Source organism: Diceros bicornis, chromosome 14 (genome assembly GCF_020826845.1).
Source record: "Diceros bicornis minor isolate mBicDic1 chromosome 14, mDicBic1.mat.cur, whole genome shotgun sequence".
Classification (NCBI taxonomy): Eukaryota; Metazoa; Chordata; class Mammalia; order Perissodactyla; family Rhinocerotidae; genus Diceros; species Diceros bicornis.
The window spans coordinates 38,654,238-38,766,726 of NC_080753.1; the positions used below are offsets into that span (position 1 = coordinate 38,654,238).

Sequence of the window (112,489 nt, forward strand, 5' to 3'; positions counted from 1 at the left end):
TAGGAATTGGGTGTCAAGAGACATGGAGTTAGACTCCTAGCAATGCCACTTACCTGTCTTGTAAAGATCAAAGGAGATAAATATAAAAGTGCTTAATGAACTCAATGCTGTATCAACACAGAGCCAGGACTAGCGTTGAGGCAAGAGAGGCACTGAAGGTACAAAATTTAAGGACACATCCACTCACTTAAATTTTGTGACCTAAGTGCCTGTTTTGCCTCATCCTACTCCCAGCGCTATAAATATTAAGTACAGACAAAGATCATGCTATGTTTTTTCACGCAACGTATAACGAAAATTCTATGAATCTATTGTCCATACAGAATATACATAATTAGAGAAAAAATGCTGTGTAATTTTGGAACAATATACAGCTCATGTTATAACAGTTTGGTGAGAATCTATATGGCTGATTCCCTTGATACAAACGAGGCCAAAAATGCCTGAAGAAATAGGCATTTTTAAGGTTTCTGTGGAGACTGGAGAATTGTTTCCTTACTGTTGTTCTGAATATCGTTATATACTAATGCCCAGAAGGGTCAGACTCCCTCTAATATTTGTAGCAACATCTCAACTGCTACTTGGACAATTAGTTTGATCTTACTATTACCATTATGGTGTGTCAGGATTAACCTCTATGCGTTTAAGCAGTAAACAAGAAGAAATGTACCACTTGAGGGACTTTTAGAGACCTCAAAGTATAATCAAAGATCCCCATTTATAGTTTTCAATGAAGAATTTCATGAATTATAAATAGGAGAAAATATGGATGGAAAAAAAAGATGAGAAGCTTTGGGAAAAAGCAGAAGATTTTACATCTGTAATCAATTATTTGGGAGTTAAGCACCAACAGTGAACAGTTTGCTCACTAGCAGGTTTAAGTATGGGATAAAATAGGTTTTCTAGAAACTTTGATTCCCAGAAAACTGCCTCAGTGGTATGGAATTTAACTCTCCTCTTAAGGAGTAGGTTATACTGGGCATATTTGGGAGCCTCTGATATTTGCTCATCTGCTGTTTATTTTTAGCATTTTGACACCTAAGTTTTGACAGAAGACATCCAAAACAGAGTGTCCTCCATCAATTCTTTTCTAGTGAGCCAGGCTTGACCCCCTAATGAAGGCCTTTCTCTAGTCTTTTGCACTGATAAGTTTTCTCTCCACTGTGGTGTCCCTGATGTTGAGCAAAGCTGGCAATCCCACTGAAAGTATGCCCACTCTGATCACATTGACAAAGCCTAACTCCAGCGTGGATTTTCTGATGATGACAGAGGCCCAATCACGGAGGGAAAGCTTTTCTATAGACTCCATTTTTAAGAAGCTTCTCTCTCATGTGGACTCTCAGGTGCTGAATGAGGTTTGCATCCTGAGTGAAGCTTTTCCCACATTCATCACATTTATGTCATTTTTCTCCTGTAGGAGTTATCTGATATTCTAATGTGATCTCAAGTGCACTGCTTTTTCACACTCAGGATCCTGGTGAATGCTCCCACTTAGTGTACCACATCCCTCCCCATATAACTCTATTTTTTCTAATGTCCTTCTTTGGAGCTGTTGTCCTTTTATCAGCCCTGACCTTTCCATCTGAAACAATAATGCAGCGAAAAGAACGGGCCTTTTATAAGGGAAAAAAATCTTCCAAATGAAATGCAAGAGTATGAAGTTTGTGTATATCTGAAAAGTATATGAGGGAGGCATAATAAGAGGAGGGCATTAGAAAGGTGAAATCTATGTTGCCAGGGGCCAAAAGAGGAAACAATAGCCAGAAAGTCAGAGAACATGTATGCAGGATGAGGAAGAAAAAGTTCAGAGAGTGGGCATCAGTCAGTAAAAAGAATGAAGATGGGCTAGGGACATATCCAGAACGGTACAGTATGGTTATGGATGTGTCCAGACTTAACTGTGCAGGGGAATTAGGCAACAGTCAGCATGGTATCTAAGGTGGATGTGGGATTATATGGCCTTTTCACTTTCTGTGTTATGTACCTTTGAACTGTGAATGTTTTTATCCTGCAGAGGTGATACAGAGCACCACCTCCCAATTACTAGGAATAATGTCATGCCCACATACAAGTGTGTATGAAAAATTTGTTACTCACATCATGAAATTTTGTGGGGATAGCAGGGCAGCACCCAAGCTGGTCCAGAATAGCTTGAGTAGCTTAAGAGGGAGTGAGAGCTAGTGGTCCTGGTTTTCACTGTGGTTAGGTGATGGGTCCAGGGAATAGTTCTAATGTGCAGCTAGACCAGGGCTTGCATGGCTTAAACTTCCTTCAGGTGCCAAGTGAGGAAGCACAGGGCTTTCTCATGAGCTTGCCCAGATGTGCGGCAGAAGGGAAGGAGAAGATGGAGGTTGAGAGTTGTCAAGGATGGAGCATCAAAAATGGAGTCAAGATTTTTTGAAATTACAGCTGTTTAAAGAGGATCCATTCAGGAGATGTTTTTACCATGTGATTCTATTCTGTATGTCCTTATAAAATAAAGAGTAATTACAAATTTAAGCAGTCTACCAATTTTTTTTAAACAAATATGTGTAACCAGAAAAAAAAGTGTTAAAAGAATAAAAACTCATACCTGTCTATTTGCCTACCTGAAGCTGTCTCACATCTGCAGAGTGGCTCAACTCCAAATGAGATCAGCTGAGTCTTTCTAGAAGACGTGAGCTCCCAGAGGCAGCCTGTCCCCTCACTAGTCTCTGAAAGGCTTATGGACCTAGAGGTGAAATTTCAGGGATTTCTGAACTGTTTGGAGACAACAGTTCAAAACTGTTTCTTGTCCTTCCTGCCCAAGAGGATCAGCTGTGACCTAAGAGTTACTAAGAACATTTAGACTCAAAAGGCCATCACTATGGTAATGGTAAATTTTAATACACTGAGAACCCATAGTGTCCATCATATTTAAAAAGGATCTGAGAACTAAACAAGTTTAAGAATCACTGCTCTAGGAGTGGTGGAATGACAAGATGGAAAGAAAGAATCAGGTCTGGTGGAGCCTATTAAAAAAAAACTCTGACCCACTCACTTTCATTTTGTGTGACACACACACACACACACACACACACACACACACAGAGTCCTACATCAGTCTTCTAATTTGCTATCCTGGCTCATCGAGTTCTCTCTCCAGATCGCCCAGCACAGTCACTACCTCCTCTCCACGTTCTGGATGATGTTCTCACACTCAGACCAGTTGCTGGTTATCCTGCCCTTGAATGGTTGACAAGGTGATACCCAATGTAGCAGAGGACAGTGCTTCAGGGGTACTTTTAAGGTGTAGAAATAATTGTTTAACACAAAGGAATTAATATCAGACGAGCTAGATGAAGGCTGTAACCAGGAGATTCTCTGAAGCTCATATATCAAGAAGTTAACTCAGAACTCACCCCACAATTCTGGAAGTTCTAGATATCTTCTACATGCTATTCACCCTTAGAAACCTTTCTTTAACTCAGTCATAGATAAAATGCAGGTATCTAGGGCAATGTTTCCAGGCTTGCCCCTACTCCCTTGGGGCAAGGTGGGGAAATGCAGACAGAAGGAATATACTAGGTTTCTCTTGGAGGTCACATTAAAGGCTGGTTTTTATCACAGGTCATGATGTAGCTCTTCACAGTGGTAATACTTATCTAACTGCTTGGTGTCATTTACCTCTTTCCAACTTCCTCAAATTCCATTATTTACTTTCCTGAATCTGTTTCCTTGGGTATGACTGAAATTCCAGTCTTATTCATGGGACTATAAACTCCCCAAGCCAGGAAAGTCACCCTTGTTACCTATACAATGGCTGATGAATAGTGTAGGTGAGGGGCACTGTTCATGAGAAACAATATGAGTGGGTAAAAATGTAACTGGATAATTGAAGCTGTGGATAACAAAGCTTCTAGTGCTAACCTTGCTACTAATTAGATGGGGAACTTGAGCAGTCCCTATATTTCTCTGTGCTTCAGCAGAGAAGTGAGTCTTTCAGTTTTTAGGGGTATTTAAAAGTGATCATGAGGGGGCTGGCGTGGTGGCATAGCAGTTAAGTGTTTGCACTCTGCTTCGGGGGCCCGGGGTTCACAGGTTCGGATCCCAGGAGCACACCGACGAGGTACCGCTTGTCAAGCCATGCTGTGGCAGCGTCCCATATAAAGCAGAGGAAGATGGGCACAGATGTTAGCCCAGGGCCAATCTTCCTCCAGCAAAAAGAGGAGAATTGGCATCGGATGTTAGCTCAGAGCTAATCTTCCTCACAAAAAAAGAAAAAAAAGTGATCGGGGGAGGAGTTTACAACTAAAATATTTTTAAAGAGTCTACAAATTAGCCATAATATCATGTCTTTAATTTTGGCTGGCAGCTAGGTGATTGCTCCTTAACAGGTAAAAGCAGTGCAGGAGTTTAAATATGTCTTTAGTGAGTACTGGCCTACTATACCAATATATGTATATATCTTGACGGAATTGGAATTATTAAAAAATAGTTATGCGTGTAAAGCTTTATCACCATAATACTGAAAGGGAATATATGAGTCTAAGGAAAATTCATAAGTAATGCTCCAAATCATGAGATATATGAATATGCATAATCAGAGTCATGGACCCAAGAACAAACAAGACCAAAAGGGGCATTGACAAGGGTTTTGGGGTATATTTTCTCAGATTTTTTGGGTCTAGGATTTGATTTTACTCTATTAACAAGGTAATTAACTTAACCTGTTACTGTTTCATGGAATCTGGCATAAAATATGAGTTTCCTGGGTCAGAAACAAAGGACTTTATCTGATTCCAAGGAGGCCCTATGCCTTCACACTGCCTTCAGATTTTCATTGCCTTTCTCCAATGCATCAATGTTCCCCCTAAATAGCCATACTATTTCAAAGTCATTGTTATTCTTTCCCAATTCTCAAAAACCTTATTAGGAGAGACAGTTCTCCTTGGGCCTTTTATGCTCTGACATATCTTGTTGCATGTGTCAAGGATACAAGGCCCTGATCACTTTTTTTTGCCAGCCCATTTCTCATAGATAGCAAGCCTCATGTTTATGAGTCATAGATAGCAAGCAGAATGAGCATCACCATATTTGCACCCATTGCCCTTGCCCCCAAGTCCCAAGGAGGTGACATGATGGGCCCAGATGGATGCTATACACAGAGTGTGTCTGCATTGCATCCAGGGAAGCCTGAATTTAACAAATCTGCAGCTTTCATAACAAGCAGTTAAGTAAGCCTGCTCACTGTTCATGGGATATGTTATCTCATCTTTCAAGATTACCAGCTGCATAAACAATCCTGAGGAATGGGCTGGTAAAAAAATGATCAGGGTCTTGTATCCTGATTTTATTTTATTCTTTTATTTTAATCATTGTGCTCATAACTGTCTATTGAAATTTGTCTATTTATTCTGCTCATAGTTTATTTTTTTGTCAATCCCCATTGGAATATAAACTACATGAGTGTAGAGATCTTTGTCTGTTTTTGTCACTGTTGTATCCTGGACACCTAAAACAGTGTGTGGCTCAGAACAGTGATTCAATTAACATTCTTGTTCATGTACAAGAGCTCCTATAAGTTAAATAATTTAAAGCTGTTGAGTGCATATGTATATTATTTTCAACTTTAGTATATATTTTGAAATTGCTTTTTAAGATGAGTGTACCTGTTTACACATTCATCAGCTGTGCCTGAAAGTGCACAATTTTTCACATTCTTACCAGCAAATGCTATTGAAACACTGTAACATTTTGCTGGGTATGGGTATGAAATGACTTAAAATTTGCCTTTTCCTAATTATTAATGAGGTTAAGGATATTTGCTTATATTTATTGGCCATTCCAGATTCCTCATCTATGGATTCCCTGTGCATATTCCTTGTCAATTTTTCTGTTTGATTATTGGCTTTTTCTTGTTTATTTGTAGAAGTTCATTGTATATTCTGGGTATTGATCCTTGTTGATTATATGAGTTGTAAACGTCTTCTGTCAGTCTTTTGTTTGTAATTTCAACATGTTTCTAGTATCTTTTGATGTAGTTTTAAACTTTAATGATGTCAAATTTACTAATTTTTTCCTACACATTTTGTGCAGGTTGTGTATTTTAAAAGAAATCTGCTTTACTCAAGAGTATAAAGAAATGCTCTTGATTTTCTGCTAAAAATGTGAAAGTTTTGCTTTTGACTTTTAAGTCTTTAAACTACTGGAATTAATTTTGTTCATGTATAAACCAAATTTTATTTTTTTTCCATTTGGGTATCAAAATATTACAGCACCATTTATCAAGTGTATACCTACCTACCTACATACACCTTTACATGTACATACCTACATTTATATTTATTTTTATCAGTAACTGTAGATACGGGGACATCAAGTTCACACTGACACCTTCAATTCCAATCCAACACTACAGGATTCATTTTGGCCTTTCTCTTTTCCATGTTTGTAACTCCTTTTCTGATATGAAAAACCTGGCTCGCAATATCTTAAGTATATTTACTTATTTTATTAATCTTTCCTGACTGTAATCAATCTCCCCACATCTTCTTGCTCTTCTCAGTTGGGCTCAGACCTCAAATATTATGGTGGGTGAAACTTGAATGGGGTCTGTGGAATAGATGGTAGTAATGTTTCAGTGTCAATTTTCCTGCCACAGCTCTCTCCCCTCACTGGTGTGACCACTCTTTTCACTCCACTTGGGCTCCAAACTCACTCTGGGCTGGGCTGCCGCCTCCTTCCACTTCCTTTGGCCCCACATAAAGGCTTTTGGACTAAATTACTCAAGAAGGAAGGTATGATTTTGTTTAATTTAAAAGAAAATTACTATGGAAAATTTTAAACATATATAAGTGTAAAGAGACTATTACAGCGAACCCCCATATGCTTTTCACCCAGCTTCAACAAGTATCATCTTTGTGCCATTTTCTTTGTCTCTTTCTCTTTTTCTTTCTGAGTATTTTAAAGCAAATCCAGACATTACATTAGTTCACCTACAAGTACAAGTACTTCAGGACGAATTTCTAACAAATTAGGACTTTTTTCTTAACATAACCATAATATCATTATGGCAATTAAATTGATAGTAATTCCTTAATGTTATTGTGTTCTCCTTTTCCCAGTCATCTCAAATATGTCTTTTTACAGTTGTTTTGTTCTGATCAGAGTCCTAATAAAGTTTACCATTGCATTTGGTTAATATATCCATTCAGTCTCTTTTAATCTGTGACAGTTCCCCTTTCTCCTCTGCCTTTTCAAAAAATGCCATTTATTTGTTGAAGAACCTGGATCTTCTGTCCTATAGAAGGAATGTCCCACATTCAGGATTTGGTTGATTGCATCTTTTAAGTATCATTTAACTCATTAATTCTCAAACTCACCTGCAGGTTGGAATCATCCAGGAAATTTTTAAAGTTATTCATGCCTGAGTCCCACCCTCTGACATTCTGATTTAACTGATCTTGGTTGCAGCCAATGTATCGGGATGTTTTACAAGCTCCACAATGATTCTAATGTGCTGTGAAGTTTGAAAACTCCTACCTTAACTTGCTTCTGTATCTCATCCGTACCCAGGTATTAGAATCGAGAAACTTAACTGGATTCAGATTCATTTATTTTGCCAACAACACTTCCTGGCAGTGCCTGGTACTTCTTGTGGCACCTCATCAAGAGAAAAAAAAATATTTTCTAGTAGTTTTAATTTGTAGCAGCCTTTGGGACCTCTCCTTTCTTAAGTTCTACCCCTTCCTTGTTATCCTTTGAACTGCAGAGGGATAGATGGAGGACTAAAAACTCGGGAAGGTACCAGCATGGTATTTTTCCACTTAATAAACTTCTACCAAACTTGCATTTTCTAGCCCCTCTATTCCACAGGGTAAAAATGGGACTTACTGACATCTCAGTTCAGCAAAATAACTTTGCAGTCACTTTTGGCTTAAAACCTAGTCCTGTCTCTGGTTCAAAGGAATCTCAGGGCTTCTTTCCATTGGGGGTAGCCCTAGCTTATTACAGGCCAGGCATTGTTCTAAGCACAAAAAAACTCATCTAATGCTCACAACATCCCTATCTACTATTACTATCCCTATTTATAGATTGGGAAAGTCAGGCATAGAGAGGTTAAGTAACTTACCAAGGTCACCCTGCTAGTAAGTGGTAAAGCCAAGATTATGAACCCAGGTAACCTGGCTTGAGAGTCTGTGGATCTAACCATTATGCTAGACTGTGAATGAGGGCTGGGGAGAAACAAGAAGAAAGCAAGCAGGTGAGACTAGTCCCTGAAGCCAGGGACTGGAGAGTTTCTGGAAGTAGGGAACGGCATAAGCCTGGTTGCCTGAGAGGCCATGAAAAATGGAAATTGATAGCTGTTTCGGCACGGGGGGGCGGGAGCGTAGGGGGTGAGGGTGGGGGTGTGGTGGGGGTGTGGGGTGATCTCTAGCTACTTTTGCAAGAGCAATCTCAGTGGCTTTGTTGGCGGTTTCCTGCCTACAATGTGTTAAGCATGAGCGGGAGGTGAGGACCAGAGTCAGAGATAGGAGGGTTTTCTTTCAAATAGTTTGGCCTTTGAAGGGGAGGAAAGAGAATGCAGGCAGCTCCAGCGGGGCAAGGACCAGGGGCAGCCGCTACTCTCTTCAACCAAGTGCTCTGGATATGTTCTGCTTTTTCGATGTTTCTGAGAGAAACTGAAGGACCTCCTGCCCAGACCTCTAAAGGCTCTGAGGAAGCCCTGCTTTCTTCTGAATTTTAGTGTCGATTTTATGCCAGCTGTTTAGTCAAGCTTACATCAGAGCATTGGTGCAGTACCAGCATCCTACAGGATTTAAAGATTTAGTCTTATTTCTTAGTGTCGTCTTCTTTCTTAAGATGCAGAGCCTGTCGTCCTTTCTCCTTCCCCTAACCGCCTCCCGAGAGCGGAGGGAAGGACACGGTTGCTAATGGGTTAACTCGGGGACAACCACCGAGAGGCGCTTCCTAGAGAGAGCAGGAAGTGGCATTGATTCCCACCGAGGCTTCCTGTGCCCCAGCCTCAATTTTTCTCCTGCATTTGGTGGGTGTTCACTCTCACTAGGACATCTTTCGAGGATACTTATGGTGGGATTCGGGGTGGGGTGCAGAGAAGGACGTTGCAAAGGCACGGACTGCAGGGAGAAATCTGTGCAGCTGCGCCCCAGGGGTGTCCTGGGCCCCTGGGCACGGGGAAGGGGACCACTTGCAGTTTGACTGGCCAATACTGATTTCCCACCATTCAAGAATTTTCTCAAGAAATACGGCTCCCAGCTAGAGTGAGGCCTGCGTACTGCCTTGGCCCAGGATGGCCAGAGAATCGAAGGAAAGCGCAGCCCTGGACCCCCAATCTGCAGAGGACTTAACGGAGATCTTGACTGTGAAGGTGGAGACGGAGGAAGCCTCCGCCTTGGCTGAAGAGGTGGGCGCACCCGGCAGCCCCGCTCCGGGCCCTGAGCGCTTGCGCCAGCGCTTCCGGGGCTTCCGCTACCCCGAGGCCGAGGGGCCCCGCGAGGCGCTGAGCCGGCTCCGGGAGCTCTGCCGACTGTGGCTGCGGCCTGAGATGCACAGCAAGGAGCAGATCCTGGAGCTGCTGGTGCTGGAACAGTTCCTGACCATCCTGCCGGGGGACCTGCAGAGCTGGGTGCGGGAGCAGCATCCGGAGAGCGGGGAGGAGGTGGTGGTGCTGCTGGAGTATTTGGAGAGGCAGCTGGGAGAGCCGATGCCGCAGGTAGAGAGCACAGGTTTAGTATCTGAGAGCTGGGGTCTGTCTCTTCCTGAAATCTCAAGATCGGAGTGAGGGGCATTCCTTTAAGATCAGAAGTTCTCATCTGTTTTTGTACCGTGAACCTCTTTGGTAGTAAGGTGAAGTCCCTGGACCCCCTTGTCATAATAGTATTTTTAAATATATAAAGGATTATAAAAGAACTCAATTATATTGAAATATAGTTAGCTAAGCAGTAAACAAATTTATGATAACATTATATATGTGTTTTTTAAAATTAATGCACTAAATAGTAAGATCTAGGGACAGGCCTAATAACTCTGTACAATTTTAAAGTGGTGATGAATGACTTTGATAGGCATGAATGACTTTAACAATATTTACCTGGCTGTAATGTGATGTGAAAACATCTGCAGTTTCTATTGGTGACAGATTCTTGTGGACTGCTTGTAACACCTTGGTTTGTTGCTTCAGTTCATAATTGAAGGAAAGGAAATTGAAGGAAATTCATAAAGGAAGCTAAAATTTGTTTAAGGGTTCTACAAATAAAAATATTTTTCCTATTCACATTCATGGAACTCATGAGAGGGAGTCCATGGACCACAGGTTAGGAACTCCTCAGTTCATTTTTATCTGCATCTTCCTGCTTGTTGTATGAGACTGTTTTCCCTTTGCATTATCCTGTGTCCTTGTGTGTTCTTTTCAGGGGATACATGATCAGAGTAAAGGCTTCTAATTCCATGACCAGGAGACCAAGATTCTTGAGTTGGCACTAGTGCCCCCTAGCCCTGTGAGAGTGAAAAATCATTTCAAGTCTCTTAGCTTCAGGCTCTGCATTCCTTATAGAGGATGTGGGAAATTCTGAGCTGCAGGTGAGCTAATGATCATGAAAGTGACTTGAAAACTAATTAATTACAAATATCCAGAAGGAAACCTGCATTTAATGAGAACGTACCATGTGCCAAGCCCTGTGTTAGGTGATTTCACATACTGTGATCTTATTTACTGGTCCCCAAAACCCTGTAAGCTAGAAATTATTATCCTGATTTTTCAGTAAGAAAAGATATTAGTATTCTCTGAAAACTTAGCACCAATTCCCAGAGTTTTCATAAAAGCACAAATATATTTAATGAGGGAGCACAGAGTAAAGCTTAAGAGAAGGGGCTCTGGAGTCATTCTGCCTGAGCTCCCATACTAGCATTGCCACTTATTAGCTGGGGGACCTTGGGCAAGTTGCTTAAACTCTGTGCCTCAGTTTCACCGTTACAAAAATTCAGATAATAATAGTACCTAGCTCATAGAGTTGTTATCTGCATTAAGTGAGTTAATATTCATAAAGCTGTTAGAAATAGTGCCTGGAAGATAGAAAGTACTAGCACATCAACAGCATGATAGAAGTATTTGCTGAATAAATAAATGAATGACTTCTAGGTCCCAGGTGGTGACCAGGGGCAAGAACTGCTCCGTTGCAAGATGGCACTGTTGGCACCAACTCAGAGGTCACGAAGTACCCAGTTCCAGCCGATGAAGGCTCTGCTCAAGCACGAATCTCTGGGATCCCTGTCCTTACCAGGCAGGGGTGAGTATTATCTTCTGGGCAGTATGAATTCTGCAGCCTTCATCCAGTTTCATTTAAGGATCACCTGAAAGACAGATCTGTTGACAGGTGCTTTGTATGCCCATCACTTTACTTTGAGACTGAGACTAAAAGGGAAATTTCAAACAATGGTGGAAAGCTTTCCCAGCCAAACCTGGACATAGTAATTAAGACTTTATTAAAATTGATGTCTTGAAATACTTGATTTTTTAACAACACTGTGATCTCCATTCATTTAACATATATTTATGGAGGCCCCTATGTGATAGCCAGTGTTGTAGGCACCGGGGGTTGAGTTGTCGGTAAGATGGATTTCTTGCTCCACTGGAGCTTACATTCTAGTAGGGAAGATAACAAATAAATTAATAATATAATTTTAGGTATTGGTAAATGCTATGAAGAATATAAGGCAGAATATGTAAAGCCAGCCAGAATATTCTGGAGATAGTAGCACTGCTGCAAATCACAGAGTATAAATCTAAACTCTCGGTATGTGACTAGAACAGGGTGAAAATCGCTTGGTAGAAATATGTTCCTGGTTGTTCCCCACGTGCCGTGAACATTTGGGCAGATCCCCAAGACACACACCACTGGGACACGCCAGCCAACATGCAATCATTATTTCTCAACAGAGGTTCCAGCCTAGACTAACCTGTTTTCTGCCCCTTGCACAGTTCACCTCTTATAGGAAACCTGAAGTTCCCCTTTACTTTTCTCCAATCTGAGCAAGTTCTGTATAAGCAGACTCCCATTTCCTCCTTTCTGGGCCCAGCCTTATCTGACTCCTCTTAGCACATCAGTTTTTTAAAACTAAAGCAGAAAGCACCCTAAGAGCTACTAAAGAGATTTTAACAGTAACAACAAAAATCCCCTCTCAGCAAAATTTCAGACTGAAGGATCTTCAAATGGAAAGCTTTGTTTTGTTTTTATGTTGCTTTCATGTCCCCATTCATACCAAGGATCCTGCCCATCGATTTTGTGTATCTGCAAGAGCACACCACATCTCTTTAGGCCCTAGGATTTGAACTGGTAGAGGCCAGGAAGTTTGGAAAGGAGTATACTCTATAAACTTCTTGGCAGGAATTTATTAATACGGGTTTTGAACTTGGATTCTAGAGGGCAGGGAGGCTGAATGCCAGGGCAGATCTCACCCAGAGCTTCTTTCCTTCTTAGCTCTCCAGGTTCCTGGGCTTGCCCGGGGAGGGCGCTGCAGAGAAGATGCAGTGGTAGCTGCCAGGCTCTCCCCAGAGTCCCAGGTGAGCTGGAGCCCCTCTCCCTTGCCCAGCACCCAGCCATCTTCACTACTGTTGGGCTTCCCATTAGATCCCTTTCTCCCCACTCCTCCCCCTTCATCCTAGATTCCTGTGGAGTTTGAGTTTTCTCATTGATCCAAAGGCTTAGCATTGTTGGCCTTTATTTGGTGCCCACTTAAGAAGATTTTCCTGTTTTACTTGGAGCTTGGGGGGCTGTCTGTGCTTCCCTGATCTTCCTTATCCCATCTGTTTGGTTAGCTCCTTCGTCAATTGGGTTTTCTTCTCCAACAAGGGCAATTTAGCAAATACAAACTGAAGATTTTGTTGTGATGGTGACTTAGTTTTGTTTTTTAAAGTGTCATAAACTGTGCTGTAGTGAGGGATATAAAGACTTGGCCTCTGCCATCTAGGAACTTAAACTTGAAGGAACAGATCAGGCATGTCCTTTGAGTCTTAAGGTTTAATATTACAATCTGAACAATCTTTACTTAATCTGGATTTTAATTTCTTATCCAGTCTTTCACGTCTTGCTTAAAGATCTCAGTGTTTGAGGCTCTGTAGTATCTATGTTTTCCCTGGTTTTTCTCATCTCGGACCTAGATTTCGTTGTATTTTAAAAATCATTAATATAAATGAACCCATACCGCCACTTTGCCAAAGCACACCACAAATAATTTGAAAAGTTTGGCTATGGTTCCACTCTTTTCACTGCATTGGCCCTTGTTTTCCAATGCTTTTCACTTTCTGGACTGTTTAGATATTTATGTGAAAGTACTTCTTCTAATATGTGTAATATTTCTTTCCTTTGATGGTTATTTTTGGACAAAGATATTATTAGAGATAGGCTAAGTAGGAATAAGGGTGCCATGCTTGTTCTTTTTTAAAGAGCCCCTTTAAAGGGGATGTTCCTTCATTGCATGTACCCAGCTTTGGGAAGGATTTTGGGCAAGAGGAACTAGGTGGGGTTACTTATTGTTTCAGGGGCTGCTGAAAATGGAAGATGTGGCTCTGACTCTCTCCCCTGGATGGACCCAGCTGGGTTCACCTCAGGTGAACTTCTACAGAGGTGAAAGGCAGAACTGCGGCAGCCTCATCTCCCTGGGTAAGGCTGATGGGCACTGATTTCTCATAAGTTTTCCTGGCCTTCTTTGTGTATCAGAACCTCCTGGGCTGTTAGAAGCGGTTTGAATTATGTTTGGATTCAGAACCACCATTTCTGAACCCCAGCTACTAACCAGCGGTGTGACTAGTTCATTAACCTTTCTGACCTTGCTTTTTTATCTGTCCTGCCAATGTTCCAGTCAGTTTAAGTGGGATCCAGTAGGTACGGCCCCTAGTACAGGTCTGGCTCATGGTAGATGCTCAGTACATGTTGATTTCTTCCCCTTCCCTTCCTGTCGCTAGCCTTGACAGAGGAGGAGACCTATTGGGTCTCTTCAGGAAATGGGCCATGGGACCATAGATGTGAGAGCTAGCAGTGACCTGGAGATTGACTGCGGAGCCTGACCTTAGAGACGAGGGTGCAGAGGCACACAGGGTGCCTGACTTGTCTGAGTTCACATAGCTCATTGGTGGCACAGTGAGGGCTCCAACTCAGATCTCCCAACACTGAAGCCAGTTTGATTTGAGGGACCCTGCCTCTGCCTGGTGCACAGTTAGAGAGGACTGTGCTTTTCATTGGTCAGTGACTAATTTCTGAGTCCCCACTGTCCCTGTTTCTTACAGAATGCTTCAGAAGTCCTTTCACTTGCCTTTGTTTACTGTCACCTACTGCTCACTCCTTTTAGCATCTAATCCTAGGTGTATGGCCCTGCCTTACTATCCTGAGAACTCAGAGCCTCTGCGTGTATCCCCAGCACAGTCCTCACCATGTTCCTTCCATTCCCAATTTGTACCCTTCTTCCAATGGCCCCATTCTCATCCTCAGGTCTCCCTCCTCCCCAGCACCCCTGTTCTCCCTCTTTATTTCCATCCTTATTCTTGCACCTAAATCCGCATCCATAGCATATACAGACCTCTAGTTTTTGCCTCCCTGGGACTCGTCACAGAGCTTTCCCCTGTGGCAGGACATAATTGACAGTTGCTGCCATTTGTTATTTCAGGTGGTAAAATACAGACTAAGATCAGAGACTTGCCTCCAGATGAGGAACATCCACAACAGAAGCCTGGGGAAATACCGTGCCACCCGGGTGAAGCCACTGCCCAGACTCCTACATGTGCAGAAGCTGGTGAACAGGAGGGCAGGGTACAAGGAAAGCAGAAAAATGCCACAGGGAGGAGGCGGCACTATTGTCATGAATGTGGAAAGAGTTTTGCTCAGAGCTCAGGCCTGACTAAACACAGGAGAATCCACACTGGGGAGAAACCCTATGAATGTGAAGACTGTGGCAAGACCTTCATCGGGAGCTCTGCCCTCGTCATTCACCAGCGAGTCCACACTGGTGAGAAACCATATGAGTGTGAAGAATGTGGCAAGGTCTTTAGTCACAGTTCCAACCTTATCAAACACCAGAGAACTCACACTGGGGAGAAGCCCTATGAGTGTGATGAGTGTGGGAAGACCTTCAGCCAGAGCTGCAGCCTCCTCGAACATCACAAAATCCACACCGGGGAGAAGCCATACCAGTGCAGCAGGTGCGGCAAAGCCTTTAGGCGGAATTCACATCTCCTGAGACACCAGAGGATCCATGGGGATAAAAATGTTCAGGATCCCAACCGTGGAGAGACCTGGGAGAGTCAGAGTAGGATGGAAAGCCAGTGGGAAAATGTTGAGACTCCTGTGTCTTATAAATGTAACGAGTGTGAGAGAAGTTTCACTAGGAGTAGAAGCCTTATTGAACATCAAAAAATCCACACTGGTGAGAAACCCTTTCAGTGTGATGCATGTGGAAAAGGTTTCACCCGAACTTCATACCTTGTTCAACATCAGAGAAGCCACGTTGGGAAAAAAATTATGTCACAGTAACCCATGTCTTATCTGCCAAAGTTGGTGCTCATTCCTGTTGAATTGAAGCCACCCTGGAGCCCTTCCTGACTACAGAAATGGTGGGCTGGGCTTAATTTACCACTACACATCATCAGGTGTTTGTTACAAAAGATAGAGTCTGGCTGAGATGAATTATCTTCTGCATGCTAGAAGGTAATTAAAACAACCTTGTTTGATAGGAGGCTATGGGAGAGTTGTCTGGAAGACGTAGGACCTGAAATGGTTTGTTCTCCCCTATTGGACTTAAAAGGGCTTCCAGACTGGCTCCTCACCCTCAGCCAGCACTTTATGACGTCTCTTGGGTGGATGGCTCTGATTTGGGGACTGCTGCTCTGACTATTCATTTTGCCTATAATGAGTCCTTCACTAGTTAGTTGGATCAATGACGTCTTGTACCCCGCATTGTGCCTTGCATATAGGTGCTATAAACATTTATTAAATATACCAGTGAAATGACCTTCATAGCTCTGAACATCTAATGTTGTCTAGATTTCTGAGGACTTTCTAACTAAGGCCATTTGCATTTATGTCTAATTCTCTGAGGTTCTAGATTCTGGGTCAATCTAATGTATTTATTGCCAAGTACATAAGACAGTCAGAGTTGGGGTGGAGGAATCCATATTTCTTCACCAGCATAGTACTTATGGTAAGAATGCCTTAAACAGCTCCTTCATCATTAAGACATCGTGCGACTGTTCCATCCAGACAACTCCATCCTTTAGTCAACGTTAATCACGTTAGTTCACATTAATTTTGCTATACTTTAGGGGGAAATCTTTCACATTCAGGTAAATAAAAATCAACTTATGATGTCAGATCAAAATGCTTATGAATTTTGATGTAAAGTCTGTGATGCTCAACAGCTTGTTTCTCACCTTTTAGTTATCTTGGGCCTAACCAAATGCCAAGATACCACCTGTATCCCTCTCTCCCAACTTAGAGCCAACTGTGCATCGAGGCTTATGTCAACTAAGCTTAAACTTCCTCCAGATCAGAGGATTAACAGCAAATATTCATAACAAGTATCATTCATGTTTTCAAAACTGCCCTGTGGATTGGGGATAGGAAGATGGGGTCAGGGGCAACCAATAAGGATAGGAACCCGAGTGTGGGCAGTAGGAGAAAATGTATCTTTTCAGAAGCACATTGGGACTACTGAGTATCTGACCAAAAGGATTCCACAATATCCAAAGAATCAACATGTGGAGTCAAGACGCTATGTTGTGAGTGGGGCCAGCCCGGTGGTGTAGTGGTTAAGTTTTTGCGCTCTGCTTTGGCAGCCCAGGGTTCGCAGGCTCGGATCCCAAGTGTGTACCTACACACCGCTCATCAAGCCGTGCTGTGGTGGCGTCCGATATACAAAATAGAGGAAGATTGGCACAGATGTTAGCTCGCCAAAAAAAAAAAAAAAAACTATATTGTGAGTTAATCACAATAAGAATTTTGTGATATCTCCTGTTTTCACCCAAATCACCTTCTACTGAGTTCTTCAAAGGCTGATATATTCTTCCTAGATGCCTGAGTGTATCTTACCAGCTTCCAGCTTTACCAGGCTGTGCTGAGAATGGATTCTGCTTGGGATGAAATCCCTGACTATTATTTTGTTCAGTCACCAGCGTAGCGTTCTCTTCTGTTCTCACATACCTTTCTGCATTCCTGCTTGAAGTACTGCAGCTGGCTAGGGACTTTGCAAACCATAGGGCTCTCCTTTTATCACACCCCTACAGTCTTCCGTTGCCTTCATTGTCCCCTCATTGCAGTCTAATTTAAAACTTCTTCAGCTTTCCAAAATCCTGTAGACTTTCTCCACTTAATCTTTTCTAGCCTTTTAAAATTTCCTTTTAAGTTAACCTTATTTTTGTTACCTCCACAATGCTAGTGATTTCCTTTCCTCTCCTTATCTTCATTTGTCCTAAATATTTTCTAATAGCCTTGATCTTAAACACAGTTCATTTTTTTTTTTGGCATTTAACTGTTTCTTATGTCATGTGAAGAGATATATGTGAAAACCTTTCACGAACCAGAGAGCATTATACACGTATAACTTACCAAGATTGACAAAGGACCACTGTGCCTCCTTTTACTCTTTCCGCTCCTTCTGAGCCTGAAAGACTTCTCTGTAGAGGAGGGAAATAGTGTAGAAAAATACTTTTGAGTGCCTGATAACAAAAGGGATAAAGCATACGCACACACACACATACATACATACTTGGGCTTAGGTTTTCAGTGTAATCAAGTTGGTAAGACTTGCCCATAAATGGGGCAGTGCCATGGTAAATGCCTCGTGAGTGGTGAACTGAAGGCTGTGGAAGTTCTGAGGAGGGAAAAGTTACTTCCGGCTGTGTGCTGCTGTTATTACACGGGCAAGGTGACACGTTAGAGAGCTGAAAAGACAGAGTTTGTCAAGTTTAGTGAATAAGGCAAGTTTGAAGAGGTGAGTACATTGTAGGGGCCTTCAGTGCCAGTGCAAGGAGTTTAAATTTGATTCACTAAGTACCAGCGAGCCACTGACATTTTATGATCAAAATATTATCTGGGAAACTATCTGGCAGTATGGTGTAATTTCAAATTAAAACATTACTTTGCTTATAGTCTTTTAGACACCCCACTTTTGTATAAAACAAAGATATGTTTACAAATAAGTGAATTATAAAATGGATTTAACTCTAGCCTATTTAAAAGGATGGTCAAAAAATTATTTTCAGATGAACTTTGATCAAGCAAAATGAGCTGCTTAGTTAAGATATAATCAGTGTATAAAGTGGAAGAAAATGCTGCTTTTCATGTTTTTTGAAATTGTTTTTAGGAATTTTAGTATTGATTAGTCAGCCATTCTACTTCATTTCTCCAACTGAAGCAATGCAGAAATTCTCCATTTTCTTTTTTCTCCCTTTGTGTAAATAAGTAACTGGTTATAGCATATTTTTTCTACTTGGGTAGAATGAATGAATAGTTAAAATGAAAAAAGCTTTTGGTGAATAGCCCTCCTAGATATGTTCTTAATTTTGGTAAAAAAGTGTATAATGCTGCAGAAGATTCTGTTTCTCTGCTTTTTCCTTTAGTGGAAAAAAAAAAAGAAGTAGGCTTGACAACTTACCTCACAGGGTTGTGAGGATCTGCTGATACTAATAAGAAGTGCTGTGTAAATAGTCTGAAGATGTTGACATTGGTAGAGAAATGGAGATTAAACTTTTTGTTAGCCGAAACCTCTATATATTGGAATGACAATTGTTTAATAATAAAGACTATCTAAAAAAGTGTCCTGTAACTATATGACAGTGTTGATCTTCTTATCTCGTAACAATGTCCCAAATCATCTGTGCAGTTCCATCTCAATTATTCATAATGAGAACTTTAACTGCTAAGTAAACTCAATTTATCTACTTTTCTCTAAACACCCTTTTTAGCCTGTCTTTTGTTTTTCCTCATGATAGCCGAAATTGGGTCTGATGGCTTTAAATGAGGAAACTTTTCTCAGCCAACTTTGTATAGGTAGTATCTATTTTGTACATTTCAAATGGAGTTGCTGCTAAGAAACTGTTTTGGAATGACTACTTTCCTGTGAACTTTTTTGTTAACATATCACTTTTGTTGTGGAAACATCCTTTCATTTCTGCAACTACTCACATTTCTCATTTCGTTTCTAGCATTAGTAATCTCCCCTTATTTGTAACATCGGTAAGACCTTGAAATTTGAACAGAGCAGCATGGGTCTCTTCTCCCAATTAATGGCTGAATACTATGATATAGTCCTGCCTGTTCTATGTATTTTGTTTATCAGGAATTGGGTCATCATCTAAAAATCCTCTGCACACCTTTCCATATCCCTGTTTTTATTCCAATTTCTAAGTACTTCAAGATTTTCAAGAGTCTAGGGAAAAAAAATCCTAATGTAACTTATTTGTATAAAAGTAATAAAATGTGGTCATTCTTTCTGTCTGAGTGAATTCTTAAACAGATAACACATGGCATGATTTCTAAGCTGTCAGAAAATAACTATAGTTTCAGGTAGCAACTAAAGCATTAAAACTTTTAACCATTTTCTCCCCTCTGCTCTCCTACCAGTTCTGCCCATCAGCATTGGGAGCCTGGGAAGTGGAATTTGTAGCCTTCCAGACCCGCTTACAGCACAGGGTATAGAAGGGCTGGTGAGGGGCTGAGACATGAGATAAATGACCAGCTCACCAGTGGATTCTCAGCACCTAGCAGAGTTCCTATTAAATGAATGAATCTGAAAATTGACTGATTCAACTTGGTTTTTTGATTATTAAAATAAATCAAGATTCTTTGACACCTGCTGCTAGAACTCAAAGCATGTACATTCCCACTTCCAGAAATCCTAGTCTTCTTTCCCTATTTCTAAACAAGTTTTGTGTTCACAACCATTCCTTCAGCAAACCTGACTGTTTATGTCATGTCTGTGCTCAGACACCAAGGAATTAAAGATGAATACGACATTGTCTCTGCACTTGAGCCTGAGAGCTACTCTCGGTTCTTACATGCTAAGTTTTCATGTGTGGTTCTCCTTTCAAAGTAGATTTAGAAGCTGATCATTTCTCACTACCTCCAGTGCTGCCATCCTGGCTGAGCCACTGTGTCTCTCCCAAGGTTACTATAATAGCCTGCAAATGAGTCTGTGCTTCTGTTCTTTCTCCCTTTAGTCTCTTCTCAACATATCAGTCAGAGCAATTCTTTAAAAATCTAAGTCAGACCATACACATCATTCTTTCACTCAAAGCCCTTACAGAGGCCAGCAAGGCCCTTGACAATCTGATTCCCATTACCTCTCTGACCTCTCTCCCACCCTCTCCCTCTCGCTCACTCAGCTCCAACCACACTGGCCTCCTTGTTGTTTCTTGAACACACAAGCAAACACCCACTTAAGGCCTCTGCTCTAGCTATTCCTCTTCCTAGAATAGTCCACTTGGCTAACTTCCTCACCCACCTCTTTTAATCCCATTCAAATGCCATCCTTTCAATAAGGCCTACTTCAACCACCTTATTTAATACTAAACCTGTCCTCCACACGCTAACACCCCTCATCCTCCCCTTAGCCCACTGTTTTTTTAAATTATCATTTCATCACCTTCTAACATACTTTATCATTTACTTATTTATTAGGTTCATTGTCTGACTCCCTCAACTATAAAGAAAAGCTCCAGAAAGGCAGGGGTATTTGTGTGTCTTGTTCATTGATGTATCCCAAGCGCTTAAATAATTCCTGCCACATGGTAGGTGCTTAATAAATATTTGTTGAATAAACCAATGAATGCAGCAGTGTTTTTTTTTTTTTCACAGACTGTGACCAGGCTCAGCAGTAAATAACTGGAGAATGCATCACTAGCAGCCCTTTTAATATATCAAGCCTCACTTTCCTCTAACCTCTGGTTTTCCAGTGTAGTTGTGGTCGATTGTATTACTGTCACAACCACTCCTTCCCTCCACAATAAGAGGATTATGTTTCCAGGTCTTTGCCATGCGTCCTGCCTGCTTCCTGTAGGAATAGGTATATCCATGCCCCTTTAAGCTTGGTCTTGTGACCTACTTTGGTCAATGGAATGTGAGCAGAAGTGACAGTGTGCTAGTTCTGAGCAAACTTCACAAGACATTATGTTTCCACCTGCCTCCTTGAGCATCTGCCTCGTACCTAGGGAACGAACTGCCCCAGATCATGCTGATCCTCTATAGTGCATCCCTGAACAGATCTGAACCTAAGCGACAGGTTGGGAACAAGCCCAGTTGAGCCCAGGAAAGCTTAGTGGAGGCAAAGCAACCTGCAGACCCATGAATGAGAAATAAATGTTTATTGTTGTAAGCCTTTGAGATTTAGAGCTTGTTTGTCACTACATGGATTTGATTTTTTTTTCTTTGCCCATACAACAGCTATGTGAACTTGGGACAGGTGCCTTCTGTGGTGCTTTATAAATGTACCTGCAAAATATTTCACATTCCTCTTTCAGAAGTTGGAATCTAACACCTCTCCTCTTAATGTAGGCAGACTTTGTGATGGTTTCTGACAAAGAAAACATGGCAAAAGTGATGCTAGGGGATTTACAAGACCGAGTCATGAGAAGGATCACTTCTTCCTGGCTCTCTCCCACTCTTGAATTGCTCACTCTTAAGGAAGACAGCCACCATGTCTGAGGAGACTCAAGCAACCTGTTGAGAGGCCAGCGTGGGGAGGAACGCAGGCTTCCTGCCAACAGCCATGTGAGTGAACCGCCTTGAAAGCAGATCCTCCAGTTCCAGTCAAGCCGTTAAAGGACTGCTGCCTCCATCAACATCTTGGCTGCAACCTCATAAGAGATCTCGTGCCAGAATCACTCAGCTAAGACCCACAGAATATGTACTGGATAATAAATTACCTACTAAATTTTGTACACATCGATAGATAACTAATACATATTCTCTGAGTCTCAGTTTATCCGTTAAATGCCAATAAATATTCACCTTGCCAAGTTGTTGTAAGGATTAAGTGAGATAATAGATGTTTTACTGATTTATTGACTGATCTGAACTAAGTGGAGTACAAATGTGAAACAGTTTTATTTTCCAATCGAAGCCTTCAACGATGCTCTGTTCTTTTCCTTTTCTCTGCATGATATCTACACATGTAATGGCTGGATCAAAGGAAATATGCACTTAAAATTATTGACAGCTGTTGCCAAAATACCTTTCATATTGACTATAACACAAATAGTGAATATTTCTTGAGCGCTAAGCCTGTCAGGCACTGTCTAAGCTTTATCTGGATTACACTTTTTTTTGTTTATTGCGGTGACATTGGTTTATAATATTGTATAAATTTCGAGTGTACATCATTATACTTCTATTTCTGCATGGATTACATCATGTTCACCACCCAAATACTAATTACAACCCATCACCACACACATGTGCCTAACTATCCCTTTCACCCTCTTCCCTCCCCTCGTCGCCTCTGGTAACCACCAGTCCAATCTCTGTCTCTATGTGTTTGTTGTTCTTATTATCTACTACTTAATGAGTGAGATCATACGGTATTTGACCTTCCCCCTCCGACTTATTTCACTTTGCATAATATCCTCAATGTCCATCCATATTGTCACAAATGGCTGGACTTCATCGTTTCTTATGGCTGAGTAGTATTCCATTGTGTGTATATACCACAGCTTCTTCATCCATTATCCCTTGATGGGCACTCAGGCTGCTTCCAAGTCTTGGCTGTTGTGAATAATGCTGCAATGAACACAGGGGTGCATGTATCTTTAAGCATTAGTGTTTTCACGTTCTTTGGATAAATACCCAGTAGTGGAATAGCTGGATCGTATGGTAGTTCTATCCTTAATTTTTTGAGGAATCTCCATACTGTTTTCCATAGTGGCTGCACCAGTTTGCACTCCCACCAGCAGTGTATCAGAGTTCCCTTCTCTCCACATCCTCTCCAACACTTATTGTTTCCTGTTTTGTTAATTATAGCCATTCTGACAGGTGTGAGGTGATATCTCATTGTAGTTTTGATTTGCATTTCCCTGATAGTTAATAATGTTGAACATCTTTTCATGTGCCTGTTGGCCATCTGTATATCTTCTTTGGAGAAATATCTGTTAGGTCTTTTGCCCATTTTTTAATTGAGTTCTTAGTTTGTTTGTTGTTGAGATGCATGTATTCTTCATATATTTTGAAGATTAACCCCTTATCAGATGTGTGGTTTGCAAATATCTTCTCCCAATTGTTAGGTCGTCTTTTCATTTTGTTGATGGTTTCCTTTGCTGTGCAGAAGCTTTTTAGTTTGATGTAGTCTCATTTGTTTATTTTTTATTTTATTTTATTTTTTACCCCTCCACTTCCCTTCTTTTTTTTTTTTAATTTTTTGTTTATTGCAATAACATTGCTTTATAACATTGTATAAATTTCAGGTGTACATCATTATACTTCTATTTCTGCACAGATGACATCATGTTCACCACCCAAATACCAATTACAACCCATCACCACACACATGTGCCGAACCATCCCCCTCACCCTCCTCCCTCCTCCATCCCCCCCAACAACCACCAATCCGATCTCCATCTCTATGTGTTTGCTTATTGTTGTTACTATCTACTACTTAATGAAGGAAATCATACGGTATTTGACCTTCTCCCTCTGACTTATTTCACTTTGCATAATACCCTCAATGTCCATTCACGTTGTTACAAATGGCTGGATTTCATCGTTTCTTACGGCTGAGTAGTATTCCATTGTGTATATATACCACATCTTCTTTATCCATTCGTCCCTTGATGGGCACTTAGGTTGCTTCCAAGTCTTGGCTATTGGGAATAACGCTGCAATGAACACAGGGGTGCATGTATCTTTACGCACTGGTGTTTTCAAGTTCTTTGGATAAATACCCAGCAGTGGACTAACTGGATCATATGGTAGTTCTATCCTTGATGTTTTGAGGAATCTCCATACTGTTTTCCATAGTGGCTGCACCAGTTTGCACTCCCACCAGCAGTGTATGAGAGTTCCCTTCTCTCCACATCCTCTCCAACATATGTTGTTTCCTGTCTTGTTAATTATAGCGATTCTGACAGGTGTGAGGTGATATCTCATTGTAGTTTTGATTTGCATTTCCCTGATAGTTAATGATTTTGAACATCTTTTCATGTGTCTGTTGGCCATCTGTATATCTTCTTTGGAGAAATGTCTGTTCAGATCTTTTGCCCATTTATTAATTGGGTTGTTAGTTTTTTTGTTGTTGAGATGCGTGAGTTCTTTACATATTTTGGAGATTAACCCCTTATCAGATGTATGGTTTGCAAATATCTTTTCCCAATTGTTAGGTCGTCTTTTCGTTTTGTTGATGATTTCCTTTGCTGTGCAGAAGATTTTTAGCTTGATGTAATCCCATTTGTTTATTTTTTCTATTGTTTCTCTTGCCTGGTCAGACATGGTGCTTGAAAATATGTTGCTAAGACTGATGTTGAAGAGCGTTCTGCCTATGTTTTCTTCTAGATGTTTCATGGTTTCAGTTCTTACATTCAAGTCTTTAATCCATTTTGAGTTAATTTTTGTGTATGGTGTAAAGTAACGGTCTACTTTCATTTTGTTGCATGTGGCTGTCCAGTTTTCCCAACACGATTTGTTGAAGAGACTTTCCTTTTTCCATTATATGTTCTTGGCTCCTTTGTTGAAGATTAGCTGTCCATAGATGTGTAGCTGGATTACATTTTTAAATCCTCTCAACAACCTTATGAGGTACCTATACCATAATTTTTCTTTTACAAATGATAAAACTGGTATGGTATTTTGATTTTTACTTTTTTGAGAAATCTCCATACTGTTTTCCATAGTGGCTGCACCAGTTTGCATTCTCACCGGCAGTATTTGAGGGGTCCCTTTTCTCCACATCCCCTCCAACATTTGTTGTTTTTTGTCTTAGTAGTTATAGCCATTCTAGCAGGTGTAAGGTGGTATCTAATTGTAGTTTTGATTTGCATTTCCCTGATGATTAGTGATGTTGAACATCTTTTCAGATGCCTGTTGTCCATTCATATATCTTCTTTGGAAAAATATCAATGTAATATTTACTTTATAAAAAGAACTTGGAATCATTCCCTTTTTTCCTCTATGCTCTAGAAAAGTTTAAATGAAACAAGTTTATATTCCTTAGAGTTTTTACAGATTTTACCTGTGAAATTCTCTGGACCTGGTGCTGTTTAGGGGGTAAATCTTTGAGAATTTTTCTGTTTTGTGTCAGGTTATTAGTCTGTGGCAGACATTGCTCATTGTCCACCCAACATCCATTTTTCCTTTCTTCCTCAGAGCAGTAACTCTGATCTTAGCTGGATACATTGCCACTGAAATAAAGGACAACATTTTACAGTCTCCCTTGCAGCTAGTTGTGGTCTTGAGACTACGTTCAAGTCAATAGGACATTTGTGGAAGTATTCTGTGGGACTTTAAGAGAAGTGCCTAAAAGAGAGTTGACTCAGCTAGGGCTGGACTTTTATTTTTCATTTTGCTTTTCTTATTCCTTTACTCTACACTGCAGATGTGATGTCTGGAGCTCTAGCTGCCTCGTTGGGTCCTAAGTCAATCTTGAGGAATGTCACCAGACACCAAGGTGGTTTAACAGAAAGGTATGAGCCTATACATCTCCTATATATCCTCTATTTCTATATGACATTGTGGAGCTGCCATACTAGCCCTAAATTATCTGTCTCCACACTTTTTTGTGTGTGTGTGAGGAAGATCAGCCCTGAGCTAACATCCATGCCAATCCTCCTCTTTTTGCTGAGGAAGACCGGCCCTGAGCTAACATCTATTGCCAGTCTTCCTCCTTTATTCCCCCAAAGCCCCAGTAGATAGTTGTATATCGTAACTGCACATCCTGCTAGTTGCTGTACGCATCACGCTGCCTCATCATGGCCAGACAAGTGGTGCGTTGGTGCGCAGCTGGCATCCAAACCCGGGCCGCCAGTAGCGGAGCATGCGCACTTGACTGCTAAGCCATGGGGCCGGCCTCCTCCACACTTCTTTTATAAAAGAGATAAATGAAGTTTTCCTTTATTTAAGCCACTATTACTTGGAATGTTTCACCATATTCAGTTAAACTTGATTCTAAGAAATACGTAGTTTGTTTAAATTTTCTACCTTTTCTGAAGTTAATTTTAATAATTTATAATTTTATAGAAAATCATCATATGTTAACATGGCCAACTGACACAGGTAAATAATAAAGTACAATAAAAGGAAATTTAAATATGTAGCTGAGCTCAAAAGAATGAAAGGGAAACTTCCCAGGTACCAGAAATGAAGAGGGAATCTGAAGGTACATATTGTGACAAGCTTGTGCTAAAGAAACTCTCAGAGATATTGTACCTGGATACTGGCCATCAGTAAGGCAGTGTATTAACTAGCTATTTCTGCATATCACATTACCTCAAAACTCATTGGCCTGAAACAACAATATTTGTTATATTTCACAATTTCTATAGTTCAGCAATAGATTAGGTGGGCAATTCTAGCTCAGGGTCTTCCATGAGGTTGCAGTCAAGACAACAGCCAAAGCTGCTGTCATCCTTGACTGGGACTGGAGGATATCCTTCCAAGACGCCTTACTCACATGGCTAGTAAATCAGTGCTGGCTGTCAGGAGGAGGCCTCAGTTCTCTCTGCATGGGCTCTCCACAGGGCTACTGAGTGTAATGACATGATGGTTCACTTCCCCCAGAGTGAACAATCTGAGAGAAAGAGACTGGTGGAAGCTGTATTCTTGTATGATGTAGCCTCAGATGTCACACAGCTCCCACCACATTCTTTTTGTTAGAATTGAGTCACTAAATTCAGCTCACACATTGGTTCCGCATGTAAGGAGCTTGGAAGTTACCACTCCATCCTAACAAGTAAAGAGCTGAACAGATTGAAAAATCAACTCTTCTTGGATCCATAAGAGAGGGGACGACACAGGGCAAACCGCTGCCCCCAAGAGAGACAGACAGGCAGATACAGGGAGTTGAGGCTTAGTGAAGCAGACTGGAGAATAGAAACCGCTGTGAGGCCAGTGCTGGGGTAGGAAACTCTGACCTTTAATTGAAGAATTGCTGGAGGCTCAGTGTGGACAACTCTGAGAGTTAATAACTCCAGGGGGACCCAGTCATAAGGAGGCCTCCACAGTATTGTAGCCGGAAAAACCCGGGACCCTGTCACCATAGCCGAATCAACGAACACAATGACCAGGGATCGAGGAAAAGAAAAATGGTTTAATTTTGCCAGCAAAATGAGGCTGCGGTGGGCTCATGCCCCCAAATACACAGTCCTCTTGAGGCATTAGGACTTGGGGTTTTTAAAGGAAAGTCTGTGGGAAAGAAGGCATCCTTGGTGACTGTGATTATTTGTTGGAGGAGGGATCCCAACCCAAGCCGGCTGTTATCTCTATCTACAGCAGGAGATTTAGGGCTCCATCAATCAATCTTTTTGCATCACCCAAAATTTGGCCTTGGGGAGTGGACGGCAACTGCTGCCAATTAAGGGTTACAAAGTTTACAAGGTTTTAGGTAGGGGCGGGGGAGCTGTGGCTTTGCAGTTCGGTGTCTTCCCATCAGCCTGCATTTGGCTGAGTTAGGGAAGCTGCAGGTGTCCTCTGTATGTCTGTCCCTGTGACGAATGGTGGATTCGGCGCCAGGAACCAAGAGTTGGGGAGCTTCAGCTTCTTGATAATTTCTAGATATCAGCCTCCCTGTAACAAACCTCAAGAACTGGTAATTAGCTAGAGTTTCAGTTTGTAGCCACCTGGGCTTTTAATAATTTATTACCTCCACTCGCCTTGTGGAATTCAAGGACACAAAGGATAAAACAACCAATATCTACATGTGAATGTAACTTAGAGAAGCAGGGAAGGGGGAATGAGTGCTTTTTGGTTTTAACCCCATATATGCTGGGTTCAATGCAGGGGAACAGATATCAGGGCCGTCATCAATACTGTGAGATTTACCTCCAAGAGCTTGGCTATGTTCCCACAAACATCAGAGAAAAATCCTCTTGTGCTTCCAGCAGGAGGAGAGGAAATGGAACCATTTTGAAATACACCAGAGCACTCTTCTTCTTAAAAAGACCTGTCCCCAGGGGAAACTAGTTAACCAGAGCCTAACCTACTGGAGTATTATCAGAGCCTAACTGACCTGGGGGAAGAGAAATATGAACTCCAGTCAGCTCGAGCCTTCCTTTGTGGGAGAAGGGTGTAGGGGATCAGAATTGGTCACCCCAAAATGTGTCTCTTTGTCTTGATTATTTTTAAGGACAAAAGACTTTGAAAGAAACTTTGACCTTCCCCCTAACTGCCTAAAAGAATTTAAGATAGAAGGCCTGTCCCAGGACAGGCAATCACCATAGATAACTCTGGGTATTGGTAAACTTGGAGGGTCCTTGCTAAGCCCATTTTTATCAAAGTTCTGTCTCTTGGGTCACATTGTCTATAGATGGCCTAGCAAACACTAGTTTATCAAACATTTGCTTTTCCATCTCCATGTAAATTGCCTTCCTTCCCTGTGAAGTCCCAAATCACTATGCCCAACATCCTACTTTGTCCTTAGCTGAAAATGGTATTTAAGGTGGTGGCTTTGGCCATTCTGCTAAGTTACTCAGTTTTCCTGGGTTTCTCCCATGTATACATGTTATTAAACTTTGTTGTATTTTCTCCTGTTATTCTGTCTCATGTCAACTTAATTCTTAGACCAGCCAGAAGGACCTAGAGATTAGAGGAATAGTTCCTCCTCCCCTACAAGGGAAATAACCAACTCTGTCCCATCTAAGAGGGAAGGAAAAAACTGAGAAACATTTGTGACATTCACAATCCAGAGACACAGGCTCACTAAAACACTGAGACCTAATCATAGCACTATAGAACGCTTTCCTTACCCCCACACCTTACCATCACATAACTAAAGGCCTATTTCCAGCAGTTTCTTTTACCCATACACCTTGTTCAGCTATCAAGAAAGCTTTAAGTTTTTAAAACTACAAGGCATGCCAAAGGGCAAAAGACACAATTTGAAGAGACAGAACAAGCATCAAAACCAGACATGGCAGGGATGTTGGAATTATCAGACCAGGAATTTAAAACAACTATGATAACTATGCTAAGGGTTCTAATGGATAAAATAGACAGCATGCAAGAAAGGACGGATAATGTAAGAAGAGAGATGGAAATCCTAAGAAAGAATCAAAAAGAATCTAGAGATGAAAAAGCACTGTAACAGAAATAAAGAATGCCTTTGATGGGCTTATCAGTAGACTGGACACGACTGAGGAAAGACTCTCTGAACTAGTGGATAAATTCAGCTCATATTTAAGGAGAATGGATTTGGACTCTACCTTTTGAAGGGAGAAATATCAAAGGATTTGTGGATACATTTTAAAACCACAACAAAAAGAGACAGGGAGGCGGCCTTAACTTAGCATGAGGAAGAGAATTAGAAATTAGATTCTGTACATAAAGCAAGAATACTAGAAGGACTGTATAAAAAAAAACTCTACCCACTAATTCAAGATGACTTGTCTCTTCCTAGGCATCTGGGTAGAAATTAAAACCCAAGTTTCTACCACTGGATGAGGGGGTGGGAGGTAAGAAAGAGGAATTAGAATTCACAAAAATTTAACATATATGGTCTTGGGTCCAGGAAACCCTTGGGTTATTTAGTAGAAGGAAATGCAAAACAACTCTGTAATGACCATTCCATTACCTAGGATACAGTGGACTACCGTAGATAAAAAATAATCCCCCTTGAAAATGAGCATATGATAGAAAATTATAGGCTACAGGAGGAAGCATTTACCCTGGAAGAAGAGTCAGTAGAAATGAACAGCAGACTTGGCTCCCTAATGTTACTGCCCAAGGGGAGGTGACTGCCCACCGCAAGACAGGCCAATAGTAGAGAGGCAAGGTGGTGGGAGAGAAAGGGTTTTATTACAGCTTGCTAGCAAGGGGGAAGATGGCTGACTAATGTCCGAAAGAACCGTCTTACAGAACAAACACTACAGGCCAGTTATATAGGGTGCTGGTCTCCGGGTGGGGCAGATATCTCGTGATAATCTTTGTTTTACTGGCCATGCATCAGAGACTGGAGCAATGCCCTATACACTGATTTAGCTTAAAGACAATAAGAACAAAATCTTTAATATGTATAGTAAAGATTACTGTTTACATGAGTGGCTCCAACACTAAGAACTTCAGATAATAAAATAATCTGTAGGAAATGATAAACTGTATTTAGAACATTTAAAGAATTTTTTAGAGATCTAGAAACCACAATGGAAGAATAGGATATAAAGTGAAAAGAGCAGACAGATTTGAAAAAGAACCAAATAAAACATTAAGAAATGACATAGACATTGAAATGAAAATCTCATGTGTTAAACAATATATTAAATATAGCTAATAGAGAATTAGTAAACTACAAGATTGATCTGCAGATATTTATCACAGAGAAATTAAAGATCAACAACACACAATAGAGATGAAGAGACTTGGCAGATAGTATGAGAACGTTCAATACACATACGTAGCAGGAGAACCAGGAGAAATTACATTCTTCAAAGAGAATTTTGAAAGAGATACTGACTGAGAATTGCCAGAGTTGATGGAAGACATAAATCTCAAGTTGGAAGAAGCACACCAAGTCTAGAGCAGGTTAAACAAAAATAAACCTAGATGCATTGTAGCAAAGCTTCAGGCAAGGGGAAAAATCTTAAAAGAAGAAAAAGAGAGAGATTACCTACAATGGAAGAACAAACAAATAAATTGAAAGTAGTATCTTTCTTAATGCATGCTGGAAAATAGTGTTTTAAAATCTTTAAAGTACGGAAAGAAAAGAACTGCCCACCTTCTAAGCAGACTGAGTTAATGAGGGCTCTCTCACTTACCATGAACATATGGAAACTAATATTCAAGGGTGAGAGTGAAATAAAAACATGTTCACACAAAGCGTAAGAGAACTTGCCATTGTTAAACAAACCACTGCAAGGGGTGCTTCAGTGAGAAGAAAAATCTTCAAGAAGAATCTTCAAGAAAGCCCCAGTGAGTAAAACCAATTTGTTAAAACCCATGTACGAAAATCTAATTAATCATTGATTATAAAAACTCAGTAATAACAGTAATTATAATGACAATGTAAATTTGGGGTCGGGGGATCTTAAAAACAAGTGGAACTAAAATAATCAACAATGATCTGTATTATTAGATGGAGGCATTCATGTTTTGTACAATATGGGAAAAGGCAGGGATAGAGATTAGTTTCATAATCTCACAAATCAGGTGGGCATATTGAAATTTTATGTGTAACCAGTAAAAAAAAAGAGACTACAAATGTATAACTTTCAAACATGTAAATGGAGGAAAAAGAAGAAAATATAAGTTAATCAACCTAAGACAGGAACTGAGAAAAAAATCAAAGAAAGATCATGGAAAATAGAAAAGACAAAATCGAGTCGTAGAAATTAGTCAATAATCATAATAAACATAATTGGATTAAACTGAGTTAAAACACAAGACTGAACATAGAAAATTTTATAAAGTATTATTCAAATCAATTAAAATAAAAATTATAGTTCTTAGGATAAAAATTATAGTTCTTAGGAATGCATATATATGCAATAAAAGTATATAAACAGAAAAGCAAGAAATTATAAAATCAGGATTCAGGATATGTTCCTTTAATTAGGAGAAGTCAGGCGGCTGAGATGAGGGGTACCAAAAGATTAGATATATAGGTGTCTTTCAAAGTCTTAACTTTTGTTTTGGATGGCATATTAATGAGTGCTAATTATTAAAATTAACTACCTAAATTACAAAATTAATAATCAAAAGCATGGCATTCATGAACCAATGATGACAGTGTGTCATGAGTCACATCAAGGATTATAATTAATCTAATTCTGGGCACTTGATGTTCAAAGGAAATAATTAAAAAAAAAAAAGATAGGAAAGAGATACGAGGCTAATATTCTCTAAAAGATTCTGGACTAGCTACCTTAATAACAACATAAGCATTATTAGGGATAAAGAACATTATGATTAAAGGAATAATTCCACAAGAAGACATACAATTCCTAAACCTCTACACACCTAAAATCATAACTTTGGAATATATAAAGCAAAACTGACAGAATATAAGGAGAAATGGACAAGTCCCCTCCCACAGCACAGTATTAACAAACCTCTCCCAGTAAACAATAGACCAAATAGACAAAAACATAGTAAGGATGTAGAAGAATTTGAACAATACAATTAACAAACTTGAAAAACTAATATTTTAACAACAGAAAATCTGTTAACATAATTCCCCACATTAACATATTAAAAGAAAAAAATTACCATTTTAATATATGCAGAAACATTATTTGATAAAATCCAATACCCATTCATGATAAAGACTTCTAGTAAATGAGGAATGGATGAGAATGTTCTTAATGTTATGAGGATAATTATCAGAAACGCAGCAAATATGACATTTGCTGAATCATTAGATGCATCCATTCAAAATTAGAAATAAGGATCACTATCAGTATGACTTCTACTCAACATTGCGATGGAGGGATTGACTAGTGTTTCAAGACAAGAAAGAGAAATGAGCAAAGGAAGAAACAAAACTCTTCTTATTCACAACAATAGATTATATAAACATACGGTTATGTTTAGTTCTCAAGCAGAGCTGAAGAAACTAATGGAGAGATGTGTTGAGAGTAGTCACTGGAGGTAGTGGGGTGGTGTGATGGGCTGAATATTTGTGTCCCCCCCCCAAATTCATATGTTGAAGCCTTGATCCCCAGTGTGATAGTACTTGGAGATGGGGCCTGTGGGACATAATCAGGATTAGATGTGGTCATGAGGGTAGGGCCCTCATGATAGGCTTAGCGCCCTTTTAAGAAGCGACATCAGTGAGCTTGAGATCTGCCCCCCCACTTGGACTTCCTAACCTCCAGAACTGTGAGAAACAAATTTCTATTGTTCTCAATAGAACAATATTCTATTGTTCTATTCTCAAAATTCTATAAGCCACCCAGCCCATGGTACTTTGTTATGATAGCCCAAGCAGACTAAGACAGGTGGGGTGAGATCAGCAGAGAAGGAAAGAAGTTGGGATGGGAGAATTTTTAGATTGATTTAGTTGAGAGATTGTTGCAGAACAAATTTACATTACACATAAACTAAATGATTAGTTCAGGTATAAATATATATGGAAACAGAATTTCACTCAACACACAAGCCTTTACTTTTTAATATTAATTTACTTTCAAAACCTGTGTGAGTGCAGTCCATCATACAAATTAAAAAAAAAAATCTGAGATAAAAGAAAAAGTCCCCCAAAAACTTTCAGTTAAAAGAGAAATCTCAGGGGCCAGCCTGGTGGTGCAGCGGTTAAGTGCGCGCGCTCCGCTGCGGCGGCCTGGGGTTCTCAGGTTCAGATCCCGGCGCACACCAACGCCATTTGTCAAGCCATGCTGTGGCAGCGTCCCAGATAAAGTAGAGGAAGATGGGCACGGATGTTAGCCCAGGGCCAATCTTCCTCAGCAAAAAGAGGGAGATTGGCAGCAGATGTTAGCTCAGAGCTAATCTTCCTCACAAAAAAGAAAAAAAGAGAAATCTTTCACCCCTATGTCAGATCCTCCATTTGCCTTGATATATCATATTCAGATTTAGTAATAATATCACCTTCTATTTGTTTGATGTAGCATTTATAGATTACAATGTCCTTTCATATATGGCTGTCTGTGGTTCATCAGAACAAGCCTGAAAAGTAGGAAGCTAGGTGAAGAAACTGGGGCCTTGAGAGGTTAAGTACAGTAATAGATGCCAGTGGTGTCCTCCTCAGGTCCCCTTCAGCAAGTCAGCACACCCATTCCCCCACTGCCATGAAGGGCAGCGCACCCATTTCCTGATTGTCGTGAGAGGTGGCTGCTAATGGCCCATAGACGCCCCTTCTCTGAAGAATTACCCTTGGACAAGGGTGCTGCTCTACTCTCTCAGGGCAGCCCTCAGTCAATAAGTGACTGACTGAGGGTACAAAAGGCTGGACCCTTGACCCAGGGCAAGTTTTATTCCAGAGGCCCCTCCTCCAAATCAGGCTAAAGTTAAACCTGAACTGAGACCACATCTCGCTCAGCCCTTTCTTCTTCCATATCCTGCTTCCCTCACTGCCATGCAGTTTTTTTCCTGCAGTTTATTTCTCCTCAGTAAATCCCCTGGACCAGAATCCCTGGCTAGGCTCTACCTCTTGGCAACCCAACCAAGTGGCTTATCCGAGGTCCCACACTCTAGAACTCACTGGGCATGGACTGCATCCTAGGGGACCTGACTCCTGGTCCACTCCTTTTTTACTAAACCATGTGGTATGCAGACACAATGAAGGATGAGAAGAGGCTACTTCAATATTTGAACTTTTTCTCACTCAAGACAGAGGACTCTATCTACGACAATTAATGTAACCCGTGACAGCTAATCCCCAGACCATTTCTGTTTGGCAGGGGAAGCTATTTTACATTAACATTTCTATCAAATGATCCCGGAGCTTTACGCTTTAAACCTGCTATGATGTGGAAATTCATCTTGGGCTGCCCCCGAATGTAGAACTTCTCCCTGAGAGATGGGATTGGATGCCTTAGTTTAAGCTGATGTTTTATGGAAATCTTAGGTGATGCTGTGTATTAGGTAATTTATCTCCCTATGATCGGAAACCATTAATAAGGGCTTTGACTTAAAACCCAACTTCCAAGGCCACTCACTCAGTGGAGAAACAAGAAAAATGGAGAGACTTGGATCAGGAAAAGAAAGGCTCAGTCACCAGGTCTGCTTAATGATCTCAACCTGAATCAACATTTACATTTTAAGTTTGCTTCAAAGTTATCCAGAGGAAGTGAGGAAGAGGTATAAATGAAACAGATGGGCCAGGAGTTGATAACTGTTGAAGCTGGGTGATGAGTACATGGGGGTTCACTATGCTATTCTACTGCTGTTTGTTTGAAATTTTCCATAAGAGTTAAATTACATAATCCCCAATTCAAGAGTTGGCTTCCCGGGCCGGCCCCGCGGCTTAGTGGTTAAGTGCGTGCGCTCCACTACTGGCGGCCCGGGTTCGGATCCTGGGCGCGCACCAACGCACCGCTTCTCTGGCCATGCTGAGGCCGCGTCCCACATACAGCAACTAGAAGGATGTGCAACTATGACATACAACTACCTACTGGGGCTTTGGGGGAAAAAAAAAAGGAGGAGGATTGGCAGTAGATGTTAGCTCAGAGCCAGTCTTCTTCAGCAAAAAGAGGAGGATTAGCATGGATGTTAGCTCAGGGCTGATCTTCCTCACAAAAAAAAAAAAAGAGTTGGCTTCCCTGGGCAACACATTTAGGGCAACACATTTAGGAGTTACGGAAAACAGCACAAAGCTCAAACTGTGTATGCACAGGGTCATCTGAGCAAACTGCAGGATGTTCCTGCCCTCACTCCCATCTTATCAAATACATTAAAGGAGAGATGGGGCTGCAGCCTTGGCAGAGAGATCATAAGAGGGAATAAAGGAGGGGAGGCCAAGAGAGTCTGTGGGAGCCTCAAGCCTGTTTCAGTCCCAAGGAGGAGAGAGTCCTCCTCCCCATGAGGAAACTTCCCTGGGAAAGAGCTTCCCTTGGGGGCAGAACACTCAAGGCACACAACTCTTATGTGTGCTGCTGCTAAAACATTCTCTCACCCATTGTTGAAACTCTAGGAAAAATTTCCCAACAATCTACACGGAGGAAAATTTTTCTGCAGACCTAAGCCAAGCAACAGAAAGGAAACATTCAGGAGATTAAGACAGTAGTTTTATTTTTTTGTGTGTGAGGAAGATCAGCCTTAAGCTATCATCCGTGCTAATCCTCCTCTCTTTGCTGAGGAAGACCAGCTCTGAGCTAACATCTATTGCCAATCCTCCTCCTTTTTTTTCCCCCAAAGCCCCAGTAGATAGTTGTATGTCATAGTTGCACATCCTTCTAGTTGCTGTATGTGGGACGCAGCCTCAGCATGGCATGGCCGGAGAAGCGGTGCGTCGGTGGGCGCCTGGGATCCGAACCCGGGCAGCCAGTAGCAGAGCGCGTACACTTAACCACTAAGCCACAGGGCCGGCCCAAGATAGTAGTTTTTAAAGCATCTTATCTGGATGATGATCCGGTTCTCTGACATGGCCTGTACTCAGGATAAAAATGGCTTTTTGTAACGCTGAAGATGTGATGGAAAGGCACTAAGGGACTTCCAAATGGCTAAACTTAAATGAGGAAATCTGAGAATACCAATAAGAAGCAGAACACTGTAAACAGACAGGGATTTGGAGTCAAAAGCCAAGGGTCTAACTAAAAAGACTTGATGTTAGATGTTAACATTAGGGGAAGCTAGGTGAAGGGTATATGAGAACTCCATCTTGGCAACTTGTTTATAAGTCTAAAATAATTCCAAAAATAAAAAAGTTACTAAAAATAAAAGTCCAGGGTTTAAACCTTAGCTCTGGTGCTTGGATTTTCTGAGTCTTTGATTCCTCATCTGTTAGACGGGATAATAATAATCCTCATTTCCCTGTGTGGTTGTTGTGAGGACAAACTGTGGTTAAGTAAAGGGAAGCACTCTGCAAACGGTGAAACACCCAGCCAATGCTGGTTCCAAGGGAGGGTCATGTAGGTGCCAGAGGGAAGCAGTAAGGGGAAAAGGTGTTTGCCATGTAGGTACTGGTCACGGGAGACACCAAAGACCCATTTATGGTAAAACATGAGCAAGGTCTACGTGATCTTTAAGAATTAAACACAGATACAGATCTTCCAGGCAAGTTGGCTATAGCAGTACCATTTATTACATTATTAGGAAGGTTTAGCAGCCATCTCAAAGAGAATAAATAAGGGGGAGGGGAGTAGTCAGAACTGGGAAGGAGTAAAGGAACCAAAGGGAAAGCAGCAGCTTCAAAAACCCGAACATTCCTTCTTGGATGTCCTCAGACCAGAGGTCAGCATTTGTTCCAAAACACATTTAGCAGAGACAGGAAGAAAGGCCTTTTGTAGTCTTAAGCTACCCGACTCGACTTGGCCAATGATCTGGAAAACTTGCACATAGCAAGGACTAGACCAGCTCAGCCACGGTGTGGATCTTCTGATGGCGGATGAGGTTGCAGTGGCGATTAAAGCTCTTCCCGCAGTCGTTGCACTGGTGAGGGCGCTCCCCGGTGTGGCTTCTCTGATGCTCAATGAGAAACGAACGCCGACTATAGCTCCTACCACACTGGCCGCACTGATAGGGCTTTTCTCCCTTGTGGATTCTCTGATGCTGGATAAGACCCGCACTCTGACTGAAGGCCTTCCCACACTCCTTACAGTGGTACCGTTTCTGGATATTGTGGATTCCTCGGTGATTAAAAAGACCAGAACTCCGACTGAAGGTCTTCCCACACTCATTACACTCATAGGGTCTTTCTCCAGTGTGAATTCTTTGATGTCGAATGAGACCTGAGCTCTGAGCAAAGCTCTTCCCACATTCATCACATTTGTGCTGCCCCTCTCCTAAGGGGCTTCCCCACTGCCCCTCTATCTGATCCCTATGTCCACCAACTTCTCCATGTTGGGGACCCTGGTGTGATACCTCCCAGATGTGTCCATAAAATATCTTCCCATGTGGCTCCACTATCTTAGGACAGTCTTTCCTTAGCACCAACTCTCTGTCCTCAGTGTTGGTCATTTCATCTGAAACAAAAAAGACCAGGTAAATATCACTTGTTCCCTGAGCCTATGGGAGGGTCGCTATGTGCCCTTCTACATCATAGAAGCACCTGTGATGTAACTCTACATCATAGAGTAGGGAGGAGGTTAGAAACAGAAGGGCCAGTGTGGTAACACCTTCCTCTAGGTAATGAAGAAGTCTGTCCTCTTTGGCAAAATGCAGCTCAGTCCATCCTCATGTGGACTGGGCCCAGAGAGAATTTGTTTATACTTCTTCTTCTTCTTTTTTTTTTTTTTGGCGAGGAAGATTAGCCCTGAGCTAACATCCATTGCCAATCCTCCTCTTTTTGCAGAAGAAGATTGGCCCTGGGCTAACAACCATGCCCAACTTCCTTTACTTTATATGTGGGACGCCTGCCACAGTATGGCTTGATAAGCCATGCATAGGTCTGCACCCGGGATCCGAACCTACAAACCCTGGGCCGCCGAAGAGGAGCACATGATCTTAACCACTATGCCACCTTGCCGGCCCCTTGTTTATACTTCTTCATGGGGAGAGGAGAGTCAGGATCAAGGTGGCTTCTCTGCAGTTCTCCCTTAGAACACTCTCCTCCTTTTGAGGTAGGGAGCCTCAACTTTCCAAGGAAACTTACCTCATGTATTCATTCATTCATTCATTTATGGAACAAGTATTAAGCTGCAACAAATTCTACGTGCCTCAGGCAGTACTTCACGACTTTCAAATCCACACCTATCCCAGGTGCATTCCCAGCACAAGGCCTGTGCTCTACCACTTCTCTCTTCTGGAAAGCCCTCACCTCAGACAATAGCAAGCCTCATTCCTTCACTTCCTTCAAGTTTTTGCTCAACTGTCACCTTCTTAATTCTTCTATTTAATACTGCAATCTATTTGCCGCATCCGTAGCACTCATAATCTCCCTGATCCCATTCAATTTTTGCTTTATTCCATAGCACTTGCCACCTTCTAACAGACTATATCATCACCTTATTTGTATATTTATTATTTGTTTTCCTCTTGCTACAATCTAATCTCCCTGACAGCAGGATCTTTCTGTTTTATTCCCTGAGAATCATACCTGGCACATAGTAGTCACTCAATAAATATTTGTTGAATGAATAAAACAGAAAGAGTTGAAATCAATGCTACTACTATGGACCTCACGGTATAGTATGACCTCAACTGACTGGCCCAGGGGCTGGCACCTGAGGCAAATGCTGCCCCATAGGACTGGTCCATATTGGATAGGGTCCAGCCAACCCAGTCAGACTCTCTCTACTTCAAGGAGTTGAAGGTGAGAACGGAAACAAACAGACTCAAACTTTCTAAACACTAGAGAACAGCTGCTGGGGTGGCCTTAGGATGTCTCGGGTTCCCTGGGTGTGATTCCCACCTTGCAACCCAGAAAAGCCCAAGGAAAACAGCCACCGATCCCTTCTTTTTACTAAAACATCTGACTCTTTCTCCCACCTCTAACTGTATTGTCCCTCACACACCTGGATAGGTACCTCTTAGGAATCCTCTGTTGTTAGACCAGGGTTCTCTCCCTCCTTTTAGCTGAGAGATGACAACAGGTTTGGAAAACAGAAATGTGTATGCAGAGAAGAAATGGGCCACAAGAGGGATCAGTCCTACCCTTTTGCCCAAACTTCATACTTATATCTGAAATGTACAAGGGAACTGGGTAGAATATAAAAACGAAGACATTTCCCACCTTCTAGTAATTACCATTTATACAGCCTTCCATGACTTACAAAGCACCTTCACATACATTCTCAAACTAACTCACCACAAAACCCCTTGATGTTATTATCCCACCTCTTTAAGAACTGGAAAAAAAAAAAAAGAAAGAAAGATAAATACATAGCTAGACAGACTCTATATTTAGAAAAAAGTCTGGAAAATACACTGCAATTTGATGACAGTGGTTACTCCAGGGGAGTGGATCTGGAGGAGAACTTTCACTTTTTACTATACAAACTTCTATATGATTTGGATTTTTTACAATCATCATGAATTTAAAAAGAAACTCAAACTCAATGATCTAAAGTAACTTTAAATGTTCCTTGGCTAAAAAACTGAAGAGCTGGAATTTGGATTTGGTCCTTGTAATCTCAAACATTTACTATGTTACTATGGCTTTTCCTGAATGTATAAAACACACCTGCACTGATGGTCCTATAGGGAGAACTCTCCAATCCATAGATGGCCTCTGGATACTCTCCAGTAGCCATAGTAAATGTTGAATAAATATCTGTTGAATGAATGAATGACTAAATGGATGGGTGGATGTGTGGATGAACTTACTCAGATGTGCTTCCTGGAGGAAGGCATTCTCAGCAGGGTTCTAGAGGCAGTTTGGAAGGTAGAAGAAAGGAGAAGATGGCTAGAAAATGAAAAGTCCAAGTTCATGGGGGCAGCAAGAAGAAAGAAACAAAGGAACAGACTGGAAAGATGCTCATAAAGGAGGAAAATGAAACCAGAAGGAATTTTAATCTGATGAGGTAATGGGAGTCAGAGGAAAGTCTGCAGTATGCACAGAATATACTCAACAAACACATTTTAATTTAAATCAAGAGATGTGTTCCAAGTGATAGAAATCCATGATAACTGTATGATTGCTAGGGTAGATGAAATAAATAGAGGCAGGAGACAGAGAAGCAAGGGAGGTTGTGGCTTTATACATAAGGGGGTAACGTGAAAATGAAAACACCAGAACTGTGCTGTAGATTGATTGTCAGGTTAACAAAGTCAGTAAGAGACTCTGATGTTATTTGTGGCAAATTAGAAGCTGGAGCCAATTGCTACAGGGAGAGCCAGAATGGGAAGGCAGCTGATTCAGCCCCAAGTGTCCAATGCTACACCACTGGTGCCCAGTACTGCCACCATTAAGAAGATTACCTATAAGGAAATGGCAAGTCTTATTCCACTGGATTCTCCATCCAGTCTGCCACCTACTGAGCATATCTCATACCTTTCTTTTTTTTTTTTGAGGAAGATCAGCCCTGAACTAACATCCATGCCAATCCTCCTCTTTTTCCTGAGGAAGACTGGCCCTGGGCTAACATCTGTGCCCATCTTCCTCCACTTTATATGGGACGCCGCCGCAGCATGACCTGACAAATGGTGCCTCGGTGCGTGCCCAGGATCCGAACCCAGGCCGCCAGCAGCAGAGCGCATGCACTTAACCACTACACCATGGGGCTGGCCCTTCATACCTTTCTACTGCGAGTGTAAATCCCAGTCGGCGAGGGTGGCACTGGTAATTTCTGATAAGAACAGCTACCATGTATTAAGCATAATGCACGACAAGTGCATTCATAAATTATGTGTATTCAATGCTCACGACAACCTTCTGAGGTACATACTTGTTCTAGTCTGAATTGTGTGGCCCCCCAACCCAAATTCATATGTCGAAGCCTTAACCCCCGAGTGACCGTATTTGCAGACAAGGCCTTTAGGAAGGCAATTAAGGTTAAATGAGGTCATAAAGTTGGAGCCCTAATCCAATAGGACTGATGTCCTTATAAGAAGAGGACAAAGCTCTCTCTCTCTCCACATGCACGTGCACACAGGAATGTCTATGTGGGAACACAGCAAGACGGAAGCCTTCTACAAGCCAGGAAGAGAGGTCTCACCGGAAACCAACTTGAGGGGCCGGCACGGTGGCGCAAGCGGTTAAGTGCGTGCACTCCACTGCGGCGGCCCAGGGTTCGCCAGTTCAGATCCCGGTCGCGCACCAACGCACCGCTTGTCAGGCCATGCTGTGGCGGCGTCCCATATAAAGTGGAGGAAAATGGGCGTGGATGTTAGCCCAGGGCCAGTCTTCCTCAGCAAAAAAGAGGAGGATTGCAGATGTTAGCACAGGGCTGATCTCCTCACAAAAAAAAAAAAAAAAAGAAACCAACTTGATCTTGTTTTCCTAGCGTCTAGAACTACGAGAAAACACATTCTGATATTTAAGCCACCCAGTCTGTGGTATTCTGTTACACTCTGTTATGGCAGCCTGGGCAGACTAAGACAATACTATTATCAACCCCATTTGGCAGATGAGAGAACTGAGATCAAGTAGTTAAGTAACCTGCCCAAGTACAAGCAGTTTCTAAGAGGGGCAGCCATGATTTACCTTATGTCTGTCAAGCCTTGAAGCCCATTCTCTAAAGCTGATCTCCACAGTGATTCCTGAAAGTTTTCCTAATGTACCATGTGCCAGGAGACCAGAGAGCTTCCAGGATGGCCCTCAGGGGGAAGACTGCATGCAGGGAGAGGGGACAAAGATGAGCAACCTAGGCACTCAGAAGCATTGAGTGCTGCTGCTATCTGGTAAAGAGTCTTCCAATCTCCTGTCTCCCCAGCTCTAGGTTTTGTGTTTTTGCTTGATCAGGTGGGACATGTTCAATATCAGATAAATCCTGTCCCTCACCTGTCTCTCCAATTGAGTGGGACTCCTGAGCAGAGTCACATGTGAACTGGGGCTCCTTAGGCTGAGACTGAAGGCTCAGTGATGTGTGCTCTCCGAGAGGCACTGTCTCTGTAGAGAGGTCTTCTTGCCCCTGTCTGAGGGCTACCATCTGGGGACAAAAAGACAAGATTTGACTTCTGAAGAAATTAACTGTCTAAAGAAACACTTCCTAGAAATAAGCAGAAAATTTAATCACCAAAGTCAAGAAGATACAAAGCAGAGGATATAAAGGTCCTTCGTGACCCACATATACTTTTTCCCTGGCAAATCTCCCTTCCTACCTCATATTGTGGTTCATCCAGCTCTCTCTCCAGATCCTCCAGCAAAATCACAGCCTCTTCCCCACTCTCCGGACAGTGTTCCCGCACCCAGCCCTGCAGCTCCTTGGGCAGGATGGACAGAAACTGCTCCAGCACCAGCAGATCCAAAATCTGCTCTTTCGTGCTCACATGTGGTCTCAACCACTGGTAGCAAAATTCCCGGAGTTGCGTAAGAGCCTCCCTTGGTCCAGGGGTCTCCTGGTAGCAGAGCTGCCGAAAGCGCCTTCGGAAAATTTCCCTTGCCAATGGATTATTGCGTTTCAGTCTGGATTCCTGCGTTTGGAGGTGACTTTCTGCCTCCATTTTCACTGTCAGAAGTTCTTCCCATACCTCAGGAGTTTGAACATCCAAGGATAAAATCTTCTTTGAGTCTGTATTCATCTTGACCTCAAACAGCTTAAAAGGCACCCTCCAGCTGGAGCTTGTTTCAGAAACACCTTTGAAGTCTCCCTCCTAAGAAGTAAAAATCATTGTTTATATAGAAAATAGGCAATAGCTGATGATAGGAACTGATAATATGAACAATTGTCATAGACCCTGAAGCTCTTCAATGAAAGTAAATTGACTTGGTGACCAAAGGATGGGAACAATGGAAAATATAAGGTCATAATGTACAAAGAGCATAGAGTTTCAAGTCACCCAGACCAGGGTTTTATTCTGGTTCTAACATCTACCAATTGTCTGACCTTGTGCCAATTATCTTTTTTCAATCTCAGTTTTTTCTTAATGTGAAAAAGAAATAGCAATAATACCTTACAGAGTTCATGGAGGAATTAGGGACCACACATACCACTCAGAATGGTTAAAAAGTTCAGACTCACATGAAAATCAAATTAGAGAAAGAATAAACGGAAATATTGTTCCTGTCTTGGACTAAATGAATGAACTTTTATTGAAACCTTTACTTGAGTTTTAAAAATTCATCTTCAAAACAACCATTTAAGGTTGATATCATTTTCACTAAACTGACAGAAAGGAAAACTTAGGTAGATTCCAAGTCCTGTGAGATTTCCACACTGCTCTGCTTCCCTAGAGTAACAGTCAACATTGCAACAGTCTACTACATGCTTTCAGATACAAGACCATATACAATCCTCACAATTACACTCTGAGGTTTGATTACTACAATGAATATTTCACTACATAAGAAATGGAGGCCAGGGGAAGTTAAGTGGGTTGCCTAAGGCCAAATTTTTTGTGAGCACAATCCTAAGACTCCATAGAGGCCCAAGGGAGAAGTCTTCTGCTCACACCCAGGCAGTGCCTGTGACCCAGGAGGCCTGTGTATTTCCAAAATGTCAGGAAGTTCAGCTCAGCAGCTGAATTCCAGCTTGGCAGGCCTGCAGCAGACATCTAAGGGAATGGGGGTTTGGCGTTGGAGGGGAAGGATGGGGAGCCCCGGAATATGCATCTTGAACATGCTCTCCAGTGATCTGCATGCACTCTAAAGTTTGAGAATCAATGGACTATAAGGGAAAAGGAATAGGGAACTGTCACATTCTGCAATGAAAACCAGTCCATTCAACGCCCCTTAATCTGCTTTTAGAACCAAAAGGTTCTGAGAGGGGACACCGGCTCTCCATGACGAAGGCTGCGGAGACTCTTTAAATTTGTCCTTGACTTCCTCCTCCCCAAGGGTATTTCTCCAGACTCCAGGCATTTCCTACCCTAAATCCTAATCCTGCTGTCGTTATTCACGGTGGTGACGCTTCATCCTCGCAGTCCTCTCATAGCCCTCTCCCGTGCCCTGTCCCCACAGCCGGGGACGGCGAGCCGGGTCCAAAGGGCGCCCCAGCTCCCGAGCACAGACCACCGCCCCTCCCCCGGCTCGGACCTCCCCGGGGCACCGTCCACACCCATTCTCAGCCACACCCACCTCACCCCGGCTTGCAGCGGCGGACTCACGAAACCGGGAGGCAGCGAGCAGGGAGAGGGGCAACGGCGTGGGAAGGAGCGCGCCCGCGGGAACAATGGCCCGGCGGGAAGAGGCCAGCCCCCCGCGGGGCCCACCGGGCAGAGGCACTTCCGGCTGGTCTAGGATTCCGGGTCTCGTTTCCTGCCTCCTGTGCTTGCCTCCCCTTGGCGTCAGACCCCAGTTTCCAGGGCGTCAGGTTTACAGTGAGTCACATAATCAATTTCATACGTGGGTGGGCCCCATACAGGTTTTGAACTGAAAGCACAGATGAAGCACAGACTATTGAAAATGCGTATTTTTAAAACATTTAAAAAATTAATACATTACCTATGCCTTAAAAAAAAAACACCTCAAACTGCCAAAATTAATAAATTAAAGGGTGGAACCCCACCCTGTCCCTCCTTAGTCCCACTTCCCTGAGGTAGCCGCTGTCCCCGTGGCTTGGAATTTGTATGTATAATTCTGATCTCTCATATTTTGCATTTTAGCTTTTTCTCCATCACTTATTTTAGCGTTTTCACTTCATCTGTCTTAGACATCTTTATTGGTCATGTAGGTCTAGCTCATTTAGTGACTGCTTAATAGTACAAAGCTCGTTTACTGCAATTTATTTGTCCAGGCCCCTACATATTGATAGACATCCTTCCTCCCTCCCTTTTTCCTTTCTTTCTTTCTCGCTCTTTCTTTCTTTTCCGTCTTTCCTCCCTTCCTTTTGTTTTTGTTTTTTTTTTGCCACAAAAGTCATCTGGATTTTTAGTAGTAATAAAAAATCAATCCAAAATCAATTAAATTAGCTTTATTGGTACACAAAAGCATATTTATAAGTACTGTTAGTCATTGATCAATTTTATTATGTCAGTCAGAATGGTGGTATAGCATAGATTAAACTGTTTTGTTTTGTTTTCACAGAACCTCGTTATTTTATCATAGCAGGAAGAAAGTATCTTGTGTGTTAGTGGAGGTTTTGTAATGCATTTTAACTACAAAATTGTGGCGCAGTAAATTTCTTTGGTTATTTTCCTCAACCCAGCCGTGTGAGGGTATTAAATAAACACAGGCTTCATCCTTTACTTCAGCTTCTTCCAAATATCCAATGTGTGTAACCACTAAAAGAGCACCAGCATGAAGAAAATTTGCTCAAGATCCTGATAACTTTCTCCAGCATAGTACCTCATTTACAAAGCTCTCATACAAACTTTCCTAACAAACTATATAATGGGAGTAAAGGCTCAACTCTTCCTGGAGTTGAATAGAGTGTTTACATATGTCATTCTCTTCTATTTTGAATTCCCCTCTGTGACAAATATACACAGTTTTCTTTTCTTTTCTTTTCTTTTTGTGAGGAGATCAGCCCTGTGCTAACATCTGCCAATCCTCCTCCTCCTTTTTTTTTTTTTTTGCTGAGGAAGACTGGCCCTGGGCTAACATCTGTGCCCATCTTCCTCCACTTTATATGGGACGCCACCACAGCATGGCTTGCCAAGCAGTGCGTCAGTGGCACCCGGATCTGAACTGGCGAACCCCGGGCCGCCGCAGCAGAGGGTGCGCACATAACCACTTGCGTCACGGGCTGGCCCCCACAGTTTTCATATTTGTATGAAACTCTCAGATGTCTCAATGACTCTCTAACTGGTTTATGTGTGCTTGTTAAGTAGGTCAACTGTAGCACTCAGGCAGGCTCCACTCTAGGGTCAAATGCACAGTGCATTGAATGTCCCTGTAGTTAAACAGCTCTAAGAAATACTGGCTCTCATTTGTCTGTTTGGGAGGAGATTCCCCTATAGCAGTACCTTGACGAGTGTCCTGGGACAGAAGGGATTATTTTTAATTTAGAATTGGGAATTCCTACTGAAAATATTAAAAATTCCACTCAGCTCAGAGACAAGAAGAAATGCTGACTACAAGACTAACTAAAAAGAGTGAGGGTTACCTCAATCTGGAAGCAGGCATATTGGATACTGACTCTGCTGTGGGTTATGTCATAAGGTCAAAAAGAAAAAAGAAAAAAGAAGGGGAAGGGGAAGGGGAAGGAGAAAGAGAAGAAGAAAAAGATTTGGAGGATTAATGACAAAGCGATTGAGGGAACTAGCTGGTAGCTGGATAGACCCAAGTGTAAAATTATTTGTGGCCCATATGAATGTTCACTAACCTGCTGTGTAAGAGGGTTTCAATAAGCAAGTGAGGAAACTGATCTGCCCTACGGATGTTAGCAACTGTTTTTTCAGCTATCTCTATTTGCTCAAGAAGCTTTTGAACATGACCATGGCTGCTATGATGGAGGATGTGCATAGGCTCAAAATTTTTTTTAAAAAGCCTTTCTTTCACTAAGACTAATCTAGACACCATCACTGTTGAGAGGCCACTTTGCAAGAGCCTCAACCAATCCTGGAACAGCCAGTCACCTGGTGGCAAGTTGATTACACTGAACTCTCTCCATCATGGAGATAACAAAACTTTTCTTCAAAGCGGCAGACACTTGTTTTGGATTTGGATAGGCTTTCCATACCTACCATGCCTCTGTCAGTACTGACTTGACGAAAGCCCTGCTCATACCAGCCCCAACTTAGTTGGACAGCGAAATAAAATTATTTGTTTTTTTCAATCTCTACTTTCAACTGGGTTCTTGTGAATCTTTCTTCCCTATTCCTTAATGATACCTTGGGCAGATCCCATAGCTTTCTGATCAATTTTAAGTTTATTTTTAATTTTAAATTTTATTATACATTGAATAAGTTATAGAGCCACAGAGTCAAAATACAAAAAGTACAAAAAAGCATACACTGAAAAATCTTCCTGTGCTTTTTCTCTTTTGTTGAGTTTAAGAATGACATTGTAGTTCCACAGGAAAATGTCCTTATTTTTTAGAGATGGGTACTGAAGTATTCAGGGTGGTATGTCATGACATCTATAATTTACTTTAAAATATTTCAGCAGAGAGAGAGAGAAAGCACATATGGCAGAATATGAACAGTTATAAAATCTAGGTGAGTATATGGATGTTCATTATAGATTATACATAAGCTTTTGGGAGTAGATGTGTTTCAGAATTCAGATTAAGACTATAAGGAATCTCAATTCATTTCACTTTAGGATTTGCCCCAGATGAGTTTTAGTGCCAAATTTATGGAAAAAAAGAAATTTCAGAATTTTATGGATTTTAGAACTGTGGATCCTGGATATGTACTAGATCTCTCTCTCTCTATTTAAACATTTTCAAAATAAACAATTTTTAAAGAAAAATCTGTATCCTACTCCTACCCCCACTCACCTAATTTCATTCCATAGAAACAGCCAAAGCTATTGATTTCTTATGTAACCTTTCAGAGATATTTTATGCACATAGAAGCAAATATTTATATATAATTTATCCCCATTATTTTACACAAATAGTAGAAAATTATGCATATTATTCCGTATTTTGCTCGTTTTATTTAACAATAAATCTTGGAGTTTTTCCTGTAGCCATAGATATAGATCTGCCTCTTTTTTTTTTTTTTAATTGTTTTTTGTGAGGAAGATCAGCCCTGAGCTAACGTCCATGCCAATCCTCCTCTTTTTGCTGAGGAAGACTGGCCTTGAGCTAACATCTATTGCCAATCCTCCTCCCTTTTTTTTTTTCCCCTTTTTCTCCCCAAAGCCCCTGTAGATAATTGTATGTCATAGTTGCACATCCTTCTAGTTGCTGTATGTGTGACGCCGCCTCAGCATGGCCGGACAAGCGGTATGTCAGTGCGCGCCTGGGATCCGAACCCGGGCTGCCAGTAGTGGAGCGAGAGCACTTAACAGATAAGCCACGGGGCCGGCTCCATGCCTCTTTATGTTTGACAGTTGCATAATATTCTGTTGTGCGGATTTATTTAGCCAGTCCTCAGTTGATGAGCAGTGAGGCTATTTCCAATCATTTTCTATTTATAAACAATGCTGAACTAAATATTTTCATACATATGTCATCTTACACATATATGAGATTATCGCTAGGATAAAATTCCTAGAAATAGAAATTCTGAGTCAAAGAATATATGCATTTGTAAAATTGATATACACTACTAAATTACCCTCCACAGTGGCTGTAAAAATTTACAGCTCTCTAACAATATCCAAAATGATATCACCTCCAATCTCACCAAACTTTTTAATCTGTGCCAACAACCTGATAGGTAAAAAATGGTATATTATTGTAGTATTAATTAGCTTTTCTTTAAAAATGAACAAGATTGAGTAAATTAATATTCACGTACATTTTCTTTCTGTGAATATTCTGTTCATACCCTTTCCCTTTTTCCTGTTTGTGATTGTCTTTCTCTTGTTGATTTGTATGATCATCATATATTAGGGAAATAAGCCTTTTGTGATAATTTGGAATTTTTCTATTCTACTTTGTAGTGGTTTAAGTTGCAAAGAAATTTTTAATTTTTAAGTAGTTAAATTTGCTAATCTTTTATGTTATTTGTGATAAAAAGGCCTCCCTTGTGCCAAGACCATAAAATAAAATTCTCACATGGTTTCTTCTAGTACTTTTATGGTTTTATTTTTTTCCTATTTAAATTTTTAAATAGGAAATTTTTAAATTTTTAAATTTCCTATTTAAATTTCCACCTGGAAATTATCCAGTTGTAAGATGTGAGGTGTGGATTACACTCGATTTTTTTTCAGATATCTACCCAGCTGGCCCAGTACCATTCATTGAATAATCCATCTTTTCTCCACTGACTTGAAATGTCATCTTTATCAAATGCTTAAATATCTGTGCCTACTTCTGGATTTTCTATCTTGTTTGCACTACGTTTTATTCATTGTAGTGTTAAAACGTAAACTGAGGCATATTAAAGTTTTTAAGAGTTTATTTGAGCAAAAATTGATTCCAATGGGCAGTGCCAAACCGGAAGTGGTTAGGAGTGCTCCACCAACAGGAGCTCAGGAAAAACTTTACATAGAAAAGGTGGGAATAAAGCAAGGAAATTATGGATTGGCTATAGCGTAAAGCCTGGTTGGCTGTTGTCTTGACATGAGTACAGCCATGTTTGGCCGCTCCATTGACCTACAGCCACCAGCACAAAAAGAAATATAAAAGCTGCTTTCTGTGTGGTGGGAACTGGCCTTTTCCCGGGAACTGGCCTTTCTCTCACGGAGGGAGTTGCAAGTTGTAACATTTCAAGGCTCTTGGAGCATCGTAGCACGGGATGGACTGGCCATCTGTGCCGGGCTGGGACGATAACCAAAGAGAACAATGCACGTACACAACTACTGGGCCGGGATGTTATCCAGGGGGCTCAGTGCACGTACGCCACTGATAACCATTTTGTACATGGGAACACTAAATGCTTGCTCTGCAAACTCTGTAATTGCTTACTCTGAAAATTACTGATGGTATAAAAACTGCTGGAAACTGAGACCCGGTGAGAGTTCCACCTGTGGAAGGGACGCCTTGCCCAGGACGTGTGATCCTTGCCCAGCCGCGTCGATTGACAGAGCTCTCCCGGCAGTGGGGCGTGGATGTTGTGAGTAACTGATTTGATGTGAAGTAATTGATTTGATATGAAGTAATTGATTTGGTGTGTTCTCTTTTCGGTCAACCTGGTGTTTCTCTCTCCGGTTGATTTGTGTCATTTTCTCTTCAGCCGATGTGGATGTTTTCCCTTTCCAGTCGGGCTGATGTTTTTTCCCTCTTAATATTTGACCTATTTGGATCTGTTTGCAGACTATCACCTTTACTATCCTCTATACAATAAAATATACCTTCAGTCCATTTGTTTGGAGTGGAAAGTGTCTTTTACGTCTCCGATCGAATCCCCGAACCTCTCGTAACATAATTGGCGCTGTGAGCAGGATTCGATTAAGGAGATGCCTTTCCTATTCAAACGAAAGGTAACTGAAGCCAAGGTGGAAGAAATTCCAGGATGGGAGGACCCTCCCTCTTGCACTTTGGCTGGGGAGTGGACTCACAGGTCAGGATTATGTGAAACTTGGGATGTTCGTCTGCGAGATATGAACCATTGGATGTGACCAAAGCTTTGCAGACAGTAGGAAAAAAGAGATAATGTTTCTTTTCTGGCACGGCAAGGTTAATGTTTATTGACTGCTTATCGTCGGGCTATGGAAGATAGGGATAAAATACAAGGGAGAATGTACTCTTGAAAAAAGAAGTTTCAAATTTACAGTCCCGGCTGATGTCACCCAAAATAGAAACTCTTTCCTTGCCGTGAGCCTGGCATTCTAGTTTTATTTGGCCCCTCTTAAGTGACAAATAGTGAGCCTAAATGTGTATCCAATAATAATTTGGCGAGCCAGCCGGGAGGCTCTTTGTCCATGGCTCGGTGGGCCTGGGCTGGGTGGGATGTCCTGGGAAACAGTCCAGCAGCTGCCTAGGTGATTTGCCCTGGGGACTGCTCCCAGTGCTTTCCATCTGACCTGGCACCGCTGACCCTGGGCACATTTTTCTTATGACAGGGAAACAGGCTCTAGAATTATTTGTTTGTTTGCCTATTTGTTTGTTTTTGCTTACACCAACAACTCCCTTCCCCTCCATCTGGAGTCCTGTCTCTTTAAGAGGCAGGGCTATCCCTACTGGAGTGGGAATAATTGTAGGACTTTTACCCGGAATCTGTTAGATGCATCTATCTGTTGTGTTTGGGATCCCATTTAACTGTCTATTCTGTATGTTTGTAATTTTGAAGGGGGGAAGTTCCATCTGTCCCCAAGGAGAGCCCTCTGGGCCACCTCTTGGCTAAATGGGCTACATTCAGCTAGGAGCCCATATCCAAGAAGATAGGTTTTTTATTGTAACACCACATTGCCACAATATTCCATAGACTCCAGAGAGGAAAAGTGGCCAAAATGGGGCAATTTCAATTTACCAAAACTGATGTATTTGCTTATGCAATTGGAAAAAGCCAGCTAAAAAGTTAAACCACTAGTGGGAAGCCTATTTTAATCTTTTGAGGTTTTTAAACAAAATCAGGAATACTGTATTGCCTCTTTAAGAGAAAATAATTAAGCAATTAAACATGCCAGCAGCCTTAGCTGAATCTGCTGCTCCCCTCCCCTCTCTTGCTGAGCTTCCCCACTTCAACTCCCCCGGAATTCCTGATCTAAAATTAAGCAAGTGAAAATAAATAAACTTTTGAAGTAATTTGAAATTGGGATGGCTATTCTGGAGAATCTGTTTCAGATGAGTTCACCTTAAGGGTCACCCTTAAAAGAGAGGATTCAAAACCTCTCACGATGAAATGCAATCTTTAATTAATACACAGAGACTTCTAAAAGACAAAGTTATTTCAAAAACAGCTTCCAAAATCTTTTTGGTAACTTGAAGCTTTAGAGTTTTGCTAAATTAAGTTGATAAAAATTTATTGAGTCTCTGGGTCGTTTCCACATAAGATAAAACATTAAAAATTGGTTACTAAACATAAATTTGTCTGCCTATGGTCTCTTATCTCAAAAAAAAAAAAAACTGAAAGATGCTTACGTTTAATGATAAACATGTTATGTGCATGTTGAGGAATTTTCTATGAGAAAGTACACATTTCTGGAAAGTCTGTATACAAAAAAAGCAAAAGGTATGTTGTCCATAAAAAAGGTATAAAGAATGGAGATATTTATGTTTGTTTTGTTAAGAAAAATAAATTTGTCCTAAAGTACTAAGAAAAGAAAAAAGGCATAGGACAAATTCTAAATGTAAAAAATAAGTGACAGAAGGTTTGTGAAAGTAAAGCCCTGAGGAGTTTTGCACGTGGTCAAGTTGGCTAAAGTAGGCTAATGATAAATTAAAATTTGACTTTCTCTCTTATAAAGGTAATTTTCTTAAACTTTTAGTCTGCTCTTTATATAGAGATTAAAAGGTGTTCTTTTGAGTAAGTCTATGTAAAAGACAAAACACCTATGTTTTGTTAAAATAATTTCCTACGTTCAAAAGGACTGAAGTCTTTCCCTTAAGGTTTTTGTTTTTGTTTTTTGACTGTTTTAACTCTCTGTTTGCCTTTAACTGTTTCTGTTGTCAACTTGATTAAATAAATAACTAGGCATTGTTTCCTATTTGACCAAGTGTTTTAAAATATTTTGATATTTTTGGTAAACTTCTGCCAAAATTAAAGTTTTTTTAACTTAAAAAAGAAATTACAAAAAGACATATGATTATGATGCCAAAATACAATTGTTACTGTATTTCATGTTGATGCTCACAGTTCTGTAATTTCTACAGAACAAAAGTATAACTCTTATGCTGATCAGCTGGTGCGAAGTCATGCAACACACAACCCAGGCTTAGCACAATGAATCCACGAAAAGAGTGGACACTTGGGAGAACAAACTTCATACAGGTGGGCACAACAAAGGGGAATCCTTGTCACCCATGATGATATTGCCACTGCAGTACAACAATGTCAGTTATGCCAACAGTTAAATAAACGGGGAGTTCCACACCCCTACCAAGGTCATATCCAAAATGGATTATTTCCCGCCCATACATGGCAAATAGATTTTATTGGACCATTGCCAAATTCTTGTGGCTATACTTATGCCTGCACTGCTGTTGATACATATTCTGGTTATTTATTGGCTATACCAGCTAAAGCGGCCACCCAACAGAGTGCCATAAAATTATTAGATATAATCAAGTTATGGAACACCAAGGCAAATTCAGAGTGACAACGGTTCCCACTTTACAGGTAAGTTGATTCAAACCTATACCAAGGAAAATTATATAGAATGGATTTATCATATACCTTATTACCCCCAAGCTGCAGGCCTCATAGAACAAATGAATGGATTGCTTAAACAACAATTGAGGAAACTTGGTCATGGCTCATTAAAGGGGGGGCACAACCATCTAAGTACTGCTCTAAATATGTTAAATAACAGGCCAGTAGGCCCTAATGAGACTCCTCTGTCAAGGTTGTTACCAGCAAAGATTACAGAAGTGGCAGCCGCCACCCATGAGTTTATGACCTTAACCTATTGGCCCCTGACTCAGTCTGCTAAACCGCCTTTTCGTGCCACGGCCGAAGCGGCTGGATTGGATTTATCTACCGTTCATTCTATTCAATTGCCCCCTAAGAAGCAGTCTACAGTCCCTACTGGGATAGGGGTACGATTTCCCAAAAATACCTTTGGTTTGTTAAAAGGACACTCTGGACTGGCAGCAAAAGGTATTGATGTACTGGGAGGAGTCATTGATCCAGATTACCAAGGAGAAATAAAATTTATATTATATAATGGTAGTGACACAGTACTAACTGTAGAGTCTGGGGAACGAGTGGGACAATTATTGGTGCTTCCCCTCTTGACTCCAAATGTGTCACAAGGACAACCTCCAAGTGAATTAACTAAAAGAGGAATACAAGGATTTGGATCTACAGATGGATGGAAACCTGGAGCAAAAGTGTGGGTGACACATCCACCCAATGCGGCTCCCCGTGCCGCAGAAGTAGTGGCCCAAGGGCCCACTGCAACACTCATAGTTATGTATCCAGGAAATAAACAGTTATATCATGTTCCTAAAAATTCTGTTTCTTTGCGTGAATAGATACTCCTGCTGTATTCGCTATGCTGTGCTGCACCTCCATGTCTGCTGCAGACCTACACACAGAGGCATTAGTTGCCTCTGTAGGACAACCTTTGACCCTGCACTGTTAGACCAACTGCTCTACACCAGTGGGACCTATAACCTGGACTATGAATGGCCAAGAAATTTGGTCTCAGAAACAGCACACAACTTCACAATATCAGATAATTTCTCTATTACCCTGCCTTCTGCTACCCTCTGTAATGGGGGCTGATCTGGACTTCTACCAGCTAGTTTGTTAGGCCTAAGTCTTACCTTATCTAATGTTATCTTTGATGCTGTACATGATTTGCAAGATCAAGTTAATAACATTTCATATTCTAAGGGGTTATTTGATTGGCTACCTTGGGGTTTGGGTCCTTTATTGCGAGATAGTTTTATAATTATTGTAGTCATTGGATTTTGGATTCTTGGATGTGCCTTATGTACTTGTGTACGAAGTTCATTGTCTGTGCGTATGGTGTCTTATGGTTAATGGAGACGGCCACGGCCGAATGTGTCTTGACATGAGTACAGCCATATTTGGCCGCTCCATTGACCTACAGCCACCAGCACAAAAAGAAATATAAAAGCTGCTTTCTGTGTGGTGGGAACTGGCCTTTTCCCGGGAACTGGCCTTTCTCTCACGGAGGGAGTTGCAAGTTGTAACATTTCAAGGCTCTTGGAGCGTCGTAGCACGGGATGGACTGGCCATGGAGCGTCGTAGCACGGGATGGACTGGCCATCTGTGCCGGGCTGGGACGATAACCAAAGAGAACAATGCACGTACACAACTACTGGGCCGGGATGTTATCCAGGGGGCTCAGTGCACGTACGCCACTGATAACCATTTTGTACATGGGAACACTAAATGCTTGCTCTGCAAACTCTGTAATTGCTTACTCTGAAAATTACTGATGGTATAAAAACTGCTGGAAACTGAGACCCGGTGAGAGTTCCACCTGTGGAAGGGACACCTTGCCCAGGACGTGTGATCCTTGCCCAGCCGCGTCGATTGACAGAGCTCTCCCGGCAGTGGGGCGTGAATGTTATGAATAACTGATTTGATGTGAAGTAATTGATTTGATATGAAGTAATTGATTTGGTGTGTTCTCTTTTCGGTCAACCTGGTGTTTCTCTCTCCGGTTGATTTGTGTCATTTTCTCTTCAGCCGATGTGGATGTTTTCCCTTTCCAGTCGGGCTGATGTTTTTTCCCTCTTAATATTTGACCTATTTGGATCTGTTTGCAGACTATCACCTTTTTTACTATCCTCTATACAATAAAATATACCTTCAGTCCATTTGTTTGGAGTGGAAAGTGTCTTTTACGTCTCCGATCGAATCCCCGAACCTCTCGTAACAGCTGTTTGTGATCGGTTGTCCTTAGGTTTCGATTTTGTAACCTTCAGGCATTTACAGGCTTAGATTTTGGTTTGCTTAAGTAGGCTGCTACAGCGTTAGAGCCACCTCAGTCTAATGGCCTCCTTGTTTAACTCATTTAACAGTAGCTTGTAATATGTTTTAATACCCAGAAGGCCTGTGTCTTCCTTGTTATTCTTCTTTTCTGAATTTTCCTGGCTGCTAATGCTTGTTTACTTTTCACATAAACTTTAGAAGCAATTCATCCAGTTTGAAAACAAAATTCTATTTTAATTTTTATTGGCATTATATTAAATACCTAGACTAACTTGTAGAAAAAATTGATATGTCTCTTTCTCCATATCTTGGTTCAGTCAACAATATTTAAATTTTTCTTATTATTGATCTTGTAATTTCCTCTTAATTTTATTTCTCAATGTTTTATCTCTTTTGCTGTTACTGTAAATGGGGTCTTTTTTCCGTTTTGTGTGTGCGTGTGTGTGCAGGAAGGTGATTGATTTCTCTTGTTTATTTTTATAAATATATTTAATTTTATAAACAAATCCTGGGACACTTTTGTATATCTAATATGATGATAATTTCAACTCTTTTCAAGTTTATTTATTTCTCTTGCTAAATACATTGCTAGTTCCTCCAGAATAATATAAAATAATAGTAGTGAGAGTGGACATCTCTCATCTCAGAGAGTTGCTAACTTCAAAGGGAAGGCATATAATGTTTTCTCTGAAAAGCAAGATGATGGCTGTTGATGTAAGTTACATATGTTTTCTCATCTTCTGTAAGGAACCATCTATTCTTTTTTATTAAATTTTTTTTAAATGTCAAAAGTGGATGTTAATGTAATCAAATGTCTTTACCACAGCTATTTAAATGCTTATATGCCATTTCTCCTTAGATATGTTCATATGATGAATTACGTTTCAAGATTTCTTAATTTTAAACAATTTTTATGCTCACCTCTATTTTGTCATGGTAAATTATTTATTCCTTTAATGTGCTGCTGAATTCCATTTTCTCCTATTTTAAGATTCAGCATAAGTGAGAAAAATATGTGATTTTCTTATTGGTAATCAACTTTGGGTTTCGAGATTAATATTCAGATTGTTCTCCTCCAAAATCTAACATTCCTATCTTTTTCTCTGTTCTGGAACAGTTTTAAATGCATTGGAGTTATCTGTTCTGTAAACGGTTTCTTAAAATTCACCTGTGAAACTCTTGTGTCTGATGCTTTTGGGGAGGTAGTTTATTGACAGCTTTTTATGTCTTCAAGTGTAACTGGTCTGTGTGGATTTTCTTTCTTCTAAGGTTCTTTCGGTATATTATATTTTCTGGAAATATATACATTGCAACCAGGTTTTTAAATTATTTTGCATAGCGTTGAATAAAGTCATATCTTTAAGTTTCATCTGCATTTGCAGTTACAAACACTGCTGACTGGGACCAGCGACCGAGAGCGTCGCAGGAACTCATCCCTGAGCGAATAGCGGACCTCAGTGTTGAAACTGGAGCCTGACCACACCGTCTGCCGCCTAACTCACACCATTTCAGCAGCGCGCACCGTTTCAGCCCACGGTATTTAAAGGTTCTCGGAAACTGGAGGTGCAAGAGAAGGAAGAAACCAAGGAATTGGACTTGGAGCAAAAAGGAGAGAGAGAGCGAAAGGCCTCGGCCGTGTGATCTCGCCAGGGGTGCAGGAGCGCGGGAGCCACCGCGGGAGCTGCGGGATTGCGCCCTGCGTGCCCCCTCCCCGCGCTCCCAGCCCGTGCCAGCGCCGGGTTAAGAGCGCGCAACGCCTAAGAGGTGCCAGAGGGGTACTTACTAAATAGATCTTCTTTTCCACTCTGTCCTTCTTCCTGCTTTGGACTCCACGGATTCCTAAATTTTGGTCTTTCTCATTCAGAACATTTTAAGCCTAGAAGGACCTGGGAACTCATCCAGCAAAGATTGGAGATCAGCGGCCCCATTGCTCTTTGCCCTGAGAGTCCATCCTACCCCTCCCCCAGGTTAGGGTCCTGCCTTGAGTTTTCTGAACAGTCTCCAGAAAATCCCCGAACCCACGAGTTTTGAGAGTCTTTACTAAGATCCTTAAAGGGGTGACCCCCAAATGGTTGAAAATTTCTGGGTCCAAGATGGTGCTGTCTCTCCTTGCCCAGCCACTGTTAAACGCACACGCTCCAGTGCAGTTTTGCCCCTCGCCACCATCTCCGTCAGCCGAAAGGACAACACATCCTTTGCAATTAGGGATTTTACCTTTTAGTTCTGTCATGTTCTTCCCGCTAGTGTCACCACCGAGCTCAGCGCGGTGGGTGGTCAGCATCCAATACAAATACGACTCCTGAGTCCTATGTTAAGTGGCCATTAATTGTCTTATGCAGATGTGTTTTAAAAGAAATGATAAAGCTTATATGCTCCTCTGCCTTCCACCCCCTTCAAACATTGCAACAGCAAAATTCAGTAGTAATTGAAAAGTCCCTGGATCCCCAATTCAAGTCTTAAAAAAAAAAAATCCACGCCTACAGTTTGACGTGTAGTCCTCCAAGCTACTTATAAATGAATATATAATTGTATGTGTACATCTAGAATTATGTTTACAAAAATAGAAACTGCTATACATTACTGTTCTGCAGCGTACTTTTTATGTCAGTTACCATCTATTTTATAGGCACTGTAATTTGTAACCAACCTTCTACTAACAGTCTCTTTCAAACACTACTATCTTGACCATTCTTTGATAAATACCTTGATGAACTTAGGCAAGTATTTCTATAACATAGAGTGTTAGAAATGGAATTGCTGAGTGATGATATTCATTTTTTTAAAAAGTCAGGTTTATTAAGATATAATTTGCATACAGTAAAATTCACCTATGTGTACAGTTAGGTGAATTTTGACAAACACATATTGTCATGTAAAGACTGCTACAATCGAGATATTTATTTCCAGCACCCCCCAATATTCCCCTTGTTCCTTTTTAGTCAGTCTTTCCTTCCACTCCCAGCCCCTGATAATCACTGACCTGATTTTTCACTCATATCCTTTGCATTTTCTGGAATGGAATCATATAACATAAGCATTTGCATCTGGTTTCTGGTTTCTGCTTCTGAGATTCAGGTACGTTGTTGTGTGTATCAGTGGTTTGTTTTTTACAATGCTGAGTAATATTCCATTGCATGGATGTACCACAATTTGCTTATCCATCCACCAGGTGGTGGACATTTGTGTTGTTTCCAGTTTTGGGCAATTATGAATAAAGCTGCTATAAACATTCACTTAGAGGTGGACGTATGTTTTCATTTCTCTTGAGTAAATACTCAGGAGAAGGATTGTTGATTCATAGAGTATTTGTTTAATGTCACAAGAAACTGCCAAACTGTTTTTCCCAGTGGCTGTGCCATTTTATATTCCTACTGACAATGTATGAGAGTTCTAGCTGCTACACATCCTCATTAGCATTTAGTATTGTTAGGTTTGTTATTTTTTTAAATTTTAGCCTAATAGCTAAACACCTCTATTAGCTGTAAGGGGGTATTTTACTGTGGTTTTAATTGAATTTCCCTCATGACTAATGATACTGAGATCTTTTCATGTGCTTATTTGCCATCTATATATTTTCTTTGTTGAGGTCTAAATTCAAATCTTTCCCCCATTTTAATGGGGGATGGGATTGTTTTCCTATTTTTGATTTGTAAGTGTTCTTTACATAACTTGGATACAGTCTTTTTATCAGAAATGTGCTTTGCAAGTATTTTCTCCCAGTCTGAGGCTTGTCCTTTCATTTTTATTAACAGTGCCTTTCAAAGAACAGAAATTTTAAATTTTTATAAAGTCTAATTTTTCTATTTTCCTTTTATGTTTTATATATTCTGTCTTATTTTTAAAATATTTGCCTAACTCAAAGTCATAAAGATTTTCTCTTGAGTTTTCTTTTAGAAATTTTAGAGTCCTAGGTTTTAGTTTTAGGTTTTATTTAGGTCTATTAGCCATCGTAATTTTTGGTGTATGGTGTGAAGAATGAAAATTCATCATTTTTCCTCCCACATGGCTGCTGCCAAGTTGTTGCACCACCATTTCTTGAAAAGACTCCTTTCCCCTCTAGATTCACTAAATCACCTTGGCACCTTTGAGGAAAATCAGTTGACCATAAATGTGCGAGTCTGTTTTTGAAGTCTGATATCTACTTTTAAATGGTGATAAAAGATGCACCAATTTGCCCTTGGAAAGGCATTTTACTCTCCCACCAGAAGTGTGTGACAGCGACATTACAGGCGAATCCCAGTCCATTTGGTCAATTTTCTCTTCACCACCAGAAACAGAACTTGAGACCTACACTGCAGTTTCCCTTGTCTTGGCACAAACCTAGCTCTTCTGAGAGTCTCAGGAGCTGGTGCCACCGCACAGCTTGGTGGCAAACGGCATAAGAACGACTGTTTTCGTCAGAAACTCTTTAAGACGCTGCCAATTCATTTCACTTAATCACGCGGTAAACACCACAAGGCAGCTCTCGTCTAGTGTAACGGTTAGCATTGTGGACTTTGAATCTGACGATCAGAGTTCAAATCTCCGTGCGACCCTTGGCTCCAGTTTTGGAGCAGCCCATTTCTCCCCTCTTTTAAGTAAAACTCCCTTCTGACTTAATGATATATTCAGCTTCAAGAGGTAAGAAAGTTATATTTGAAAGCGAAAGAGTTCTCAAGTCGAAATTTAATGCCTCTTTTCTGTGGTCCAAAGTAGGCTGAACCCTGGAGAAGTCAGAAACGGACAGTTCCCTTCGGAAGTTTATAAAACTCCTCGGGATCAGGTGAAAAGGGCGGGATGGTAACACTTCCTGAGAGGAGCTCCCCTGTGGCCCCAGAGTCCTCCGAGGGGGGGCCCTCTCCCGGCCGCCGCCCTGCCCCGCGGCCCGCTCACCGACGCGCGGAGCCACCGACTAGGTCTGCCGGATTTGTAGATAAAAAATTCTTCCTTCTTTATCTGAAATTCAAATTTAACTGGGTGTTCTGTATTTTATCTGGCCACCCTACCGCCGACCTCCGGCCGGGGGCTGCGCTTTCTTCTCTGCGGGGCGCGCGTCCGGGTCACTCTCCACCTCTGGGAGAGGAGACCTCCCCAGTCACCCAGACATTCACGCTCGTCTGCTTTCGCTTCTTCCTTCCTCACCGTCCACCCCCAACCCAACCCCAACCCTAGCTTGGAAACGCCTCGGAAACCAGCAGCGGGCAGAGAATTGGGGAGTTCGGGTTCCCACTGTCCAGGCACCCAGCTCTCCCCGAGGCGAGCAAACTTCCCTGGCGGCGGATCCTGGAAGCTATCAGGCGCGCGGCGGGGGGCGGGGACGCGCGGCGGGGCGGGGCGGGGCCGGGGCTGGGCGCGGGGGGGGCGGGGCACGGGGGCGGGCCGGGGCCGGGGCGCGCGGCGGGGCGGGGCGCGGGGGGGCGGGGCACGGGGGCGGGCCGGGGCCGGGGCGCGCGGGGGGGCGGGGCGCGGGGGGGCGGGGCACGGGGGGGCGGGGCACGGGGGCGGGCCGGGGCGCGGGGCGGGGCGGAGCGCCCTCTGCGGCTGCCAATACTTCCGCGCCTGGCCTCCTGGGCCCTCGGCCTCGGATGAAACCCAGGGAACCTCTGTCTGCTGCCTCTCCAAAGTCTCCCAAACGCCCACAGGCGGAGCACCCGGAGGATAATTCCCCGAAGCCGAGGCTTAGGGATCGGAAATGTCCACTGAAAGAGTAGAAACTTGTCTAGACGGAAAGGAAGGAAATTGCTCCAGTTGAAAAAGAAAAAAGCGACGCTGCCGTTGTCAGGCTGGGAACAGAGACAGGTAAAGCCAGCTGCAAAGTTAACAGGAACACTATTTCCCCCAGATCACGCAGCAGCCGCAAAACGCCACAACGGCCCCCTCCTTGAGTGATTACTGCCTTGGAATGCTCCAGACGCGCTCTTCTACACCCACCTATTACTGGGGATACCTAAAACTGCCCTCTTTTCGTGACAATACCCAATTCCTAGTTAATCCTCGCTTCTTCTAATCCCGCCTCAGAAACAGCCACCAACCTAGATCCCCGCCTCCCATAGAGCCTCTTCAGAATCCTTCAACGGAAACTCAATCCTTAACCAAAGACGCTTCTCTCATTCCTCTTGTGGAGCGGCTACTCTGGGGTGTCCTGTCGGTTACTCTGGAGTATCCTGTCGCTGTGTTGATTCAATAAAATGATTTTGTCAGACTACAGACTTGCTCCTGGTGGTCTTTGGCTGCTGTCTTTGACACCACATTAGCTTGTTCTGTGGGTCCTAGCTTTTTGCACACGGACAGAGTAGGAGTTAGAGAGAGTAAATCTGGCAGAGCCGGGAGGGTTCAGGATAGACGCTCATGTTGATGTTGGAAAGATGGGAGAAACGTGGGTCCTGGGGAGAAAAGATGTTACCAAGCTGGACAGAAACTAGGTTAACCATGTTTTGAAACAAAACAAAACTAGAGCAGTAGCTTCAAACTTGAGCATGAGTCAGGATTACCTGGAGAGCTTGTTAAAGCACAAATTGTTGGGCCCCAGCCCTGGAGTTTGTATTTCTAACAAGTCTCCAGGTGATGAGGATGGTGTTGCTTGGGGGAACCACACTTTGGAGAACCACTGAGCTAGAGTTATCTCATCTGTTGAGTGAGAGCTAATGTTTTGAATCCAGTGATCCGATTTCAGAGCTCTGATTTAGACATTTTAAATTTTCATTCTAATAAAACAAATGAGTTCTACCTTCAAACCACACAAAGGCTCAACCTCACCAATCCCTAAAATCCGTTAAATCTTACACATTTAATCAGCCCAATTTATAACCTGCCAGTGGTTATACAGAAAATATGTAATAAATAAAGGCCACTTAGTTTATGAGGACTCAAGATTCCTAATTGTTTCCTTTTCACTGTGAGTGCTTGTGCTTCCATTTAGATGACCTGTGACAATGCTAGTTGAAATAATAATCCCTCCTATAGCGCTGCGTAAGCAGATACGGTCTGGTCTCCTTTCTACTTTGTTGGCTAGGAGTATAAATCAATACAACCCCTATGGAGGAAATGTGGCAATATCTTACAAGTGAAGACATCATAGAACACAGCGTATATGCCTCTAGACATTTATATTACACATATAGACACACACACAAGCAAAATGGTATATCCAAAAGGGCATACATGACAGCTAATAGTACCCAACTGACGAGAAGGATAATTGGTGACAAAACTTTGCTATATAGCTTTTTATATTTTTTGAATCACGTGAATGTAGTACTTATCAGAAAATGGAAATAATAAAATAAATAAAATGAAGAAATGTTATTCTTTTTTTTTCTTCCAAAGGTCTGCCAAGATGGAAGTCACAGGTAGAAACTACACAATACTCGCAATTTTCTTTGCTTTTCTCAGGAAGAAATACTTAGCCCTAAAAGGGAATGTATGACAAGTACTTTTATGTTTTGTCATATCTCTAAGAGACACATACTCCTCCTTGTCAAAGATAGGAGTCCTTTGACAATAATGGTTGCTTTTAAAGTTAGCATAAAAGATAATAGAAAAAATTAGCAGTAGAGATAAAACTAGCCTGAAAATGCCTTAAATAACCCATAAGGTTTAGTATACATAATTTCGTGTACATTACTCTATGGGTAATTTTATCAGTTCCTTTATATTTGTTAAGCAATGTTTTTCTATGTTCCTCAATTAATTCTTCAATTGTTTCCTCGATGGGGAGTCTCTGCTAAGCAAAACTTGGAATAAAAATTTGGTGGGGGAATGAAACATGAATCAAATAAATCAATTGATAAATTAAATTCACAGCCACAGAAAGTGCTACTGAGGAAGCAGAGAACAGGAAGGATTAGAGGAAATTACTCATCTGGGTGGTGAGTACGGAATTAACTCACCAAAAGGAAGTGTTTTTCCGTTGTAATGCTTAGCCAGCCGACCCGACGAGGATGGGATTCGAACCCACGCGTGCAGAGCACAATGGATTAGCAGTCCATCGCCTTAACCACTCGGCCACCTCGTCATGTGGGAACCTCCTTCTTTCAACTTCTTCCTCCCACCAGTACCGCCAGACATTTTGTAGCAATGTATCTCATCGCCCTTTCCCTGGCTGAATTGTCACAATCACCGTTTGAGTCTGGCGTCTTAAAGTACATTTCACAACCACCGCAAAACCGATGGATTTGACACTTAAGAGCGGTGAAATACTTGGCGAATGCCTAATAACAGGTAAAACCAGGCCTGGCACACATTGTTGGATGCCAGTCAACCCTGGCTCGCCGACTCCGCTCCAGCCCGCCGCCCTGCGTGCCGGAGACTTCCATCCACCCAGACATTCACAGGGTCCCTCTGCCGCTGCATTCGCATTCGAGGGACCCATTTCCTTTCCTCTTGATCAAAACTTCTGCTGGGATTCCTGCGTTCTGAGTGGTACCAGAAACCTGGCTCTGCGATTCCTTTTATTTGCGTTTGTAACAAGCCCTCTCTAGGACGTGGCATTGCTCAGTCTGTGATAAATCAGCAACGGGTGAGAACGTGTTTTGGAGAAAAGCAGAGAAACGCGAGATCCCTCCTGGGAGGTCGTTTGTATCATACCTCAAGATTGGTTTAGCCTGACTGCTAGCAACACTGGGCAGGGTGGGTGGGGTGGGTAACCCCTGATGCAGGAGGGACAGTACAGGGTCCTTGCTGCGGCTCTTTCCTAAGCCACATTACTAACTCCAGCCCCCACCTGGGAAGCCAAACTGGGTAACCCCTAAGGTCTCTTCCCGCTCTGAGAACCTCAGTGATAAAATGACTATCAAGAAGCCTCTTCCACTCGTGAGAGTTTGTGTGCTTTTTTATACTTATTGCATACTTTTAGAAAGGGGAACTTTCTTTTACACGACAATGTTGCTGCTTTTTCTCTCCCTCCGAACCCTCTTAGCTCTCTTGTCAACTTTGTTGGGAGGGACTCTTTTCTCTCTCACCCACGTTCACCGAATTTCAAAATGTCTTTTGTCAGCTCAAAACCACCATCAGGGGCACTTCATCCACAACACTGAATGAAACAATCTTGCTTGTTCTTCTGAGTGGGGCGAGCGTATTGTTACACTTCTAGTCATCCACTGCCGCTCACATTCGCTCTTCAGAGATTCAAGTGCAACTTCATTTCACACCAGAAACTTAAGAACTCTTCCTAGGGAAAGCTGTCAGGCTGGAATCTCTGCTATCAACTAAGAAAGAGTTTCACTGAAGTTTGATTTAGACCATTCTCCCTCCAACTAGAGGGCAGGAAATACATTTGTCCTGCTCATCCTATTATACCAGTGCCAGAGAAAGCGAACAATAACTGTTGCTAAATGAACAGATGAAATGTTCTAAATTTAATACAAAATCTAAGCATCAGAATAAAGGTAACTAAAGGGAATATTTTCGATTAATTAAATCTCTTGGGTTAATAATCCTAGTTCTTCTTTGTTTAAATCACAAGTTTGTGATGAGTATTAAATTAGTTAATATCAGTAAAATGCTTAGAAAATTGTTTTGTAAATAGTAATCTCGTTGTAAGCCATTTGACATTATTGTAGTTGTTTTTATTAATAAATAAATAATAAACTAATAATTAACTACATGAAATTATATTCAATAAGAAAAGAAAACACAGTAGGAAAAAAAGAACCAAAAAACATGTATGGTCAATGCACAGAAGAAAATCAAATGCTTGATGAACATTTCTGAAGACACTCCACCTAACTTATATGTAGGGTATGCCATTTAAAACAATAATATATCATTCTCTTTCCTCTGCTCCCACTCTAGATTTCTGAAATACTGTCTGTGCAAGTGCAAATTGGCCCAACCAGACTGAAGGACAATTGCATAAGACTTATTAAAATGTACAAAGTTTGTACCCTTCCTTTCTTCTTCCTTTCCTTAAACCCAATAGTCGACGCATTAGTAAAGAATTATACTAGAGAAATGCCACCACTAGTGTGAAAAAAAATACACACACACACACACATGTACACACATAGTTCAGTGGAGCGCTACGTATAACAGTTAAACATTGGAAACTACCCAATGCCCACCAAAATGGAATACTTAGTTAAATAACTTATGATTAAACAAAACATTAGAGTAATGTGTTATCATTAATAAGAATAATACAGATCTACATGTAGTAACTTACCAATATTTTCCCACTGTTAAGTTAAAAAAAAAGGCAAGTTGCAGAACAGTGTGTATAGTATTTTTGTTTGTTTTAGATGATAGACTGAGAGAGTTTAGATATTTAATATCAGTGAGAGCCATTTAGCTTCAGCCTCAATTTTATGAAGGTCCCAAACTTAGACTTTTCAAGTTATCTTCAAAGGAGTATTATATATGTGTATGTCTATTAAGTATGTATTATACATACAACCGTTGTGTATATATGAAGAATTTTAAATATATCCCAATATGTTCAAATTTTGTTTGGCATTTCTTTATTTTTTATAAGTTGGGAAGAAGATGGCATGAACCTTTTGCAATTTCTGGAAGACTCTGATTGATATAAAAATAAGCATCCTGAGGATATATGCCAATTGCTAACAGCTGTTATCTGAAGCTTTTTAACTTTCCATATTAAACATTTTTTCAAGATTTAATTTTTTCTTTACCATGAGTAGGTGTTACTTAGTAATTTAATTTTTAAAAGTAAAGATAAATTTAAACAAATTATTTAAAGTGGTGAACAGAGCCAAATGCTGCTCAGATATGAAAATATTAATTAGGAAATGACCGCTAGATTTAACAACAATTTTTATATATGATAGGATAGAGTTTCATCTTGACATCTTACAGGTCAAGCTGGCAGACATTACCTGTAAGAGGTCTGATTCCACAAACTACTTCAGGACAGTGGAAAGCCCCCTTTTAATTGTGTTCTATAGCATAGTGATTGTAATCATGGTTTTGTACCTCAAGCTCCTGCATGAGCTTTCTTCCTACCAAAGCTTCCTAACCTCGCTTCTTACTTCTCACCGAACTACAGAGGATCAGGGCTGTACTACCCCACCTTTTCTCAATGGGTATCTGAGTTGTACTTTGCATTTCCACAGGCAGGGCATATGATTTCCAGAAAAAGAAACTTGATTACACACCCCTCTGAAGCAGAATTTGAGCAAAATTCCCCTTAGGTGCCCTGCATTAGTCCCCTGTGTTCCAGTCTCTTTCCCTTATAACTTTCTTATCTTCCTGACCCTTCAGCCTCTAAGGTTCTTCAGGTGATCTTATTGTCCTCTGTGCCTGTTATTCCAGTTTCTCTCTTCTTCCCTACATGTACAGATTGGGCTAAATCACTGAGTAGTCTGGGGATTTACTGTTCAAGCTTGGAATATCTTTGTTTAGATCATTTTTAATATTCTGTGGTTTCAGAAAGAGGAGAGACTGCAGCAAATCTACAACGAAATAAATTTGCAATTTGAGCATGATGAAATCACACCATCCACCATCCATGCATCTGTTGTCTCAACAATTATTTAACAAACGTCTTTTCTATTCTGGGCACTGTGCTATGCACACTGCACACTGTCTAGTGGGTGAGACAGACATTTAAACAAAAAAAGAACACAAATAAGTACACGATCACGAATTTTGTTAAGGGATATGAAAAATGTAGAGCATCATGAGAAAAACCACAGGAAAGAATTAACATTAAGTGAGAGATTAGAAAACGTGTCTCTGAATAGATATCTTTGGGTAAGTAAGTGACATTTAGGATAAAACCTGAGAGAAGAGTAGGGGTTAGGCAGGAGAAAAGTGAAGGAAAGGGTATTCCAGGCGGAGTGATAAGCGTATGTGAAGTTCCCAAAGCAGGAAGAACCAGGGAAGTTGGAAAAATTGAGAGAAGGCCAGTGTGATCTGAACAGAAGCGAGCAAGGGAGACAGTGCGGAAATGGCACTTGAAGAGGTTGGCCAAATCACACAGGCATTGAACACACACCATGTTTAGGATTTGAAATTTTACCCAAATTGCAAAGGGAACCTATTGAAAGTTTATAAGTAGAGGAGGGATGTGATCTGCTTAATATATTTGAAAGATCATTCTGGCTGCTCTGGAGAGAATAGGTGAGCAGACCAGTCAGCATGAGAGATGGTGCTGGCTTGGACTAGAAGAGAGGCGATGGGAATGGAGGGGTAGATGGATCCAAGACATATTTTGGAGATAAAATCGTCGAGACCTGAATGATTTGGATACACACTGTGAGAGACATGTAGGATGACTGACTACTTCCAGTTTGCCTGGAACTTTCCTTTTTCAGCACGGAAAGTTTCTCCTTTCTGGGAGCCCCCTCAGTCCCAGGCAAACCTGAACAGCTGGTGACAGGGAAGGAACAAGGATGATTTTCATGCTCCTGACTTGAGTGATGGGGCAAATGGAGACAATGTTTATTGAAACTGGGGAGATTGGGGGAGTAGCAGGTATTGTGGGAATGACAATTCAGCTTTTGCATGCTAAGCCTGGACATAAACCTGGGCAGGCGAAATGCCTGAGGTAGAATGTTTTTCCCTTCATATTAGAGTCAGCGGAAGAATTTGGCTTTTTAAAGGACTGTAAAAAATATCGGATTTATATCCATAATGAGTAACTCTCTTTCCTTGTTCAAGATTTTAACTACAAATGGTAAAGATTCTGGAATTTTCTCTTTCTTACAGTAAATCTAATTCATAGGAAATCATTTGCTAATTCTTTGGTTTATTTCCCATTTTTAACACTTCTATTCTTTCCGTTGTCCATTTATTTAAATACTGCAAGGTTAACTTGTACATAATTTACTCAAAGGAATAGGGAAAACTTTTAAGAAAACCTCCACTCTTGCAAAAGTTTTGACAGCCAATTTGTTTGAATCCACATTAACTGGAATAAAAATAATTTATTAGTAGATGTCTTCCTAGCAAAGGTGGCAGATCAGTCTTGAAAACTGAATATTCTAAGTGCAAGCTTCTGTAAAGAGTGTGCTTTGACTAGAACAATGTCCCAGGTTAAATATAAAAAGCAATACGAAAGCTGGAGAAAAGAGACTTTGAGGAGACAATTTCAGGGCATTCAAGTAGAGCAGAGAAATGAGGGACGATACCACACATTGCCATGAACATGAAGATTTAGGTGACTCTGTTCTCCAACAATATTGCTGATTAAGTTCAAATTAAATAGGGATAAGATCGGTATTTAACATTGATCCCTAGGAGGAAAATTATCTTGCTGACCATGTAAGCAAAACTCTGCCCCAACTTTCTGCAGTGGAATCATTCACCTGATCCTTTATTTTAAGACCCTTCTAAGAAAATTAACACACTGATCAAAACAACATAAGATAAAGAAATCTGAAGAAGTCATTTTTTCCCTATAGACCTCCCCTCTAAACAAGCAGTGAATATATTTTAAAATTCTCTGTCTCTTACATATTGAATTCTTTATGGATAAAATGATATGATGCCTGGATTTTGCTCTAAAGTACAGGAGGAAAAATGTTGGCATATATATAAAAAGAGATCGGCAAAAATATTCCTAATTCTTGCATTTGGGTGATGGATGCATGAGGCTACATTGTGTTGACTTTCTTTACATTTTGTATGTTGAAAGATTGCCAATAAAAATTACAAAATGTTTAACTTAGCTTCATCGCATAAATATGCCAGATGTTATGGTCCCTGCACAGGAGGAATTAATAAAATGGTCAGGGAAAGTATAAGGAGATAAGCAAAGACATATATAATAACTCTGCTGACAAGAAAAGCTGAGGGAGGCGTTTACTACACTATTTGTCAGAAATTCCTTATCAATAACCTAAAGGCTTGTACATAAAACTACAAAATTGAAGAACATGGCGGTCCACGTGTTCACAGCTGCGTGGGAAGGGCTCACCCGCCCGCTGGCCCCAAGCCTTCACCACCTGACCAACAACTTGAAGACTCCTCGTCAGCGACGGCCCCGCACTCTGAGCTTTAACTTTTACTTTATTCCCCGGAAAGCGCAGCCCGTGGAGCACAAGTTGGTGGCGATGCCAGTAAACCTGACATGCTGCTCGAGGTCCGGGGCTGGGGGCGAGGGGGGCGCTCTCTGTAGGTTTACATAACTCCTAGTTTCTGTTTTCTAAAATCGTTGACAGTTGAGTAAGAATAATAATGGCAGACACTTACATAGCGCGGACTCTGCCGAGCACTCTTCAGAGCGCTTTACAGGCACTACTAGTTCGTGGAACCCCAGAACCGCGCTTACAAGGTGGGTGTTCTCACCTTTCTGCCTGCGCAGGGTTACACCGCAGAGTGGCCGAGCTGCCGTTTAAACGGGGCCATCTGTCCCCACAGTGCATGCTTTTAACTACCACGCAGTATTTCAAACGCAGAAATTTCCAATTATTTTCCCCTAAAGTTCAATGGAGATGCAATCAAGTTTGATAGAGTGGTTTATTTTAGGCTTGAGCGGGAAACCTGTGGTGTCAAAAGCCTTAAAGCGAAACAGCGCGGTGAAGGCCAGATGCCACTCTTAGGACCAAATTTGCCAAATACCAACCCAAAAGCCGTGAAACAAAATTTGCTCAGCGCACAGGGAACGGCCTCCCTCGAGTTTTCTGGCGGCTTTCGAAGGACATTACTCTGGGCTTCGGTTCTCTAGATGGGGAAGCTGTGGATGTACCTAGCTCTGTAGAGCGCTAGCCCGTGGCTCTTCTTCCCTCGGTCACAGTCCCTACGTCCATTCAAATCAGCTGCCCAGAGCTGCACCTTTCCCACCTGAAGGAGAATCTTGGCTAATGTTTCAAAACTGCCCCTGTTTGCAGCCGCGAGGCAGCTGGGGACCAGGTCCCGTCCACGCTCTCCTGGAGAATTATGTGTCTCCAGACTCACGGAGAAGAAAATCAAGGAAGATACCTGGTGAAATCTTGGGAATTTCGGCGGTGGTAACAGGGCTGATGCCTGTCTCGCTTTGCTGGGATGCGCACTTGGGTTTCTGAAATGGGGAGTCTATGGTGTGAGATCCCAGGAAAGCTGCCCAATCCTCCCTTTTGCTGCATACCCCTCCGGTTCTTTTCGGTAGGTAAACAAACTGTTAACAGGGGAACTTAGGATTTGGAAATATTCAAATTCGGGTTGGGGGGTGGGGACATTAGGGTGGACAGTGACCAGGCAGAGGTTCCAACATTTTCCCACGTTAAGATCGGGATCCTAGCAGGGCCATAATTTTCACCCGCCCAAGTAGCTGATGTTCCCAAGACCACAGTGGACAAAAGGCCTTTTCAAATGGCCCTCTTCTTGTTTCCGGGAGACCAGATATAGGAAAAATCTGGTGGAGAGCTAGTAGCTGACATGTTCTCTTACCCTGGAATGCAAATGAGCTGGATGCAGAAGGAGCTTCCTGGAAATTGGCCCAGTGCTGGAACATTCCCTGGGTATTAATTGGACCTTGAGATTAAGGCCCTTATCCCTCTGCCAAGTGAGGCTGGCTTGGTAGTTGCAGGAGTTGCTTTTCCAGAGTTTTTAATGAACCAATGCTCACTTGCTATTTTGCCCTTATTTCTTTATTTTTACAACTTCTGTTTCCTATTTTAAAAGAAATTACAAACATTCCTAAAATTCTACCTTTAACATTACTTTTAAGAGAATACAAAACTCTCATATCCCTAGAGTTAAAGAATAGAATCTCAAAATATCCTCTTTCCATTTTCTGGAAGTGACTAGTTGTCCTTGTTGAAGGACTTCGGAATCACAAGATTTTGGGTCAGGCTGTGCCTTATCAAGGGCTTGTGTTGGTTGATAAACCCGTGCCAAAGGCTGGGAACCAGCATTTCCGCTAAGATAAAAATACCTTATGAGAAATTACGTTAAACTTTGACATGGCTCTATTTCTTTTATTTAGTGTTTGAAGACAATTCTCAGAGACATGTCTGCTTCTCAATGAATTATGGGGGGAAAAAAAGGCCAAACACTCTCCTTCCCCTTTCCCAGATGATGTTTCAGTGATTGATCTTCAGACATTTTACACTGTTTTTGTCTTTTCCAATTTCATTCAAAATGCTCTTCTTTCTTTGGGGCTTGTATTCAGGTCTTTCAGATTGTGGATGTCAATTGCTCTTTAAAGGCAGACACTAACTTAACCTTTTCCTCACCTCCGGAGTTCTGGCAAAGCTATTGCTTGGTTGTAGATATTAAGTGTTAATTTCTCCTAATTGGCTTGAAATGAGCAGGTGATTAAACAAGAATGCAAGCTGCTTTATCCCAGAAAAGTGACCTGACCATCCAAGTTGCATTGGAGGCTAACAATTCTCTCAATTAACATTACCCGCTCTTAACATCATATTCAACAGTGAAAAGCTGAAAACTTTTACTTTAAGAACAGGAACAAGACAAGGATGTCCACTCTTGCCACTTTTATTCAATATAGTATTGGAAGTCCTAGTCAGAGCAACAAGGCAAGAAAAAGAAATAAAAGGCATCCAAATTGGAAAAGAAGAAGTAAAACTGTCACTATATGCAGATGACATGATATATATAGACAACTCTAAAGACTCCACCAAAAAACTGTTAGAACTAATAAACAAATTTAGTAAATTTGCAGGATACAAAATCAATATACAAAAATCAGTTGCATTTCTATGCACTAATAACTATCAGAAAGAGAAATTAAAAAAACAATCCCATTTACAACTGCATCAAAAAGATTAAAATACCTAGGAATAAATTTAACCAAGGAGGCGAAAGACTTATACACTGCAAACAACAAGATATTGATGAAAAAAACTGAAAAAGACACAAATAAGTGGAAAGATATTCAATGCTCATGGATTAATATTGTTAAAATGTCATATTACTCAAAGCAATCTACAGATTCAAAGCAATTCCTATCAAAATTCCAGTAGCATTTTTCAGAAAAATACAACAAACAATCCCAAAATGTGTATGGAACCACAAAAGATCCCAAATAGCCAAAGCAATCTTGAGAAAGAAGAATGAGGCTGGAGGCATCATGCTTCCTGATTTCAATCTATATTACAAAGCTATAGTAATCAAAACAGTATGATATTGGCATAAAAAGAGACATATATTAATGGAACAGAATATAAGTTCCCAAATAAACCCACACATACATGGTCAATTAATTTACGAGAAAGGAGCCAAGAATACACAATGTGGAAAGAACAGTCTCCTCAGAAAATGGTGTTGGGAAAACTGGACAGCCACATGCAAAAGAAGGAAACTGGACCACTATCTTACACCATATACAAAAATTAACTCAAAATTGATTAAAGACTTGAATGTAAGACCTGAAACCATAAAGCTCCTAGAAGAAAACATAGGCGGTAAGCTCCTTAACATCGGTCTTGGCAATGGTTTTTTGGATTTGACACCAAAGGCAAAGGCAACAAAAGCAAAAAATAAACAAGTGGGACTACATCGAACTAAAAAGCTTCTGCATAGCAAAGGAAACCATCAACAAAATGAAAAGGCAACCTACCAAATGAGAGAAAATATTTGCAAATCACATATCTGCTTAAGGGTTAATATTCAAAATATATAAAGAACACATACAACTCAATAACAAACAAAACAAAAACCAATCTGACTAAAAAATGGACAGAGGATCGAGTTTTCCAGAGAAGACACACAGATGGCCAATAGGTACATAAAAAGATGCTCAACATCACTAATCATCAAGGAAATGCAAATTAAAACCATGGATATTACCTCACACCTGTTTGAATGGCTATCACCAAAAAGACAAGAAATAACAAGTGTCGGCAAGGATGTGGAAAAAAGGGAATCCTTGTGCACTGTTGGTGGAAATGTAAATTGGTGCAGCCACTATGGAAAACTATGGAAGTTTCTGAAAAAAGTAAAGACAGAACTACCATATGATCCAGCAATTCCACTTCTGGGTATTTACCCAAAGAGAATGAGAACACTAACTTGAAAAGATATCTTCACTCCCATGTTCATTGCAGCATTATTTACAATAGCTAAGCCATGGAAGCAACCTAAATGTCCATTGATGGATGAATGGATAAAGAAAATGTGATATATACATAATGCAATATCATTCCACCATAAAAAAGAAGGAAATCTTCTTGTTTGCAACAACACTGATGGACCTTGAGGGCATTACACTAAGTGAAATAAGTCAGATAGAGAAAGACAAATACTGTATGACCTCACTTATATGTGGAATCTAAAACAACAAACTGAACTCAGATACAGACAACAGACTGGCAGTTGTGGGGTGGGGTGGGGAAAGTGAAATAGGCGAAGGTGGTGAAAAGGTACAAACTTCCAGTTGTAAAATGAGTCAGTCATGAGGATGTAACGTACAGCATGGTGACTATAGTTAATAATACTGTATTGTATATTTGAAAGTTGCTAAGAGAGTAGATCTTAAATGTTCTCATCAAAAGGAAAAAATTTTTTAACTACATGTGGTGATGATATTAACTAGATTTATTGTGGTGATCATTTTGCAGTATATACAAATATTGAATCATTATGCTGTAGACCTGAAGCTAATGTGTCAATAGATCCCAATAAAAAAAGAGTTGGAATTGTGGCACTTCACACTTGAGTTAGGTCTTATGGCCCGACACACATTTAATAACTTTTATTACTCCCATAGTTGCCATTTCGTTTAAGAAAACATTGTATGGATAGGCTGAAACCTGGAGATAATAAAATATCATTGGTCTGTAAGAGAAATGATATTTCTATTCACCATGGAAGTAGGAGGTAAAAACTATAAAAAGAGATACGGGAAAACATTCTCTATGACCAAGAAAGTAAGAAGAGAGTCTTATTTTTGGAGGATCAAAGGGAGTAGAGCAGAAAAGTGACAGAATGACAAATTAGCAGACTAGATGGCCTAAGGGAGACTTAAATTCACCAATATTCCTACCATAGCTGGGCCAGTTTTTCTTGCTAGTGACAGGCAATTATGTTGCCTTATACATTCCATAAATCCAGTAGAAGTCAGGAGCAGTGGTCTGAAACCTGCTGCAAATCAAGCTTCTGCACTGAGTATCACAAATATATTAGCAACAATGAACCAAGTAACAAAAAAGAGGAAAGATTCTTTTCGGGAACACACTTTTCATCTTGGAGGTATACCCATTTTGCATATGCATTTACGAAACTTATTTTTTGTATCATATTCCTGTGTATGCTTGGCACAGGGTTGGCACTTGACAAAGGTTTGAGGAAGGAATGAGTAAGTTTTTAGATTCCTTCCAGTGCTAAAACTGCATTATTTAATGATTATGCCTAGCAAGGTAGAACTGTAGTTACAAGAATTTCAATGTCTAAGAGTTAGGTAAGTGGTGGATGAGTTCATCTTAGAGGAGTCCTGAGTCTGGAAAGGAGCCTGATAATCACCCAGTAGAAAATGTAGATGTTACAATCAGGGCAAATTGACCTCTCTTGAAAAAAGAAATCTAATGAGAAAAACCATCCTTAAACATGAACAATTTTAAGTATTATAGTCCAGCTGTCAATACAACCCAGGATATAAAAAGGACTAGTACTGGTCCAGAGTACATTCCAACCTTTCCTATACTGATATAACATATCTCCCTGCTTCTACAAGATGTTCTGGTTTATAACACACTCTCCACAAATTCTCCTATAAAAACCGATACCTCATATTCACTCTTTGGGTTTGTTTTTGTTGGAGGCATTGCTTTTATTTCCAACCTTCACTTAGAAAAAATTGTAAGAACAGTATAATGAATATGTATACCTTTCACCTAGATTCACCTATTATTGCTTGCCAGTTTTGTTTTCTCCTCCATATATATTTTACTACTGCTATTATTATTTGCTAAACCACTAAAACACTTGAAAGTGTGTTGTAGTACCATGATCCTTCATCCGTAAATACTTCAGCATGTATCTTCCAAAAACATTCTCTTTTGTGACCACAATACAATTATTGACTCAGGGAACTGAACACTGATGCAATACTATTAATTGAATGTATAGTCCATGCTTAAATTATGCCAATTGTCCCAATAATGTCCTTTATATAAGTCACTCCAACCTAGGCTCACACATTGAATTTAGTTGTTTTCTTTAATCTCCTTTAACCTAAAACAATTCGTCAACATTTCTTTGTCTTTCATAATGTTGATATTTTTGAGGAGCATAGGCCAGTTGTTCTATTGAACTCCTCCCTGCCCCCAAATTTGGGTTTGTCTGAGGTTTCCTCTTGATTAGATTCAGGTTATACATTTTTTCCAGCAATACTACACAAGTGATGATGTGTCCTTTTCAGTGAAGCAATCATATCAGGAACCATATGATATCAGTTTGTTCCATTACTAGCTACGTTGTTTGATTACTTGGTTAAGGTGTTGTCTACCAGATTTCTCCACAGCAAAGGTATCATTTTCCCTGGATTATGTTTTGAATTTAGTCCTATAGCTCTTTTAGGCAGGATGGTCAGGAAGAACTTAATCACCAGCAGCTCCAGGATCAGCTCCTTGATGTGTGTCTCTGGCCTCAGCCACTAATAATTAACTCAGAGCTGCAAAAGGCCCAGGAATCTCCTTTCCTTCATTCATTCAGTATTTATGGAACAACTAATACATGTCAGGTACTGTTTGAAGTGCTGAGATATACTAGTGAATAAAACAAAGATTCCTGCTCTCAGCCATTCTTACCTCAAGTAGCAGGGCTCCCTCTGCTGGGTCTCATCAGTGACTCTCCTGAGGCATAAGACATAACAGGTAACAGAGAAAACTAACAAACACAGACTTTGATAAGTATCAAACTCAGTTTAACTCCCCACATATTTTTAGAATGATTGTACTACTGTCCAGGGTCATTCTCAAGTCAACGTTAACAAAAACTATGTATTTCTTGGAGAGAATTGTGTAGAGCGTATGTGGGTTGAAAGCCAATTCAAAATAACAGCTTTCATCAAGGACAATGATGCCATATAAAGAGATACATTCAGAAACATTATATATAAATCAAAATGGACTTCTAAAAACAGGTATAAGTAACCCACAGGAAGGCAGGAAAAAGAAACCAGAGAAATGCAACACAGAGAGCAAACAGACAACAAATAAATGGCAGACTTAAGCCTTAAAATACCAATAATACATTCAACAGAAATTGTCTAAATGCAGCAACTAAAAGACAAAGATTGGCAGTGTGAATTTAAAAACATCACCCAAGTATATGCTGTCTACAAGAAACTTATTTCAAATTTAATGATAAAAGTACATTGAAAGTAAACAGATGGAAAAAGATACATCATGCAAACATCAATCAGAGGAAAGGAGGAGCCAAGTTTATTCGCTGGCCGTCCGGATTTGAGCAAGTGTTGAAGAAAATGTTAACAATGAAGATTAAACTTAAAAGGGTGTTACATCTATAACTGTTACATTGTGGATAGCACAAAAAAATGAGGAAATATTCTCCTACTATTTGAAAACTATTATCAGCTTTAGCAATCCCTCACATCACTGACTGAGGACATAGGTAGTGCTGAAGATGAAAGAGGTTTTAGTTGGGTAAATATAATTTGTAGGAGGTGAAAATGCTGAAATGAACATCTTGGTTTTCCCTCTTCCCTTCTGTCCTTCTCCTTTGTCAGCTCTCACAATGAGAAATTTATGCTTTAGGCTTTATAGCTATGATGGGCCCACTAGATTTTTAGCTACTGGGGGCCAAAATCTCCATGCTTTCTTCATCACTTGGAATACAACACACTCTTTATTTACCAGGAAATGTTAATTATGGGGTGGAGATCAGGAAGGTTCTGCAGGCTACCCACTCCTGGTCAGAGGCTTGGTTGAGTACGGAGGGAAACAGAGACCACTCACCTCATACATTTCAAGCTCTTAGATACTCCACTGTCCTCAACTGGTACTCATAGAAGTAATTTCAACATTAGGCTATGCTAAAGCTAGTTAGAAATCAAAATATTCTGAAAAAACAACATACAAAAACTCATGAATTCAGTAGAAAAATATAATTTTTTTACAGCTGCCCTTGTGTCCTTTTTCATTGTATTAACTGACACTTCATTGCATTTAATAAAGGTAATCACAGGTCAATTCCTTGTTAATGCTTCTAAATTCTCAACTTTTCCAGCATTTATGACCTTTATGAAAACTCTGCAATGTGACATCTTTGATGTTTAAATAATGAAGTTCAAGAAACATTTTTATGTCAGTCAAAAAGAAATCCTGTATTGTACTTGAAGTTATCACCAAACATCTAGGCAAGGTGTCCAGTTGTGGTGGATTCTCTGGTGCTTAATCAGGGCTGAGCTTCCACTGCAGGCTTCACCCCAGTCACCTCACCGGGGCTTAGCACAATGTGGCCTCTCTGATGTTGGATCAGTGTTGCTCTCTGCTTATAGGCCTTCCCACACTCTTCACATTGATAAGGTTTTTCCTCAGAGTGGACTCTCTTATGTTTATTGAGATCTGACTTCCAGCTGAAGGCTCGCCCACATTCAGAACACGCAAAAGGTTTTTCTCCCGTGTGGATCCTGAGATGGTGACTAAGACCTGTCCTTTGACTGAAGGCTTTGCCACACTCTTTACATTGATAGGGCTTCACCTTGTCATGAATCCCCTGATGTTCAATAAGATGCTCACCCCTTGTGAAGACCCTCCCACACTCAGGACATTGGTAGGTCTTATCCCCAGTGTGAATTCTTTTGTGGTTCCTCAGGCCAGAAGGCCTAGTAAAGGTCTTCTCACACTCATCACACTTATACTTTCTTGGCTCAGGAGGGTTTCCATGCTTCCCTCCTAACTTGTGTTTATTAAGGCCTGAGCATTGACTGAAGGCTTCACCACACTTGTCACATTTATAGGGCTTCTCCCCAGTGTGACTCCTCTGATGTATGATAAGGGTTGAGCTCACACTAAAGGTTTTTCCACACTCGGCACATTCATAGGGTTTTTCCCCTGAGTGGATTCTGTGATGTATTATGAGTTCTGAGCTCCGGCTAAAGGCTCGTCCACATATAGGACATTCAAAAGGTTTCTCTCCAGTGTGGATTCTCTGGTGTTGGTTAAGTCCTGCATACTGAGTGAATGCTTTTCCACATACTTTACATTCATAGGGTTTTTCTTCACTGTGAATTCGCTGATGCTCAACAAGATGTGCACGCTGCCTGAAGGCTTTCCCACATAAATTACACTCATAAGGTTTCTCTCTGTTGTGGAATCCCTGATGTTCAATGAGGTCTGAATTGTGGCAGAAAGATTTCCCACAGTCCACACAGTCAAAAGGTTTCTCTCCAGTGTGGAGACTCTGATGCTTTGTGAGAAGTGATCTCCGACTAAAACATCTGCCACATTTACTACATCGATGGGGCTTTTCTCCAGTGTGGATTTTCAGATGTTGGAAGAGGCCTGCCTTCTGATTGAAGCCTTTGCCACACTCTTTACATTGATAGGGCTTTTCCTTGCTGTGAAGCCCCTGATGCTGGCTAAGTTCTGCACGTCTGATAAAGACCTTTCCACATTCTGTGCATGGGTACAGTTTCTCTCCAGTGTGGATCCTCCTATGCATCTGAAGGCCTCTGATACACATGAAGGTTTTCCTACATTCATCACATTTATATTTTTTTTCACTTGTGGCATCCCCATTCTGCATTTCCAAACTTCCAGTAGGTTCACTGTCTCCTCTGTATTTGGTGGGCTGAGACACCGTTTCATGATGTCCATCAGACCCCTCCCTATGTCTTTCTGTTTCTTCACAAAGTTCCTGCTTCGTGTCTAATGTCATGTTCTCAGTCCTCACACCACCATCTGAAACAACAGACCATACAATTTGAGGAGAAAATACACTCAAAAATAATTTAAGAGATAGACAGCTGGAAAGGTTAATTTTTATTTTAGGGTAATTTTAACAGAGAATATTATATCTTCTCTTTATTTAGTGTTATGGGTTCAGAGAAATATGTCAGTTAAGGTAGAAGGAATGGTAGTCGCAGAGGTGTGGAAGTGAGAAAGAATAAAGCATGGCTGAGTTATCAATAGACTATGGCAAAGTTGACAGGATGTCACTTCTGTGATTACATAAGATTGTAGACTGCATCTTGCTAGTGGACTGTCTGTTGACACCTTCCCTGTTGGCTTGCTGGCTGTGATGAAGAAAGCCACCGTATGAATCCCATGTGGCAAGAAACTGAAGGTGGCCTCTGGTCAGCAGCCAGAAAAGGACTGAGGCCCTCTGTCTAACAGCCTGTAAAGAACTGAGTACTGCCAACATCCATGTGAGGGTGGAAGTGGATCCTTCCCCAGTCACAACTCAGGTGCGACCCCAGCCCTGGTGCTTTGACTGCAACCTTGTGAGAGACCCTGAAGTAGAGGGCTCAGCTAAGCCAACCCAGACTCCTGACTCACAGAAACTATGAGATAATAAATGTGTGTTGTTTTAAGCCACTAATTTTGTGGTAATTTATTAAGCAGCAATTGATAACTAATATACCAGTACTACAAAAATACAAAGCTTCCTAACTATGAGAACTACCTACGATTAAAAAGAAAGGATGAGGGATGGGGCCAGCCTGGTGGCGTAAGGTCACATGGTCTGCTTTGGCAGCCCGGGGTTCATGAGTTCGGATCCCAGGTGTGGACCTACACACCGCTTCTGAAGCCATGCTGTGGCAGGCATCCCACATATAAAGTGGAGGAAGATGGGCACAGATGCTAGCTTAGGGCTAATCTTCCTCACCAAAAAAAAAAAAAAAGAGGATGAGGGAAAACAAACCACACGTTGAAAAGCATATATATATGTATATGTAAATACATATTGTACACATACACATACATGTATGTATATGTGTATATATGTTTGTACTTACATTTATACATTTGTATATGTATATATGACATGTAAAACAGAAAACATAAGGAATTTATATTAAGATAAAATGTAACTGTCATATGAGTCACATCAATAAATGCAAATGGATTAACTTACCTATTAAAAGAAAAAAATAAGATATAATCACAGAGCAAAACTCAACTCTATTATGTATACAAGAGACACATCTAAAATAAAATGATGAGAAAAGTTAAGAATAAAGAATGAACAAGGGTAAATTAAACAAATGTAAATAAAAAGAAAGAAGGCATCAAGATCTCAGTTTCAGAACAAGGTAGGAGTCAGGCCAAAAGTATGAAATGAAATGAAAAAGAGGACTTTTTAATGCTAAAATAAATAATACAATTTACAATTAAGGTTTAACAGATATGAATAATTGTGCAGAAAATAATAAAGGAGCAACTTTCCTAAAGCAGAAATTATAGGTGATATAAGAATAAACAGACAAAAATAGTAGACTTTAATTGTCCTCTGTCTAAACAAACACCAAATGAACAAAAAATAAAGATACAGATGATTTACTAAACGAAATCAATAAATTAAATCTTATGGATGTATATGTATATCAAGTTCTGTATCCTGAAAACAGAACATCTTTTCAGATGTGCAGTGAACATTAATGAAAACTATTTATTGGGTCACAGGAAAACCACAATAAATTCTACAAGGTATAAATAACACAAATATTCTCTGATCACAATGCAATAAATCTAAAATTAATAACAAAATCAGAAAACAAACAAGCCCTTCCATCTGAAAAATTTAAAACTTTCAATTATTGGTTCAAAGACAAAATACAAACAAATTTCAGATTTTCTAAAACACAATAACGAAAACACCATTTTTCAAAACATTTGAGATTCATCTAAACCAGTGTTCAATGAAATATTCACAGCATCAAATATTTACATCAGTAATAGAGGAAGAATGAAAATGCATGAATCAATCCAGCTCAGAAGCTAAAACAACTAAATAGATCAAGATAGCTTGCTCATTTACATACACTTTATTGGCTTTTCTCTCTGTCCTGTCTCAATTCCCCCTTCTTATGCTTCCTGGGATCACCTCTGATACAAACTACTATAACCTAAAATAAACAAATAAATACATAAATAAACCAAAGGAGAACAGAAGAAAAGAATTAACAAAAATAAATGCAGAAAGAAAATACAATATAGAAAAATAATCGAACATTGTAATGGTAAAATGGAATTGAATACATTAATATGAAGTCATGTTTTTTAGAAAAAAAATGTACATCTAGCTCTGCCCATGAAATGTCCTAGAAGCAGTGCTACCCTAATGATAAAAAACATTCCTGGCACCTAGATTTTATTCTCCATTAAAAAGAACCAAGGCTCAGAAATGCTTGATACCAAATCTGGGTATAGGGAAGGTACAAGGGGAGCCTGGAATAATTTATTTTGTCAAAAAGAAAGCATTATCTGAAACTAATATAACGTTATGTTGATCATAGCTCAATAAAAATAAAAAAAATTTTTTAAAAAGCATTCAAAATTAAAAGGGTCAAGGCAAACAGACAAGAGCAAGACTGAAGATATCCACTCAAGCCAAAGACATGCCTATTTGAACATTCAAAAGAGTAATAACTGGGGAACAGCCTGGTGGCATAGTGGTTAAGTTCGCATGCTCCACTTCGGCAGCCCGGGATTCACGGGTTCAGATCCCGGGCACGGACATTTACACACTGCTCATCAAGCCATGCTGTGGCAAAGTCCCACACACAAAATAGAGGAAGACTGGCACAGATATTAGCTCAGGGCCAATCTTCCTTACCAAAAAAATAAATAAATAAAAAGAGTAATAACTGTGGTGATTTGAAACACACTGATTTAATGAAAATTCCTAAAAAGTCCATAATGATACCACACAGAGAAAGTCCTAAAATCTCATGATGCCATTTGAGGTGCCCATTAAACCACTCTTTGAATTTCAACATTGGTAAATAAAGGGGGAAAAAGTAAGCATCACTCATGACTGCCTAGAAGGAAGTGACCAAATAGACATATTTGATGAGGGAAAGCTTCATGATAAAGAACACCAGTTAATAACATAGAAGGAATGAAAGAATTATAAAATCATTCTGCAGCCCTTAACAAAATGGTTGACCCATACAAGGATTATCAAATATTTTTATTTTGTTGACGGCCATTCACAAAGTGCCAAAGTGACACCACACAGTTAGTTACCAGGGGAAAAAATATCTGTTCAATGGAAGGATCACACTGTTATCCTAAGCCAGTGATTTAAGAGTAGGTCAGCCAGTATTAATGTCTCCTATTACCTGATACTAATTCTAGCCCAAAATCTGTAACTTGAATCCTTCAAGCCTTTAGATCTAACTTCCAGTTTATAGGAAATATAGGGTACATGGGCAGCAAAGTAAATGACACAATGAGGAAGCAACCAGAAAACTCCAGAGAGTGGGAAACTGGCCTGGGCTCGTCAAAAAGTCTATGCTATGGGAAAAAATGGGTGAGGGGGACTGTTCTAAAGTAAAAAAGAATTAAAAGGCATAATAACTAGATGTATCACGTGGTCCTGGATTCTATCCTGGTTTGGACAAATCAGCTTTAAAGATAATTTGGGAAAAACAGGCCAGTTTGAATTTGGATTGAGTTTAGAAACATTAAAATGTATTGACAGGGAATAGGGAAGATTATTAACTGAATAAAATAGGTTATAAAATAGCACATAGAGTAGGATCTCTTTTTGGTAAAAGATATTTATGTGTGTATACATGTATATATACACATATAAATATATATGCACATAAAAAAAGATATACATATATAAAATAAAAAGTCATCAATTGTAATCTCTGGGTGATAGAATATTGTGTTTTATTTTCTTATTTTGTGACTCTGTATCTTCTAACTTTCTACAACACATATATACTTCTTTGATAATAATAAAAGATAACTTTCAAAAAAATCAATATAGTTTTACAGTGTTAATATTCTATCAGGGTCTACCAAAGAATGTAAGCATCAAAATACGTGCAAGTAGGGCCGGCCCCGTGGCTTAGCGGTTGAGTGCGCGCGCTCCGCTGCTGGCGGCCCGGGTTCGGATCCCGGGCGCGCACCGACGCACCGCTTCTCTGGCCATGCTGGGGCCGTGTCCCACATGCAGCAGCTGGAAGGGTGTGCAGCTGTGACATACAACTATCTACTGGGGCTTTGGGGGGAAAAAATAAACAAATAAAATCTTTAAAAAAAAAAAAAACTAATTCGGCCTGACCTTGTTTAAAAAAAAAAAAAAAAATACGTGCAAGTAATATTTGCTACTAGACTATATGCAGAAAATTCAACTATGGATATTTAAAACCGACCATACTACTGAGGCTATTCTGAGATGATCTATCACCTTTTAACTATTACTGCCTAGAATGTCACCTGTCATGTCCTTTAATAAACCTCATTACAAGGAATTAACATGTCACACTCACAAAAAAACCAACTTAGAGTTCATTTCAGTCCAAATTCCCTAGAGAAATTCTTGCCTCACCTCTTTCTTCTGATGTTTGGGGCTCAGGTCCTTTGCCCTTGAACTGGATCGCCGGGGGCTGAACCCAGCTGTATGAAGACTCTTCCTCTAGGGTCTGAAGGGTCATCGTCTGCAAAAGGATTTTCTGTTCCAGAGCACAGGCTGAAACCTAGAGACAAGCAGCACTCATTAAGCCTGTAAGGATATCATGAATTTAACAGGGACTAAACCTCAGGGAGGAGTCCACAAGAAATATCCCCGGAGACTAGGACGAAGAAGAGAGAAACCAGGGCCTTATTTACCTTCTGGGGCACTTAGAAGCAGCCAGAAAGGTAAGCAAAGCAAAGTTTGATTAAACCTTGTTTCTGTCACTTCACTTATTGGCTATGCGTCCTCGGCCAAGTTACACAACCTCTCTGAACTTAGTTTCCATGTGTGATATGACCTACTTCTTAGTTGCTGTAAATGTTGAATGACCTGTAAAATAAGGAGCACAATGCTCACAGAATGCCTTCAGTATCTTTACTCACCATCCCTGAATCTGCTGTTTCCCACCCCTCCCCTCCTTACAGGGCTGGCTTAGCAACAAGCTCAGTTCCCTGCTGAATGCTGGGCTTTCCCATTGTTCCCTCAGAGCCTCCACCCTTGAGAAAGTTTTGCTTCCAGCTCCCCCACAACCATATTAGACCAGTCTCCTCCAACATGTACATTTCTCTTTCTTTCCAGATCCTCCAGTATCGACACTGCCTCCTCCCCGCTTTCTGGATGATGCTCCTGCACCCAGGCCTGGAGCTCCTGGGGCAGGATGGTCAGGAACTGCTCCAGCACCAGCAGCTCCAGGATCTGCTCCTTGGTATGTGTCTCCGGCCTGAGCCACTGACGGCAGAGCTCCCGGAGCCGGCTCAGGGCCATACGTGGTCCAGGGGAATCCTGGTAGCAGAATTGTCTGAACTGCTGCCTGAAGATCTCCCAGGGAGGGAGCTGGTCCTCTGGAATGCTGAGGCCCTGATTCCTGGGGCAGTCCTCCTCCAACTTCACCTTCACCATCACAGGTCCCTGCTGACCCCATGAGGCTTGGAACAGCTGGCCGGCAGACTTTCTTGTGTCCACAGCCATCCTACCTGGCTTCTGCTGGAGTTTCAACTGGATGCTTCTGAGGGCACCCTGGGGAATAAGAATTATGTGATAAGGGGATAAATGGCAAATACTGTGAAGAACCCGCACAAGAAAGAAGACCTGTAATCAGTGTAACTAATTTTATTAATTCATTAAATCCACAAATATTTACTAGAGGTCTACCTTGTACAGAAACTGTTCTAGGTGTTTGAAATACATTAGTGAACAAAGCAAAGATCCCTGCCATCATGGAGCATCCATTCCAGCAGGGGTAATCAATAAACAGAAAAAATATGAAAAGTATATAGTATGTTAGATGGTGATAAGTAAAAATATATTATGGAGGGGGGAAGGCGGGGTCATGAGCTTAATGGAAAGGCTTAAGCTTCCACGACTTGAGCTTAAAGGAAGATTGCTCCAAATCCAACATTAAGTACGTGTATGTGGTCCCTAGACTAAAGCAAAAATTTTAAGACTTATCTGTTAGCACAAGGTTTTCCCACACTTGAGTACATACGACCCCGCTTGGGAGAGAGAAAAAGTCACGAATCACAGTCAGAAAAGCATTGACCTGTTTTCATGTTCATTTGGCAAAACGGAGAGAGAAATTCCACTCAGATTCACACAGCGCCAGCGGCCCAGGTTTCGTCCGAGAGTCGGAAGCAAGGTTCCCAAGAAGGGGATCCCCAGTTCAAGGACAGAGTCCTGTCTGTGGGGACTTGCGGCTGGGCCTTCCTGAAGCCTCCAAGACAGACGCCTGCCCCCAGGGGCGCAGCCCCGTGCCTCTCAGGGCGCCGAGCATCCTTCGGCCTGAACCGGGACCGGTGCCGGCTCGCCCATGCGGCTCAGCAGGTCAGGAGCGCCGCAGGAGCCCCCACTCCCAGGCTCTGAAGGTCAAAGCCGAGACCGAGACTTGCAGGACGCGCAGGCGCGCTCACCTAGCGGGGGCACAGGCTCGCTGCCCCCGGAACCCGCGGCTCAGGCGCGCGCCCCGCATCCGGCGCCTCCCGGGGATCTCGCCCCCGAGCGCGCGGCCGCGCTCCGCCTCCGTCCGCGTGCCCGGCGTCTCCGTATCCGTCTGCCGGGCGGTTACGCTACGTTTCAAATTCGAGCGGGTCGGGACGAGAAGCCGTGGAAGCAGTAAATGAAGTGACAGATAAAGCTAAAGTCGGTTCCTGCATCTCTGCAATTAAAAAAAAAGTCTCAGACTCTCGCCTTTTGCAAACTCGGCAGGATCTCTTAACGGAAAATGTATTGGAGGAGTGCTTGATAACAGATAAAAAATGATTGCCCTCTTCCATAAGGGCGCTCCCAGGAGGGGGGCCGTTTGCGGTCAGCATCACTAACCTGTTTGTCTTTTCACTGCCTTTCTCCTGGGCGCCTTCATCTCCTGTGTCCTGTGCCCAGAACCCTCTTCCTCTAAGGAAGGAGCACGATAGCTAGACTTTCGGATCTCGTCAGTGTAACTTCTCTCAGGTTGTTTGCTTGTAATGTTGCAAATGGTGGCCGGAAGGCTTGTTCTCTCCTCCTCTTTTTGCCCCCTCCCAACAAAAGTTTTGAGGGCTTCAATGAGAGAAGGTAGGTCTTAATAAGGTTTCTGTTTCCTGTGCTTATTTAGCCCAATGACTCCACTATATTCTAATCTTTAAGTGTCAGAAGCTAGGATCTTATATACTCTCCTGTAAATATTGTAAAAATTTTTTTTCTTTTTTACAATTGGAAGTATGTTTTTGTACGTTTGTTTAACTTCTCAGACCTCTCTTATCTCTAGGTCCCACCTAATGAAATCCCATTGCTTAGCCTGGAGAATGCTGATCTGCTAATTAACAAAATGGCAGAGATAAAAAGCATTTCCTGTATTAGTCAGCTGTTGCCACAATACTGCTGTGTAACAAACCACACTAAAATTCAGGGGCTTACAAGTATTTTTTCTTGTGCACCTAGATCTGCTTCTGCTGATCTAGGATAGATCAGGATAGGCTGGGTAGTTGGGCTTAAGGCTTCACGTAGATTGGGCTTGACTCTGGGCTACAAGGTAGGCTCCCTTCTGCCCCACTTGTGTTCCGAGCACCAAGATAAAGCCATAGCAGCAACTTAGGGCAAACTCTTCTCTTGGTGGAGCACAATATCCAAGGTGTTATCAGTTAGGTTTTGATCAGAGAAGCAGAACCACTAGTGGATAAATATGGTAAAGGATTTATTATAGGGATTTGGCCTTACATAACTGTGAGAGCTGGTCAAACAGTCTGTAAGGCTGTTTTTATGTGTCTGGTGCTGGAAGCCTGAAGTCAACAGAGTAGGCAGTCAGGAGGGAAAGATGGATGTGAAGTGGGAGAAACAAGGACAAGCTGCAAGTTAGAACACATGTCAGTCTCTCTTCACCTCCAGTTCTCCAACTTTGATTATGGGTGTGTCTGACAGGAAAATGTGGGGCTCTTCATGGAACTAAACAAGTGCCTGGCCCAGGAATCAGAGAAGCTGAAGCTCGAAGATGCAGCAGATGAGCCAGTAGATCATCAATGTGTGAGCTGTAACAATGCTTCATGTCCTGCACTGACCTCCTGAGCCTAAAGGAATATGGCAACTCCTTCATTTCTGCCTTCCAAATCTCAAATGTCTCTTGTGACCTGCACTAATAAGGAGCTATGCAAGGAAAAGGATTCTTGGCAATATAGTTCTGGCTTAGGTAAGTTGACACAATATAAATCTAAGCATTTAAGGCCTTTGCTTACCTTATTTCACTAATATTCCACTGGGCAAAACAAGGTACATGCCCAAGCCCAATACCAACCAGGAGGGAACTATACTCTTGCCATAGGGAAGGAAGGGAAATGAGTATTTGCTGCACAGTAATCCAAACTATCATGTCCTCTTCTCTTTAGCTAACGAAAAGCAGATATTATTCTGAGGCACAAGGCTAGTTAAAGGATTATTCATAGATGTATCAGCCAAATTCTCCTGTCCAGCTTTGAGACCCGTATGAGGGGAGGTCTCCCTCTCCCCGTATCAGGGGAGGAAGCAGTTCCTGGAACCTAGAGATAAGAGCTAAAGCTGTAATTAAAGGATATGGCTACTTGACAGACTTATGAGAGGAATACAGCCAACCTAAAGCAACCCTGGAGGGAGGCAGCTATAGGAAGATCTGCCGTGACCTCAATCTCTTCCCTCTCCAATTTCCTGTACCTCCTATTGGCTGTGGATCTGTTTCTATGGAGGTTGGTAGTGGTGGAGGGGGAGGGGATAAAAATTTTCAGAGAGTGAGTTTGAGGTACCAGCAGGACATCCTAGTGGACATTTCTACCAGACATTTATAAACATTTACAAACACACAATTGGTAATTGGGAAGAGGTAAATGCATGTAAACGCAGGTGTAATTTATATAAAGGTAAGAGAGGAAAATAAGGAAGTGAATAGAATCATCAAGAATGTAGAGCAGTCAGATGGACTCTTGGGTGCATGGGAGGGGACCATCTACACATAAAGGGCAAGGGAAGAAGAAAAGAAGATGAGATCTTAAACATCACAGAATACAAGGTGTGCAATGATGTCAGGTGATTGTAATGCTAGAGTTGAGGTTAGGAAAGGGCTGCAACCTACCCACTACGTATCTTTTGATAAGAGGCTTGGGGGCCAGCCCTGGTGGCATAGTGGGTAAGTTGAGAGCTCTCCACTTCAGTGGCCCAGGTTTGGTTCCCAGGCATGGACGGACCCACACCACTCTGTTAGTGGCCATGCCGTGCTGGTGGCCCACATACTAAAAAATCGAGGAAGACTGGCAGGGATGTTAGCTCAGGGCAAATTGTCCTCAGCCAAAAAAAAAAACCAGGCTCGGTCAGGTTCTGAGAATGAGAGGGAAACAGAGGCAATTCACCTAACAGACCAAAGCCCTTAACTGATGATCAAGGAACACAAGTAATTTTAATACTAGGCTATGTCAAAGAGGGAAAGAATTCTAAGGAATTTCAAAGGAAAAAACCTCGAATTTTCTTTAATAGTGGCTTCAGGGCACCTTTTAATTGCATTAACTTCTTTCTACCAAATGAGGTTACATGTAAAACATTCTTTATGTATATACGTTTTTCTAAATTTTCAGATTTTCCAGTAGTTAATCTTCATGGAATCACTCTTTCATGTTGCATCACTGATGTTCATTAAATAATGAAGATCAAAGAACATTTTATCTCTCAGTGAAGAATTCTCATGTTGACAAAAGCCTGGATTCTAACAGAAGTTGTCCCAAACATCTCACCAAGTTGGTTTTCAATTGTAGTGGATTCTCTGGTCTGAGCTTCTACCACAGGTTTCATCCCAATCACCCAACAATGTGGCTTCTCTGATATGGATGGGTGTTGCTCTCTGAGGTCTTCCTACATTGTTCATATTTATCGGGCTTTTCTTTGGAGTGGACTTTCATGATTATTGAGATCTGATTTCCAGCTGCCCACACTCAAAATACTCACAAGATTTCTCTCTAGTGTGGATTCTGACGTGCTAAGACCGATCTTCTGCCTGAAGGCTTTGCACACACTCGTATTGATGAAGCTTTTCCTTGCCGTGAAGCCATTGGTGTTATGTACATTTTACAAATCTGATAAAGCTTTTTCCACATTCAGTACACGGATGAGGCTTATCTCCATTGTGGATTATCGGGGAGGACCTCAGGCTTCATATTCAGCATTTTCCTGCAATCATCACATTTACGTTGTCTTGTCCCTGCGACATTACCATACTGCTTTTTCAAATTCCAGTTGGTTCATTATCATTTTCTGCCCTTGACTCCTTCAGATATATTCCTATTAACAGATATATCTGTGTGTGCTCCCATTTCTTCACAAGTTTCCTGCTTCATGCATCAGGTTACCTTTTGAAAGAGTAGACCATGAAATTATGAGGAAAAAGGATAAAAAGTTAAAGTTTGAAATGATGGAGAGGTTAATTTTTAAAAGGGGGAAATTAATTCTATTTAAAAGTTTTAGGCATTTGAAGAAAGGGGTCAATTGAGGTGGCTGGAGAGGTAGTATGTATCTAAGGTATGCAAGTGAGAAAAAATAAGACTTAACTAGGCAGGATGTTGGGTAGGTCAATGTGTCTGTGAATAATGGAAAATAAGCAGGAAAAGGTAAACAGCAATTTAATTTGAGAAGATCAGAACATTTCGGCTAAAAAGTTTTAATTTATTCAAAATGCAATGGAAAACCAAAGAAGGCTTTCAGTGGAAAAATGGCATCATTAAAGAGGAGGTTTAGGAAGAGATATCAGACAGCATTATAAAGGAATATATTGAAGCAAGGAGACATTGAGGAAACAGATGGTAAAGAAGAGGTAAGTACAGATATGGGGAGCTGTTAAGGCAAACAGCTTTGGCCAAAATGCAGTGGAACTTTGAGACAACTCATGACCCTCAGAGCAGAAGAGGATGAAATGATGGAAAAGGCTTCACTGAGGTAGAGCTGGAAGAGAGGGCTATAAAAGTAGGTGAGCTCACTGCTCTGAGGGAAGTGTTTCAGTCAGCTGCGGCTTTAGTCAGTCAGCAACACAGGGTTGGGAATAATAAAAGGAGTGCCAGACACGAGAAGGAGAAGCAGGCGGTCAAAAGAATCAACATGTAGAGTGGGTTACTGGAATTTTGAAAAACAAGTCAGAACTTAAAAAAGTTGTCCTTGTCCCACTGTGCAGAGATCATGGTGCAATGGGAACAGATTCCTCATGGCTATTACCATGGGAAAGCAAGACTCTCAGAACACTGGCCCCCTTTGTATTGACCTAGAGAGACGACATGCCCACAATGTCACTTGCTTTGGAGTTTCCCTTGTGTCGAGGGCAGATACTCCCTGTCCTTCACAGTGCACGACGTAAATATCTTAAACAATCCAGTCCTCTCTCACTTCTCGATGCCTCAGAGAAAATTCAAAATCCCTTCACCTAGAAACAGGAATTAATACACCAGTGTAGTGATATCAAAGGGATTATTGCTGAATGGAAAGGGAGCAAGCAAGCTATTTTGGAAGCACTTGGAATGAGCCTGTGGGTCAAAGCTTAGAAAACCACATTGAGGATGGTGAGTTTGAAGGCAAATGCCAAGGATAATACCTGGCAGTAACCATGGCTTCCTGAAGAGAATGGAGAGGTAACCACTGCTCCCTTGTGTAGGAACTGAGAGGCTGCTAAACCCCACACACTTAGGACCTTCAGTTCGCAGAAAGGCTGGTGCCTGGGGAACCTGGAGAGCTGAATGACAGAACAGAGCCCAAAGCAAAACCAGCCCTGCCTTGTAAACATCTCTCAAGTTTATTCATCTCCCCAACCGAAGTGGCTAAACATCTGTCAAATTACACTTACTAGGAATTATATCAAAAAACCAGTAAGTGAGAGCAGATAGTATAGGATAGTAGTAAGAGCTTGGAATTTGGTGTCAGTGAATTCAGGTTCCTATGCTGCTGTGTCCCCTTAACCAAATCACTAAACTTCTCTAAATCTGTTTCTTATTGAGGGACAATAAGAAAACTAAGGTCATTGGGCATTAAGAGGATTCAATGAGATCACATAAGGCAGAGCCATTAGCAATGTTTTTGACAGACAGTACACCCTTGATGGATAGCTTCATTATTTGTGAAAAACTCTAAGTCTTAAAAATCTAAGGAGAAATGACTAATATATCCATTTCATTCACTGTGTTTACATGTAAAGTACACAATTTTACTGAGCCTGCCTGAAAGGTCAATTGTACTGCAGAAGATAAAAAGTAGGTAAATTAATATTTTCCTGGGGACTGAACCATATATAAAAAAAATTACATTATCTTTATAATCCAGAGGCCTATTGTGTAATTAGGGCATAGACGTAGAACACTTGATCCTGTTGATGAACAATAGAATGTTAATATGTAAATGTATTATTGTGGTCCTGGATTTAAATGTAGGAGTTCCAGTATGGAGATCACTGAGTCCCAGTGGTTAGAGAGTCTTCATGGGAGATATGGAATGAGGGATGGGCCCTGGAGAAAGTGAGCAAGTTAAGAATTCCTCCTTCTCAGGTTGGGAAAGGTTCAGGAGGTGGGGAAACCATCCTGGGGCAAGAAATGGAAAGGAGGTTTGCAAACTGAACTAGGAGGCTGGTAAATAGCAGTTGGCCAGAGGCCACTAGGCCAGGGGAGGTAACCAGCAGGGCACAGTCTGTAGGAAGGCCATCAAAAATCCACCCAGACCTTCATCTTCTTCAGGGAGTCTCCTTGTGCCAGCTGGCGGACTTGATTTCTTGTGTCCACTCCTGCCCTGAAATTTACCTTGAAGTTCTTGCTTCACTTGCTGTGGTTACATAAGAGTTTTTCTAGACTATGCCCAAGGAAAGGGCAAATCTTTTAAACATGTTATACTAACTTTGCTCCTAGGTTCTTGTAATATGAAAATTTCTAGAAATTTCTACTTCTGAAAACTTGGAGGGGTCTCAGGTTGAAAATGACTGTATTGCAAACTGAACATAGCTAATTTTCTCATTCATAATTATTAAGCTCATTTTGAGAAATATCAGTAGCAGCAATAGAGATACATGAGGGGTTTGGGTCTCCTCTCTCCCAACTATCAGTTCAGGTCTCAGACTGAAATCTGCTATGCATACAAACATTTATTAGCAATGTTCAGGAAAATTATCAAAACTTGGAAATAGGAAAAAAAATGCTAGAACATTTGACTCTCCTGGGGAATTTAACTTTGACTCCCAATTGATTAGGTTTCAAATGTTTTACAGTCCTATAAAGTTAGAAGTTAACTTGTGGAAAACTGAAAAGATATGATAGAATTTTCCCCTGTCCAGCAGAGAAGATAACCTCAAACGTTATGGTTTTATTATCCTATAGAATATTTACCAATTTTGTATCTAGCAATTTTATTGCAACATTTTCCCCCACTAATTATATAAATTTCAATTTCTTATATTCTTGTGGAATCAAGTCTGCCATTTTGTTGGCTTCTTCATTTATGAGCTAAATAAAACTTGAACACATGCTCATTATCTGTTAGAATGAACCATATGAAATTTTTGCTTATTGTAAGTCAATGTAATACTTAAAAAGAAACGTTTTCTTTAACAATTTAAGAATGAAACTTTGACAGCAAGCATGTACAAAAGTCATACAACCTATTCTGGGAGCTTGATGAAGTCCCATTTCCTCTGTCACTCAGCTCCTCTCACACTTCAATGAAAGGTTCATTGGAAGAAAATGTTGCTAAGGATGCAATTAATCTTAGACTCAGCATCAGGCAAACAGAATCTTCTGATATCAGAAAAGGTTCAGAATCAAACCTAGAGTGTCATTCTAAAAGCTGAAACACGAAGGGCTCTAGATGTTCATGCAAAGGTAGAAGGACGAGTCTCTAAATTATTTTAGTACTATATATCTTGAATATCACAAATTCCACCAGTGAAATCCCATTTTTAACATTCAGTATATAAATGAGTAAGACCTCTGCTGTCAATCAGAGATAGAGTTAATTGCAGAGCTTAATGCCAACCTTCTCTGAAGTTGGGCCTTTTGGATTAAGTGCTGGTTGGTTACCTGTGAAGGGTGTATTACTGATTAGAGGATCTATCCAAATAGACAGTGAGGTCAAGTTTTTGTTGTTGTTGTCATTTGTTTTTTAGTATATTATAGATCACATAAGAATAACCTGTTTTTATTAGACAAATGGGGCTTAAGTTCAATAACCAAACCATTTTTCTTCTTCCATCAACATGTTCCTGGAAGGTAAGCATTCTTGTCTTAAATGTTGGATTGTGTTTATTTCCTAATGTCATTTCAAATAATTCACAAAAATAGAAGTGTACCTCAATAAAAATGACTCTGTTCATATTTTTTATTGGCAAAATCTGCCTTCCTAATCATATTTTATTTGGGACATTGTTTTCAAATACAGTTATAGTAATGTATATGTAATGTATGTTATGTAATGTATTGATACGTGTATATATATACACACACATATAAGTATGTCACCAAGTGCTCTTTTGTAAACAAATCTCATATTGCTTTGTTTTGATAATCTCTTTATAAATATTATAATCACAAATAAGGTGTCAACAAGTTCTTCCCTCCCTTTTTTCAAAGTTGTACTTATCAAAAGCTAGCACCAATGTCTCCTTTTCTGTGAAGACTTAGCTGACTCCTTCAGTCAGAATTAATGTGTTTTAACATTACTTGGACCTTATAATATAATTACTTATTACTCGTTTATGTAGCCTATTCTGCTTCAATAGATTCTAAATTTTTCAAGTGCAAATTCATGTTCTATTCACCACTGCATATGTCCTTAGTATAGTTAATCACACACAAGAGGTGCTTAATAAATACTCCATACGATTAGTACTTTTAGAGGCATGTGCTGGGGTTAGGTTAACACTGAGGGGCTGCCGTAATTAGATTTATGGAGACTGTTGGTTCTGTGATGAGGAAAGACCATAAAGATCAGGTTGACACTGCCTTTAATATTATAATATTAGATTAAAAAATCTTAAATTATTAATTTTCTCAATTTACATCTTCTCACTATCTGATACAGCTACACCCACTGAAGATATAATATAAAGCAGGGACATTATATTTTCCTCATTTCCCATCATTAGACTAAAATTTCTCGTAATTTTAATCTCCGTTAAGTTCTCACAACCAAGGAACTCCAAACATCAAGGGAGATTAGCTGGCTGGCTGACTGACGCAACTATTCAGGTGGCTGATCAAGTTGGGAGAAGAGGCAAAGTATACAGAAGACTTATATCACTTTTCCCATCTCTGGCTTTCATGTGTCTTATCTTATTTCTTTCTTTTTTTTTTTTTTTTTGTGAGGAAGATCAGCCCTGAGCTAACATCCATGCTAATCCCCCACTTTTTGCTGAGGAAGACCGGCTCTGAGCTAACGTCTATTGCCAATCCTCCTCCTTTTTTTTTTTCCCCAAAGCCCCAATAGATAGTTGTATGTCATAGTTGCACATCCTTCTAGTTGCTGTATGTGGGACGTGGCCTCCACATGGCCAGAGAAGTGGTGCGTCGGTGCGCGCCGGGGATCCGAACCCAGGCCGTCAGTAGCGGAGCGCGCACACCCAACCGCTAAGCCACAGGACCGGCCCCTTTCCTTTCTTTTTAAATATCAAATATAAAATAATACGAGAGACCTTTTTGGCTGAGTATTATACCTTGAGCTGGACTCCTCTAGGCCCTGTCTATGGGCTGAAGACACCTCTGGCACAGAGACATCAATGATCCCTACTCCTACTTTCCTATCCTAAAAGCTGGGAGGTTCCTCAGATTCAGCTGCTCCCCTGCAGTATTATAGATCCTTTTATATCCCAATCATGCTGTTTTCTATCTTTCCTTCTGGAATGACAACCTATAAAGGATTGGATTTATCTTGTACTTTGACTTGGAATGTACTTTTTGTGTCTTAAATATAAATACTGGGATAAGGACTAGAGAAATTATTTAAATGCTTCATATTGATAAAATTAATATTAAGGTATATGGCCATATGTGTTTTTTGATAGAAATTTAAAACCTACTAAATTTAATATTCCAAGTAGAAAAACTCTAAAGGTCCTAAATGCTTGTGTTTTATATCATTTTGACTTAAAATAATGCTTCTATGGTAATAAGGTCAGGTAGAAATTTGGTTACCATTTGTCACGGGGAATGCTGTTAGTGCATATTTTATAAAATTCACTTAAGTCCTTAGAAGAAACTGAGTAGTATTCATTAAGTCTCCCCAAGCAAGAAAATGTGAATGGCAAACTAAGAGTTCCGTATAGCAGGTATATGTTACTATGAGGGAAATGGGTGCCTTTCAGGTGGTATGTCACATGTTAATCTGAGTGAAATGTGTAGCTTTCATATGGTTGTTTCATGACGCACACACATACTCATCTTTCAGATGTTTTCTCTGATTTGTGTTTTTGTAAAAGCAGCATACCTTTTCTCATTAACCCTGACAGATGATTTTTGCAGTAGTTAATAAAAAATAGGAGGCTGAATGGAAAGCATTGTCCTTGCATCTTTGCTCCTCTGACCAAAAACTAAATGGTGGTATAAAGGTCACTCAAGGAGTAAAATAGTAAAATGGAAAAAATAAGCAGTGTAAAGAGCAGGAACATCCAGAGGCCAACCCTCCATCAAGATGGCAACTGAGACGATTGCTCCAAAGATAAGTTCTTGGTTCTGTGTAACTCAGGGCAAAGCATCATCACATGTATGATGAAATTTCTGCCTCATTCCTACTCAGATCAGACCTGGCTGTCCTTAAGAAAAGCATGAAGACAGGCATGTTACATTGCCACTAAAGAAACTACTTCCCAGAAGCCTCTTATTTATACTCACCACTTTCCTATAGAGAAATATTCAGCGACTTCTCTGGTGAATTTAAACATCTTGCCTCCTTCCAGAGCACTTCCTGCTTGTGTGCATGAGCTTGAACCTAAGGATAAAAAATTATTCTCATTGTACATATAAAGGATTCTGATGAGATTAAATAACTTGCCCAAGATCACAGAGCTAATAAGTGGCACAGTCTAGACGTAAATTCTAGCAGTCTGACCACTACACTCACTGCCCTTTTACAAACAGGCCTGCTGGTTTTGTGAAATTATCGCTAATAGCTAAGACTATTACCTGAAACTAAGTGCTATTGCTAATAGCTAGAATTTGGTTAAAAAGAAAATTTCCTATGGAGTTAGGAGACAAATATCTCAATCAGTCTCAACAGCAATGAGCAGCAGAGCTTTGAAGAAGAAAAACAGAAAGACACTGCGTACAGTGCAGTAAAGAAGGGACATAAAATCTTGACTTGCTTCTGTCCCTCTCCATACTTGGAAGCCCAGGATTTCGCATTTTTATGACAGAAAAATGGATTACCCCTCTCCCACCTGCTGGCCTGCATCTCCAAGCTCTCTCATCAGATTCTCCAGCACAGCTCTGCCTCTTCCACACTCTGTATGATTCTCCTGTACCCAAGTCCAAAGTTCCTCAGGCAGGATGGTCAGGAACTACTCCAGCAGTTCCAGGATCTGCCCCTTAGTGTGCATCTCTGGCTTCAGCCAGTTATGACAAAGTTCCTGGAGCCTGCTCAAAACTTCGTGGGGTCCAGCGGCCTCCTGGCAGCAGAACTGCCTGAAATGCTAACAAGAAAGCTTCTGGTGAGGAGGCATATTCCCAGGCAGTCTAGATTTCTTTCCCCAAGCATATTCTTCTTTTCCAATTTCACTATGTGCAAACCCTCCTGATCCGAGGAAGTGTGAACTACAGGAGTCAGAGTTACACCAAACTTGAGACATCTTAGGCCGTGTTGGCTCAAGACAAAATTCACTTAACTTAGGGTACAGAGTCAAGGTGAAGGCTCTCCTGGCGGATAAGAACGTATTGTAAAGAGAACAAAATTACCTGGGCAGCCAAGAATTTATATAAACTCGTTAACTTGGTAAGATAAAAGAGCAATGACAAACCAGGCTGAACGGTTTAGGGACGGATTGTTGCCAAGGCTGCGGAAACAGGTCTTTGTAGGCCAGCAGAAGCCAGGGAAATCCAGCCCATCCCTCTACGCCCGCGGCTACGAATTAACAGCCCGCCCCTCTATGGAGGTCTCTCGGAGGTGAGGGCGCTCCCGGCAGCCGGCGCCGGGCAGGGAGAGTAGAGAGCCGTCCCACACTCCCCAGCCTCCACTCGGGCATCCGCCCTCTCTCTACAACCCACTCCGGAGCCCTGATGCTTCAGCCCTCGGCAGGAGCACGGCCGACTGTTCCCGAGAGACTAGAGTCTCAAGTCTCCTAGGAACGCGAGATCTGAGAGACTACTTCTGGGGACTGTATAGGAGCTTCGGAGGTTTGGGCTTCTCTATGATCTCCACTCTCCAGCCGGTCCCTCTCGCAGTTAATACTCCCTCCCTCTTCTTCACCCGAGCCGCTCTGCGTTCTACCTCTCCACGCCGCCTGCTCGGGGCTCAGCATCTCTCACAGCCAAAATCACAGCTTCTGAAGACCCCCAGTCTCCTAGAAAGCAGCCTCGCGCCCTTTCGCTGTTTGTGCGGCGACCACTGCACCCAGGAAACGTACGTCGGAAAACAGTAGCAGAAAAGAAGCCAGACTTGGAGTCAAGAAATTTTGAAGTCTTGTCTCCACGTCACTTTAAACACGTTACTCACTCTCAGTTCCAAGGACCAAACTAAATTATATAGACAGGACAGGTGTATTATAAAATGGATGGATGGGTGACGAAATGAACTCAGGAAAGCTATTCCAACCTGTATACTTCACTAACCAAGTCTTTTGTTTTCTAAGGGGCAACTGGGCGAATCAGGATGAGATTTCCCTCCCAATGGACGCACGTTCCTGGGTTTGTTCCTGTTAAGGTCTGTACCTCGGCAGTGCTTTGAATTTCTTTAAAATGGACTCTTCTAAGAGAGGCATACTTAAGCAAATAAAACATAATTTTGATGTAAAAAGCCCAGAAAAACAAGTTTTGATATAACATACTACTCTACATAACACCCTTTAAAAGAAATTGCATATGACGCCCCTGTAAAATAGCAGTTACACATATGGTGTTAACAGCTTTTTCTGCCTTTCCCTATATATCTGTGATGGTTAAATTGTATGTGTCAAGTTGGCTTGACTATGGTGCCCAGTTGTTTGGTTAACACTAGTGTAGATGTTGCTGTGAAGGTATTTTGTAGATGTGATTAACATTTATAATGAATTGACTTTAAACAAAGGAGATTACCCTCCATAAGTTGGTGGGCCTCATCCAATCAGCTAAAGACCTTAAGAGAAAAACGGATATCCCCAAGAAGGAATTTTGCCTCAGAACTGTAACACAGAAACCCAGGCTCAGTTCCAGCCAGCCAGGCTGCCCTGCATATTTCATACTTAGCAGCCCTCATAATCACCTGAGCCAATTCCCTTAAAAAAAAAAAAAAAAAAAAAATTCTGTTTCTCTGGAGAACTTTGACTGATACAATACCAAAATCCTATTTGTCCTTCAAGTCCCACAAATGCCCACCTTCTTTATATACTTTCCCAATTCTCCCAGGCAGAACTGTTTCTTGATTTGTGTTCATTTGTCTTTCTTATTAGATTGTAAAGTCATCAAGTCTGAATCCATGTTTTATTTACATTTTCTATATACCCTTAAAATGCATGACACATATGTATGCAATAACCATTCTTTAAACGAGTAATATCTTCAGAAATGTGTACTAGCCAAGTCATTGTGGAGAGAGCTCTAAGTTGAGGAAAGGCCACAAAGGTCAAATTATTGACATTTACAATATATTTTTATTATTTTTATTTAAACTAAACAAGAAATATCCTATTTTTAAAATTTCCTCTTTTTTCTTTTTTTTACTTTTCTTTAACAAACAGCCTATCAAAAAGGTCAGGGATGGGCCGACCCCGTGGCTTAGCAGTTAAGTGCACGCGCTCCGCTGCTAGTGGCCCGGGTTGGGATCCTGGGCGCGCACCGACACACCGCTTCTCCAGCCATGCTGAGGCCGCGTCCCACATACAGCAACTAAAAGGATGTGCAGCTATGACATACAACCATCTACTGGGGCTTTAGGGGGAAAAAATAAATAAATAAAATTAAGAAAAAAAAAAAAAGGTCAGGGATGACTTCACCTTGTTTCTGTTTAGTTTTCTCTGCCATTAAATAAAACCCTCTTCTGAAGTAGTCATTGTTCAGATAAGCAAATTCAAATGTCTCCAGGGCCCAGATACATAATGCAGCTGGAGGGTGGAGACTGGAATGAACTGGAGAGTACATCTACAGAGGTCTGTGCCAGTGATGCCAGATCTTAATTTTTCAAAATAATATAGAAATCCAGATTTTTACATAAAATGTCTAAATTTTTTAAAGTTGGCAACTAATTCAATTCTTAAAAACAATGAATGAGCTACACAAATGTCTGTATTCCCTCTTGTTATACAGAATCCCTAATTGATGTGGTGGTAAGGTATGGGGAGAGGAGAAGCGTTCTATCGTCCTATGATTTGGTTTCAGTCTTAGTGAGCCTGCGGCCCTGGACTGTGACTTTCACAAGTGCTTCTCAGCTTTTGTTCCCTTCTGCCTCCCTAGGTGAGATAGGAAGGTTAGAGAAGGCTGGAGCTTGGTATTTTCATTACCCAACGTGAAAGGATAAGAGGGGACTAGAATTGAGTATTACCTTCCTCTACATGGAATGAATAGATTTTAATACTTTTTATTATACACATACCATAAAATTCACCCTTGTAAAGTGTAATAGTCAGTGACTTTTAGTACATTTAGAAATTTGTGTTAACATCACCATTATCTCATTCCTGAACATTTTATCACCCAAAAATAAATAATAAAATACCATTAGCAGTCACTTCCCATTCCCCCAGTTCTTGGCAACCACTAATCTACTTTCTGTCTCAATGGATTTGCCTATTTTGGACATTTAATAAAAGTGGAATCATACACTATGTCGCCTTTTTTGTCTGACTTCTGTCACTTAGCATGTTTTCAAGGTTCATCCATTTTATAGCATGTATAAATACTTCATTCCTTTTTATGGCTGAAAAATATTCTATTGTATGATTATAACACATTTTGTTTCTTCATTCATCCATCAATGCAAATTTGGATTGTTTCTGCATTTTGGGTATTGTGAATAGTACTGCTATGAATATTTATGTACAAGTTTTTATTTGAACACCTATTTTCAAGTTTTTTGGATATATACATAGGAGTGGAATTGACAGTAACTCTAAGTTTAACTTTTCGAGGAACTGCCAAGCTGTTTTCCAAAGTGACTGTGCCATTTTATATTCCCACCAGCAGTGTAGGAAGGCTCCAATTTCTCCACATCCTTGTTAACACTTGTTGCTTGCTGACTTTTTGATTATAGCCATCTTAGTGGGTGTGATGTGGTATCTCACAGTTTTGAACATCTTTTCTTGTACTTATTGTCCATTTATATATCTTCTTGGAAGAAATGTCTATTCAAATCCTTTGACGATTTTTAAATTGGGTTGTCTTTTGTTGTTGAGTTGTAAGAGTTCTTTATATAGTCTGGATACTAGACCCTTATCAGATATATGATTTGCAAATATTTTCTCCCATTCCATGGGATGTCTTTTCACTTTGTTGATAGTATTATTTGAAGCACAAAAGTTTTTAATTTTGATGAAGTCCAATTTCTCTATTTTTTGATTTGGTTTCTTGAGCTTCTGGTGTTATCTAGGAAATCACTGCCCAATCCAAGGTCACAAATATTTATACCTGTTTTCTCTCAAATGTTTTAAAGTTTAGCTCTTACCCTGAGGTCTTTGATCCATTTTGAGTTAATTTTTTTCATATGGTGTTAGGTAGGGTTGCAACTTCATTCTTCTGCATGTGGCTATCCAGATGTCCCAGCACCATTTCTTTAAAAGACTATCATCCCCCACTGAATTATGGGAGAAAAAACCCAACTGACTATAAATGCATAGGTTAATTTCTAGACTTTCATTTCTATTCCACTGATCTACATGTTTATCATCATGCCAGCACCACAGTCTTGATCACTGTAGTCTTGTAGTGTTAAAGAAAAAGACTATTCAATGACACTTGTTAAAGATGGTAAGGCAGACTTTATTCAGGACCACTGCAATAACTATAGGGACCACTGCAATAGGATTTTGCAGTCGGGGAGAAAGATCGGGCTTAACTTGGGACAGCATGGGCAAGTGGGAATTTATAGCCAAGGAGCAAGGTGGGGATCAGTGGATGGAAAATTACTAAGAGGAAACATCAGAGATAAGGAAGATTCTGGCTAAACTGACCTAACAGGATTCTTGCTGAAGACAGGCCAGGGTGATCAGACATCACTGGGAGATGATGAAGGATGAGAAACCTGCAGGTATGAATAGTGATCAGATATTGAGGGTGGGGGGTTCTGGTGATACTGACTTTGCAGAGTTTTTGCTAAAACTAGATTTGTCAAGCAAGTGCACAGATGGGCCTAAGAAAAGTTCAGGAGCCTGACTAAAATTTGGCCAAAGAATCTTTTTGCAGTAATAAGTTTTGAAATCAAGAAGTGTGATTTCTCTGACTTTTTTCTAATTTTTCAAGATTGTTTTGGCTAATCTGGGTCTCTTACACTTCCATATGAAATTTTAGGATTAGCTTTTCAATTTTTTGGGACAAAAGGCAGCTGGGCTTTTGAAAGAGATTGCACTGCACTTTTACATCAATTTGGGAGTATCACAATCTTAACAATATTATATCTTCCAATCCATGAACATGAGGTGTTACCATTTATTTAGGTATTCCCCAATTTCTTTTAGTGATGTTTTGTAGTTTTTAGTTGTAAGGGTAAATATGATTCTAAAAATAAAATATTTAATATTCCCAAGTGCAAAAAAAAGGAAAGAGACTTCCCCCCTCTTAGAGCATTTTATTTAGAAAACTTGTATAATTGTAAAATCTTTCTCTATCCCTTTCAGATTTACGTAAATCTTTTTAAAAGCCAAATAAGACTCTCAGTTTAACACCCAGGAATGTTTTTCTTAATGGCCTGGGCTCCACCTCTTTGAAATGTAAACATCAGGAAGATAGCACCCACATCTCATTTCCCTTTCCAAACCTTCATCCTTTCCCACTCCGTGGTAGTTAACTAGATGCCTGGCTCCAAGTTATAAGTGCCTGGTTGTTATAGACGTGAGTTTTCTTTTTCCTTTGGATAAAGGAATTAGCTAACACAGATGACCACTCAGTTGTCAAATAAAGACAAGCCTTGAGAGTGGGGTCTTCCAGGGAACCATCAGACAGGTCAAATAATGACAACTTGGGAACGCTGCTTTGAAGGAGCTCCAACATGGTTATGTCCCTCCCGTGGCTGCAGGGTTGCTGGTTTTCATCATGATTGCAGGCTGTAGGTGTTCAAGGCTACTGTGGAGCCGAGTGGGAAGAGGGAGGAATGGAAGTAGCACAAGTTAAAATGCTACAAAGCTCACTATTCTTACTGAAATTTAGTAATTTTTTCTTGACTAAACATGCCCTGGATTACTGCAAGCTTTTCCTTACTTTCCAGAGTTCAGAAAAAGTTGATTCTGACATTTTGTCAGCATTCTTGTTGCTTTTATGAAGATTTTCAGAGGTCCTTACTCCACCATTTCCACTGATGTCACTCATATTTTAAATTTTGTTACAAAAGTAACAATCTTTCCCCTCATGACCAGTGTATTTTATGTCCTGCTTAAGAACACTTTTTCCTACAATGAAGTTATGAAGATATTCTCACATATTATCTTCTAGAAACTCCATTATATTGTCTTAAACATTTAAATATACATCTCCCTGGAATTAATTTTTATGTACTGTATGAGCTGTGGCCTAAATGTCTGTTTTTCCCCTTCCATATTGATATCCATTTAATCAAGCACTGTCTATTGGAAAGATTGTATTTTCCTGCATGGTTCTGCAGTGCTATTGATGGGGTTCAGGGCAGGCCCCCCCACTTTGGTATATGAATTATTTCGAGCTGAAGACAATAAAGGCTCAGAAGACTCAGAGAGAACATTTGACCTTCCCCCAAACTGCCTAAAAGAATTTAACAAAGAAAGCCTGTTCCAGGAAGAATCTAATACCATAAGACAGCTATAGTATAATATAAAATAGGTGTGATAGAAAGGCAACAATAAGCCCATTTTTGGCCCAGCAAAACTTGTTTAACAAACATCTGTATTTCCATCTCCATGTAAATTGTCTTCCTCCCCTCTGAAATCCCAGATCACTAACCTCAACATCCTCCTTTGCTTTTAGCTGAAGATAATATTTAAGGTGGCAGCTTTGGCCACATGGCCAAGTTGCTTAGTATTTCTGGGTTTCTCCCATGTATACATGTTATTAAACTTGTCTGATTTTTCTCCTGTTATTCTATCTCATGTCAATTTAATTCATAGCCCAGCCAGAAGGTCCTAGAGTGGGTATAGGAATTGTCTTCCTCCTCTACACTATCACTGTCGTAAAGCATGTGTCCATACATATGTCTGTTGGTTGTACATTCTGTTCCCTTGGTCTATTTGTCAATTCTTGCACCAACATCACGCTGTCTTAATTACTCTAGATTTAAAATAAGTCTTGATATCTAGTAGAGCTAGCCCTTCACCTTGTTTTTCTTCTTTAAGAATCTTATTTTTGGCTCTTTGCATTTCCATATAAATTCTAACATTAGCCAACAAAATCATGTCAGGAATTTGATTGGCATGGCTTTGAATATATAGTTAAGTTTGGGGAAAATTAACACGGTTATAATATCGAGGTTTCAAACTCATGAACATGACACATGCCTCCATTTATTTAGGAGAGTGTTTGATTTCTTTAATAATGTTATATGGCTTTCTATTGGTGGTTGTGCAAAAGTGTGTATACACACATGTATTAATGCTATATGGTAAAAGGAACAGTATACATATGTGTGTGTGTGTGTCCATATCACAGTATATACAAGTGCAGTTTTTTTTTTTGTATATTGATCTTGAATCCTGCAACCTTGCTAAACTCACTTATCAGTTCTAGTAGTTTTTTTATTTTTTTTTATTATTTTTTTTGGGTGACAAAGATTGTCCCTGAGCTAACAACTGTGCCAATCTTCCTCTATTTTGTATGCGGGACACCATCACAGCGTGGCTTGATGAGTGGTGTGTAGGTCCGTGCCCAGGATTCAAACCCATGAACCCTGGGCCACTGAAGCAGAGCCTGCACACTAGCCCCCTAGTAGTTTTTTTTTTAATGTTGATTCAAGCCTATTACCAATATGGCAATCATATCATCTAAAAATAAAAAGTTTTATTTCTTCCTTTCCAATTTTAATACCTTTTATTTCACTTTTATGCCTTATTGCACAGTCTAGATCCTCCAGTATAGTGTTGAACATAAGTGGTGAGAGCAGATATACTGCCTTGTTCTTGATCTTAAAGGAATAGTGTTCACTATTTCCTCATTAAGTGTGATGCTAACTGTAGGTTTTCCATAGAAGTCCTTTATCAAGTTTGGATTTTCCCTTCTATTACTAGTTTGCAGAGTGTTTTTAATCAGAAATGTATGTTGGACTTTGTCAAATGATTTTTCTGTGTGCCTACTGAGATGATCTATGATTTTCTTTATTAGTTTATTAATATATTATTTTTGAATATTAAACCAACTGTGCATTACTGAGATAAACTTCACTTGGTCATGATGCATTATCACTTTTATGTATTATTATTTTACTAAAATATTGTTAAGAAATTTTTGTATCCACGTTCATGAGGGATAGAGGTCTATAGTCTTCTCTCCCTAGGTCTTTGTCTGGTTTTAGTATCAAGGTAATGCCAGCTTCATAAAATGAGTTGGGAAGTAATTCCCTCTTCTTCAATTTTCTCAAAGATTTTGTGTGGAATTGATAGTATTTTTCCCTAAAATGTTTGATAGAATTCATTAGTGAAACCATCTGGGCCTGCAGTTTTCTTTGTGAGAAGTATTTAAAACTACAATTTAAATATCTTTAATAGATATAGGGCTACGAAAGTTATTTATTTCTTCTTGAAAGAGCTTTGGTAGTTTTTGTCTTTCAAAGAATTTTTCCATTTAATTTAAATTGTCAAATTTATTGCCACGATGTTTTTCATATTTGTGTATTATCTTTTCAATATGTGTATCAGTACTGATTCTTTTTCTTCGTTCCTGATATTCATAATTTGAGTCTTCATTTTTCCAGATCAATCTGGCTAAAGGCTTATCCATTTTATAGATCTTCTCAAAGAACCAGTGTTCATTTTTTTCCTCTCTTCTTTTTCCTCCTCAGAGTCCCAGTACATAGTTGTACATATTTAGTTGTAAGTGCTTCTAGTTCTTCTATGTGAGCAGCTGCCACAGCATGGCTACTGACAGATGAGTGGTGTGGTTCTGCACCCAGGAATCAAACCCGGGCCGCTGAAGCAGAGTGTGCCAAACTTTAACCACTAGGCCATCAGGGCTGGCTCCAGTGTTCACTTTTTTGTGTTGTCTATTTTCCATTTTCTATTTCATTGATTTTTGTTACTTTAATTTTTCTGATTACTTTGTGTTTAATTTGCTTATCTTTTTCTAGTTTCTTAAGATGAAAGAAAGGCTATAGATTTGAGACCTTTCTTCTTTTCTAATATAGGTGTTTAGTGCTACAAATTTCCATCTAACTACTGCTGTAGTGGCATCTCAAGTTTTGATATATTGTTTTCATTATCATTTGGTTCAACATAATTACTGGTATCTCATATTTTTGCTTATTTTACTGACAGATTATTTAGAAGTCTTTTATTTAAGTTTCCAATATTTTGGGATTTTCTACATACCCTTCTGTAATTGATTTCTAATTGGATTCCACTGTGGTCAGATTAGTTCACATGATGTGAATGCTTTTAGTTTATTGGGACTTATTTTATGACCCCAAATGTTGTCTATCTTGGTAAATGCTCTACATGCACTTGAAAAGAAAGTGTATTTTACCATTACTGGATGCAGTGTTCAAGTAACGTCAATTAGGTCGAGAAGGTTGTTCAAGTCTTCTATATCTTTACTAACTTTCTGTCCACTTTTTCAATTATTGAGAGAGTGGTGGTGAAATCCCTGACAACATTATGGATTTTTCTACTTCTCCCTGCAGTTCTAATGGTTTTTGCTTTATGTATTTTTAAGCTATGTTATTAAGTGCCTCAATGTTAAGGTCTGTTATTTCCTTTCTATTAATTGACCCCTTTATCATTATGCTATGACTTTATTACTGGTAACATTCTTACTTTTGAAATCTCCCTTGTCTGGTATTAATATAGCCACTGAAACTTTCTTTTGATTATTGTTAGCATGGTACATATTTTTACATCATTTTACTTTTACCCTATCTGTGTCTATTAATTTTCTATTTCTACCTAATAAATTACTCAAAACTTAATTGCTTAAAACAAAACTCATTTACTATCTCACAATTTCCACAGGTCAGAAGTAGGGCACAGAGTGGCTGGACCCACTGCTTAGAGTCTTCCCAAGGTAAAATCAAGGTATTGGCCAGGCTGCAGTTCTCATCTTGTCCTTGGGCTCCTCCTCCATGCTCACTAGTTGTTGACAGAATTCAGTTCCTTTCAAGTCCTGTTTTTAATATTGGTAGGTGGGGCCAAAGCAACATTTAGCCTAGACTAATGTGGTAGGTAAAAATCTCCCCTCCCTACCCAAAGATATCTATGTCCTAATCCCTAGAACCTGTGAATAAGTTAAGTTACATAGCAAACGGGAAATTAAGGTTGCATGTGGAATTAAGGTTCTTAATCAGCTGACCTTAAAATACGTTGACTAATGTGTATTATCTGTATGGACCCAGGAGAATCACAAGGGTCCTTAACAGTGGAAGAGGGAGGCCGTAGAGGATGTTGGAGTGATATGATGTGAGGACTCAACCTGATGTTGGCTTGAAGATGGAGAAATGAGGCCAAGAGCCAAGGAATATGGGTGATCTCTAGAAGCTGGAAAAGACAAGGAAACAGATTTTTCCCCATGAGTCCCACAAAAGGCATGCAACCCTGCTGACATCTTGATTTCAGCCCAGTGAGACTCATTTTGGATTTCTGACCTCCAGAACTGTAAGACAATAAATTTGTGTTGTTTTCAGCGTCTAAGTTTGTGGTAATTTGTTACAGCAGCAATAGGAAACTAATTAGCTAGCTACCCCTCAATACTGAGGCAGACCCCTTCTGAGTACCTTACCCAATGCTTTGTGAATTAGAACATTTTTCAGTCTTGTTGGTGGGAACAGGTACTATTCTTGGTCTTATGTAATGCTGTGTACTGTTCTCTCTAATTCTTTTGGGTAGTTCTTTCTCTGATCTAGAGTAGTTTCTTTATGTGCATGCCCTGACAGTTACTCTGGAAGACTTGCGAGGGACTCTATAAATCTCTGGGGTTCTCTGTATAGCACTCGCTATCATTCTGCCCTCTGAACTATAGCCACCTTGATCTTTCAGACTCTCAAATGTATCCTCATCTCAGAAAATCTGCCAGTTCCACCTGGGCTCCCTCTCCCTGTGCAACAGTCAAAGTCCTTTCATGGCAGTAAGCTGGGGTAACTGCAGTGTTCATTTCACTTGTTTCCTGCTTTCAGGGATCACTATCCTTCATTGCTTGATTTTCAATGTCTTGAAATTGTTATTCATTAATTTTGTCCAGGTTTTTAGCTTTTTTTCTGGTGTGAGAGTAAATCTAGTCCCTGTTACGCCATCTTTGTCAGAAGCACAAGTCTCAATTCAATGTATCTTCTAGTTTCCATTATAACTTATTTGAGCCTTGGTTATTTAGAAGGTCATTCATTGACCAGGTCTAGGAAGAGGGCAGACCCTATGGCAAACTACTATAGGTTCCTCTTCAGGCTGAACTGATACCAACCCAAGAACAGAACCCCTCAAGCAGTCATTCAACAAGCATGTTTGAGGGCCTTCTCTATGTCAGTCACTATTCTATATGTTAGACACACAAAGGTAAACAAAGTAAGTATGGTCTGTTGTTCAGCATATCATAAGTTCACTCAGCCTACTCATATTTCTCCATCTTTTTTTTTTTCCCCTCAAAAAGGGATAGGAAATTCCGTGAAGTGGTTTACCAAACACAGATATTTATTTGCAGCATTTCCCAGATCTATTAACACTATAAAAAGTAAAAGGGAGTAAGTCTGGTAGAAGTGGTATACTTGATGGGTCCCAGGAAAATCAATGTCAAAATCATTCTTAGAAAAACTTTTAATTAGCATCATGAATTCCAAACAAGAAAACAATAAATGTAATAAGTAATGTTTGGATTATCCAAGGTTTGATTAATTATAAAGGCTTCCCCTTACTCTCTACCTTTACTACAGAATATGAAAAGCTAACTGTGCCAAAGACAGTTAAATATCCAGAGATCTGTCACAGAAATATGGTTTAATTCAACTGTGCCCAGGAAGTGACATGATAAAGTCTCTAATAACACTTGTCTTTAAATCCATAAAATAATGCCAGTTAAAGTGATTATATGCAATTGGGTTTTTTAATGGTGATGCTCGATGTTGAAAAAGTCCTATACTATACCTCTACCACATATTTGACTATTATGGTTCATTTTTGTTATGTATCCTCTAATGTTTGGTAAGAGATGAGTTCATTGAAAGGTTTCCCCACATGCGTCCCAGGTATAAAACTTCTCTCCAGTGTGGACTCTCTGATGTTTGATAAGATCTGAACTTTGACTGAAAGCTTCCCCACAGTGGTCACACATACAGGGTTTTGTTCCATTGCGGATTTTCTGATGTATAAGATTGAGCTTTTAGGGAAGGCCTTCGCACATTTTACATTTATGCGGTTTCTCTCCAGTATGGGTTTTCTGGAAATTAATAAGCGCCGGCTTCCAAATGAAGGCCTTCTCCCACTCACTACACTCATAATGGTGTTTTTCTGTGTGAGTTCTTTGGTGGGTGACCAGAGTTGAAACACAACGAACCCTTTACTATAGTCTTCACACCCTTGGGTCTTCTTCATGGCAGATACTCTAACGTTTAACAAGGCTATCACAGAACTTCAAGGCTTTGCCACACTCATGACATTGATAAGGCTCCTGTCCAAAATGAATTTGCTTATGTTTAATGAGACGTGAGCTCACACAAAGTCTTCTGATACTGAAGATATCCACGAGGCTTCTCTGATGTCTGATAAAATCATTCCAGTATCTGAAGATTTTGCCACATTCTTTACTCTAATGGGACTCTTCTCCAGGATGACTTCTCAGTTGTTTTAAGGGACTTGGATTTACATTGAAGGTCTTTCCAGGTTGAGGATGTCCTGGTGTTTATTTAGGACTGCTGGTGGGCCAGGGTTTGTTTTATTAGGGAGGGATATTTTCAGAACAATGACTTTTCCACTCACTTTATAATAAAGGGCTGCTTCTTTTATTACACGTGAAGTTGAAAATTGTGTGCAAGCTGAATGGAGGGTTTCCCACTCCCAGAGCACTGACAGGACTGAACTTCAGGGGGAATTTTTCCAGGTGTCTTAGGTCCCTCCATCAGAGTGATACTCTCCTTGGCTTGAGGCAATGTAGGCTGTGCTTCCTCAAAGGGGCTCCTCCTTCACTTGGGTAAACTATTCAGAAGCCCATGGACTTGTCCAGTGCAAAGCCCCTGAGGAATGTTCCCATTTAGTCCTTTAGGCATCACCCTCTGTGCTGGACTTCTGGAAAATTCCGCTTTGAAACAGACTCCTTGTTTAAGGCCGGAGTCACCACCTGAAAGAACAAGTTGATCATGCAATTAGCATCTTTTCCCCAGAGGCAGAAAGAGGGAGTCAAATGTAACATATGACACTAGCCTACAGAGAGAAACTACCTAAAACACAGCTCTTTATATATGAAAGTTCTAAGGAAGACTATATACTTGCTTTTTCATTAATTTTTGCTCTTATCTTTAGTATTTTCTTCCTTCTGCTTTTTTGGGTTTATTTTCCTGTTCTTAATTTTAGAGCATTATTTTAGAGCACTCTTTTTTTTTCAGTTTTGCTTCTTTTCTAAATATGGAGTCTATACTTTTAAATAAAATAATTTACTTAAGGAGCCTGAAAAAGTACCTGTACAGACTATGTCTCAATAAACAGAAGCTACTATTATTAGTAGTATTATTGCTAATGTGAAGCAGGAGAAGTAAAATAAGACGGCAGCACTGGGGAGGAGACTCAAGATCTCCTGTGAACATAACAACATACAAAGCAGCAGATTAAAGAAGAGGTCATCATGTCAACACAGCATTTTACTGTCTATTTGGAGAGATTATAAAAATCTCAAAGCTGGAAAGGATATCAGAGAATATCTGGCCTGTCTCTCTTATTTTTAAGGACGTAGAAACTGAGGCCCAGCTAGGTGGCACTAACCTAGGTAATATGGTAACTTAGAGGTAAAGACAGGTTTACCTCTAAGGGCTCTTGAATCTCACCTTTTAAAGTTTTTATCAGCCTAATACACTGGCTCTTAGAGCCCATCATGGTACATAAACAACCTTCAGATTAAAACTTTCATAATATAGCACAGTGATTAAGAGAACAGGTTGGAAGTTAGACTTCTGGTTTCAATTCCTGGCTCTACCATTTCCTGGCTGCGTGACCTAGAGCAAGTTATTTAATGTCTCTGTTCCTCAATTTCTTCAGCTGTAAAATGAGAGCATAGTAGTATCTCATATGATTATTTTTTTTTCTAAAATTTAATAATTTATTTTATAATCATCAAACACATTCTCCCTATTTAAAACATTTTGTTGATTCCAGAACAATCAACTCTCATTCCATAAATAAATGATGAACTACAGCATAGTTTGGTGTGGCCTATATATATATGAAGGCATTATTGCCTAAGCTATTATAGCTCTCTTGGAAACAAACAAACAAAATCCTAAGAACCTATTTTTGTCAGTTATTACTTATGAAGAAAAAAATGTGTTCAAAACCACACCATAAGTGTGACAGCAGTGAATTCTCGTATGTAGTGTCCTATCATTATTTTTTATTGAGAAAAAAATATATATAAGGCACTCAGAAAAAGCCCCGACATAGAAAGCATTCCATAAATATTGGCTATCATGGTAGATACACTATATCAAAAGTAGGTTATATTATTTTTCTTAGTTATTCACTGCCTTCTTTGTAAGAATTACTTTTCCCCACCCTATAGATAGCAAGGTTGGTCATTTGACTTATGTTGGCTAATGAAATATTAATGGAAATGACATATGCTCCTCCCGAGTAGATGCTTTAAAAGTTACCTTGCGGTCCTACCATTGTTTTTCTTTTGCCGTAAGAGCAGCATATTCAAGGTAGGACTACTTCTCTAGCCTGGATCCTATAGTGGAGAGAATGTGTTGCAGAGCTGCAACTGATCCACAGCTGACATGCAACATAAACAAGAATAAATCTTGTACTGCAAGCCACTGAGATTTTGGGTGGGGAGAGGGGCTTCTGTTTACATAACAAAAAGCTAGTTGCTCACAATTAGCCTAAACTGCCTATACAATCTCTCACCATTTCACTGCACTAGGCGCTGCAGACAATCCGCAAGGAGTCATACATAATCCCTGCAATCAAAGAACTAGTAATCAAATGAGCAGGATAAGAGAGGCAGACAAATACAAAGCAAAACATTTAAGGAAAGTGTCCTAAGAAACAAACAACATGCTACGGGAGGTGGAAGAAGGGAAAAATTGCAAGTGGTAATGAGGAACAGAGTGCATTTATATGTTTGTTTAGAAATCAGATATCAAATGGAGCTCAACCTAAGGCTTTTTAATAAATTGGGCAGTCACCAAGTAAGACTTCTAAACATCTTTCAGCCTAATGTGGTCTCTTTCATGCTTTTTGATAAAGAATTTTGGAATCCCAACTCAGCACCCAAACTGTGACTGAGAAGATCCAAAGTTTCTTTCCTGAGGAATAATTGCTTTACTTATAAATTCCTCTACTATTCATGCCCATGCTAGAGTGGGTTGGCCTTATGTCTGGGCAAGAATAAAGTTCAGCTATCTATTCATCTATCCACCCACTAAATCATTACAAAAAGGATCAGAGTTGGCTACACAGAATATGTGATCATAGGTTCTTGTCAGAGAATTCA

General features: G+C 40.6%; 3 protein-coding genes, 1 long non-coding RNA gene and 1 other non-coding gene across 6 annotated transcripts; 1 reads left to right on the forward strand and 4 right to left on the reverse strand.

The window, feature by feature from the left end:
* Nucleotides 1–8,991: 8,991 nt before the first annotated feature.
* LOC131413967 (zinc finger protein with KRAB and SCAN domains 4-like) lies at nucleotides 8,992–19,727 on the forward strand. 2 transcript variants are annotated; one of them, XM_058554980.1, is made up of 5 exons: nucleotides 8,992–9,694; nucleotides 11,120–11,267; nucleotides 12,459–12,541; nucleotides 13,520–13,640; nucleotides 14,641–19,727. In XM_058554980.1, the coding sequence occupies exons 1-5, from the start codon at nucleotides 9,272–9,274 to the stop codon at nucleotides 15,501–15,503; spliced, it is 1,638 nt and encodes a 545-aa protein (XP_058410963.1). In that variant the 5' UTR covers nucleotides 8,992–9,271; the 3' UTR covers nucleotides 15,504–19,727. The 2 variants fall into 2 exon arrangements, with proteins under 2 accessions (XP_058410963.1, XP_058410964.1); XM_058554981.1 differs by lacking the exons at nucleotides 12,459–12,541; nucleotides 13,520–13,640.
* Nucleotides 19,728–36,790: 17,063 nt separating this feature from the next.
* ZSCAN9 (zinc finger and SCAN domain containing 9) lies at nucleotides 36,791–44,481 on the reverse strand. Its single transcript, XM_058554992.1, has 4 exons — nucleotides 44,389–44,481; nucleotides 42,474–42,965; nucleotides 42,154–42,301; nucleotides 36,791–37,735 (listed from the first exon to the last, which is right to left on the reverse strand). Exons 2-4 carry the CDS (start codon nucleotides 42,891–42,893, stop codon nucleotides 37,119–37,121), a joined length of 1,185 nt encoding a protein of 394 aa, XP_058410975.1. The 5' UTR covers nucleotides 42,894–42,965; nucleotides 44,389–44,481; the 3' UTR covers nucleotides 36,791–37,118.
* Nucleotides 44,482–63,293: 18,812 nt separating this feature from the next.
* Nucleotides 63,294–63,375, reverse strand: TRNAS-GCU (transfer RNA serine (anticodon GCU)). The gene has a single exon. It is a non-coding gene; the product is annotated as a tRNA-Ser (tRNA).
* Nucleotides 63,376–77,543: 14,168 nt separating this feature from the next.
* Nucleotides 77,544–85,752, reverse strand: LOC131413338 (zinc finger protein 883-like). The gene is made up of 5 exons (XM_058553894.1): nucleotides 85,405–85,752; nucleotides 84,426–84,881; nucleotides 84,108–84,194; nucleotides 83,739–83,886; nucleotides 77,544–79,129 (listed from the first exon to the last, which is right to left on the reverse strand). Exons 2-5 carry the CDS (start codon nucleotides 84,831–84,833, stop codon nucleotides 77,622–77,624), a joined length of 2,151 nt encoding a protein of 716 aa, XP_058409877.1. The 5' UTR covers nucleotides 84,834–84,881; nucleotides 85,405–85,752; the 3' UTR covers nucleotides 77,544–77,621.
* A 3,856-nt stretch (nucleotides 85,753–89,608) lies between these two features.
* Nucleotides 89,609–97,080, reverse strand: LOC131413982 (uncharacterized). Its single transcript, XR_009222086.1, has 3 exons — nucleotides 96,736–97,080; nucleotides 96,191–96,287; nucleotides 89,609–89,695 (listed from the first exon to the last, which is right to left on the reverse strand). It is a non-coding gene; the product is annotated as an uncharacterized LOC131413982 (long non-coding RNA).
* Between the last annotated feature and the right edge of the window lie 15,409 nt (nucleotides 97,081–112,489).

Excerpts from the sequence above, each read along its gene's own strand:
- LOC131413967 (XM_058554980.1), top strand. The coding sequence starts at position 9,272 with ATGGCCAGAGAATCGAAGGAAAGCGCAGCCCTGGACCCCCAATCTGCA. Across the intron at positions 11,268-12,458 it reads CCTGTCCTTACCAGGCAGGG|CTCTCCAGGTTCCTGGGCTT; the intron begins GTGAGTATTATC and ends TTTCCTTCTTAG. Across the intron at positions 13,641-14,640 it reads CGGCAGCCTCATCTCCCTGG|GTGGTAAAATACAGACTAAG; the intron begins GTAAGGCTGATG and ends TTGTTATTTCAG.
- ZSCAN9 (XM_058554992.1), bottom strand. The coding sequence starts at position 42,893 with ATGAATACAGACTCAAAGAAGATTTTATCCTTGGATGTTCAAACTCCT. Across the intron at positions 42,302-42,473 it reads TGGATGAACCACAATATGAG|ATGGTAGCCCTCAGACAGGG; the intron begins GTAGGAAGGGAG and ends TTTTGTCCCCAG. Across the intron at positions 37,736-42,153 it reads CCACTCAATTGGAGAGACAG|ATGAAATGACCAACACTGAG; the intron begins GTGAGGGACAGG and ends TTTTTGTTTCAG.
- LOC131413338 (XM_058553894.1), bottom strand. The coding sequence starts at position 84,833 with ATGGCTGTGGACACAAGAAAGTCTGCCGGCCAGCTGTTCCAAGCCTCA. Across the intron at positions 83,887-84,107 it reads TGTGTAACTTGGCCGAGGAC|GTTTCAGCCTGTGCTCTGGA; the intron begins GCATAGCCAATA and ends GCTTGTCTCTAG. Across the intron at positions 79,130-83,738 it reads CCAAACATCAGAAGAAAGAG|ATGGTGGTGTGAGGACTGAG; the intron begins GTGAGGCAAGAA and ends CTGTTGTTTCAG.